Here is a 141295-nt window from a genome sequence, read left to right on the forward strand (position 1 = left end):
AGGTGGCAAAGCTAATGCAGGCAAGGTAAGGAGGGGAGGGGCGAGGCTCATTGCGTATTTATGCAGGATGAAGGCAAAACGGATGAGCGACGAAATCGGGGAAGTTTCCCTCAGATCCGGCGCGATTAATCCTGATCCGATTTTACCGCCCATGTGCCCACCTTTTCCTCGTTAATCACAGGAACAGTTATGTCCCATTCGCTGACACCATGTCGCGTCCGATCGCTGCAGTGGCAGGCGTCATTCTGCCTCCCCAAGAAAATCGCCTCAAAAGGCACGCTAGCCGTATCTCCCACCCTATTCCTTTCAGACGAAGGAACTAGGTGCCAATCCCATTACGATCCAGGGGTTCGAAGGCTGGGCCCCTAAGGGTTTTGACAGCCACCCTAAGGCAATAGAGTCAGGGACAACCGTGGGCGAGCCCACACGAGGCCGAGGCCCAAGCAAGCGAAACGCTTGGGACGCCCTAAGTCATGTCCGAGACCAGCAGGGAGGTCTCTGAATGGGATCCCACCATAGGGAGGCACTAAGCCACCAGGGCCCAGCGAACGGCCCCGACACCCACTAGAGAAACCCTCTGGTACTCTTGGAGTGTGTCTCTGGATCGCTAGCCAACCCCCAGCGAACAAGGCACGGGCCTCCACTCGGACTCACCTGATAATAGCTCACCGGAAGTGCCACCACTCACGCCCATCGAGGGTAGCTTGGCATATTCCACCCCTCCTTCTGAACAAAAAGGAAGTGCGAGGGTCGAACGAAAAGCCAGGGGAACCCCTAACGATCCTCTTGCTCCGTGTAGAGGCTACAGGGCTCTTCCTATGACCTTGCCGAGACCCAGCGACCTAGGCTCGCATTCGAGGGGGCTCGGCAAAACAACCCCTCCTTCCGAGCGAAAAGGACACGCGAGGGTCGTTCAAAAAGCCAGGGGAACTCCTGACGGCCCTCTCGCTCTGTGCAGAGGCTAGGGAACTCTTCCTGCAGATATGCCAAGACCCCGCGACCTAGGCTCGCACCCGAGGGGGCTCAGCAAACAAACCTTCACGCACGAGGGGCGTACAAAAAAGTCAGGAGAACTCCTGATCGCCCTCTTGCTCCGTGCAGAGGCTTGGGGGCTCTTCCTGCAGCTTTGCCAAGACCCAGCGACCTAGGCTCGCACGCGAGTGGGCTCGGCAAATAACCCCTTCGTCCGAACGAAAAGGATGTGCGAGGGTCGAATAAAAAAGTTAGGGGGACCCCTAACCGCCCTCTCACTCCATGCGGAGGCTCGGGGGCTTCTCCTACACCCAAGACAAAGACAAGCGACCTAAGCCCACACTTGAAGACTCAAAAAAACATGATAAAGGGCATCGAGCCCGTTATGGTCCATGGGTTTGAAGGCTAGGCCCCTAAGGGTTCTGACAGCCGCCCTAGGGCAATAGAGTCAGGGACGACTATGGGCGAGCCCGTACGGGGCCAAGGCCCAAGCAAGCGAAATGCTTGGGATGCCCTAAGTCATGTCCGAGACGGGCAGGGAGGTCTCCGAATGGGATCTCACCGTAGGGAGGCACCGAGCAACCGGGGCCTAGCGAACGGCCCCGGCACCCACTAGAGAAATCCTCTGGTACCCTTGGAGTGCGAAAAGGAAGCGCGAGGGTTGCACAAAAAGTCAGGGGAACTCCTGATCGCCCTCTCGCTCCGCGTAGAGGCTCGGGGGTTCTTCCCGCAATCTTGCCGAGACCCCGCGACCCGAACTCGCACTTGTGGGCTCGGTATATACGATAACATCCCTTGATCAACGTGAGAAAAAGACTCTGGAGGAATGAATCTACTCCCCCAGGGCCTCGGGGGCTACACCCGGCGGGTGTGCTCGCGCGCACCCACCGAGGCCTCGAAGTATGAAACACTATTCTGCTAGGAACTACTGCAAGTCAAGCCTCGTCAAAACCTCAAGAAGAGCGCTCACACTCTCCCTGAGGCTCGGGGGCTACTGTCGGGTACCATAAAACGAGGTACCCCGAGCGTATACCAAAAGAATCAGTTAAACCCCATAAAAAACCAAGCCAAAGGGTAAGTCATTTGTTAAACCCCGGCCTCGTCCGAGCCCACCGACTCTCCGTCTCGCTCCTAGCCTCGCACGGGAGGTCTCGATGGCCTGCCAAACCTCCACCTCGCACAGGGGCCTCGACGGGGAACCGATTCTCCGTCTCGCCCGAGGCCCCGCGCGTAAAGCCGAGATGTCGATTCTCCATCTCGCTCGAAGCCGGCTCGTCAACAACCCATCGCTTCCGCCTCAACCAGTCTCCCTGACAGCGCGTTGCGTCCCATTAATGCACCAACTACTCCTGCGATATCAGCCGAACGACGGCTCGACACTGTAGAGTGGCCGATGGGATAAGAAGTCGCATCAGCGCCATACCGACCTGGATAGGGCGCGGCGGGGATTACCGGCCACTGTGCTCTAGTGCTGTGCCCACGATCAGCGCCTGAACTTCACTGTGCCACCTAACCCCCGCCCCAGAGACAACGTGACATGAGGAGTCAAGTCCGGGTCATCATAGCCTCGGAATCAACGTACGAGACCAACTACTCCCTCCAAGCCTTGTTAATCTACTTCAGGAGCTCGGCAACCCCGGGATTCACGCCTGCCGAGCCTCGCACGATGGTTCGACCTCGGCACCAACTGAGCCTCGGCTTCTCGCGCAGTCAACACACAGTGACCAGCACGCCAACCGCCACGCCCGCTTCGAGGTAACACTGGAGCTCCCATGACGCACAGGATCGGATGTGACCGGCACGTCGCCCAGTACTTCAAGGACGAGACCGCACCGTCGCCCACACCGCCACAGTAACAGGCTACAGGGCTCGAACATGCCGCCTCCGTTCGTACGACGCCGTGTAGCTAGCACATGTATCACCCTTGTCCCCCCTTCAACTATAAAAGGGAGGGACCAGGGCCGTTTCTAGGGGAGGACACGAACGATTAGGCCTACGCCCACACGGACGAACACACGAGCTCTCCCATGGCTTAAGATCAACATCTCAAGCAATCCACGCCGCTCCACCTAGAGACCTGGGACTAGCTCCCTCTCTCACCCTGCTTGTAACCTCCTACTACGAGCATTTCGGTGCAAGGAATACAAGATCGATCTCTCACACTGGATGTAGGGTACTCATTACCCGAACCAGTATAAACCTTGTGTCTCTTTGCATCATCATCCGGGATTGGAAAACACGCAGTACAAATTTACTAGTTGGTTGAGGACTCGCTGGTCCGAAACACCGACAGTATTCGACATAGTAGTATTTCATCACACTTTGATGCATATCTTTTACTATTAACTTTTATCTACTCATCCTAAACGATGAATTCTTACGACTATTTAGCATTATGCTAGCCTTAGTGGAAGGTTTCATGTACCAGGTTTTAAGATGTGGCAATCTTAAAAATTGGAAGATAAAACAGTCTCTCTAAACATAGAATTTTGATTCATGGTATTAAAAAGTTATATATAAAATAAATAGCATGCGACGCATGATAAATACGGAAATGTGCGACACGAGCATGTAAGACACATGAGATTTAAACACATTGTGTGGGGATGAAACTATAAGCTTAGTACATTATCCTATTCCTCCAAAAACAACAAAATTGGGCCACCAAGAAAATTGTTGCATTCATCATCATTTGATATGCATTCAAACAAGCCTTTCCTAGCCCGCCGCATCAACGAGTGGATCGGTGGGCAGGTGATCGTGAAGCTCATGAACCCCCCAGAGCGGATGGACCAAGGTACCATCACGATTGACTGCGCACTAGAGGCCATGGCCACAACGTCCAAGAAGAAGCCTACGAAGTAGGGCGACACGGTGGAAGTGCAGATCACCGGAAAGTGCGCCAACATGGCTACCAAGATGTGCACCACGTGGTTTAATGCCTTCTCCAGCAGCTGATTCAATTCCTGGTAAAAAGGCATGTAATTTTCGTTTTGCCTCTTACATCTCCAGTGGTGGGTTCGGTTTTCCTCATCTCCCTTCTTTCCTTCGTCCTCACAGGAATAATTGTTTAATGATTAAAAACTGAATTCTATTTTGGATTTGATTCCTCTCTGAGAGCATGGTTTAGTTGATCTCCAGCGGTGAAGAATCAATTTTCTAGCTCATGCATCGTTGTAGGATTCGCCCATTGGTGAAGGCCTAACTATCCCCGGAGGTATGGCAATGTCAGTGCAGGTAGCTGGCAGCGGTTGATCAGAAGTTCAAAACGCCTTGCCGCTCGCAGCAAGGACAAGGTCATGCTCCGTAACTCCTCTTGGTGCACTTTAGTGCTTTCTCGTTCCTGGATTTGCAGTTTCGCATGCACCATCCAAACCTATCTCATATACGTTGGATTTTGACACAGTGCCAATGTGTGTTCCAATTGAAGTCCTCAAGCCACATGCTAAGCATCCCCCCCCCCCCCCCCCCCCCCCCCCCCCCCCCACCCACGCAAAAAAAGGCATATGCTAAGCATTCTATTCTGGGTGCAGACAATAAGCAGACAAGAAAGTTCAAAAAAAAAAACAGGCAAGTAATTTTGAATGTGAAGAATTTCTTCTATTTATAACAAAATGACACATCTATCTACACGAAGTTATTTATATTGAGTGTGGGTTGAGTAGTCAAACGACGGTTATAAGACATGCTATGATTTTTACATTTGTGCCTAACATCACAATGTATTCCATTTAGGGGGTGTTTGGAACTACTTCACAAACTCCACCGTGGAGCAGCTCCACAAAAAACTGGAGTTTGTGGAGCACCTTTTTAGATGCTCTCACAATTCCACCCTTTTCTTCGAACAGAGTGCGTGGAGTTGAAACCGTTTAGCTAAAAAACGTGGAGCGAAGTAGTGCTAAACACCCCCTTAGTTTAAATACAATGAATATAATTGAAGACAATAATAATTACTCTATCTGTCCAGCAAAGAATGCAACTACGGATTGTGTACCGGTAAAAGTAGTTTATGTTTGACCAAGTTTTCAGTGAATACTATTCGCATTTATAACTCCAAATTAACTTATTATAAAAAATACATTTCGTAATTAATCTAATGGTATTTAGTTGATATCATAAGTATTAATACTTTTTTTTATCTATAATTAATCAAACTTAAAATTCTAAAACATGACACTGTGCTAGAATTGCATTCTTTCCTGGACGAAGGGAGTAACAACAAATGAACATGTCTCTGGTAAAACACATATTTTTAGTAAGTACAATATTGGTTACTGTATAACAAATAAATACTAATAAAATTTGATTATATCAATCTTGTTTAATCTGAGTAGTTTTTTGGGGAAAGATAATATCTAATAATATATGGATATTTACCATATGGTTATGAACCCTCCCACTTTGATTTTTGCTTCGAGAGAATACTCATGAATGAAATAACAAATATTTTCTAAAATTTTACATTGTTCGAACACCACGTTTAAAGTATTTTTAATAAAATATAACACATATTTAAGCTTGAATTATCTTAATAATTTTTTTCCGTTGCCAACGCACACGATCCTAGGATCATCAAGCTAACAACGAACCTAAACCATGTGTGTGCCGCTGTTTGGTTTGGTTTGTCAACGCTCCGTTCCGCTGACCATCGACTCGCTCATCAATCCTCGTCTTCTCCAACAACTCTCATCCCCTCCAGTCTCCATCGCATCGAATCGGGTTGGAATCGGACTCGATGCTGCCCCTCTTCCTCTCCCTCTTGGTGCTTCTGCCAGTGCTCCCCCTCCCCCACGCATCCGCCGACGCCGACATCTGCATCGTCGGCGGTGGCATCTCCGGCGCCTCCACCGCCTTCTTCCTCACCAACTACACCACCTCCCTCGCTGGAGCGCAGCTGCGCGTCTTCGAGCGCCGTCAAAAGGTGGGCGGCCGCCTCGGTACCGTCACTCTCGCGGGCGACAGCTTCGAGGCCGGGGGCTCCATAATCCACCCCCGCAACCTCCACGCGCGCCGCTTCGCCGACCTCCTGGGCCTCGCCGCCAAGGTCGGCGGCGACGACGATTGGCTAGGGATCTGGGACGGCAAAAGCTTCATCTTTCAGACGCTCCGCCCACCGCCGACCGGCAGCTCCTGGTGGCGTCTCAAGCTGCACAGCCTCCTCAACTCGCTGCTGCTGCTCAGGCGATATGGTCTGTCCCTGCTCAAGATGGACAAGTTTGTCCAGGTTAATTCTTCCTTCTCTACCGTAATTATTCTTCCCCCACTCGTGTCTAGGATGCACAGATTTGCACTTGGTCAGCCTGGTGCGGTATGCTGATCAGTTATTATAGTTACTATTAATTAAAAAACTGAATGCAGGAAATGCTGCAACGGTTTATGCTCTTCTACAACGGCTTGGAGTCTCGCCCTGTCTTTGCCACGGTTGAGGAGATGCTCCAATGGACTGGTCTCTATGGCCTCACCCGCAGGACCCTTGAGGAGGAGCTGCTCGATGCCGGCCTCAACACCCAAACAATAGCAGAGCTTGTCACTGTATGCTTCTCCTCAATCCCTGACACTGTATTGTCTTTCCTCCTCTCAAGCCATATGCCATCTATGCTTCCATGGTTTAGTGGAATTTGAGCTAAATTAACTTCCTTGGTACTAGACAGTGACGATACTAATTGGCTCATGGTTTCTTCTGGAAGATGCTCTCTGTACTGTTTTTTACCAGTGAAATTCCATTTGATGTAGTTTCCCCCCAAAATGCGTCATCTCTTTCTGATAAGTATAATCAATGTATTCTTTCCCTCACAGGTTATCACGAGGATCAACTATGGCCAAAGCACACACATAAGTGGCCTGGCTGGCGCCGTGTCTTTAGCTGGATCTGAGTCAGGATTATGGGCTGTCAAAGGGGGCAACTGGCAGCTAGCTGCTGGATTGCTCAAGACCTCTAATGCCACCTTGCATCTTCAAGAAGGCATAGAGTCGATCACTGATGCTGGGGATTACTATGTTCTGAGATCTAATACTGGGAGCGAATACAACTGTACGGTGACTGTGGTGGCAACACCACTTGACGAGGTGAACATCACGTTTAGCCCTCCAATCTCCATTCCGCCGAGGAAGATGCAGCACACACATGCCACCTTTGTCAGAGGCCTATTGAACCCTGTAAGTGTTATGGTAGCATACTGCATACCTACCTATCTATTGCCATTCCTTTTGTAGATCCTAGCATCAACACACAGCAAAATGAACGAGTGGCGAGTAACTGATAGCCTGTGAGCTTGTTACTGATGAAAGCCTCTTTGACGCTTCCTTGGTTGGGGCGACTTACTGATGACAAGGCACTTGCCTTTTGCTGTATTCTATCTATGGTTGCAGGGATATTTTGGTGTAAACTCAGCATCAAACGTTCCAGAGCTAATTGGTACACTAGAGCTCCCTGATATCCCTTTCTCGTGCATCTCAGTTCTGAAGAGGTACAGCGAAGATGACATGGCCTACAAGATGTTCTCACGTGCAAAGCTGGATGATGGTTTACTGGATCAGATCTTCAGGTACGTAGCAGTTTGATTATATTGAGTTAGTCGCCCAGATGAGATGAGGTTGGTAAGTTAATATGTGCTGTTGTATTTGTTGGAGAGCAGCGCGAGGAAAGAGACGATCCGGATAAATTGGGCTGCTTACCCACACTACGAAGCCCCAGAAGAGTTTGGCCCGATAGTGTTGGACGGGAAGCAGCTGTACTACGTGAACACCTTTGAGAGCGCCGCGAGCGCCATAGAGACGGGCGCCGTGGCAGCAGAGAATGTGGCACGGCTCGTCATTTCGAGGCTTTCTCTACCGCAGCGAGGAGTCGAGCCTGATGCTCCTCATATCAAGTCATTCACGGAGCAGGAGGAAGAAGGATCCCAGCGTCGGCATGTAGACCTGTGATTCTGTGAAGCTGGGCTGGGATGTGCCTGTGATTCGTGTGAAACTTTGTATAGATTTTAGGTGGGCACTCTAGGCGCAACAGATGTATTATGTATCGAGCTGTGGCACTCAGGCTTTTAGCTGTGTTGATTGAGTTGTGCTCGATTACTTGTAGTGTCTGCTGTTGAGTTGCAGCGGCATTCCGGTACATTTGATTTGGTGACGAATGTTTTGTAGATGGATGATATATCATAGTACTAAGATTTGGTTGACATTTTTTCCCCTTGATTGAACTAATAGTTGTATCGCTGTTGTGGCATCACTTTTCTATTTTCCTTCTCTCTTTTTTTTTTTGATAATATAATAAACAGAACTGCATTAAGCCTGACAATAACACAATACGGTTTTTGGTAGTTGGATGGGCCGGGCCACATCGCAGGACATGGACATTGGACAAAAGGCATGGGTCGGACCGTTGTCGAATCGAAACCGCCGTCGGTCCGATTGTGGCTTTGGAGTTTGAGCTGAGACGGGGCGGCGACCGGGCGAACCGTGTGTCGCACAGGGCAGTGAGAGAGCACGCGACGGGACCGGGACCCCCACCAGCAGAGGCAGAGGCAATAAAATGACCTGACCTCTCTCTCTGCACTAGCCACCATTCCACCACCAGCGCAGCCGCTGACTGTCCGTCCGTCCAGTGCGGTGAAAGAGGGAGGTCATCGCGCCCCTCTCCAGGGCACCATCCATGGCCGTGGGTGGCCTTCTGCCGCAGTGGCGGAGCCAGAAACAAAACATAGGGGGGGCTAAATTGCCAATTAAATCCATAAGTACATAGGTAGCGGAGAAATTAATCTTACTACTTATATAATCAGACCACACTAAACAAAATACAGTTGACTATGTGATCTATTTTGTCCATGAATATCATCACATATATATACACCAACCCCCCCCCCCCCCCCCCCCCCCCCCCCCCAAATACATGTAACATACAGATAGAACTATCGTTTGTCAAAAGTCCACTCTCCTTTTCTTTAAATCTTGAAAAACAGAAATTATGTCTTCATCACTGTAGCATCTTGCAATTTCACCTTCTATGTGTGCTAGCAGGCTGTTAGCAAGAAATTCGTCTTCCATCTTGTTGCGCAACCTTGTTTTAATGATCTTCAATATAGAAAAGACACGCTCAGCACTAGCTGTTGAAACAGGGAGAGTACGAAGCAACCGAAGCAATCTATCAATCAGGTTATGAGTCACATTACGTCCTGTGTCAACAAGGCATCGACATAGCTCAGCTATGGTTGTGATATTTTTCAATTCTTCACTGCTAGAAGCATCAATAACAAAATGGTTGAGCTGGGTTTCTAATTCAAGCCTTTCTTGTTGGTTGAAATCTGTTGGGTAGTACTTCTCAACCATTTTGCATACCTCGCTAGCATTGAAAGATGCAAATCTGTTTGTTGGTATTAGTGTAACACACAGACAAAAGATCCATCACTTTCTCATTGAACTTCAAGTTTAATTCAGCCAACTGAGTGTCAATTGTTGCTCGAAATATCTCCACTCGAAAATATTGTTCATTTGTAAAGTGATTTGGTTGACGACGAGCACAGCCACCATGCAAAATGTATGTTCCTTCCATGTCTGGAATGTTAATTTCATGATCCACACAAAACTCGATAACCTTGCAAATAAAAGTTTCCCAGCCATCATCTGATCTCATTTCTTGAAGAAGAATTTTTGTTGATTGCACAAGGCGAACAACATTTACTATGTCCTGTGTTTTTTTTGTACAGCTTGACCAAGTTGTTCAGTGATCTCCATTATTTGTCTCATCATCAATAGGATAAATACAAATTCAAATGATGCCAGGTAGCTGAAAGCAGTATCTCCATCAGCACGGTTTGCTCCGACTGATGAATCAGCAGCTAAATTTTGTAGAACTAAGCTTACTGGATTGAACATATCAGGCTGGAAATAGAACCTAAGTGTGAGCCCCATCTAGTCTCTCCTGGACGTTTCAAAGAGCGGATTTGATTTGCTCCTTGTCCTGTCTCAATCTCATCAATAGCTAGCAAGCGTGCAAGTTCATCCATTTGTGCATCATAGAGCTCGTCATGACGCTTTGATGATGAGTCAACTATGTTTACAATAAAGATCAATTTCTGAAAAAATTGGGTCACAGGAACCACATCCTTTGATGCGGCGACAAGAGCAAGCTGTAAACGATGGGCATAGCAATGCACATAATATGCGTAAGGACATTCTTTTAAGAAAAAGTGCTTGTAATCCATTTAGCTCTCCCTTCATGTTGCCAGCACCATCATAACCTTGGCCTCGAAGGTTCTGAACATCAAAGGCATAGCTTGACAATACTTTAGACAATTCCTTTTTTAGTGTCATTGCCTTTGTATTCTTCACATGTATCAAGTCAAAGAACGGCTCTTGTAAAACACCATGGCTATCAACAAATCTGAAAACAAGTGCCATTTGCTCTCTTTCTGCAACATCACATGTTTTATCCACCAGAATAGAGAACTTTGCATCCCCAATTTCCTCACGGATATGTTTCCTGACATTCATTGCAAAAACACTCAAGATTTCCTTTTGAATATCAGGTGAAGTGTAATTGGCATTCTGTGGAGCATTCTCTAACACAACACTTGCAATTTCAGGATTAAATTCAGCAAGAAGTTGTACTATTTCAACAAAAATTTCCTCTATTTTTGGACTGAGGTATCTCGTCATGGCCTCTAAAAGAACAAGATTGAAATGTTAACCACTTGACAGCTGCAATAGATGTTTTCAGCCTTAGACGGTTTCTTTCTTTCTCCCGATCGCTTACCACCTCCATAATATTATCTATATGATTTGGCTGATTCAAAAGATTTTGACGTTCTGTAACTGCATTGTTGTGTGTTGAGCAAGGATCAGATCCTATATGAACCAAGAACGCACAATTTTTGCCATCATGGACTTTCTTATAGTTGTTGAAACCTTGTGTTGTGAAGACATCGAAACCACTTCTTTTCCTTATATTTTTAAGGCACACAAAGCAAAGAAGACAATATGCGCGACCATTGCTCTCGGAGTACTCCAACCAAGATGGAAATTCACTGAACCAATTGAACTGGAAACGACGATTATGTCCTTGTGGTCCAAAACCCTTATACTTCTTCAGTTTGGGCTGCATTGGACCTAACTTCAAAGTATGCCCGTTGTACTTCATCTTGCTGGTTACTTGGATACTCCCAAATTTGTGGACGTAATGCTGGATCTCGCTGTAGGAATTCAATTCCTCGAAATACAACAGGTTCAGTTTCATCTGCATGTTCTTCATCTTGCCTTTGTTGTAATTCAACTAAGGGGGCTGGTGACAGAGGTTGCTCCACAATAGGTTCATCACTTCTCTTTTAAAAAAATGAATAAATGGGGTTCTCTTTGCCCATTTGTACCTACAAAATTACAAAAGAGTTGTTAAATGCAACTCTACCAAACTAGCAGATCTGCAAATGTTATGCATTATGCAATTTGGGGATTACTGGTTTAGGGCAAATCAAATAGCCAAGCATCTAAAATTCTCTAAAAAAATAACAGATCTCAATTGAGTACAAAATATCACTCAATCAGCCACTTATATAGTATCTAGAAGCAAAAAAAAAAAAAAAAAGAATCAATAAGAAATCAAACGTACTGTATGGCTGTAGGCCTCAAGCCTGTACGCAGAGCAAGAGGGAGAAGGCAGATGCAAAGGAGGACTGCTGTGCTGTGTGGGGGACGGAGCTGACGCTAGCTGTTGGTCGACGGCCGGCCGTCCAGGCCTCGCCTACCGCCGGCTCGTCGGTCACCGCTGAGGCCGTGAAGTGCTGACTCGCAGACTCGCCGCTCGCGCCTCGCGGACGCAAGAAGGCAGAGCTGAATATAATATGGGCTCCTTCAAGAAAACATGGAGGCAAGGGGGGCCAGGGCCCATCCTGGCCCCAATGCAGCTCCGCCCGTATTCTGCGGGGCCTCGTTTCGCCGACGGGGGGAGCCGCCACCTGGCTGCCCTGCCACGAGCTCTTCGCCTCTTGGCACCACTGGCTCCCCTCGCTCCAGCGCCTCCGGACGCCCGCATCCGACCGCTTCAAGCTTCTCTTCGTGCTGCTGCTCTTCTCCGCCGCTCTAGCCGAGGTCCGCTACATCGCCTCCTCCTCCATGGCGCCAACGCTCCGCCCAGGCGACCGAGCCGTCGCCGAGAAGGTCAATCCCCCCTCTCTTTTTTTCCCCCGCTCCCCTCACTCACTTTAATTTCCTTTCCTTTATTAAGATCATTATTTTTATTTGCTAGTACAATAAGACAATGCGCGCGTTACTCATCCTGTTCTTCCTTATAGCACTATATACATGGATACTTAGGTTGGTAGTAGATCCACGCTGCCCGATACCACAAGTACCTGTAACTAGCCTGCCTAAGAACCATCACACACATTTGACCAACAAAAATCTTGGATCCACGCTCCCGATACAATAATGCATCTTATTCTGACCGCACAAAAATTAACCTAACAAGTCTCAATTGCTGTCCTAGCCTCCTGCTTTCTTTGACTGCTTCTCACTCGGTCATAATCCCTTTTTTTCATAGTAGGTAGGCTAAAAAAATAAAGGAAACTTTACTAAACCGACAGCTTCAAATCTCATCACATTGTTATTCATTGACCTTAAATAACAGGCTCCATACCATTTTCCAGGTTACATACTTGTTCCGGAGGCCATCTATTGGGGATATAGTGTTTTTCAAAGTGCCTTCTGCCGTACAGGTTTGCCTTCTTCCTTCTGCCCCTCCACTTCTCAATCAGATCCTCGCATTGTCCACCCTGAAAATGTGCAGCTTCCAATTTCAGGATTATGGTGTCAATAAGGATGTTGTCTTTATTAAGAGAGTATTGGCAACACCTGGAGATTTCATTGAGGTAAACTGCATCACTACATTTGTTCTATTCCGGTATGGTCATTTGCCATAGCAAGACACAGTGGAGTCACCCAGCATCCTCTTACATTGACCTGTGTATAGGTTCGACAAGGGCAGCTTATTGTAAATGGTATTGCACTGAAGGAGCATTACACAGCAACCCATGCGTTGTACACAATGGAAGCAATGGTTTGTGCATGCATCTCTAATCTGTGAACATTGTCTCCTTGAACAACATTGAGGAGTTGATATTGCCAGGTCCAGAGATTTTAAACTTCTGTTAACAAAATGGTTAACAGACGTGACGAGAGAATTTTCATTCTCCACAAGAAGATGATCAAAAGTGGACTGGCTGCTCCATGCTGTTGACTTCTTGAGTGCCTCGTTGTAATCAATGGGCCTCAGATGGTGGATGATCTCTTCCTTCCATCTATCCTTATTGGCTGGATACCTGGATCCTCAACTGAAAGTATTCATACTCCTGCAGCGCCTTCCTGAAGGCCATGTATTCGTCATGGGTGACAACCGAAATAACAGCTGTGATTCTCGTGCCTGGTAAGAAATACGCTTACGCCTCTGCACTAGCTCAAGCCCTATAGCAGTAGATATAATTCATTGTTCAGCTAGAGACTTGAGACTACAAACTACTACAGTCATTGAGAAAATCTCTTGCTAAGCGTTATAGCTGTGAGGTCTTGCTCCCGTACATGCTTTGGAGGCAACTGGGTTTGGATATAGATTGATATAAGCATCAGCACCATACTGAGTGATTTCCAAATTGCTCGGAGTTGAACAGTAGCGTTTGCTGTTCCCTATTGGCAGTTGACTTGTCCTTGTATGGCTGACTTGCAGCTTGTTTTTTGTTGCCATTTGTCTGGGCACTAATAGTGGTAATATATCTGTGGTGCTTTTGGTTACAGGGGGCCTCTTCCCATTGCCAACATCGTTGGAAGGTACATGACGTCCTTTACAAGATCCTCTTTCCAGTAACTGAAGTGAAGAGGTTCCACTCAGAAGCTGATGTCGCCTCATAATCGTAGTTAGAGTTGTGCTAGGGTGGAGCCAGGCTGCTATCTTGTCAACTTGTGCCAGAACTAGCCCTCCGAGTAATGATGTAGCGCTGCTGTTGTATATGATCGCCTTTCTCCCACCCGTGGGAACTAGAGGTTACCTCTGCCGCTCGCAGTCGCAGTTGGCACGAGCCCTCAGGCCGCCTCAGGCTGTTCGTGTGTTGAGCTTGTGATTACCTTAGGTGATGAAGCTTATCGTTAGCGACGCTAAATGTCGAACACAATTTGCATCAGAAATTTGAACATGATTGTGTTCTTGTTCCAGACTTGCGTGCATTTTTCAGTAAATCTGTGTTGCTCGTGACATTGCCTGTTTGCATGCCGCAGCAGTCATAAATTACGCGTCTTTAACACGCTTTATTCGAACAAATGATGCCCCTCAACAAATTGGGCGTTTCCTTCCATCAGGACTGCCAACGTACGGTTCTAGCTTTAGCACAGTGCAAGAGCTGAGACCACTAATGTAGGTACTAGGTACAGTAGGAACATGCTGATAATTCCTATAAAAAAACATGGTGATAAATTCCACCAGACCGCATAGCAACACTAGCAACAGATTTCCACTCGAGTGCTAACCACTGAGAAAATATATTGTAAGTTCGACAAGATGTTGGGCATACATACAAATCTGCCAAGGAAAAAAAAAGCAAAAGAGGGTCCCTACATCGTACCCTTAGTACAAGCTCATGGGTATTATCTATATATACCCACCCCCTAACTCGTGCAAATTAATGATTAGCAAACATACATTAATGTAGTGACCGGAATGATTCGGACGATCTTAGAGGAATTCCTTCACCATCTTCGTCTGTTTGCTTTGAGAATCGCACTGAAGAAGATGTAGGAAGCCGGAAGGAGGATGAGGTCGAAAGCCCTACATTGACACATGAAAAATAATAATCTCAGAACATGGAACCCACAAAGGAACATAGAAAAGTTGGTATGACGAGAAATTTGTACCACCATCAGCCATGTCTTTTGTTTTATGTAGAAGAAAAGTTCCAGAAAGGATCGTAACAAAGCCACACATCTCAGTCACAATTTGTGTAGGATTTTGCCTGTCCCAGTCCTGCACACAGATACAAAATGGAACTAAGTGGTCTCGTCTGCTGAGTACTATCTACTCCAGAAGTATTCACAGGCTATGCCTGAAGCTCAGGCTCATACCATTTCTTATATAGTTTACTTTAATGCAATCCGAGGAAAACTCATAAATTTATATTTGAAATTGGATAGGAACACTGGCTGAATCACTATCTAGTGCCCTGCTCAAATTTCACAACCAAAGCATGAAGCTGAAAAGATAAGCTACAGCAATTGAAACACATACCTTGAACATGATGACACTTGCCAAGATAGTTAAAGATGTGAACATGGTATAATAAATGGGTGACACAACTGCTGTATTAAACGTGTCAAGTGCCTGCGTACAAGGAGGAAAAGGAATCACCATCACCATTTGTTTTAGGAAAATATAATGCTTCATTGGTCAGGCAAGGCTGATGTCGTGGTTAATGAATTGAACTTGGCTCTATATAGTGCTAACTAAAGCTTTAACCATCCAATCATATCACCAATTTTACCAGAAAATTCACACTTCATTTCCCTAAGGTATCAAATCTATCGTAGTTCCCAACATCTGGGGACTACTAGTCCTGCTGGACTAGAAAATAACAAGATAAATAAATGAATGAGTCATATGCCCTTATGCCAATCTCCTCTTTTTTTGCCCAGTTAACTTCTAGAATCCTAGTCACCCTTGTATTATGATGCTTTGCTAGATCAAGGAAAGAAGATAACAACAATTGGTTCAGATGGTAGAAATCAAAATACCTTTTTTTAGCAAAAACAGCAGGGGTTTCAAAAATCAGAATACAGGCAAGGAGAAAAGAAGAAAATAACTGTACAATGTCTATACAGGAAAGGAATTCCAGAAGATAAGATTATACAAAGGAATTAATCCAAGAACACAGGGAAGACTTTAATTTCGCTTTCAAAAAATCAGAATACCTTGTTCAAGTAATTCATCTGGGTAATGATACATGAGATGACAACCAGAGTAAAAGCCCATGTCTGTGGGTATATAAGCTGGTTCATTCCTGAAAAGGTCAGCTTCAATGCTATGCCGAGAGCTTTCACGCTCATGACCTGCATAGTTAGGCCAACGACTTTGTAATAAAACACACAACAGGAGATCATAAACGCATGCTATATCAAAAGAATGCATACCGAGATGGAACCAACAAGAGAGCAAACACCTATGTAGACCATGACATGTGTCTGCCCATAAAGTGGGACAAACCGATAAACAAGTATGGCAGCTATAGCAATTACCACTGCTGCATAACACATGAAGGCTGAAAAACAACATCAAGTGATCATGACTTGGTGGTGTGGTGTAATTATTCAAGAACAATGTAGGCAATTAAGCAGATACAAAACAATGGGCAATAGCAAATACCTGGTTCCGTAGCCAGATCCCACACTTCTGTCACCGACTCAATTTCACGCTCTGGTGGAGCATGAAGGACTATTGTGGTGGATCCCACAACACATAGGACACATCTAAGAATTCCGAATATGTGCAGCTTCTCCCGCAGCATTACATGTGCAAGCACAGCGCTGCAGAACAGAAGCTAGCTCCAGATTAGTGATAAAATGAATAAAAGGTTGCAGTAAGGCAATGCATACAGTTCCATGACTGAGAACTCATGCCTGATAATAATGCTAAGAGCACCAAGAGGAGTGACCAAAATAGCCGGAGCAAATGCATAGGCTGCGAAATTTGCAACTTCTCCAACAATCACTGCCAAAGAATTTCCCAAAAGAGAGACTATGTCAATAAGCTATCTATCTATTATCTATTAGAATGAAACAGAAGAAAAAGAAGAGGCAAGCGCTTACTTGTTATCATGCCAATCCACCAAAGAGGCTCATATAAATAAGAATAACCACCAATCCCTGTCATAACATGGAACATTAATACTGCAGTTTGGTAGTATAAGTGACACAGACAGACACCTCAGGGAAAGAGTACAAAATGAGGCTGAAAATTGCGATACAAACTCCTGTAGGAGGAGGAGGAGGGGGGTTGGAGATACAACATGACATAAGTCTTCTCGATTTTGGGCGTAAGTCAGAGGTGTCATGTACGTGAGTATCAGACACTGAAATTTTTAAGTCAGATCACACGTTACTTACCTGCAATGCAATGCAACACTTAACCAACAAAGTAGTTTGCTAGGGAAAGGTGTGATATTTTGGAGTAGCACAAATTCAGTAAGCTTTAGTCAGTTAACCATTGAAGCAGTTGAACTCCAACTGCAGCTGTTACATAAACATATAACATGAAAAATATTGAAAATGAAATATGCTTTCATCAACAATAGTTATAGATATCAATGGTGATTAACGAGTCAGGCATGTATGGGCTGAGTTCAGTTCATATAGGTAATGAGGTCAAACATGTTAACTCGGGAATGGGCGTCAGGAGAATGAATCTGGTATCCGTTCTATGGTGAACAACAGAGTGAAGACAATTGGGCAATTCTCCGTGACGCATTGAAGAAGCAGGCAAGCGCACGGCGTACGAACAGGGGAGGGGAAAAGAGAAAGCGTACCCGCCCTGACGCCGGAGGATGCGGCCTTCTTGAGTCCCTTCTTCTTGATGATGAAGCTGGCGCCGATGAAGAGGCTGGAGGAGAGCGCGAGCACCAGGCCCTTGATGTTATCCGCCGACATGCCCGTGTACCACCTCCCCCCGCCTGAGGCGGAGGCGGAGGCGGCAGTGGTCGAAGTTACATCCATAGGGCGGGCCCGATGAGGCTATGATGCTCACCAGAGTTACCGCGGGGAGGACGACGAGAAGGGGGCTGGCGGTGCCCTAGCCCCTAGGTGGTGTCATGAGGAGGGGCGGTGCGCATGCGGCAACGAAGTGAAAGCGAGATCCCCCTCTCCCGCCCTATCCTTGGAGGTGCGGCTGGGCGGCGGTTGGGTACCGTACTTTGCCTTGTCGGCTTGTCTCCTCTCCTCGCCGGGGGGCGGGGGAAGCCGGCCGGTGGTCGGTCTGGTGGCGCGGCCGCGGCGAGCCGGCGAGAGGAATGGCTTTTCCTCTTTCCACTCCCGTCCTAAAGTTCCTTCTTTTCCTTTTTTTTTCCGTTATAAACGTCATTATTATTCTTCTATTTTGAAACATGTCATTATAATTTTTTATTTCCACAAATATGTCATAGAATACATATGGACATGGCCTGGACCCAGCTACAGGCGTATACGAAGACGTATACTTCATCACAGCCTCTCTCCCCTGACACTGACACGCGGGCTCTACATGTCATCTTCTTCTCCCTTCTCTCCTCATCTCCCATTGCTGAGTGCGTCGATGGCGATGGCGAGAAGAAGCAGCAGCACGCGGCCGAGCGGAGCTCGCGGGCTGGGCGGCGTGCGGAGGACGCGGCGCACAGAGCTCGCGCCCGACGCAGAGCGGGCGAACTGGGCGGCGCACGGAGCACGCGGCCGAGCTCGCGAGCGTGAGGGCGAGCTGCTGCAGCGGGCGTCCTAGCGCGCGAGCGGGAGCGGGGGCGCCGGTGGCGAGGCGCGAGCGGTCGCGGGCCATGTCTGCCACCGTCTGGGAGAGGCCTAGCCGGAGCTCCCGCCGGCCATGGCGTCGGTGCAGGAGGCCGGGCTCGTGAGCGCGAGGAAGAGCTGCTGCAGCAGGTGTCCGAGCTTGCGAGCGGGAGCCGCGGCACCGGCGGAGAGGCGCGAGCGGTCGCGGGCCATGGTTGCCGGCATCGAGGAGAGGCCTAGCCAGAGCTCCCTTCGGCCATGGCATTGTGGGAGGCCAGGTTCGCGAGCGCGCGCGCGAGCAGCTGAAACGACCGGTCAGGCTCGTGAGCAAGAGCGGCGACGCCCGCTGCTAGGCGCGAGGGGCCGCGGGCCATGGCGTCGGTGCGGGAGGTGTTGGACGCTGACGCCGCGGTGTCCGCCCCAAGAGCGGCATTGAGCAGCAGAGCAGGAAGAGGATGGAGCGGTAGAGGGTGAGGCCAAGCAGGCACCATGGACGACTCTGTACTTGAGTTGCCGGCCGCCATGGATGCCCGCGTCGCCTTGACTCCGACCAGTGCCACAGGATCCAACCACAGCGCCACCGCTCAACCCTATCCGAGGAGCGCACTAGCTGCTACCTGTGTAGGCCGTGCTCGCCAGGCTGCGCCAGCATACCAGCGGCGCGCCTCCTACGCCCTACCGACTAGAACTCCATCGCCGGGATATGAACGCCAAACCGAACTTGGATGTTTTGCTGAACGACACAGAGCTGTGGCCGGGCGAGCGGGAGCGGCTGCTACGGGCGGGTGAGCTCGCAAGCAGGAGAGGTGCGAGTCGCCCAGACCGCGAGCTGCTGCTTCTTGCCATCGCCATCGACGCGCTCAGCAAGGGAAGATGAGGGGGAAGGAAGAAGAAGATGACATGTGGGGCCCGCGTGTCGGTGACAAAGCAGAGAGGTTGTGATGAAGTATACGTCTTCGTATACTCCTGCAGCTGGGCCCAGGCCGTGTCCATATGTATTATGTGGCATATTTGTGGAAAACGAAAAATTATAATGGCATGCTTCAAAATAGACGAATAGTAATGACGTTTCTCCAAATATCGAACATTATAATGGCATGAATCCAAATAACCTTTTTCTTTTTCCTCGTTTTTTCTTTTCCAAAAGTAAATTGAAATTAAACCTCCAGCGAAACTATCTGTTTCAATCGTGGAGTCGTGGTGTCTACTGAATCATTGCCAAATTTGTGTCTACTGTCCAGATTTGATTTGGCCGGGTTATTATTGATTTATTAGTTTGTGTAGTCAGTCAGCAGTTGCCAAAACAGAAGAGATGTTTGTGTAGCCAGCAGGCTAACGATGATTCACCTTCATTTCTAGTGGATCAGAAGAGATAACAGATGGTCCACTGTAAGAGGTAGGAGTTCACAATAAACACAATAACTAGCTGATGGTCTCATCGAGGGAGTAATAATACTGAATACCATCTGCACGGCACAAAGAAATAGAAATGAGGCTATTTTCTGTCACATATACACAGTTGTAACACTTGTCCAAGCACACCACACCCTACTAGTCTACTACCATACCATATGCTCAGGGCAGCATCGTGAGAATATAAGCACCAGTAGGGAAGAAGAAAAAAAACCCAGCAGATTACAACATGCTGCCACAGCACAAGGCCACCTCGATTCAGTCAGATCAGAGTTTACTATATGCTCCACCAAGGTACTTGGAGTAGCGAGCTTGAGCGATGATTTTGCTAGATTTCTTCTTCAGTTCCACAACGACCACCCCTACTACCTTGCCAGCGCGTAGAACCTTCGCTTCGATATCAATCTCTTCCTACACGAAACCAAGCATCTCATGCCTATCAGTGTCAGCATCAGTCCCTAAATCCGAAAACACCATCATCATCATCCATAGCAAATCAACTTCATAAGTGAAGACCGATTATTTACTCAATTAATAATCTGGCTTGCTCGTCGTCTACATACCAATCGAAAAGAGGTAAAAGGGAAACAACTTGACACAATCTAGCTTTAGCACTAGAACACTGCTACTATGAAGCTGTGAATCGAGGAGGTGCGATCATGATTACACATACAATGACGATTCGTAACAAAAATGTTTGAATCCACCCATCTCATGATAATCATCATGCTGCCAATATAAGAGAAACCGGAAACGTGCTTATTCCCAAATCACAATGGTGTGATGACATTGGTACATAACACAATCCTGCTTATTCATCGACATCGCCTACCAAGTGTGAATGCCAGACCATGCTATTAGGCTCACTGGCTAACTGGCAGGACAAGGCATGTGTCTCATTTCATCAAAGATTAGATGAGCCTCTTGTGTTGTGTTCATCTTGTTGCAGCCAATTATACCAATCGGGTAATTTGTCAAGTCTCAAGTGTCAGCCACTTATCCTATACTACATCGTAGTAATTTGTGGAGGAGTGAAAATTCCTTCAAGAGTGTGCAACCAATGAACAATATGGTCGTATAGATCATAGATGGCATACATATTATGTCGCGTCTGATACTGTAGTACTAGTATGTAGCAGTAGCAGTAGCAGCAGTAGTCACAGGGATCAAGGTTACTCACATCAGCAAAAGCAGCATCAAGGTAGGATATGTTCATCTCAAGGGGCGAGCCCCTGGTGCAGAGACCGGCAGTGGCAAAGGCGGCGGAGGCAACCAAATCGACTAGGGAGGCGGTTGCACCATCGTGTAGGAAGCCGCCTGAATTCTACATCGAGAACCATTCGGTCTAAGGGATCTGGAATCAGATGACACAACTCGACTGGGGGGCAAGGTGGGTGACCAGTAGTCTAGAGGGGACAGTGAAATGGCAGAGGAGTGTGCCGAGCTGGAGGACCTGGACGACGCGGATTCCCCTAAGGACGAAGGCGTCGTAGAACCCCGAGAGCAGTCTGGGCAGTTGCTCCGCCTCCACCTCTGCCTTAGTTATGGAGGTCACCTCCAGCAGCCGCCTCGCCGTCTCCAACAACTTGGAATCGTAGTAGTCGGAGGCCATCGTTCCTTCCCACCAGAATTGAGGAAGAGGACCAAAGCGAGAAAGAGACGACAGGGAGTTAGAGGGACAGGTGGAGAGGCGTCCCCACGTCTTTACGCTTTCAAAGGCAAGTCACGTAATACGTTAACAGCGCCTTCTCTCCTTCATTCCTGCCGGTGGCGATGACGATGAGATGAGGTTGGCCGCCATCTTCGGCGAGGCCAAGCCGGAGAAATCCGACAACGAAGCAGATGCTCTCCTGCGTTGACTCGTGCTCTTCCGCTCCCACTCCCATGGTGGCCTCCGCATCATCGCCACCGACCTCCACTCCCTCGCCTAGCACAGCTCCTCTTCCCTGCCACCGCCCGAGGTATTCAGTTCATATCTTCTCCATCCTACTCCTACACTTCACTACCCTGCCTGGCTAAACGCCTGAACCTAAAAGTCTTTGCCTACCTCTACACGAACATGATGTTGTATGCAGGTCCTGATACCGCTGAGCTTGTGGCTACCAAGGCAAAGGGACTACCTCGCATCACTATCTCTCTCGATAGAGTTGCTGCATCTGTGCTCAAAGATGTCATTGCTGATTTCTCCCTTGCGCTCTATGAATCTTACAAGACCAAGCAGGAACATGCATCCAGAGGTGGTTCTTTTGGCTTGTTGCTTATTCTTCTATATTCCTATAATTGTTTCTTTTTCAATATCTTCATTCTTAACCACAACAAGGAAATTTTAATTTATTTATCATCTTTGTGCCAAATTCTGTTTTCCTTCTTTTGCAGAACAAGACCAAGTCTCACAGCTCATGCAAAGTCTAGCCTCTGAAAGAGTAGGTTATCCCACCATTACTATTAGTACGAACTTGGTACTGGTGCTCTTGCTTATGCTGCTGCTTGATGAACAAAGTTGGGTACACACTGTCTTAAGATAGCTTACTCATTTGACGTACATATTTGCCTGTCAGAATGTCAAGCAATTTTGCAGTCTACTCTGGGTTGCCATATATAGCATGTTAAAGCAGTTTTTGGCAGCCTAAAAACGAGCGCCTGGTTGTTTATAATGTATATAATGCTTATATTCAGTGCTCCATTCTTTTAGTAAAATGCTTCTGAGTCATGAAATTAAGTTCCAACACGTTGGTTTCATGTGTTAGCTAGCGTTATAACATACTATTAGATATCATTTCCTTTTTCTCACTTTTGAGAGAACCATTGGGTTTCATTGTGATCTAATGCAGCAAAACACTTCATTCCTATGCAGTTTTCTTGGTTCAATATTTGGGTATTTAGAATGCATTACTGTCGGTGTTTCGAGTTGCCACCAACAAGTAAATTTCTAATATTGCGCGTCTGGCTTGGATGGTGTGCTAAGAGGACACGATGTGCTGTTCTGCCTAACCCTCATATGAACACTAACAGGCACGTCAGTTCGCCATGACGTTCGCCAGGATGGAGTGGAGCGCCATGACCAGGAGACGAGCCTGCGCATGGCGCCAGTGACGGACAGGGCCGCGACGTGAAGCTGTCCCTGCTGACGTCTACATGGTCGGTGGGTGCCCTATCAATCTTCAGGTAGACATTCGTTTCGACAGTCTCAGTAGACTTTTTAGGCTCCTTCCACGCAGTACCCGTGCACCTACTCAGCAGGTGCAACATCAGCAGCCCCAAGGACAGCAGGTCCCACCTCGTCTAGGACAGGGAAACAAGCCGGGTGCTTGTTTCAAATGTGGCAAGGATGGCCACTATGTCCGAGAGTGTCCGTAAAACCAGTCAGCCTAGTCTGCTCAACCATCGGCTAACTCCATACTAGTCAAGCGGACAGTGATCAAGAAGAAAGTGCCAGTCAGCCGATCTAGACAGGTGAATTTCATGGAGGCTGAGCAAATATTGCAAAATGAACCGGTGATGGCTGGTATGTTCACCATTGATTCCCATCCAGCTTATGTGTTATTTGATTCTGGTGCATCACATTCATTCATGAGCATGGATTTTGCACACCAGCACAATATACCTCTTATGGCTATACTATTTGCCTATAGAATTAGTAATCTAGGTGCACAGATGTGCGTTAATACTCGGACATATATAGTGAGCTTGGTATTAGCCACTCATACTTACCGTCTCTAGTTCATGATACTGCATGGGCAGGGCATTGATGCAATTCTAGAAATGAACTGGTTACGTGTATATGGGGTAGTCTTGGATTGGAAGAAGAGAATTATCAAGTTACGGCTTCCTTCTTCTGAGGATAGGATGTCTCTTCTCGTTCCCTTAGATCCAGCCTTATCTGTTGCTGCTCATGCTGAAGCCTCTCCTGATCTTACCTCTATTCCGGTAGTATGTGAGTACCAGGATATTTTTCCTGAAGATCTACCTAGGTTGCCACCAAACAGAGATGTGGAGTGCTCCATTGAGCTAGAGCCTGGCACTGCTCCTATCTCCTGACGCTCGTACCGCATGACTCCAAAAGAATTGGCTGAAATGAAGAAATAGTTGGAAGAATTGCTAGAAAATGGCTTCATCCATCCTAGCTCTTCAGCATGGGGTTGTCTAGCCATTTTTGTGAAGAAGAAGGATTGCACTCTTCGGATGTGTGTGGATTACCACCATCTTAATGCGGTAACCATTAAGAACAAGTATCCTTTGCTCCGTATAGATACTTTGCTCGATCAGCTAGCTGGTGCCAAGGTGTTCTCCAAGATTGACCTCTATTTAGGCTATCATCAGATTAAGATTAGATCACAAGATATATCAAAGACAACTTTTTTCTACTAGGTATGGGTTGTATGAATACCTAGTCATGTCTTTTGGTCTCACCAACTGTGGCAGAACCTCCTAAGTTATAGGGCCCACATGCACCTGTCACTGTCCGACGACTTTTGACATTTATGCATATGTTTCCAATAACTTAAAAAGACTGTCGGGTGTCCTCGGGGAACCCTGAATCATCCACGATTTTCGAGCAGGATCACGTTATAGAGTCATTGCAGTATTACAACATTTATTCAAATATCAAAACCAGAGTAAAAACAGCAGAAGTCTTACGATAACATAGTTTACAAACCAGTTGTTTCAAACCTTACAAACTAAGTTCGATAATTATTACAAACCATAGTAGTAGTGGAGTGGCATAATTAATATAGACATATCACACAAAATAAACATCCTGCCCAAGGATCACACATTTACTTCTCATCGTCAGAACGAACGATAGTCATGTAGCATAATCCAAAACAGATCTGCTCATGAGGCTCACCTGCAACAAGGGTCAACGAACCCTGAGTACGAAAGTACTCAACAAGACTTATCCGAAATATTAACTGATAAACTCAGTAATACAGGCTCAGGGATTCAAGGTATAACTTTAACAATGATCAAAGTTCTTTTGCGTAAAAGCTCTTTTAACAACATTCTTTATATAGAAAACTTCTCAAGAATTATATACAAAGCTGACACGATCCGCACTGAGATCATGAAACTTCATATCCAACACCTTCACAAGCCTTATTCAAGTTCCGGTTATTAATTCTACGATGATGAACAGTGAGTGGAGTCTCCTTAACCGAGGAGCAACGATGATTCGAACCGATTAAGAACCCAGCTGTGGATTCCAGACCACACGACATATGCAGGTCCCCGACCTACATATACCAACCTACCCTCGGATCCCCTAAAACAAGAACGGGTCCGCGCCACCCGAGAACACAGTACTCCACCATTCCAGCCCATGGCCACGTGGGTACACGCTATTCCCGCCATCTCTCCACTCTCAGTGCGCGAGTAGCCATTCTCGTAATAGAATTGCCAAGTTCAGGCTTACCGGAGTATGTGGTTAGTACTACAAATTCTCACCTCATACAATTCAACAACGGACGTGCCTTAATTGACACAGGCGGAAAGACCCCGCTCACAAGACCTCCATGTCTGGTGGCTCACACTCACCGAGTCCGCCCGGTCTAGATTTATTACTCCACATTCCCATATCACATGCTAACATAATTAACCAATGTTCCATTTAAAACTTGCAGGTGGCAGGTAGTCACTCGACTTTCATCGTTCTACGCATAGCTAAGCAAAACTAGGCATATACGAGTTTAAAAACTGGTAATATGGTAAACATGGAATAACAAGGGTGGTAATGCACCAATTAGGCTCTTACTTAACTCCTAACCACTTAATGCAGTAACGGAAAGCAAAAGCGAAATTAATTTGTAAAACACAAGGTAGGGTTGTATGCATCCGGGGCTTGCCTTTGTTGATGGAAAAGTCCGGTTCCTGCGACGTTTCACAACTATTCGATCCGACCTCAACAGACGGATTAACTTCTTTCATGACTTGATTAACTACTACATGTTCACCTTCGTTCACTACACGTAGTAACAATGCCATGTTTAACATGATGTGGAATACGAAACATGATGCTCTATGATGGATGCAAAATTAATAATTTGAATACAACTTTCCTTCGCGGTACAGTTGCAAGTCAAACTAATCAAACCTTTTTCACAACACCCAAATCAATTGCCAAGGATCATTATCAACTAATGACCCAAGGTCATCACTCAATCCAAAAGTCCAAACAAAAACCTAAATCATTAAAAGTTACTATTCGCTTTTATGAATTAATTATTTAATTCAAAATTATGAAATAAATCAACTTATTCTAATTGAGCTCAAAATTTTAGTACATGTTCATTACCTGGTGACTAAGTGGCAAAATAAATTTTATAATTTTTGGATAAATAAATAAGCCTAGAAAAATCACAGAAAGTCATTTATTAATTAATTGAGCAATTTTTATCATATTCCAAAAATACTGAAAATCAATATTTCAAATTTTTGTCATATAATATACATCATAGAGAATTCACACAAAAATTTTTATAATTTTTGGAGCTCTAAATAATTCTACACAAAAATAACAAATTATAGCACTATTCATTTAAATCTGAAAAACAGAAAATTCATTTTGAACGTTGAGTCACTGACATGGTGACCCCACCTGTCATCTTCTACCTCGCGCTTTGACTACGATGATGATGGCGCTGACCGGCGATATCTCGCCGCCGGTGAGTCCAACGGCGACGGCCAAGGTACCTACACCCTCCCCGAGACTAGGCACATCCATTTTGAGCACAAGCCTGACTAACTATGGACTGGACCGAACACTACATCGGCCATGGCGGCCACGACGGCGTGGCTACGCTACGCCGGCGAAATAAAGCCAAAAACGGTGAAACAGAGGGCATAGGAAGGTCCAGTAGCTCACCACGAACACGTTGGAGCAAAGAACGAGACCGGATAAGCTTCGGTGACACGGGTCAACGTTGACAGCGGTCACGGCAGAGCGATCTTCGACGACGGTGATGCTCCAGTAGCTGTGGTGGTCAAAATGGGAAACCAATGGGTCACAAAGCACTACATCATTACGGCGAAGCCGAAGCAAGACTCAGTAAGGGCAGAGACTCACCGTAGCGCGCTAGCCACGGCGACGTGCACTCCACGGTGGTGCTGCCGGCCGTGAGGAAGAAAAGCGCCGAACGGCGTTTCCCGATGATGGCAAGCGACCAGGGCTAGTTATTTAGGTGCGCAAGGATGAGACGGAGCTGGGACAAGCTTATCAGCGACGGTGAAGCACTACGGCATCGACGTGAGCTTGCCGAAGTTATGGCCGTGGCGTCGAAAAAACAGAGCAAGAGAGCGGAGGCAAACGGCGACGGCCAAGGCTAAGTAGAGCGGCTCAGAAGCGCAAGAAAGCTGCGCTGTGGCCTTCACCGCGCCAGCATGATGTCAAAGACGGCCACGACCGCGCCTGGAAGCAAACCGAAGATCGCCGGCCATGTAGCTAGGGCGGCGAGTACTGTTCACCGAAATTACAGATTTGCCATTCGGTTTCAAATTCAAATTACTCCCAAATTTGTATAGTAACTCAAAAATATCCAAAAATAAAAGTTGTTTAAAATCAAAAGTTCTACAACTTTGCTTTTATAACCAACCCCTAATTCTATCTAGATTTTGAAATGATCTTTTAAATTCAAATAGGGGATATTTAACGAATTACGCCTTTTTGAATTACTCAAAATTTTTCTAAACAACTTGAAAAACTCCAAAAACAAACTTTGTATAACTTGCCAAGCTCTACACTTTTGCTTTTGGGTCCAACCCCAAAATATGCTTAGATTTTGAAATGGATTTTCAGGGTAGGGTTTAAATGTTGAAAAGCGGGGTTTTCTGGAAAAATTCAAAATCCAAACAAATATTGAACTTGAGTCAAACAATACAATTCAACATTCATTACACAATTGTAAACTTGTTTTAGTAAATGTACATCAAAGTTTTCACCAAATGCCAAATGCTTTGCAATGCATATGATGACATGTCAGATTTTAATATTTAAACACCCGAGGTGTTACAATCCTTCCCCCTAAAAGAAATCTCGCCCCGAGATTCAAAGCCATAGGGTAAGTAATGGAAAAGGAAATGTGTCAGTCCAAAAACATCCAAAACTTGCCTATAAAACAGCTAAGGTTCCTTTACAAAACACAACTTGTAGCAATCGAGCACAACTAACACTACTCTATTCTATATTGACGCTAGAAACTCTGGAAACTTTTCTAACAAGTAATCTTCTGATTCCCAAGTAGCTTCATCTTCTGAATGTTGATTCCATTGTATTTTATAGAACTTGATTGTCCGTCTTCAAGTAACACAATCTTTCTGATCTAACACTCGGATAGGATATTCGGAATAGGTTAAATCCGGTTCTAGTTCTACTCCAATTTCAACATTTTGTTCAGGCACTCGGAGACACTTCTTCAATTGAGAAACATGAAACACATCATGCACAGCTACAAGATGTTCAGGTAACTTCAAACGATATGCCACTTTTCCATACCTTTCCAAAATTTGATATGGTCCAATATATCGGGGTGCCAACTTTCCTTTAACACCGAAACGGGTAACTCCCTTCATTGGTGATACTTTCAGATATACAAAATCTCCTTTGGTAAATACCAATGGTCTCCGTCTTCTATCCGCATAACTCTTTTATCGGGATTGAGCTATCTTCAAATTACTCTATATTTGTCTAACCTTGTCTTCTGTTTCTTTCACAAGGTCAACTCCAAAGAATCTTCTTTCTCCAGGCTCAGACCAACTCAATGATGTCCTACATCTACGACCATAGAGTGCTTCAAATGGAGCCATTCTAATGCTTTCCTGATAACTATTGTTGTATGAGAACTTGGCCAAAGGTAAGCATTCGTCCCACTTATTGGAATAGTTAAGGACACAACACCTTAACATATCTTCAAGTACTTGATTAACTCTTTCAGTCTGTCCATCAGTTTGCGGATGATAAGCTGTACTATATAGAAGTTTGGTACCCAATGAAGAATGCAATTGTTTCCAAAAGTTGGAGACAAATTGTGTACCTCTATCTGACACAATAGTCTTGGGTACTCCATGGAGACTCATGATTCTTGCTAAATACATCTTGGCATATTGGATCATAGGATATATTGTCTTGACTGGAAGAAAATGTGCAGACTTAGTGAGTTGATCTACAATAACCCATACTGAGTCAAATCCCTTTGATGTCTTGGGTAGACCAACAATAAAATCCATACTTATATCCTCTCACTTCCAAGATGGAATAGGTAATGGTTGTAATTCACCAGCAGACCTTAAATGTATAGCTTTCACCTTTTGACAAGTATCACACTTTGCTATATATCTAGCAATCTCTATTTTCATTTTAGTCCACTAGAATCTTTGCTTCAAGTCATGGTACATCTTGTTACTTCCCGGATGGATTGATAACCTAGTAGCATGTGCCTCATCTAGAATTGACTGCTGCAACTCAGGAACTTTTGGTTGAACCACAACACATCTTCATTGTCAATACTAAAGCATTCCGCTTTTCCATTCTTGACTCTTTCCTTGATATGGGCTATACCCTTGTTTTCCTTCTGAGCAGCAATAACTTGATCTCGAATAGTGGCTTCAATAATTATGTTGGTCAAACTTCCTTGTTGAATTACTTCTACATTCAACTTTTCCATTTCTTGACATAAATTCAAACCCATTGTTCTCACTGTTAGACAATTGCAATAACTTTTGCGACTGAGGGCATCTGCAACCACATTTGCTTTACCGGGGTGATAATGTACTTCCAAATCATAATCCTTAATCAGTTCTAACCATCTTCTTTGTCGCATGTTCAACTCTGACTAAGTAAAGATATACTTTAAGCTTTTGTGGTCTGTATACATATGGCACGTATTACCAAGCAGGTAATGCCGCCAAATCTTCAGAGCATGAACCACAGCTGCTAACTCCAAGTCATGAGTTGGATAATGTTCTTCATGTTGCTTAAGTTGCCTAGATGCATAGGCAATGACTCGGCCTTCTTGCATCAACACACCTCCAATACTAATACCTGAAGCATCACAATAAATATCAAACGGCTTCTCAATGTCAGGTTGGGCTAATACTGGTGCAGTGGTTAACAATCTCTTCAAAGTCTGGAAAGCCTTCTCATAATCTGATGACCAGACAAACTTAACTTGGTTCTTCAACAATTCAGTTATGGACTTTGATATCTTTGAGAAATCTGGAATAAACCGACGGTAATATCCCGCCAAACCCAGAAAACTCCAAACTTGATGAACTGTGGTTGGCGGTTTCCAATCAAGCACATCCTTCACTTTGCTTGGATCAACTGCAACTCCTTCGGCTGACAAGACATGTCCAAGAAATTGCACTTCCTTAAGCCAAAAATCACACTTGTTGAACTTGGCATATAGTTGATATTCTCTCAAACGGGTCAGAATAATTCTGAGATGTTCCGTATGTTCTTTCTTGTTCTTGGAATATACTAAAATGTCATCAATAAACACTACTACAAACTTGTCTAGCTCAGGCATGAATACTGAGTTCATTAGATACATGAAATGAGCTGGAGCATTTGTCAAACCAAAAGACATTACCAAGTATTCATATAACCCATATCTTGTGGTAAATGCTGTTTTGGGAATATCCTCAGGCTTTATCTTGATTTGGTGATATCCTGATCTCAAATCTATCTTGGAGAAAACTTTGGCTCCAGCCAATTGATCAAAAAGCAGATCTATCTGAGGTAATGGATACTTATTCTTGATGGTCACTTCATTCAATGGACGATAGTCAACACATAACCTCAGGGTCTCATCTTTCTTTTTCACAAAAATTGCTGGACATCCCCAAGGTGAAGAACTAGGTTGGATAAACCCTTTCTCAATCAATTCTTGTAACTGAGTTTTCAACTCGACCAATTCCTTAGGTGGCATCCTATAAGCTCTCCAAGAAATCGGAGCTGTTCCAGGTTGTAACTCTATATTGAACTGTACATCCCTATCAGGTGGTAGACCGGGTAAATCTTTATGAAACACATCCGAAAATTCACACACTACCGGAATATCTCTAATCTCTTTGACAACAGTTGCACAAATCTTGCTCACTGATCTTCTTAGGGTTGGAAGTTGGATAAGAAGTTGAGAATTACTATCAGGCAAACTCACTCTTAAGGTCCTATTCAAAGCATCTATAACAGCCTTATGCTGATACATCCAATTCATTCCCAAGATTATATCTATATCCTGATCCTTAAGGATAATCATGGTAGTGGGAAAAATATGCCCACCCAGGTTTACGGGTACCTGGTATACCATTTCTTTAGTACATAGACGTCCCTCGGGCGACTGTATAAAGAAACTTTCCTTTGTTGCCCCAATTGAAATTTCATGCTTCACGACAAATGTTCTATTGATGAATGAATACAATGTGCCAGAATCAAAAAGTATAACTGCAGGGTGATTGGCAACAGGAAACATACCCATCATCACTGGCTCCCCTTTCAGAATTTCTCCAGCTTGAATATAGAACACCCGTCCTGTCTTTCTCTCATCTTTGCCCTTCTGAGCATTCTGATTGGGGTTCCTGTTTGGTGCCTGACCCTATTGTTGATTAGCAAGGGCTTTCTGATAATTTTGATTAGCCTGCCTAGGATATGGACATTCCCTAGAGAAATGACTAGTCCTTCCACAATTGTAGCATGGATAGTTGTGACCCTGGGATGTTGGAGCATTGCCCCCAGGAGCATTGGTTGATTGTGAACTCGGATAGGTTATAGCAGGACGGACATTTGACTGTTGCCCGGCTTGGAACTGCGGCGGACGATAAGGAGGACGATTATGCTGTACTGGATGATAAATCACCCTCTGCCTCTTCTGATTTCCCCCAAAAGATCCAGACGGCACACTCTTTTTCTTTTTGAGCTCCTTATGCTGCCGATACTTTGACTCTGAAGCAATTGCAATATTTACTGCCTCATGATAAGTAACATTAGTGCAAGTGGTCATCATAGTCTGCAACTTGGTATTCAGGCCTCTCATAAACCACCTCTTCTTCTTGGCATCGGTATTGACATGTTCGGATGCATATTGGGACAGATGATTAAATCTTCCCACATACTGCATCACGCTTTGATCTCCTTGTTTCAAAGCAAGGAATTCATCTAGCTTCATAGCCATCACTCCTTCAGGGATATAATGGGCTCTGAAGGCAGTACGGAACTCAGCCCAAGTTATTGGAATGCCAGCAGGTTGCATAGCCACTAAGTTTGCCCACCAAGCACTTGCTGCTCCTCTAAGTTGTTGGGCGGCAAACGTAGGTTTCTGATACTCCGTGCATGGGATAAGGTCAAATTTCTGCTCCATGGTTCGAAGCCAGTCATCAGCCTCTAATGGTTCATTTGCCTTGGTGAACACCGGGGGTCTTGTGTCTGTGAAATCAACATATGTAGCCTCTTGGCGGTTATGGTGGCGTCCACGGTTTCCGTACATCTGATTCTGATTACTCTGAGCCATCTCATGAAGCAAACGAGAATTTTCAGCCATCACATTGACAAGTGCAGTTATAGCATCAACTAAATTGGTTGGAACTGGTGGCGGATCTGGAATACCGTCCTCATCTTGTGAAGTTCCCGGAATAAACGAACCCCGCGTACGACGCATCTGCTCATAACAAACCAAACTTTATTCACATGTCTTTATTGAATTGTACCAAAGCTTACTCTAGACACATTAAATAGAGTTTACTAATGTACAATCAAACCCACGAGTACGAAAATAGAACTACATAACTTAACTAGAGCTACTATTATACAACTCTACTCTTTTCCTCAATTTCTTCAAACTTCAGGCTCGGTATCTATTCCGGAATTATTACCGCCTTCATCATCACTTTCATCGATCATTACTAATTCTTCAGGATCTTCTTCTTCTTCCTCTCCCGATTCATCATCATCGGTAAGGATGACACCGGGGTCCATGGCATTAGCTTGAGGCTCATGATTCGGATTTAGTAGATTGCTAAGCCTATGAACTTCCTCATGTAGATATGTATTATGTTCTAAATCTTCTACATAGAATTCTAGCTCATGAGTTCTAGCTCTAGCTACATTTTCCCTGTGCCAAGCTTCATTTCTTCCTTCCACCGTATGAACTAGCATACTTTCGTAGTTCCTGTGTGCGGTGGTGAGATGCCTCAATTGATCCTGTAATTCTCCCACCTGTATAGCATCCAAAGCCCTATCTCTAGTAGCTTGTGCTAACTCTGCGGAAATCCTCTGTATCTCTACCTTAGGATCAGGCCTAGAACTGCTACTGCTAGCACCATCGTTTCTAGGGGCAAGTTGGTGACGAGGAACTCCTTTGGGTCCAGTGGACTTACGGGGCGTCATCTTGGCACGAGCCATACTGTAGGAAGCCAATTTAATCCAAGTAAGATCATTTGATCAAAATCTAAAAAAAATAGCTAAGAGGGATTACATTCCTCAAACCAGACTCACTACTTAACTCCAGACTAAGAGGTGAAGGAAGTAATAAGTAAATTATTCCTGATGCATGAATCATTCTTACGAACAAAAACACCAAAGTTTATAATGCACATAAACAACATTTATTTTTATATAGGGCATAGTATGATTACTACTCCACCACACAAAAAACTTTTAATCAAATAGGGAATGGTGAGAAAGAAATAAGATAAGTCAGAAGCAATTTGGACTAAATTACCAAGTTAAATTTAGTCATCCAAATCATTTTGAAGTTTTCTTTGTAAAACAATACAACAAAAACCTTGTAACAATAGCTCTGATACCATTCTGTGGCAGAACCTCCTAAGTTATAGGGCCCACATGCACCTGTCACTGTCCGACAACTTTTGACATTTATGCATATGTTTCCAATAACTTAAAAAGACTGTCGGGTGTCCTCGGGGAACCCCGAATCATCCACGATTTCCGAGCAGGATCATGTTACAGAGTCATTGCAGTATTACAACATTTATTCAAATATCAAAACCAGAGTAAAAACAGCGGAAGTCTTACGATAACATAGTTTACAAACCAGTTGTTTCAAACCTTACAAACTAAGTTCGATAATTATTACAAACCATAGTAGTAGTGGAGTGGCATAATTAATATAGACATATCACACAAAATAAACATACTGCCTAAGGATCACACATTTACTTCTCATCGTCAGAATGAACGATAGTCATGCAGCACGATCCAAAACAGATCTGCTCATGAGGCTCACCTACAACAAGGGTCAACGAACCCTGAGTACGAAAGTACTCAACAAGACTTATCCGAAATATTAACTGATAAACTCAGTAATGTAGGCTCAGGGATTCAAGGTATAGCTTTAACAATGATCAAAGTTCTTTTACGTAATAGCTCGTTTAACAACATTCTTTATATAGAAAACTTCTCAAGAATTATATACAAAGCTGACACGATCCGCACTGAGATCATGAAACTTCATATCCAACACCTTCACAAGCCTTATTCAAGTTCCGGTTATTAATTCTACGATGATGAACAGTGAGTTGAGTCTTCTTAATTGAGGAGCAACGACGATTCGAACCGATTAAGAACCCAACTGGGGATTCCAGACCACACGACATATGCAGGTCCCCAACCTACATATACCAACCTACCCTCGGATCCCCTAAAACAAGAACGGGTCCGCGCCACCCGAGAACATAGTACTCCACCATTCCAGCCCATGGCCACGTGGGTACACGCTATTCCCGCCATCTCTCCACTCTCAGTGCGCGAGTAGCCATTCTCGTAATAGAATTGCCAAGTTCAGGCTTACCAGAGTATGTGGTTAGTACTACAAATTCTCACCTCATACAATTCAACAACGGACGTGCCTTAATCGACACAGGCGGAAAGACCCCGCTCACAAGACCTCCATGTCTGGTGGCTCACACTCACTGAGTCCGCTCAGTCTAGATTTATTACTCCACATTCCCATATCACATGCTAACATAATTAACCAATGTTCCATTTAAAACTTGCAGGTGGCAGGTAGTCACCCGACTTTCATCGTTCTACGCATAGCTAAGCAAAACTAGGCATATACGAGTTTAAAACTGGTAATATGGTAAACATGGAATAACAAGGGTGGTAATGCACCAATTAGGCTCTTACTTAACTCCTAACCACTTAATGCAGTAACGGAAAGCAAAAGCGAAATTAATTTGTAAAACACAAGGTAGGGTTGTATGCATCCGGGGCTTGCCTTCGTTGACGGAAAAGTCCAATTCCTGCGACGTTTCATAAGTATTCGATCCGACCTCAACAGACGGATTAACTTCTTCCATGACTTGATTAACTACCACGTGTTCACCTTCGTTCACTACACGTAGTAACAATGCCATGTTTAACATGATGCGGAATACAAAACATGATGCTCTATGATGGATGCAAAATTAATAATTTGAATACAACTTTCCTTCGCGGTACAGTTGCAAGTCAAACTAATCAAACCTTTTTCACAACACCCAAATCAATTGCCAAGGATCATTATCAACTAATGACCCAAGGTCATCACTCAATCCAAAAGTCCAAACAAAAACCTAAATCATTAAAAGTTACTATTCGCTTTTATGAATTAATTATTTAATTCAAAATTATGAAATAAATCAACTTATTCTAATTGAGCTTAAAATTTTAGTACATGTTCATTACCTGGTGACTAAGTGGCAAAATAAATTTCATAATTTTTGGATAAATAAATAAGCGTAGAAAAATCATGGAAAGTCATTTATTAATTAATTGAGCAATTTTTATCATATTCCAAAAATACTGAAAATCAATATTTCAAATTTTTGTCATATAATATACATCATAGAGAATTCACACAAAAATTTTTAAATTTTTGGAGCTCTAAATAATTCTACACAAAAATAACAAATTACAGCACTATTCATTTAAATCTGAAAAACAGAAAATTCATTTTGAACGTTGAGTCACTGACATGGTGACCCCACCTGTCATCTTCTATCTCACGCTTTGACTACGACGATGATGGCGCTGACCGACGATATCTCGCCACCGGTGAGTCCAACGACGACGGCCAAGGTACCTACACCCTCCCCGAGACTAGGCGCATCCATTTTGAGCACAAGCCTGACTAACTATGGACTGGACCGAACACTACGTCGGCCATGGCGGCCACGACGGCGCGGCTACGCTACGCCGACGAAATGAAGCCGAAAACGGTGAAACAGAGGGCATGGGAAGATCCAGTAGCTCACCACAAACACGTTGGAGCAAAGAACGAGACCGGATAAGCTTCGGTGACACGGGTCGACGTTGACAGCGGTCACGGCGGAGCGATCTTCGACGACGGCGATGCTCCGGTAGCTGTGGTGGTCAAAATGAGAAACCAATGGGTCACAAAGCACTACATCATTGCGGCGAAGCCGAAGCAAGACTCAGTAAGGGCAGAGACTCACCGTAGCGCGCTAGCCACGGCGACACGCACTCCACGGTGGTACTACCGGCCATGAGGAAGAAAAGCGCCGAACGGCGTTTCCCGATGATGGCAAGCGACCAGGGCTAGTTATTTAGGTGCGCAAGGATGAGACAAAGCTAGGACAAGCTTATCAGCGACGGTGAAGCACTACGGCATCGACACGAGCTCGCTGGAGTTATGGTCGTGGCGTCAGAAAAACAGAGCAAGAGAGCGGAGGCAAACGGCGACGGCCAAGGCTAAGTAGAGCGGTCAGAAGCGCAAGGAAGCTGCGCTGTGGCCTTCACCGCACCAGCGTGATGTCAAAGACGGCCACGACCGCGCCTAGAAGCAAACCGAAGATCGCCGGCCATGTAGCTAGGGCGGTGAGTACTGTTCACCGAAATTACAGATTTGCCATTCGGTTTCAAATTCAAATTACTCCCAAATTTGTATAGCAACTCAAAAATATCCAAATATAAAAGTTGTTTAAAATCAAAAGTTCTACAACTTTGCTTTTATAACCAACCCCTAATTCTATCTAGATTTTGAAATGATCTTTTAAATTCAAATAGGGGATATTTAACGAATTACGCCTTTTTGAATTACTCAAAATTTTTCTAAACAACTTGAAAAACTCCAAAAACAAACTTTGTATAACTTGCCAAGCTCTACACTTTTGCTTTTGGGCCCAACCCCAAAATATGCTTAGATTTTGAAATGGATTTTCAGGGTAGGGTTTAAATGTTGAAAAGCAGGGTTTTCTGGAAAAATTCAAAATCCAAACAAATATTGAACTTGAGTCAAACAATACAATTCAACATTCATTAAACAATTGTAAACTTGTTTTAGTAAATGTACATCAAAGTTTTCACCAAATGCCAAATGCTTTGCAATGCATATGATCATGTCAGATTTTAATATTTAAACACCCGAGGTGTTACACCAACGCTCCTGCATTCTTCATGTATCTGATGAACTCAGTCTTCATGCCGGAGTTGAATAAGTTTGTGGTGGTATTCATTGATGATATCCTGATATATTCCAAGAACAATGAAGAGCATGTCCAACACCTTCGGATAGTACCAGCTCGATTACGGGAACATAAGTTGTATGCTAAATTCAGCAAGTGTGAATTTTGGTTGGATCGAGTGTAGTTTTTTGGGCGTGTTTTGACACCTGATGGTATCTTTGTTGACCCCAACAACGTGTAAGATGTGCTGAATTGGAAGTCTCCCAAGTCTATGCACCAGATTCGTCAGTTCCTTGGTCTAGCTGGGTACTATCGGCGTTTCATTCTAGATTTCTCCAAGATAGCTCAGCCGATGACCAAGCTGCTCCAAAAAGAAGCCAAGTTTGATTGGAGCCCAGCCTGTGAAGAAGCCTTCCAAGCTTTGAAGATATTTTTAACCACTGCTCCTATGTTGACCCAACTAGATATTGATAGACCTTTTGATGTATATTTAGATGCCTCGAAGACGGGGTTGGGATGTGTGCTTATGCATGATGGGCGTGTGATAGCTTATGCTTCGTGCTAGCTGAAAAAGCAAGAAGTAAATTACCCCACTCATGATTTAGAGCTGACTGCTGTGGTCCACGCTCTAAAGATTTGGAGGCACTATCTGTTGGGCAACAAAGTACATATTTTTACAGATCATAAGAGCCTCAAATATATCTTCACTCAGTTTGAGCTAAATATTAGATAAAGGAGGTGGTTGGAATTGATCAAGGATTATAACTTGGCGGTACATTACCACCCAGGAAAGGCCAATGTAGTAGCTGATGCTTTGAGCTGAAAGTCACATCAGGTTGAGGAAACACCTTTGTCTCTCAACATTGCCTTAGTCTCATAATTGCTTGAGCAGATTATTATGGAGCAAATGCAAGATACTTTAGAAATTCCTCACATCAAGAAATTGATTGTTGAAGGGTGTGGCCCTCACTTTAGTATTGATGAGCAAGATATAGTGAGGTACAAGGATAGATTGGTGGTTCTATTAAATGAGGAGCTAAAAAGAAAGATTTTGAATGAAGCTCATTATTCAAAATTATCTATCTATCCTGGCAGCAACAAGATGTACCATGATTTACGCCACTTGTACTGGTGGTCCAACATGAAGCATGATATCACCCAGTACGTCATGGAGTGCGACACTTGTAGGAGAGTTAAAGCAGATCATATGCGTACCCTAGGATATTTGCAGCCCTTGCCCATTCCTGTTTGGAAATGGGAAGATATTTCCATGGACTTTGTTGTGGGTTTGCCCCGCACATCCAAGCCCTTGCCTATTCAATAGGTGTGTGTGCGTGTTTTTTAGTTGAGACAGAGTCGGCGGTTAGTTTTGGGATCGGGCGAGGCGGAGCTCATGGATCCTGGCATTGGTGAAGCCCGCATAGCTGAGGTAGTTAATTTAGGGATCGGACAAGTCGGAGCTCGTGGATCCTGGTATTGGTGCAGCCCACATAGCCAAGGTAGTTAGTTTAGGGATCTGGCGAGTCAGAGCTCATGGATCCTGGCGTCGGTGCAGTCCGTGTAGCCGAGGCAGTTAGTTTTGGGATCGGGCGAGGCGAAGCTCGTGGATCCTAGCGTTGGTGCAGCCTACGCAACCAAGACAGTTAGTTTAGGGATTGAGCGAGTCGGAGCTCATGGATCCTGGCATCGGTGGCGTCGGTGCAGCCCACGCAGCCGAGGCAGTTAGTTTTGGGATCGGGCGAGGTGGAGCTCATGGATCCTAGCATTGGTGCAGCCTATGCAGCCGAGGCAGTTAGTTTTGGGATCGGGCGAGGCAGAGCTCGTGGATCTTGGCGTCGGTGCAGCCCGCACAACCAAGGCAGTTAGTTTAGGGATCGAGCGAGTCAGAGCTCCTGCGCAGCCGAGGCAATTTTAGGTGTCTTGAGCCCCTAAGCCCTGTTGGGCTTGGTAGGGCTCAGTTTGGGTTTTGTGCATTACCTCATCCTCGGTTTCTCACAACTAGAGGGGCCGAGCTTTGTCGCTTGCCTCGATCGCTCGGGGTTGAGTGACTCGCTCGGTGAGCTCGCTAACGGGTATGATCGAGTGAAATCTAGGTCCATCATTTGTGACAGGATTGGCATAGCCCTCTTGTGATATTCCACTGCTCCTTAACCTACAACCCGACAGATGCCTGGGTCATTTCGAAGACCAACCCGGGTGGCCCGCTGGCCTCCCCTCGATGGAGATTCTGTGGTTTGGCAGAGGTTTAGGATCGAACAAGAAGGTTGAGATGACCCTATCCGCTTTGGGGCAGACTAGGCGAGGGCCGCATGGGGCACATCTATGTTTTCTCCCCTAGCTCTGCTTGACACGAGGCGACCTCAAGCCCTTCATGGGCTGGCCTTCAATCCCTGATCGGTCGTTGCTCATGTTGAATGAGACAACTGCTGCTTCGTGACACAACATGGAGCGTTGTGATGCATTTAGCCACATGTGCGTAATGCTTTAGTTCTCGAGCCCCTGGGCGATTTGGGTAAAATCGTCCGTGGGACACGGGCATATGGAAATGAATGCGTGTATGGATGTATGAATGACTATAAAGAAATAGTGGGGGTCAGTAATGTTACCTTGATGACTCGAGTGACGGGGTTTGAAGAGCTCCAATCAGAAATGTCCAATCGGGACCCACGCTCGTCATTCGTGACAGAGTTGGCATGGCCTACATGGGGCATCCCTTTGCTCCTTACCTGTCTCTCAGTGTTTTCCTAAGCCATTCGATTGACTTTAGAAAGCCCAATGGTCTCTCCTAGCGGAGATCCCGTTGTTTGGGTTTTTCTAGGTCCCGCCTAGGGAGGCAGAGAGCCGCCTGCATGTGGTGGCGCTTTGTTTTTTGCGCCCGGTTGTGTGGTAGTGGTGGGCCATACCCAGGCCATGTGTCGTCTGATCAGGCATCGTTCCGTCGGGTAGGGTGCGTCACATCGGTCAGGGCATGTCCCATCGTATCCCATCTGTATTAAATGGGGAAGGGAGAGGGGTTTTCGCCCCTGTCGTTTCGCCTTTGCTTGATCGCTGTGCCTTCCCCAACTGCTATGCCCTTTTCTTTAAGTAGGAGAAGGGAGAGGGCTTTTGCCCCGTTCCTTCGCCTATTCCTCATCTATTGTCTCTTCTCTTTCTTCCTTCTCTCCAAGAGCGTCTGAGTGCCGCGACGGTTCCTAGGAGAGAAAAGAAAAGGGGGAGAGCGAGGGAGAGGATAAAACTCACAAATCCATCCGCGAACCTAGAGCGAAATGTTGGGCTAGAGGCCATCCACTATGAGGGAGTTGGTGTTGGAGGCCTTCTAATGGAGACGGGGATCCCGATCTTCCGTCAGGTGATGGTAACTATCATTGTGGCGGAGAATGACACACCGATCCGGCTTCAGATCGACAGATCGAACCCTGCAATCTTAGCACCACAGCTCCTGGCACCTTCGGATACGAACAATGATTATAAGGTGCGCTCGTTCCTACATTTGCATAGTGGCTTTGGTTATAATTCACTTGGTTCCACATGTACATGTCACTATTTTATTGTAGGTTCAAATGTGTTTCATAATGGAAGTTCATCAAAGTTGAACTTTTGGTTCGTCGGTAGCCCGACAGTGCCTCATTGGGAAGGCCATAACTCATCCATCCGGAGTGCGATCGAGGTCAATGAGCACTTGATGGAAAGCTTGTTTGATAAGCTTTCAAATAGATCTGGTCCCATCTCAATATCACGTCGGCAAGGCCTCCAAATTACCAATATATTCTATCGCTATTTCTGGCGGGAGCTACACTATCGTCATGGGCTTGTTAGACATCCTTGGGACCCAGGCCCAAGTTGGAGCATGCCCCAAGAAGATGGAGAACACCTAAGAGATGGCCTTGGACGTCCTCCTCCTTGGCCACCACCTTAGGAGGCCAGCAAGGACGTCCAAGCCAAGCCAGAGGCCCAGTCCAATCCGAGTTCGAGTCTGCCTCGGCCATCAGGACCAGTCTGCAATAAAACGGACGCCCAGGACGCATCCGAACTCCGTTTTCGATGATCCACATATGGATGGAAAGATAATTTGATAAGGAAGCCAATCCAAGTAGTTTCACGTCAAAAGCTCTTCGGAATCAACAGGAATCATCGAAACAAGTCAGCATCCAGAATCTGTCAGGGTGCTGCGACACCTTCTTTTGGGCTGTTGGGCCTTGTAACGTGTTGGGACACCTTTAGGACGTGAAGAGGGATCCTTGGACATCCCTTAGGCTATATAATCAGTAGCCACCACCTACTTTAGGGGGGTTTTGCTTAGATTATTCTGTTAAGAAACAGTTTCGCCGTTCTTCGGTTTGTGAGACCCCAACTTGTGAGATTAATCATACATCTGCAATTTGGTTGCGATCTTTCTTGTTCTTGCTTGTGTTCTTCGTTGCGCAGGCAGGGATTATCCTTCTTGGCGAGGTCAATCTGGTCCATGACTCGGTTGATAACCAGAGGAGCTATGGTGCTAAGATTGCAGGGTTCGATCTTTCGATCTGAAGCCGGATCGGTGTGTCATTCTCCGCCACAACGATAGTTACCATCACCTGATGGAAGATCGGGATCCCTGTCCCCATTATGACTTGTTTCGACGATTCCCGTTGATTCCGAAGAGCTTTTGATGTGAAACCACTTGGATTGGCTTCCTTATCAAATTATCTTTCCATCCATATATGGATCATCGAAAACGGAGTTCGGATGCGTCCTGGGCGTCCGTTTTATTGCAGACTGGTCCTGATGGCCGAGGCAGACTCGAACTCGGATTGGACTGGGCCTCTGGCTTGGCTTGGACGTCCTTGCTGGCCTCCTAAGGTGGTGGCCAAGGAGGAGGACGTCCAAGGCCATCTCTTAGGTGTTCTCCATCTTCTTGGGGCGTGCTCCAACTTGGGCCGGGGTCCCAAGGATGTCTAACAAGCCCATGACGACAGTGTAGCTCCCGCCAGAAATAGCGACAGAATATATTGATGATTTGGAGCCCTTGCCGATGTGATATTGAGATGGAACAAGATCTATTTGAAAGCTTATCAAACAAGCTTTCCATCAAGTGCTCATTGACCTCAATCGCACTCCGGATGGATGAGTTATGACCTTCCCAATGAGGCACTGTCGGGCTGCCGACGAACCAAAAGTTCAACTTTGATGAACTTCCATTATGAAACACATTTGAACCTACAATCAAATAGTGACATATACATGTGGAACCAAGTGAATTATAACCAAAGCCACTATGCAAATGTAGGAACGAGCGAACCTTATAATCATTGTTCGTATCCGAAGGTGCCATGTCCTCATCACCTTCATCATGAAGGGGTTTCTGTTGCTGAAGGAGGTGGTGCACTGGAGGGCTCTCGGGAGGGAGGATTTCCCGCAACCTCGGCCTGGCAAGGTGGTTTCCTTCCTCGCCTTCCCCAAGCGTGGGCTAGGATACCCTATGCACTGGTTCCTACGTGAGCTCCTTAATGAGTGGGGTTTGGAGTTGCAGCACCTCAATCCGACTGGGGTGTTGCATATCGTCGGCTTCGTCACCATGTGCGAGGCCTTCCTTGGGATGGAGCCACACATGGACTTCTTTCGGTGGATGTTCTCCAGGCAAACTTTGTCAGTGGGGAGTTCACTTGAGACTGCGCCAATGGGGGGCATCGCCCTGCAGAAGAAACTAAGCGCGGGGGGCTCGTACCCCATGTATATCCCCTGACTCCAACTAGGGGTGGCACGGGGAATGGTTCTACATCAGGAATCTAGCGAAGGCGCCGTTCCCCCCTTTTACTGGCAAGAGGCCGGAGAAGCTGGACAACTAGTCGTGGGGCCCCGCCAGTCGGCAGAAGAAGGTGGAGATCATCGAGGCGAAGCTTAAGAAGCTCATGCAGCACGGCCTTGATGGGGTGTGGGTGTTCCACACCCTCTTCCACCATTGGGTTGCTTTGTTGGCGGAGAGGATGCGACCGATGTGGAAGTATAGCGGCCTGACAGACCCCGACCGCACGTTGCCGGAGGTGCTACCGAACGACGAGGTCTGGAGTCACCTCGACCGGGTGTTGCAGCTGAAGCCCAAAGAGAACATCGATGGAAAGCCCGAACCTCTTAACTCCTCGGTGGTGTCCAAACTGGTATGCTCCCTCTCTTTACTCCATGTTCTTTTCTCCTTTGCTTTCTTGCTTTTTGATTTTGAGTCATCTATTTTATAGGGACTTGAAGCTTACAATTCTCGACCGCACCTTCCAAAGGGGATGGAGGGCGCTGCTTGGTAGGCCTCCCAGAAGGAGGCAGTAGATGCCAAGAAGAAGAAGAAAGCTGAGGAGGCTCGGTGGAAGTATGAGAAGGAGAAGGAGATCGCCCGACGCATGAAGGTTGAGGAAAATAGGAGTGATGTCGAGTCAGAGCTCGAGTCAGAGGACCCCACAGAGGTGGAGGATGACATGATCTTCTCTGAGGAGGAGGAAAGCTGAGAGGTCATTGCGACCTCGGTAGAGCATCGCGTTCCTATGGCTTCGTCCGCTGGCGGTGAGCAGGAGGTAGAGAGGTGCGGCGATGTTCCCACTCTGAGGACGCATGTCGCGAGCATGGACGCCGTCGGCGAATGGGAGGCGAAGCGGACACAGTCACCACGTCCTTTGGTGGTGTCGCTGGTCTCATCCCCACCTACCAGGGGCATGGCGAAGCAAGCCAGGCAGTCAGAGGAGCGGGCTAGCACCCGCACGTCGTCGGGGCCGGCACTGGCACATGACTCACAGCGGGAGGATGCCCTACCAGGTGCTCTGGTTGGTGCACCCAGTGTCGAAGGTCGTGGTGACTCATGGACTCGGTAGGAGCTGATTGAGTCGACTCCGCCCCCGGCTAAAGTGAGGGGGCGTGGGTCGTAGCCCAGGAGCGGTCCTCGCCCTGTGGGCCCATTGAGTTTTAGAGTCATACCGCTTACATCCCGATATTCCTTTCTTTGTCTCTTTTCGATCTTGCTATTGAGTTTTTCAGAGTGTGACTGACCCATACCTTTTTGACAGCGGCCGAATGTTGTAGGGGCTGAGCATCACCCTAACTCCCATGCGGGAGGATTAGAGGCCCACCTTACAGCGCGCCGTGGCTAGCAGTGGGGAGAGCAGGGTGGTGGCAGCGGGTCCTTCCCTTCCGGGGGCGGTGCCCCCTAGGCTGGTTGCTAGTACGGCGGCAGCAGTGATGACGGTGTTGGCGGCGATCTCGGTGGTGATGGCGGAGGCCGCGTCGGAGGTGTCCCTTGCGGCCTCTCCCCCATCGGCTATGGCGGAAGAGGAGAGGGAGACCGAGCTTCCTGCCTCACCAGGTGGGGGACTACATGGCTCTTCTTCCTGGTCAGTGTTGGAGGTGCCAGGGGGAGATGTGGCCGGGATGGAGCCGGAACATCAGTCAATGGCCCGTGAAATCGAGGTGGTGGAGATCCCCTTCGATGACGAAGCAGATGACGTGGTGGAGCTACCGGTGCCATCGCAGCAGCCGACGGTTGTCCAGTCGGGAGCTGGGCCCTCCAGCAGGCCGAAGGAGACTGACCTAGAGTGTCCCTATCCTAAGGACCCAATGAAAGTTTGGTTCGTCCTTCGAGATTCATAGGAGTGTTAGCTTTGGGACATCCTTAGGGGAGAGGACTCACCATGGAGTTCGATCTCGCCAAGCTGTCGGTGAAGCTTGAGGATGTCTAGGAGCGGGTTAAGTCCGTCTAGCAGTTGGTCAAGGTCGACCTATGCCATGCCATGATGGTGAGTTTCCCACACTCATCCGTGAACCCTTGGTCTTTTGTTGGTTGCCTCAACATGCTTGCCTCTCATTTTTGTAGGGTCTAGAGGAGATGTCATGCCACAAGTCCCATTTCCTCTGGATAAAGCATGTCCGGATGGCCGAGCTTGAGCATCAGCTAGAGTCCACCTGTGGCAGAACCTCCTAAGTTATAGGGTCCACATGCATCTATCACTGTCCAATGACCTTTGACATCTATGCATATGTTTCCATTAACTTAAAAAGACTGTCGGGTGTCCGTGGGGAACCCCGAATCATCCACAATTTCCGAGCAGGATCACGTTACAGAGTCATTGCAGTATTACAACATTTATTCAAATATCAAAACCAGAGTAAAAACAGCGGAAGTCTTACGATAACATAGTTTACAAACCAGTTGTTTCAAATCTTACAAACTAAGTTCGATAATTATTACAAACCATAGTAGTAGTGGAGTGGCATAATTAATATAGACATATCACACAAAATAAACATCCTGCCCAAGGATCACACATTTACTTCTCATCGTCAGAACGAACGATAGTCATGCAGCATGATCCAAAACAGATCTGCTCATGAGGCTCACCTACAACAAGGGGTCAATGAACCTTGAGTACAAAAGTACTCAACAAGACTTATCCGAAATATTAACTGATAACTCAGGAATGCAGGCTCAGGGATTCAAGGTATGGTTTTAGCAATAATCAAAGTTATTTTGCGTAAAAGCTCTTTGACAAAATTCTTTGTTTCAATAGTTTAAACTTCATAAAATCATATACAAAGATGACACGATCCGTAATGAGATCATGAAACTTCATATCAAACACCTTCATCAATCATTCTCAAGTTCTAGTTATTAATACTACGATGATGAACTGTGAGTTGAGTCTCCATAACCGAGGAGCAACGATGATTTGAACCGATTAAGCCCAGCTGGGGATTCCAGACCACACGGCATATGTAGGTCCCCGACCTACATATACCAACCTACCCTCGGATCCTCTAAAACAAGAACAGGTCCGTGCCACCCGAGAATACAGTACTCCACCATTCCAGCCCATGGCCACGTGGGTACACGCTATTCCCGCCATCTCTCCACTCCCAGTGCGCGAGTAGCCATTCTCGTAATAGAATTGCCAAGTTCAGGCTTACCGGAGTATGTGGTTAGTACTACAAATTCTCACCTCATGCAATTCAACAACGGACGTGCCTTAATCGACACAGGCGGAAAGAACCCGCTCACAAGACCTCCATGTCTTGCGGCTCACACTCACCGAGTCCGCCTGGTCTAGATTTATTACTCCACATTCCCATATCACATGCTAACATAGTTAACCAATGTTCCATTTAAAACTTGCAGATGGCAGGTAGTCACCCGACTTTTATCGTTCTATGCATAGCTAAGCAAAACTAGGCATATGCGAGTTTAAAACTAGTAATATGGTAAATATGGAATAACAAGGGTGGTAATGCACCAATTAGGCTCTTACTTAACTCCTAATCACTTAATGTAGTAACGGAAAGCAAGAACAAAATTAATTTGTAAAACACAAGGTAGGGTTGTATGCATCCGTGGCTTGCCTTCGTTGACGGAAAAGTCTGGTTCCTACGACGTTACACAAGGATTCGATCCGACCTCAACAGACGGATACACCTCCTCAACAGCTTGATTAACTACCACGTGTTCACCTTTGTTCACTACACGTAATAACAATGCCATGTTTAACATGATGCGGAATACGAAATATGATGCTCGATGATGGATACAAAAATTAACAATTTGAATACAACTTTCCTTCGCGGTACAGTTGCAAGTCAAACAAACTAAATCTTTTTCGTAACACATACATCCACTGCCAAGGATCATTATCAACAAATGACCCAAGGTCATCACTCAATCTAAAATTACAAACAAAACCTAAATCACTAAAGGTTACTATTTGCTTTTATGAATTAATTATTTAATTCAAAATTATGAAATAAATCAACTTATTCTAATTGAGCTCAAAATTTTAGTACATGTTCATTACATGATAAGTAATTGGCAAAACAAATTTCATAATTTTTAGACAATTAAATAAGCCTAGAAAAATCATGGAAATCCATTTATTAATAAATTGAGCAATTTTTATCACATTAAAAAATTACTGAAAAACATTATTTCATATTTTTCTTAAATAATATACATCATAGAGAAGTCACACAAAAATTTTCATAATTTTTGGAGCTCTAAATAAATCTACACAAAAATAACAAAAACAGACACTATTCATTTAATTCTGGAAAATAGAAAATCCATTTGAACGCTGAGTCACTGACATGGTGACCCCACCTGTCATCCCCTTCCTCGCGCTCTGACCACGACGGCGACGGCTCTGACCAACAATATCTCAACGACGGCGAGATCAACTGGCGACGGTGAATGCACTAACGTGATCACTACATCACGGCACACCGATTTGTGGCACAAACGCGAACAATTACTGCCTGGACCGAGCACTACGCCGGCCATGGCGGCTGCGGTGGCACGGCAGTGCAACGCCGGTGAAACGAAGCCGAAAACGGGGAAACAGAGGGCATGGGAAGGTCCAGTAGCTCACCACGAACACGTTGGAGCAAAGAATGGGACCGGATAAGCTACGATGACACGGGTCGATGTTGACAGCGGTCATGGCGGAGCGATCTTCGACGACGGCGATGCTCTGGTAGCTGTGGTGGTCAAAATGAGAAACCAATGGGTCACAAAGCAATACATCATTGCGGCAAAGCCGAAGCAAGACTCGGCAAGGGTAGGGACTCACCGTAGCGCACTGGCCACGGCGATGCGGGCTCGACGACGGGGCTGCCGGTCGTGAAGAAACACGACGAGTGGCGATTCCTAGCGAAATTAAGCAGAATTGATGGGTTGGCTGAGCACGTAAGGCTAAAGCGGAGCTGGGACTAGCTTATCAGCGACGGTGGAGCACGACAACGACGGCACGAGCTCGCCGTAGTGGAGCAGCGGCGACGGGAAAACAGAGCAAGGGAGAAGGACAACGACGACGACGGCTCAGGCTAAAAAGGATGGCCAGGAAGCTCAAGGAAGCCACGACGAAGTCTTTAGCGCACCAACGTGACGCCCAGACGGCCACGCGCGCGACTGGAAGCAAGCCGAAGCTCGCCGGCGGTGTAGCGCAAGCGGTGGACACTGTTCATCGAAATTACAAGTTTGCCATTCGCCAAAATTCACAAATTACTCCCAAATTTTCATAACAACTCAAAAATCTTCAAAAACAAAAGTTGCTCAAAATCAAAAGTTCTACAACTTTGCTTTTATAACCATTTCTTAATTCAGTCTAGATTTTGAAATGAACTTTTGAATTCAAATAGGGAAATTTAACGAATTACGCCTTTTTGAATTACTCAAAATTTTTCCAAACAACTTGAAAAACTCTAAACAGTAAACTTTGCTTAACTAGTCAAGCTCTACACTTTTGCTTTAAGGCTCAACCCCAAAATATGCTTAGATTTTGAAATGGATTTTTAGGGTAGGATTTAAATGTTGAAAAGCGGGGTTTTCTGGAAAAATTCAAAATCCAAATAAACATTGAACTTGAGTCAAACAATACAATTCAACATTCATTACACAATTGTAAACTTGTTTTAGTAAATGCACATCAAAGTTTTCAGTAAATGCCAAGTGCTTTGCAATGCATATGATGACATGCCAGATTTTAATATTTAAACACCCGAGGTGTTACAATCCTTTCCCCTAAAAGAAATCTCGCCCCGAGATTCAAAGCCATAGGGTAAGTAATGGAAAAGGAAATGTGTCAGTCAAAAACATCCAAAACTTGCCTATAAAACAGCTGAGGTTCCTTTACAAAACACAACTTGTAGCAACCGAGCACAACTAACACTACTCTATTCTATATTGACGCTAGAAACTCTGGAAACTTTTCTAACAAGTAATCTTCTGATTCCCAAGTAGCTTCCTCTTCTGAATGTTGATTCCATTGTATCTTATAGAACTTGATTGTCCATCTTCGAGTAACACGATCTTTCTGATCTAACACTCGGATAGGATATTCGGAATAAGTTAAATCCGGTTCTAGTTCCACTCCTTCAACTTCAACATTCTGTTTAGGCACTCGAAGACACTTTTTCAATTGAGAAACATGGAACACATCATGCACAACTGCAAGATGTTCAGGTAACTTCAAGCGATATGCTACTTTTCCATACCTCTCCAAAATTTGATATGGTCCAATATATCGAGGTGCCAACTTTCCTTTAACACCAAAACGGGTAACTCCCTTCATTGGTGACACTTTCAGATATACAAAATCTCCTATGTTAAATACCAATGGTCTCCATCTTCTATTCGCATAACTCTTTTGTCGGGATTGAGCTATCTTCAAATTACTCTGTATTTGTCTAACCTTGTCTTCTATTTCTTTCACAAGGTCAACTCCAAAGAATCTTCTTTCTCCAGGCTCAGACCAACTGAACGATGTTCTACACCTACGACCATAGAGTGCTTCAAATGGAGCCATTCTAATGCTTTCTTGATAACTATTGTTGTATGAGAACTTGGCCAAAGGTAAGCATTCATCCCATTTATTGGAATAGTTAAGGACACAACACCTTAACATATCTTCAAGTACTTGATTAACTCTTTCAGTCTGTCCATCAGTCTGCGGATGATAAGCTGTACTATACAGAAGTTTGGTACCCAATGAAGAATGCAATTATTTCCAAAAGTTGGAGACAAATTGTGTACCTCTATCTGACACAATAGTCTTGGGTACTCCATGGAGACTCATGATTCTTGCTAAATACATCTTGGCATATTGGATCGTAGGATATATTGTCTTGACTGGAAGAAAATGCGCTGACTTAGTGAGTCGATCTACAATAACCCATACTGAGTCAAATCCCTTTGATGTCTTGGGTAGACCAACAATAAAAGTCCATACTTATGTCCTCCCACTTCCACGATGGAATAGGTAATGGTTGTAACTCACCAGTAGACCTCAAATATATAGCTTTTCACCTTTTGACAAGTATCACACTTGGCTATGTATCTAGCAATCTCTATTTTCATTTTAGTCCACCAGAATCTTTGCTTCAAGTCATGGTACATCTTGTTACTTCCCGGATGGATTGATAATCTAGTAGCATGTGCCTCATCTAGAATTGACTGCCGCAACTCAGGAACTTTTGGTACCACTAGGCGATCCTTGAACCACAACACATCTTCATCATCAATACTAAAGCATTCCGCTTTTCCATTCTTGACTCTTTCCTTAATATGGGCTATACCCTTGTTTTCCTTCTGAGCAGCAATAACTTGATCTCAAATAGTGGCTTCAACAATTATGTTGGTCAAACTTCCTTGTTGAATTACTTCTACATTCAACTTTTCCATTTCTTGACATAAATTCAAACCCATTGTTCTCACTGTTAGACAATTGCAATAACTTTTGCGACTGAGGGCATCTGCAACTACATTTGCTTTACTAGGGTGATAATGTACTTCCAAATCATAATCCTTAATCAGTTCTAACCATCTTCTTTGTCGCATGTTCAACTCTGACTGAGTAAAGATGTACTTTAAGCTTTTGTGGTCTGTATACATATGACACGTATTACCAAGCAGGTAATGCCGCCAAATCTTCAGAGCATGAACCACAGCTGCTAACTCCAGATCATGAGTCGGATAGTGTTCTTCATGTTGCTTAAGTTGCCTGGACGCATAGGCAATGACTCGGCCTTCTTGTATCAACACACATCCAATACCAATACTTGAAGCATCACAATAAACATCAAATGGCTTCTCGATGTCAGGTTGGGCTAACACTGGTGCAGTAGTCAACAGTCTCTTCAAAGTCTGGAAAGCCTTCTCACAATCAGATGACCAGACAAACTTGACTTGGTTCTTCAACAATTCAGTTATGGACTTTGATATCTTTAAGAAATCTAGAATAAACCGACGATAATATCCCGCCAAACCCAAAAAACTTCGAACTTGATGAACTATGGTTGGCGGTTTCCAATCAAGCACATCCTTCACTTTGCTTGGATCAACTGCAACTCCTTCGGCTGACAAGACATGTCCAGAAAATTGCACTTCCTTAAGCCAAAAATCACACTTGCTGAACTTGGCATATAGTTGATGTTCTCTCAAATGGGTCAGAATAATTCTGAGATGTTCTGCATGTTCTTTCTTATTCTTGGAATATACTAAAATGTCATCAATAAACACCACTACAAACTTGTCTAGCTCAGGCATGAATACTGAGTTCATTAGATACATGAAATGAGCTGGAGCATTTGTCAAACCAAAAGACATTACTAAGTATTCATGTAATCCATATCTTGTGGTAAATGCCGTTTTGGGAATATCTTCAGGCTTTATCTTGATTTGGTGATATCCTGATCTCAAATCTATCTTGGAGAAAACTTTGGCTCCGGCCAATTGATCAAAAAGCAGATCTATCCGAGGTAATGGATACTTATTCTTGATGGTCACTTCATTCAATGGACGATAGTCGACACATAACCTCAAAGTCTCATCTTTCTTTTTCACAAAAATTGCCGGGCATCCCCAAGGTGAAGAACTAGGTTGGATAAACCCTTTCTCAATCAATTCTTGTAACTAAGTCTTCAACTCGGCCAATTCCTTAGGTGGCATCTTATAAGCTCTCTGAGAAATTGGAGCTGTTCCAGGTTATAACTCTATATTGAACTATACATCCCTATCAGGTGGTAGACCAGGGTAAATCTTCAGGAAACACATCCAGAAATTCACACACTACCGGAATATCTCTAATCTCTTTGACAACAGTTGCACAAATCTTGCCCACTGATCTTCTTAGGGTTGGAAGTTGGATAAGAAGTTGAGAATTACTATCAGGCAAACTCACTCTTAAGGTCCTATTCAAAGCATCTATAATAGCCTTATGCTGATACATCCAATTCATTCCCAAAATTATATCTATATCCTGATCCTTAAGGATAATCATGGTAGTGGGAAAAATATGCCCACCCAGGTTTACGGGTACCTGGTATACCATTTCCTTAGTACATAGACGTCCCCTGGGCGACTGTATAAAGAAACTTTCTTTGTTGCCCCAATTAAAATTTCATGCTTCACGACAAATGTTTTATTAATGAATGAATGCAATGCGCCAGAATCAAAAAGTATAACTGCAGGGTGATTGGCAACAGGAAACATACCCATCATCACTGGCTCCCCTTCCGGAATTTCTCTAGCTTGAATATAGAACACCCGTCCTATCTTCCTCTCATCTTTGCCCTTCTGAGCATTCTGATTGGGGTTCTTGTTTGGTGCCTGACCTTGTTGTTGATTAGCAGGGGCCTTCTGATAATTTTGATTAGCTTGCCTAGGATATGGACATTCCCTGGAGAAATGACCAGTCCTTCCACAATTGTAGCACGGATAGTTGTGACCCTGGGATGTTGGAGCATTGCCACCAGGAGCATTGGTTGATTGTGAACTCGGATAGGTTATAGCAGGACGGACATTTGACTGTTGTCCGGCTTGGAACTGTGGCGGATGATAAGGAGGACGATTATGATGTACTGGATGATAAATCACCCTCTGCCTCTTTGGATTTCCCCCAAAAGATCCAGATGACACACTCTTTTTCTTTTTGAGCTCCTTATGCTGCCGATTCTTTGATTCTGAAGCAATTGCAATATTTACTGCCTCATGGTAAGTGACATTGGTGCAAGTGGTCATCATAGTCTGCAACTTGGTATTCAGGCCTCTCATAAACCACCTCTTCTTCTTGGCATCAGTATTGACATGTTCAGATGCATATTGGGACAAATGATTAAATCTTCTCACATACTGTATCACGGTTTGATCTCCTTGTTTCAAAGCAAGGAATTCATCTAGCTTCATAGCCATCACTCCTTCAGGGATATAATGGGCTCTAAAGGCAGTACAGAACTCAGCCCAAGTTATTGGAATGCCAGCATATTGTATAGCCACTAAATTTGCCCACCAAGCACTTGCTGCTCCTCTAAGTTGTTGGGTGGCAAACGTAGGTTTCTAATACTCTGTACATGGAATAAGGTCAAATTTCTACTCCATGGTTCGAAGCCAGTCATCAGCCTCCAATGGTTCATCTGCCTTGGTGAACACCGGGGGTCTTGTGTCTGTGAAATCAACATATGTAGCCTCCTGTTGGTTATGGTGGCGTCCACGGTTTCCGTACATCTGATTCTGATTACTCTGAGCCATCTCATGAAGCAAACGAGAATTTTTGGCCGTCACATTGACAAGTGCAGTTATAGCATCAGCTAAATTGGTTGGAACTGGTGGCGGATCTGGAATACCGTCCTCATCTTGTGAAGTTCCTGGAATAAACGAACCCCGCGTACGACGCATCTGCTTATAACAAACCAAACTTTATTCACATGTCTTTATTGAATTGTACCAAAGCTTACTCTAGACACATTACATAGAGTTTACTAAATTACAAACAAACCCACGAGTATGAAAACAGAACTACATAACTTAGCTAGAGCTACTATTATACAACTCTACTCTTTTCCTCAATTTCTTCAAACTTCAGGCTCGGTATCCATTCCGGAATTATTACCGCCTTCATCATCACTTTCATCAATCATTACTAATTCTTCAGGATCTTCTTCTTCTTCCTCTCCCGATTCATCATTATCGGCAAGGATGACACCAGGGTCCATGGCATCAGCTTGAGGCTCATGATTTGGATTTAGTAGATTGCTAAGCCTATGAACCTCCTCATGTAGATATGTATTATGTTCTTCTAAATCTTCTACATAGAATTCTAACTCATGAGTTCTAGCTCTAGCTACATTTTCCCTATGCCAAGCTTCATTTCTTCCTTCCACCGTATGAACTAACATACTTTCGCAGTTCTTGTGTGCGGTAGTGAGATGCCTCAATTGACCCTGTAATTCTCCTATTTGTATAACATCTAAAGCCCTATCTCTAGTAGATTGTGCTAACTCCATAGAAACCCTCAGTATCTCTGCCTGGGGATCAGGCCTAGTACTGCTACTGCTAGCACCATCATTTCTAGGGGCAAGTTGGTGACGAGGAACTCCTTTGGGTCCGGTGGACTTACAGGGCGTCATCTTGGCACAAGCCATATTGTAGGAAACCAATTTAATCCAAGTAAGACCATTTGATCAAAATCTAAAAAGTAGCTAAGATGGATTACATTCCTTAAACCAGACTCACTACTTAACTCCAGACTAAGAGGTGAAGGAAGTAACGAGTGAATTATTCCTGATGCATGAATCGTTCTTACGAACAAAAACATCAAAGTTTATAATGCACATAAACAACATTTATTTTTGTATAGGGCATAGTATGATTACTACTCCACCACACAAAACCTTTTTAATCAAATAGGGAATGGTGAGAAAGAAATAAGATAAGTCAGAAGCAATTTGGACTAAATTACCAAGTTAAATTTAGTCATCCAAATCGTTTTGAAGTTTTTGTAAAACAATACAACAAAAACCTTGTAACGATCGCTCTGATACCATTCTGTGGCAGAACCTCCTAAGTTATAGGGCCCACATGCATCTGTCACTGTCCGACGACCTTTGACATCTATGCATATGTTTCCATTAACTTAAAAAGACTGTCGGGTGTCTGCGGGGAACCCCGAATCATCCACAATTTCTGAGCAGGATCACATTATAGAGTCATTGCAGTATTACAACATTTATTCAAATATCAAAACTAGAGTAAAAACAGCGGAAGTCTTATGATAACATATTTTACAAACCAGTTGTTTCAAACCTTACAAACTAAGTTCGATAATTATTACAAACCATAATAGTAGTGGAGTGGCATAATTAATATAGACATATCACACAAAATAAACATCCTGCCCAAGGATCACACATTTACTTCTCATCGTCAGAACGAACGATAGTCATGCAGCATGATCCAAAACAGATCTGCTCATGAGGCTCACCTGCAACAAGGGGTCAACGAACCCTGAGTACAAAAGTACTCAACAAGACTTATCCAAAATATTAACTGATAACTCAGGAATGCAGGCTCAGGGATTCAAGGTATGGTTTTAGCAATAATCAAAGTTATTTTGCGTAAAAGCTCTTTGACAAAATTCTTTGTTTCAACAGTTTAAACTTCATAAAATCATATACAAAGATGACACGATCCATAATGAGATCATGAAACTTCATATCAAACACCTTCATCAATCATTCTCAAGTTCCAGTTATTAATACTACGATGATGAACAGTGAGTTGAGTCTCCATAACCGAGGAGCAACAACGATTCGAACCGATTAAGCCCAGCTGGGAATTCCAGACCACATGACATATGCAGGTCCCCGACCTACATATACCAACCTACCCTCGGATCCTCTAAAATAAGAACGGGTCCGCGCCACCCGAGAATACAGTACTCCACCATTCCAGCCCATGGCCACGTGGGTACACGCTATTCCCGCCATCTCTCCACTCCCAGTACGCGAGTAGCCATTCTCATAATAGAATTGCCAAGTTCAGGCTTACCGGAGTATGTGGTTAGTACTACAAATTCTCACCTCATGCAATTCAACAACGGACGTGCCTTAATCGACACAGGCGGAAAGAACCCGCTCACAAGACCTCCATATCTTGCGGCTCACACTCACCGAGTCCGCCTGGTCTAGATTTATTACTCCACATTCTCATATCACATGCTAACATAGTTAACCAATGTTCCATTTAAAACCTGCAGGTGGTAGGTAGTCACCCGACTTTTATCGTTCTATGCATAGCTAAGCAAAACTAGGCATATGCGAGTTAAAAACTGGTAATATGGTAAATATGGAATAACAAGGGTGGTAATGCACCAATTAGGCTCTTACTTAACTCCTAATCACTTAATACAGTAACGGAAAGCAAGAACGAAATTAATTTGTAAAACACAAGGTAGGGTTGTATGCATCCGGGGCTTGCCTTCGTTGACGAAAAAGTCTGGTTCCTGCGACGTTACACAAGGATTCGATCCGACCTCAATAGACGGATACACCTCCTCAACAGCTTGATTAACTACCACGTGTTCACCTTTGTTCACTACACGTAATAACAATGCCATGTTTAACATGATGCGGAATACGAAATATGATGCTCGATGATGGATACAAAAATTAACAATTTGAATACAACCTTCCTTCGCGGTACAGTTGCAAGTCAAACAAACTAAATCTTTTTCGTAACACATACATCCACTGCCAAGGATCATTATCAACAAATGACCCAAGGTCATCACTCAATCCAAAATTACAAACAAAACCTAAATCACTAAAGGTTACTATTTGCTTTTATGAATTAATTATTTAATTCAAAATTATGAAATAAATCAACTTATTCTAATTGAGCTCAAAATTTTAGTACATGTTCATTACATGATAAGTAATTGGCAAAACAAATTTCATAATTTTTAGACAATTAAATAAGCCTAGAAAAATCATGGAATCCATTTATTAATAAATTGAGCAATTTTTATCACATTAAAAAATTACTGAAAAACATTATTTCATATTTTTCTTAAATAATATACATCATAGAGAAGTCACACAAAAATTTTCATAATTTTTGGAGCTCTAAATAAATCTACACAAAAATAACAAAAACAGACACTATTCATTTAATTCTGGAAAATAGAAAATCCATTTGAACGCTGAGTCACTGACATGGTGACCCCACCTGTCATCCCCTTCCTCACGCTCTGACCACGACGGCAACGGCTCTGACCAGCGATATCTCGACGACGGCGAGATCAACGGCGACGGCGAATGCACTAACGTGATCACTACATCACGGCGCACCGATTTGTGGCACAAACGCGAACAATTACTGCCTGGACCGAGCACTACGCCGGCCATGGCGGCTGCGGTGGCACGGTAGTGCTACGCCGGCGAAACAAAGCCGAAAATGGGGAAACAGAGGGCATGGGAAGGTCCAGTAGCTCACCACGAACACGTTGGAGCAAAGAATAGGACCGGATAAGCTACGATGACACGGGTCGACGTTGACAGCGGTCACGGCGGAGCGATCTTCGACGACGGCGATGCTCCGGTAGCTGTGGTGGTCAAAATGAGAAACCAATGGGTCACAAAGCACTACATCATTGCGGCGAAGCCAAAGCAAGACTCGGCAAGGGCAGGGACTCACCGTAGCGCACAGGCCACAGCGACGCGGGCTCGACGACGGGGCTGCCGGCCGTGGAGAAGAAACACGACGAGTGGTGATTCCCAGCGAAATTAAGCAGAATTGATGGGTTGACTGAGCGCATAAGGCTAAAGCGGAGCTGGAACTAGCTTATCAGCGATGATGGAGCACGACAACGATGGCACGGGCTCGCCGTAGTGGAGCAGCGGCGACGGGAAAACAGAGCAAGGGAGAAGGGCAACGACGATGGCGGCTCAGGCTAAAAAGGATGGCCAGAAAGCTCAAGGAAGCCACGACGAAGTCTTCAGCGCGCCAACGCGACGCCCAGACGGCCACGCGCGTGACTGGAAGCAAGCCGAAGCTCGCCGGCGGTGTAGCGCAAGCGGTGAACACTGTTCATAGTAATTACAAGTTTGCCATTCGCCAAAATTCACAAATTACTCCCAAATTTTCATAACAACTCAAAAATCTCCAAAAACAAAAGTTGCTCAAAATCAAAAGTTCTACAACTTTGCTTTTATAACCATTTCTTAATTCGGTCTAGATTTTGAAATGAACTTTTGAATTCAAATAGGGAAATTTAACGAATTATGCCTTTTTGAATTACTCAAAATTTTTCCAAACAACTTGAAAAACTCCAAACATAAACTTTTCTTAACTAGTCAAGCTCTACACTTTTGCTTTAAGGCTCAACCCCAAAATATGCTTAGATTTTGAAATGGATTTTCAGGGTAGGATTTAAATGTTGAAAAGCGGGGTTTTCTGGAAAAATTCAAAATCCAAACAAACATTGAACTTGAGTCAAACAATACAATTCAACATTCATTACACAATTGTAAACTTGTTTTAGTAAATGCACATCAAAGTTTTCAGTAAATGCCAAGTGCTTTGCAATGCATATGATGACATGCCAGATTTTAATATTTAAACACCCGAGGTGTTACACCACCCATCGTGAGTCCTAGCACCAGGCGGTGGAGGTGACTGAGGTGCGGGCAGCGGAAGTGCTTGCGGTGGAATGGGTGACTGCCGCAGAGTGGGGGCTTGAGGTGGCAAAGGCCCGCTAGGCAGAGACCGAGGTGACGTTGTGGAAGTCCCTGGCAGACACTGAGGTGGCGCTCCGAGGTACCCTAGAGACCTTGGAGGTGGAGCAGAGCGCCCTGGCGATGGAGCAGAAGTCCCAATCAGAGGCTAACTAGGAAGTGCTCGTGCTTCGGGGCCGGGTGATGGGGACGGAGGAGGCGAACGCTCGGCTATGCGAGCAGGTGACCCGACAGGTGGAGGGACTCTCCCTCCTCGAGAACTCCTGCATTGGTACGTACCTTTTCTATTTTTTGTCATGTTAGTTTCATCCTTTAGCTTGCTTCTGAGCTTGTCGCCCTTCTTCTAGAGCTAGGCGAAAAGGTGGAGTCACTGGAGCGGGACCTAGAGACGGCCAAGGCAACGTTTGGCCGGAATGCGGAGGCGCTGGCCAAGTCCCTTAAAGAGCGACGTGCTCTCGAGGAGGAACTTGACCAGATCCATAATGTTGCCTAGCTTGTCGTCTCAGAGGTCTTTGGGTCGGCGCCATGTACCAGCGCACCCGCCATCCGGCTGGCGGAGGTTCCGAATGAGGTCCGGGCCCTCATCACCCATGGGCTGTTCTATGGAGCGTCGGGGGTGTTGACTTTGGTGGCGATGTACCACTTGGACCTAGACTTCGCCACCATCTGCAGTGGGTATGCCGATGGCTAAAGCACGGAGGACATCTAGTCGTTCGGGGAGAGCTTGCTGCCACACACAAAGTTGTTGTCCAAGCAATTCTCCATGCAGTGGGTGATGGATGCTTGCCGTACAGACATGTCTAGAAGCATGCTTCAGGAGGATGTCGCCCAGCCTATGGATGGCATGGAGTCTGGGTTAGAAGTGGACGTCACCCCACCTTCAACCGAGCCGAATGTCATCCAGTCAGGGAGCGAGCAACCCATCCCTTTGCCGGTCGCATCGACAACAGATGTCGTCGGGCAGCCATAATAGCTTGCTAAGTATAAGTAGTTTAGCAGATGTAAGAAGTTAAGTTTGTGGGGGAGCCCCCGTGTAAACGTTCCTTTGTACTTAATGAATACAATCAGTTTCATTTTTGTGATGGAATTGCTCCATTCGAGGAAGTTCGTCCCATTCGTTCCATAGTTTTAACTTAGCATAATTTTGTTTTTTATTCTTTCTTTTTCGCACATGCCCATTTGTGGCAGAACTGCCTAATTTAATGCCTCATAGGAGTGCTTGTCTTCCATTAGACACTAAGCACTCGAGGGAGAACACTAAATTACTTGGTTCCGTTGGGCACACCCCAGGGGAGAACCCAAAAATCTATATTTTTGCCATCAGGATCATAAATGAGAGAATAAAGTTACATCATTCTTCACCATTTCTTACATCACTTTATATGTACATCAGAGTATAACATTTATTTTTATAACAGTGGAATGTAATCATATTATTAGAGTTATGAACAATTTAATGTACATCGGAATATAAACATGTGATCAGAATTACAGCGGAAATAAACATCTATTAATGACATGATGAAGTATTGATATATAAACTACTACAACATATTATGAAACTTTCATTTATAAAAACATTTAGTGAGAGTTATAAATAAAAACTACGATCGCGACGTAAAGGAATCCTCACTGAGCCCACCAGGAGGAATCCACACACAAGAGTCAGCCTTAGCATCCACCTATCACCTGCAACATGGGAAATAAAACCCTGAGTACTCAATTGTACTCAGCAAGACTTACCCGACAGGAGGAAAGAAAAGACTCCAAGGATATGCAAGGCTATCTGGCTTGTGGGTTGCATTTGCAGGAAGCATTACTAAGCGTGCATCCTTATATTCGATTTTTATTAATAGCCGCATTGGTTCATTAACTAACCATTCTATGTAAGCACCTGTGCTACTTTCTAGCAGGTGGTAAGCAATCAGATTTCCTTTTCCATCTTTCATCTTTCATCTTCAGTTCTTACTACAATGCTAAACCGCAGACAAGCCGTATCGGATTTCCCAGCAATTCACGAATCAATGCCCCCAGCTGGGTACCCCGAAAACACACGCCCCGCTTATACCCCGGGCACAAGCAGGACCAACCCATCACTCTCCTGTCCTGGGTGTCTAGGTCCCCATCTAAACTGGGACTCCAAGCCCCTGCCCCTGAGTCCCGGACTCAGTGCGGCGCAAGGTCCTCCTCCACCAAAACAAACCCTAACAGTCGGTCCGGAAAGAGCCGGATCCACGACAAGAGAGCAACAAGTCTTCCAAGCGTCCACACACAAGTATGTGCTCGGGATAATAAGTCTGTGACCTGCCCAGAGTCATATGCAACGATCGGTCCTTAACCGACCAGACAGGGAAAATGGTGTAACCAAGCTATGACCCACCTCTGCGGTGACACAACTTCTTACACCCACCAATATCCAAACCATATCCCTGCCCGATCACCATTTTCCTTTCCACCATTTTGTATATTCCAAGTGATAATCATATAGTAACATATTTCCTATATCTCGCGAGTGATAGGCAATCACTCGACTTCTACCGGAGTCCTGTAGCATAGCAATCTACACGATCCTGTTATACTAGTAAGACTCATAGGATAAAGATATATATGCAAGTGGTTTCATTCAACTCCTTGAAACTTAATGCACAAATATAATTTAAACTGCAGAATGTAGGGGTTATGCACCGGGGCTTGCATGGGTAAAATATAACCAAAAGTTAGCATTCCATCTTCGTGATATGATCACCATAGCATCATCTTTTAGCTACTCCAGTTGATCCCACGATCCACCATCATTCCTATTATGATATGTATTGATGCAAATGCATAGATGTAAATAATCAACGACAGCCGAAATTCTTAGAAATCCAATCACGCTTCCAAAAGTACCATTTCTCCAGCAACTCCCGATGACTCCACAATCCATCGACGTCCCTCCATCAGCGTTGAACTCACGGTACTCGGCAAATAGACACAATTAAATATTCACATAAATTCAACTGCGTTCCAAAAATTATGAAACTTTATAGATAGGTGGGGTTCGATTTTAGATGAATTTAGGAAGAAGAAGTGATAGAATCAGAGTTAGCATAGTGGAGATATTAATTGTGCAAGGTGGCCGCTAATTAATCATGAGGAGAGAAAATGAAACGTGATTAGTGGCCATGAGCTGCCGCTGGTTATTAGAAAGGGAAAAGGAATAAAGAAATTGGTGGAGTGGATTAATGGCTCATGACTCTTGACTTTACGTGTATAGGAGCTGAGTTGGTTCTCGGCTTTGCTACTAGCATATGGCATAGGACAAGCTGCTGCTGTGGACTTAAACAAAGAGCAGAGTGGGTATACGGCTAGGATTCTTCGAGAGAGACACATAGAGCACCGGGCGTTTGTGCTCCTCAGCTCGTCCACCATGGACAGCTGCTGGACTTTCGCCTGATGGCGATTCTAGCCATGACTTCCAAATCTAAGGGCATGGGGAGGTAGAAGGGAGGTAGGGGATGTATGGGGACTATCTACCTTGGTCAATTGCAGCTCGAGGAAGGAGATCAACAGAGCGCAGCCTTCCCAGGCAAGAACAGAGAAACTCGATTTAGAGAGTAAGATGGTGAGCGGCGGAGTGGGATGTCTCGGTAGGCTTGGTGTATCCTTTATAGGCAGAGATGCGAAGGCGCGACAGCGACACGTCGTAAGGTTAGCGGCTGACTAGCTTGCTTAAAGGTAATAAAACGGTGCTGCGAACGACAAGGTGCTCTGGATGAACAGTGTTTCCATGCTGCTACAGTATTTTCCATGACGCTGCAGTATTTCCACGTCTCTATAGTGTTTTCTGCGTGACCTCTCCATGCAAGACTCAATGGACAGTGTTGACTTGTGCTACAGTGATTTTCACGGTGCTACAGTGCCGCCGTGCAAGACGGTGCCGGATGCAGTGAACCATGTTGGATTTCAGGTGATGGACTTGAGTGATCTTTCGACGTGTAAACTGGGCTAGTTGATTCATGATAGACTTGAACTCGAGTGTGTTCTTGTCGTGCCAACAGGACTGATCAGCAATAAAGAGTGTATGCGTGCTAATTAAATTAAGAAGGAAAAAGAAAAAGATCATTCGCAGACTAGCTCAAGATGAACAAGCAAGGAGACGCGTGCAGCTCGGTTACTTTTTAAACACGACAGCAGGACGCCTAGGCCCAACGTGGTCGGCAGGGCATGCCGGTTGGCACAGACAAGACCGCAGCCGTAGAGACAAGCAAGGCAGGCAATCAGAGAAACAGAGACAAGTAGTGAGGGAGGAAAAACAAGGAGCGGCTCGGTAAATGTAGACAAAAGTAATCAAGTCAAAGAAACAAAGCAAAAGCCAGAGAGCATGGATGCGGATGGATGAGGAGACTTTGCAATGCAGCGAATTGCAGGGCCACGATAGAACGAGACAGTAATCAAAAGTAATGCCAGGCGAGTATGGTGCACGCCGAAAAAATAAACGAACCTGCTGTGTTCTCTTTCTCGTCAGTTCGTGCTTAACAAAATAAACCCATGAGTTTATATATATGTATCGTTCTATTTATTAATGGATTTTATTTTATTTATAAAAGTTGATTTTTATGCTTAATCTAACCGAACAAAACATTCTCTAGAATCGTCGTCGGACATTCCTGAATATTTCTATGCACTGCGTAATTTATCTTGAACATTTATTTGAGTCCACGAAACTAAGTCACACAGGATTCGCTTATCGCCTCAAGTACGTTTAAATTAAAAACCCGATAAAACTCGATTCGGAAATTGTTCTTAGGCCTAAATCGTGGTGCTAAACAAGTTCGTAACACCAAGGGTGTTACACCATTCGTCCCATAGGCTACAACCTTAGTAGCCCGAGCATGGCCTGTGAGGCTTCAGCTACTCGTAACCGTTGGTAGAGGCGGGGTGCGATCGGTCGGAATATTTTTAAAGCAAAGCTACGTAAGGTAATTTAAAGGAACGAACTACCCTTTTGTTCGGGTAGGAAGGAGTTTACCATATGATAGTAAATGAAAAGAGAGGTGGTAGTGCACCACCATGGAGCCCCCGAGCGACCCGGGCCGAAAGTGTTCGGGTCGGGGCGCTTTTATAGGAGCAAACATTAAGTAAACAATGGTAAGACTGAATTTTAGGGGAAGAAACAACATAGCTGTTCCAAGCATTAGGGAGAACATTGTCGTTGTCGTCCTTTAGTCGGTAGGCGTCCGGTCGAACCCCCTTTCTTAGCCGCTGCTTCCTCGCCTTTTTCTTTTTTCGGCGCACCGGCCTATCGCAGAAGGCGCTTGAGGAGCTCGCAGTCCTATAGAGGTGTTTGACAGGGTAGGCATGGTTGGTGCACAGGCTCTCCATGAGCTCATTGAAGTGATCTAGAAGGCCCTACTAGAGCTACTTGTCCGTGTGATCAGCCATGGCGACCAACATGGAGTTGGCCGATCGGCGGCGGTGATGAGGACATGGCATGGTAACTATCGTTGTGGCAGAGAATGACACACCGATCCGGCTTCAGATCGAAAGATCGAACCCTACAATCTTAACACCACAACTCCTCTGGTTATCAACCAAGTCACGGACCAGGTTGACCTCACCAAGAAGGCTAATCCCTGCCTGCGCAACGAAGAACACAAGCAAGAACGAGAAAGAAAGCAACCAAATTGCAGATGAATGATTAATCTCACGAGTTGGGGTCTCACAAACCGAAGAACGGCGAAACTGTTTCTTGGCAGAATAATCTAAGCAAAACCCAAAACCTAATGACGGTGGCGGTGTATGATTATAAAGGTCTTAGGGTCGTCGCCTACCCTGGACGCGCCCCCTAATGGGCCCAAACATGATACATGGTCCAACGGACCAAAAGCAGGTGTCGCAGCACCCTGGCAGATTCTGGACGCTGACTTGTTTTGACTATTCCCATTGATTTCGAAGAGGTTTTGACGTAAAACTACTTGGATTGGCTTCCTTATCAAATTAGCTTTCCATCCATATGTGGATCATCGAAAACGGAGTTCGGATGCGTCCTAGGCATCCGTTTTATTGCAGACTAGTCCTGATGGCCGAGGCAGACTCGAACTCGGATTGGACTAGGCCTCTGGCTTGGCTTGGACGTCCTTGCTGGCCTCCTAAGGTGGTGGCCAAGGAGGAGGACATCCAAGGCCATCTCTTAGGTGTTCTCCATCTTCTTGGGGCGTGCTCCAACTTGGGTCTGGGTCCCAAGGATGTCTAACAAGCCCATGACGATAGTGTAGCTCCCGCTAGAAATAGCGATAGAATATATTGGTGATTTGGAGGCCTTGCTGATGTGATATTGAGATGGAACCAGATCTATTTGAAAGCTTATCAAATAAGCTTTCCATCATGTGCTCATTGACCTCGATCGCACTCCAGATGGATGAGTTATAGCCTTCCCAATGAGGCACTGTCGGGCTATCGACGAACCGAAAGTTCAACTTTGATGAACTTCCATTATGAAACACATTTGAACCTACAATCAAATAGTGACAAGTACATGTGGAACCAAGTGAATTATAACCAAAGCCACTATGCAAATGTAGGAACGAGCGCACCTTATAATCATTGTTCATATCCGAAGGTGCCATGTCCTCATCAGGCGGCCTTTTCTGTTCTTTTTGCCCCTCTACGTAGAGGGGCCCTCGTCTTGGTCATTGCGCTTGGCCTTGGCTTTGCCTAGGCCTTCATTGAAGCATTGCAGGAGCGGTGCTCTCTAGATGCGTTAGGCAAAGGCCCATGGTCCTAGGGCATCCGGGCTAGGACTCCAGTCTCTGATGATGCTGCAAGTGTTTTAGTTTGGCCCGAGCCGCTCGCGTACAGGCGGTCGGTGCGGAGCGGGTGCTAAGTCAAGCCAAGGCGCAGATGCGGCCTCTTGTGCCATGCTAGGTGGTTGTAGTGATGAGCAGGTGGAGTGATTCATCTGGTGCATCCCCACTCCCTGGTGGGGAGGGAGGTAGTGAGTCGGTGTCGCGATGCGGAGCTCTCCGCCTATTGAATGGTGGTGGTTTTCACCAGTGCCTAGAGGTTCCGGTGGATCGCCTGTTTCTGGGTTTCATTCGGCTCGGGAAGGCTGCATAGAAGCATTGTCATAGCAGCGATGTTCTGGTCAGCCCGAACAAACTGTGGGGGATCATTCCCCCCATCCATGATGTTGCGCTGGAGCTGGCGGGCATGACCCCGAGCGTCGCTCGCTAGTTTATGCGCACATGGCGTAGTGTGGTGCACCGAGCATGCCAGCGTAGGTGGACGCTGGTTCTGCCACCGTTGTCATAGCTCCTCACCATGCTCTCATGTGAGCGCGAGGGTCCCCGCACAAGGGTCTAGAGGGGTGTGAGTCTGTAAGGACTCTGCTACCCCTGGTGGTTGTCCTAGAGTGTCTGCCATCGGGCACTCCTAGGACGGACGGTGGCTAGGTGTCATTCGCCAATGCTGGAGCCATCACTCTCAACATCGTCATCCATGAGGTCGAGGAAATAGGTGGGAGCATAGCTCACCATCCCTACGAATTTGGACATGAGAGGGGGTGGCACCGGCATCCTTCGGAGCCCCCGGGCATACGTATTCGCGGGGGAGGCAAGGCCGTAGGGGAACTGGTCGTATGGCAGTCACGGCAGGGACAACGGGGTCCCTTCGGATAATCTGCGGAAGATAGTGAATAGCGAGTAAATAACAGCATGAACATTACTCATAGTGGGGTTTGAACAAAGAGTTTGCTTGGAATGAAGCACAGGCGCCTCATCGTTGAAGTCATTGGGTGTCTCAGAGCCGACAGAGGGCACCCCTCCGATGGGCACAGGGATGGTTGCCTCCTTGCGAAGGTGTAGTATGTCGAGCCGGCCAGTGACAAAGTCTAAGCTTCCAAAGAGGAAGGCCTAGGACGACTCGAAGACGGGTGGGACCTGCATCCCAATAGGTGAGAGTGTGGGTAACTCCAGTGAGTCAAAGCAAGTCGTATCACTTGAGCCCGCCATGGCAAAGCTGGCAGAAAAGTGGGCCATCCGATGACCAAAAAGTGTTGAATGTACAACGTCTTTCCCACGGACGGCGCTAACTGTTGGTGTAGAAAGTGACCAACACGTAAATATTTCTAGTTTTGCCATATGTTGTGATCAGAGGTGGCCTAGCACTCAATGACGCAGGGTTTATACTGGTTCAGGCAACATGCTCTACGTCCAGTTTGAGTCGGTCGGTGACTTTATTCCTGAGCCTAGTTGCTCAAAGTTTGCAGTGGGGTTACAAATGAGAAGGAGAAAGATGGGGGATACAAGAGGTCTGGTCGGACTCTAGTCAGAGGGGGCCGAGAGTGATGGGAGCTCCGCTATGTGCTATGTGTTTGAGCGTGTGCTCAAGGTTTGGACCTGGTGGTTCTATTGTTGTGTACTTGTGAACTTGATTGATCTGAATCAACCTGTCTTTTGGGAGAGAGCGCATCCCCTTTTATAGATGAAGGGGATGGCCTTACAAGTGAGAGGGAGAGAGTTTGTATGCTACTAAGTCTTGCTGCCCACGTCGGTAGGTACAAGATGATGGTCGGCACCCACAATACTATTTAGTGTCAGATGCACCTGGGAGGGTGCGTTGTCTTCTTCAGGTATGGCAGACGTCGGTGCCTGCCACATGGTTGATACCTAGAGGCATGCAAGGGGTTTTACCATGTTCACCTGGTATGGTAAATGCCGGCGCCCACAACACTGTCGATGCCTCAGAGGCACGTGGGGGAGCCTTACCGTATTTGTCTGGTATGGGAGTTGATGGCGCCCACAACACTATAGGGGAAAATGTCGGCGCCTACAACACTACTTGGGTTCTGTCATGTCAGGGAGGTCATAGGGTACTGTCCTATAGGTGTACTAGGTACGGTCCTCGGTATTATGGTTGACTTGAGTGTGCTGCCTTACTTTCTCCATCTGTTTCCTGGTCCTTATCGAGCGGGCATCTCTGGTCGGTTGGTCCTAGTCAGCTCTGATTGCGCTAGTTGGAGAGGAGATGTAAGCAGGGATTTGGCACATTCTCGGTCGGAGAAGCGGGTTAGAGTCAGAAGTGGTCTTGGCTAGGCTTTCCGGTTAGAGAGGCTGTCCAGAGGCGGGTTGGAGACCGAAGCGAGCGCTCTAGTCGGAGAGGTGGGCTAGAGTCAGAAGCAGGCGCCGTTCCTCCATAGCCAGGCCTTTTGGTCAGAGATTGGATCATCCTTCTGGCCTTGCATCTAGGTATTTGAGATGGCCCATGAGTTGTGCATTGCTCACAATGTTTGTCTGTTGGGCCAAGCCTTTGTTGGGAAGCCGGTCTATGAGGGACCCCTAGTTTATGAACCCGACAGGGTGGCTATGGGATCTTCTAGTCACCCCCATGCTCAAAAAGTACAGGTTGTCAGGCGGGTGCCCTATCAATCTTCAGGCAGGCATTCGTTTCAACAGTCTTAGCAGACTTTCCAGGCTCCTTCCATGTAGTACCGTGCACCTACTAGTAGGTGCAACATCAGCAGCCCTAAGGACAGCAGGTCCCACCTCGTCTAGGACAGGGAAACTAGCCGAGTGCTTGTTTCAAATGTGGCAAGGATGGCCACTATGCCCGAGAGTGTCCGCAAAACCAGCCAGCCCAGTCTGCTCAATCATAGGCTAACTCCATACTAGTCAAGCGGACAGTGATCAAGAAGAAAGTGCTAGTCAGCCGATCTGGATAGGTGAATTTCATAGAGGCTGAGCAGATATTACAAAATGAACCGGTGATGGCTGGTATGTTCACCATTGATTCCCATCTAGCTTATGTGTTATTTGATTTTGGCGCATCACATTCATTCATGAGCATGGATTTTGCACACTGGCATAATATACCTCTTATGGCTATACCATTTGCCTATTGAATCAGTACTCTTGGTGCGCATATATGCGTTAATACTCAGACATACAGTGAGCTTAGTATTAGCCACTCATACTTATCGTCTCCAGTTCATGATACTGCCTGAGTAGGGCATTGATGCAATTTTGAGAATGAACTTGTTACGTGTATATGGGGTAGTCTTGGATTGAAAGCAAAGAATTGTTGAGTTACGACTTTCTTTTTCTGAGGATAGGATGTCTCTTCTTGTTCCCTTAGATCTAGCCTTACCTATTGCTGCTCATGCTAAAGCCTCTCCTGATCTTACCTCTATTCTGGTAGTATGTGAGTTCCAGGATGTTTTTCCTAAAGATCTACCTGGGTTGCCACCAAATAGAGATGTGGAGTTCTCCATTGAGCTAGAGCCTAGCACTGCTCCTATCTCCCGATGCCCATACCACATGGCTCCAAAGGAATTGGCTAAAATGAAGAAGCAGTTGGAAGAATTGTTGGAAAAGGGCTTCATCCATCCTAGCTCTTCACCATGGGGTTGTCTAGCCATTTTTGTGAAGAAGGATGGCACTCTTCGGATGTGTGTGGATTACCGCCCTCTTAATACGGTAACCATTAAGAACAAGTATCCTTTGCCCCGCATAGATACTTTGCCTGATGATTTGAGCTGAAAGTCACATTAGGTTGAGGAAATACCTTTGTCTCTCAACCATACTGAGGTGTCAGCTCACATTGCCTTAGTCTCAGAATTGCTTGAGCAGATTATTATGGAGCAAAGGCAAGATACTTTAGAAATTTCTCACATCAAGAAATTGATTATCGAACGGCGTGGCCCTCACTTTAGTATTGATGGGCAAGATGTAGTGAGGTACAAGGATAGATTGGTGGTTCCATCAAATGAGGAGCTAAAAAGGAAGATTTTGAATGAAGCTCATCATTTAAAATTGTCTATCTATCCTGGCAGCAACAAGATGTACCATGATTTGCACCACTTGTACTGGTGGTTCAACATGAAGGAGGATATCACCTAGTACATCACAGAGTGTGACACTTGTGGGAGAGTTAAAGCAGATCATATGCGTACCCCAGGATATTTGCAGCCCTTGCCCATTCCTGTTTGGAAATGGGAAGATATTTGCATAGACTTTGTTGTGGGTTTGCCTCGCACATCTAAGGGCTATGATTCTATTTAGGTCATTGTGGACCATCTCACTAAGTCTGCTCACTTCCTTCTGGTGGACACTAAATATACACCAAAGAAGTAGGCTCAGATATATTTTGATCAGATTGTGACCCTACACGGAGTTCCCCTCACTATCATCTCTGATCGAGGGTTAGTTTTCGTCTCTCGTTTCTGGGAGCAACTTCAGCAATGTCTTGGTACTCTCCTCAAAAACTCAGCTTATCATCCATAGACTAACGACCAAACAGAAAGGGTAAACTAGGTACTGGAGGATATGTTGAGAGCGTGCGCCATTTCTTTTCGGGAGAAGTGGGACAAATGCTTGAACTTAGCTGAATTTTCTTACAATAATAGCTACCAAGAAAGCATCCGCATAGCACCATTTGAAGCTCTATATGGAAAGAAATGTAGGACACCAACTAATTGGGTTGAAGCAGGAGACCGTGGATATTTTGGTCCTGATTTCATCAAAGAGGCTCGAGAGCAAGTAAGCATTATTCAGAGTCACTTGAAGGCAGCTTAGAGCCAACAGAAAGCTTATACGGACAAGCGAAGAAGGCCTTTGCAATTTGCAGTTGAGGATTATGTGTATCTCAAGGTGTCTCCTATGAGAGGGGTGCATCGGTTTGGTATCCATGGCAAGTTAGCCCCTCGATATGTGGGTCCTTACAAAATTTTGAACCAGTGTAGCCCAGTTGCTTATCGTCTTCAGCTTCCTAATATTTTATCGGCGGTACATGATGTGTTCCATGTATCCTAGTTGAAGAAATGTTTGTGGGTGCCTGATGAAGCTATGGAGGTTGAAGGAATTCCCCTCTAGCCTGACTTGACGTATATTGAGCATCCCATCAAGATCTTGGATGAAAAGGAGAGAGTGACAAGGAACAATGTGGTAAAGTTCTACAAAGTGTAGTGGTAGAACCACTCTGAGGATGAGACCACATGGGAACAAGAGAGCTATATCTTAAAGCATTACCCCCATCTTCTCTCTAGTTTAGATAGGTAGTTGCTTACATTGAAATGTAATTCTTATCTCTTTTCCCACACTAGACACATGAAATCTCGGGTCGAGATTTTGTTTTAGGGAGGTAGATTTGTAACACCCCCGGTGTTACATTGTATAGTCTTTTGCTAAAACACTACATGAGCATCATAATTGTGTGTAAATGTGTATGATATAGGGTGTAAAGCAAGGTACGTAACTTGAAACGTTCATCGGAAATGCGAAACGAATGTTATATTTCATGTCACGATACATCACTTAGGGTTCTAAACGAATTTTTATTGAACGAAAATGCTATAGAACGGATGTACGAAACTTTAATAAAGTTTGTAGTACAAACTTCATAGGTGGTGATGAAATACTTGTGATCAAGAACAGAATTCTCTAGCTAGCATAGTTAGTAGCTTGGAAATTGAAGTTGACGCGAATCCGAACAAAAAATTAGTCAATTTTCGTAAGTCGAAAAATAGTTCGACGAAGTTAAGTCCGACAATTTTTGTAGGAGATTTGAGTTAAGTAACAATGGGGTATTAGGGCTTGTTTCAATAGTTTCACATACCCTCTTGGGTGTAGAAAAACTGGTTTGGCATTAGAATCTTCGAGTTTGATTTTTGAAACGCTTTAAAAATCATGCATGGCACGTTACCGTAGGTTTCGGTGTCGGGGCGTGGTCACCGTGCTCGACACACGACATTGCCACACCGGCCGCCCGATGTGCACGCGCATGCACGCCCACACACATGGCTCCATGCTGCTAACCACTACCACCTGCTACCGCGCTCTGGCTCATGACTCGCGTGCACACGCGCCCGCTGGGGCCCAGTGAGTCTGGCTGCTCTGCCATCGCCGTCGCGTCGAGCTACGTCCCCGGTCGTGCTGCGCTTCGATCGTCGCTCGTCGGTCACTACTGTTGATGACCCTTCACAGCTACACGCACGTGGGCTTGCCCTGCCTGCCTTCGCCATCATGTCCACGCTCGATGCCATGCCACGCTACTGCCTCCCCGGATCAGCACCAGCCAATGCGGCGTGCAGTGTCGAGCCGTCGTCGTCTTGCGAGTCGTGGTGCTGTGGTCGCACGTCGTCATGCCGGACTCATATGCGCACATGGAGCCATCACCCATCGCGCTGCCGTCCTCTTCCATTTAGTGAATGCGCCATGCCACGCTCCCCATCACGTCGCCTAGAATGGCGTCGTGCCGGCCGACCGAGTCATGCCAAGGCCAACCCGTAGAGCTGGCCCCATCCTCGTAATTGCGCATGTCTAGAGTTTGATTTGGAGTCTAGCATCGTGCTAAGGCCAGCCCATAGAGCTAGCCCCATCCTCATAATTGCGCACGTCTGGAGTTTGATTTAGAGTCTAGCGTCGCGCCAAGCCTACCGCTGTTATGGTCGTACAATGTCGGGGCATCAATTTGAGTTTTCCCCATCACCGGCCACCATAAGACCGAGCTGAGTCGTCCATCTAATTAGCCTTACATAGTCCACCTCCTTCTAATTAACTGTGCACCCAACTAGCCCTGGTAGTTAGCTCACGATTCGAGTCGACTCGATGAGCTTTCATCCTCCGGTGAGGTAATGTAGGGCATTCTCCTCATGGTGGTCCACCATGACCGTTGAGGCAGGTTCTCGGCTAGGGCGTCGCTCCGTGCTTCGTTGTTTCAATTGAGTGGTGGTTTTGCATTGTGTTGACTTGGTTGCCGCGCTTGCTGTGAACCCGAGCAACCCCGCGCTCGTGGCCAACCACCCTGCCAAGCCTCGTGACTTTGTCCAGGCCATCCTTCATGTATCTGGTGAGGCACCTTCGCTCCTAGTGTAGTGGTAGAGGGGTTAGGCTAGGTTAATTCACCAGCACCGGTGTCACCGCGGCCAAACCCCGCCGTGGTGCATGGCCACGCCTTTGTGCGACATTAATCGTGGTGTTTATTACCTCTATTGAATGCGCTTGTGATGAGGAGTGTCACGGTGGAGAGGATTGCTGCCGAGGAGGTCCATGCTTGCTGGCGTTTGGCCTGAGATGCTACGGCCTCTGTTAAGTTTTGGCCAGGGACTTTGAAACGAGAATTCGAAGTGAACTGGGGGGTTAAGTGCGAGCGTCACAGAGAGAGTGAAATAGTAGAACAGACTGTAGGTTCATTTAGTTGAAAGCCGGGGTCTCTTTTGCATAATCGTCGGCACGCACGTGGGTCTTCCCGCGTTGGGCCATTGTCGCGTGTGGGCCACGCCGGTGTGTTGCGCGTGCGTGCGCACAGGGCACTGGAGTGGGCCGAGTAGCTCGCTCATGGGCCACGCTGAGGAATTCAGTTTTTCATTTTCCAGTGAATTAATAAATGTTATTCAATTTAGTTGTGAGCTAACCTTTGTAAAATTGTAGAAAAAAATCTATAGGTGTCCAAAAATAGTGAAACAAAATTTGTTAGGTTCACAAAAATGCTATCTATCTATTGGTGTAATTAGTTTATAGTTAGATATGATAATGATAGATTCATAAATTTAATTTAGAAAGCTTAGTATTAGTTAGCTTAATATTTGTAGGAATTATTATGGCAAATCGGTGGTAGCTTTAGCCATGCAATTTTTATAGTAGGCTCATTAGATTATTATGTGCTCACTGTAATTTTTGTAGCTCTAGAGTAGGTTGATAAATAGAATAGCTAGTACTCCCCGTTTTATCATATATAGAGTAAATCGATATTAAGAATCGGGATTTCCTTTAGTTGCTAAGTTAATACTTGAAATGTTGCATACCTATTTAGTGGAAATGATGAGTAAGTAGCGTCTTAGTTAGTAGAGCTAGTTTAGTAGCTTGATAGATGTATTTTTATTTTAAGAGTTGTTGTTGCCGTATTATTAAGTGTTGCATCATCATTTCATGCTTGTAGATCACGAGTTGGTAGGGTTCGTGCCCGTGGAACAGGACTACGAGGAGGTTATTGAGGAGTACGAGGAGGAGGTTCTCATACAAGAGGGAGCCCCAGAGACATTCGTTGCTGATTTTGTTGACCCACCGCCTGCCCAAGGCAAGCCTCGGTGCATAACCCTTATTTTTGAATGATCCCTGAATATATATGTGATGTGCATTTATATTATAGGCATTTTATAGAAACTACATTCATAAATATATCTACCTATGAGTCCTACTAGTATAGGTCGAGTAGCTGCTATGCTCAAGATTTCGGTAGCGTGAGTAACCTGCCGTTATTCACAATAGGTGATAATTATGATCACTCATGATAAAATGATGGAAAGGAAAAATGGTGACTGGGTAGGGATATGGTTTGGGTATTGGTGGGTGTAAGGGGTTGTGTCCTATGGCCAACAGGGCATAGCTTGGTTACACTTTTTTCCTAACTATGTCAGTTAAGGACCGACCGTTGTATTGGACGCTAGGTAAGTCACAGACTTATTATTCCGAGCACATACTTGGGTATGGGCGTAGGGAAGACTTGTTGCTCTCTTGTCGTGGGTTCCGGCTCTTTTTGGACCGACTGATTAAAGGTGGGGATGGTGGAGGTCCTTGCACCGCACTAAGTATGGGACTTAGGAGTAGGGGCTTGGAGTCCAAGTTTGGATGGGGACACAGTCCGGGACTCCTGAGCACATACTAGAATTGCTTTCTGCAAAAAGAAACCAGCAAACCATAAAGCTTATCATATCCATTAGAGTCAGGAAATTATTCCCACTAGTCAGATAAGTCTTGCGAGTACATTATGTACTCAGGGTTTATTTACCCCTGTTGCAGGTAATGCTTGAGGAGTACCCATTGTGTGAAGGATTCTTCTGGTGGACACAGATGGGTCCTTGTTCATTATCGATAAATGTTTATTTTTATTCCGCACTTTGGCTTTAGAAATGTAATAATGTAATTTTTAAGAACTCTGGATGTATGAAATGGATTAAGTATTGTAACTGGTTCTCATTATTGGATCCTTGAGGGAAAATGTGGATCTTTCGGGCTCTCCCTCGGGGTGTGCCCGACAGAAACTGCCCGCTGTAGCTTGCTTATGGGGTGCTTAGTGTCTGGTGGAAGACGAGCGCCTCCGTAAGTATGTTATTTTGGGTGGTTCTACCACACACGCCCGAGGTGCCTTGTGCAACATTGTTGTTCTTTTTGGTCGGGTATTCGCTTGACCCTGCTTCTCGCCCTTTTCTTTTTCTATAAATTTTTGTATTCTAACCATCGTCTCCTTTCAGTCCCTTATCGCTCGCAGCCAGGGGAAGTCTCGATTACTTCGTGAGTAGAAGGAAACCTGGGACCTCCTTATCGAGGAGGCATGACTACGTGGGGAGGTGACCGCTTAGCTTGTTGCCGCCTAGAAGAGGGTGGCCGAGCTTTCTCCCCTCGTTGACGAGGCGGACAGTCTTCAGTCGTGGGTGGCTAAGGCCTGTCGGCATGCTGACGAGGCCGAGAGGGCGTTCAAGGCCTTGTTAGTGAGATCACGGAGGGACGACGAGGAGGCCACCAAGGTCAGGAAAGAGCGGGATGAGCTGCTCTATAAGGACGCTGAGACCTACCAATAGATCCTCGACCTTCTGGCCGAGGTTGAGAAGGAAAGGGAGCTGAAGCTGGGGGCTGAGAAGAAGCTCGTGGCCTTAGAGAAGAGGGCAAGTCTGGATGCCACGGCGGTCGCCTGGGTGCACAAGAAGCAGGATGAGTTGCTCCAAACCATGGAGAGGCTCTACTCGGAGCATGGCCTGGCTCGCAAGGAGCATGACCAGGCCCTTCGAGAGTGTGACCAGGCCTGCCAAGAGCGCAATGATGTGCAGCAGAAGGTTGGCTCCCTCTAGGCCGAGCTCAAAAACACGATGGCCTAGAAGCTAGAGGTCGAGAGCGTTTTTGCTAGGCTAGCCGTGGACCTTGTCGAGGTGAGGAAGAATCTTCAGGCGGAGAGCGACGAGCTCAGTATCCTAAGCACCACCCTCAGAGTGATCTACGACGACCTTGAGGTGGTGTGGTCGGAGGGAACTAGCTTGCTCATGGCCCATGCCATCGAGATCATGGTGTGGGTGCGCCAACTCGAGAGGAATGTCCTTCGCACCGGGGTCAATCAATCCTTCGCGATTGCTCGTTCTCATTATGGGGACAACATCGATCTAGAGGTGATGAGTCATGGCTTTGCGCCTGGCTATGAAGTCCACAAGCTGGAGGAAATGGAAGCGGCGGTGGCTCCCCTTTTGCAAGACCTAGCAGATAGAATAGAGAGCATAGTTCTCCCCTAGCGGGGTTAGTTAGCCAGATAGGTCGGGCAATCATTCATGTAACAAGCGAACAAGCTCCGACCCCTCTATACTATCCAAATTAACTTATCATTTTGTTTCGCTTGATTGAATTTGTTCTTCCTCCCTTTTTATGTGTGAAAAGGGGTTTATGTGTTCTGACCCTTCCGTTTGTTAAGACCATAGGTCTTGAGGTGTAGGAGGGAAACTCTGATCATGCTGGTAAGCAAGAGTGCCATAGCCGCTGGGGCCTAGGTTTCTTGCAGTCCGACCAGCCTTGCTCAGTCGTTCGTTTCCATAGACCTTGCCACTAGGTTTAACGTGAGGAAGAGGTCGGGCATGACGACTACTTCAGAAAGGGTGTATTTATACCCTTATTAGCCCTCGAGTGAGATCTAACCCCTTGTTGTTGCTGGGGTTAGGTGTCACTAAAGTTCGAGGAGAGGATAGCAAAATTAGTAGAAGAAAATGTCTCTTGTTTTCGCACGTACCCCCTCCCTAGGTTCTGAGCCATCGTTCTACGACCGCGCATTTGGTCTCTTTGTGAGTCTAACTTTCCTTGAGCCCCCACACATAGTCGGGGGTCTGGTTGAGGGTTAGCTCATCTTTGTGATTGTTACCCCGTTTGTGGTTTCCGCAACCAGAGGGGTTGAGCTAACGTCACTTGCATCGATGGCTTGAGCGACGTGCTCAGTGAGCTTGCTGATGGGCATGTTCGAGTGGAATCTAGGTCTGTAGCTCATGGCAGGGTCAGCACAGCCCTTATGTGGCATTCCACTGCTCCTTAACTCGCCTCTTTGTAGATGCTCAAGCCATTTCGGAGAGCGACTCAGGTGGCTCGATGGTCTCCCTTCGATGAGGATTCTATAGGCTCAGCTCGAGGTTAGGATCGAACGAGAAGATTGAGATGACAATGTCCGCTTCAAAGCGAGTCAGGCGAAGGACGCTGGGGCTCACCAACATTTTCTCCCCTGGCTCTATTCGATGTGAGGTGGCCTCAAGCCCTTCATGGGCTGGCCTTTGAGCCCCAGTCAGGTGGATTCCTGAGTTTGGGTCAGGCGGCTCGAGCCCCCAAGCCCCGTGGAGGTCGGTAGGGGTCAGCCATATTTCATGCGTCACCTCATCCTTAGTTTCTAAAACTAAAGGGGCTAAGCTAACAACACTTGCCTCGATGTCTTGAGTGTCACGCTCAGTGAGCTTGCTAACGGGCACGTCCGAGTGGAATCTGGGTCCGTCATTCACTGATGGGGTCAACATAGCCCTTTATGTGGCATTCCACTGCTCCTTAACCCGCCTCTCGGTAGATGCCCAAGCCATTCGATTAGCTTGGGTGGCCTGTTGGCCTCTCCTCGATGGAGATTTTGTGGGCTTGGCTCAAGGTTAGGATCGAATGAGAAAGGTCGAGATGTCCATGTCCACTTCTAAGCAGGGTTAGGCAAGGGCCGCTGGGGCCCATCTTGGTTTTTCTCCTTTGGCTCTGTTTGACATGAGGCGGCCTCTAGCCCTTTGCGGGCCAGCCTTCAAACCTTGGTCGACTGCCGCTCATGTCGAGTGAGACGACTACCGCTCCGTGATGCGATGCAAAGCGTTGTGATGCAATAATTGCATATGCAATGCTTGTATGTATGTATGTATGTATGTATGTATGTATGTATGTATGTATGCATGCATGTATGTATGCATGCATGCATGCATGCATGCATGCATGTATGTATGTATGTATGTATGTATGTATGTATGAATGAATGAATGAATGTATGTATGCATGAATGAATGTACGAATGAATGTATGAATGCATGCATGAGAATGGATGAATGAATGCTCATGTACTAGAACAGTAAAGGGGGGAGGGTCGGTAAAGTTACCTCGATGGCTCGAGTGACGGGTTCGGGGAGCTCTTATTGGATATGTCCATGTGAGGTTCGGGTCCAACGTTCGTGACGAAGCCAGCGTAACCTACATGGGGCATCCCACTACTCCCAATCCGTCGCTCGACAGTGGCTCGAGCCGTTCGATCGATTTAGGCAACCTGCTAGCCTCTCCTCGATGGAGATGACGTAGGTGGGCCCCTCCAAACCCTTCGCAAGAAGGAGGAGGCTAAAGCTCAGGGTACAGGGACAAGAACTCTTATCACACTAGTGAGCAAAGATGCCATAGCCATCGGGGCATAGATTTCTCGTAGTCCGACCAGCTTTATTCAGTGCTTGTCTCCGCACACCTTGCCTCCAGTTTTTTAACATGAGGAGGGGTCGGGCATAGAGAATGTCTACCAAATAGACACTCTTGCTAGCCCCCGAGCGAGGCCCGACCCCCTACCATCGCTGGGGTTGAAGGCTCGATAGTGAAATTAATAGGAGAAATCGTGCATAATGAATGGATCAAGATGCCCAAGAGGGGGGGGGGTGAATTGGGCTAATTCTAAATTTCTTTACAATAATTAAGTCCTATGGTTAGCCCAATTAACCCCTTGTGCCTAGAAAGTGTTCCTAATTGTTCTACCACACAAAAGACTTGCAACCTAAGTTCCAATCCTACTCTAGCATGGCAATTCTAAGAATGTAAAGACATGAATTGAATTGCTCAAAGTAAATGCTCAAAGTAAATAGAGAGGAAGGAACACGATGATGTTTTGCTGAGGTATCAGAGAGTCACCACTCCCCACTAGTCCTTGTTGGAGCACCCGCACAAGGGTGTAGCTCCCCCTTGATCCGCACAAGGATCAAGTGCTCTCTACGGGTTGATTCTTCAACACTCTATCGCGGTAAATCACCCACAACAGCTCACAACTTGAGTTGGGTCACCCACAAGCTCCGTCGGGTGATCACTGAACTCCCAATCACCACCAAGCTGTCTAGGTGATGGCGATCACCAAGAGTAACAAGCACGAACTCTCACTTGACCACGACAAGCCTAATGAGAAGGTGGATGCACACTTTGCTACTCTTGATCTTCACTAATGAGGTCTCTCTTTGGATTCTCAAATCTCAATCACCTCACTAGGACCTTGCTCTTCTTGGCACTCTTTAAGGTGTTTCTCAGCTGTTGAAATGAGCAAAAGTAACTCCACACATGAGTGGAGCTTCTATTTATAACATGGGCTGAAAAACAAACTGTTATGTGCCTCTACGGGGTGACTGGACGCTCCGGTCAGTACACCCCAAACTCCAGAGTTTACAGTGTGACCGGATGCTGCTAGCGTCCAGCCAGCACTGATCGGACGTGTCCGATCACGATTTTCCCTCTCTAGAACCTTACTGGAAATGGCCGGACGTTGGCTCTCAGCATCTGGTCACTTAACCTTCCAGCGTCCGGTCACACCAAATGATTTCACCTCAGTCAAATGAACTGACCGAACTCTGCGCTAGCGTCCGGTCACACCGAAGCCAGCGTCCGGTCAGTATTTGACCCTCCATTCACTTCCAACTCTCGATCATATGTGAATAAAGTTTGCTCCATTGGATCTTAGGCATATGTAGGAGCTACCTAGCGCTAGTTTTAACAAGTGTGCACCACACCTAACTCACTAGACTCACCTAGGTCAAGCTAGCCATCCATACCCCCTTAATAGTACAGCCAAAGGAAAAACAAAGTCCTAAACTACTCTAAGTGTCTCTTCAACTCCAATCGACACTTAGAACTAGTCTATCCTTAACCTTGTCATCCATCCTTTGAAAACCGAGACGATTTCCATTGTAGGGGCATGACCACCTTGATTGCCCAATCGATCTCCATTACCATGACCTAACTTAATTACCTCTGCAAAACACATGTTAGTCATAGTAATCTTGTATTGTCATTAATCACTGAAACACAACTAGGGGCCTAGATGATTTCAATCTCCCCCTTTTTGGTGATTGATGACAATACCACCTCGAGTATGTGAAAGAGTTGAGGTTTTAACATGCTTGGATCATATAAGCTTTTGTCAATAAGAACAAAGGTGTTAGTCAAGCTTATATGACCCAAGCCAACATGATATACTCAAAAGATATGAAATAAGTATGAGTACAAGTAATAAAGCTCATTTGCATCAGAGTAAAACATAGAAGCAAAGGCAAATGAGCAAAACACAAGTAATATGATATACAAAGAATTCAAAGTAGAGAGCACACAAGTCATATATCACAATCACGAAGATATCACTATCACATAGATATAATAGTAAACATGAATGCATAATGTATCACACACACAAAAGCATAATAGTGTATCTCACAAATAGAAACTCCAAATGCAAATAGATAAGCTAATATAATAACTAAGCTCCTCCTAGATAAGTAGCTCCCCCTAAGCCTAATATACTCGAACCTTCTCCCCCTTTGGCGTCAAACACCAAAACCTATGGGTCGATCGGCTGGACTGTAGCGGACGAGCTAGGCGCTGATGTACGAGGAGCAAGGTGGAACTAGGTGCCATCATCGTCTGATCCGGAGCTCTAGGCTGTCTGACCCTCTATAGCTGGTACTGATGCTGAAGCAGTCTGAGTTGAATCTGGAGCTGGAGCTACTGTAGACTGAGCTGGTATGACTATAGTAGGCTCTGATGATGCCACTAAGGAAGGGAGCATCTCTGTAGTCTTGATAACATGTACAACTATAGAAGGACTAGGGACATGTAGATATGGAGGAGTGGGCATCCCTATCAACTCACTGAATGAAGCACCAAGGCTCTTGGACACGGTGGTCTCTGGTACAAGCAGCGAAGACATCCCAGCCGGTGTGAAGCCCATCTAAAAAGGTGTGAACTGTGGGGCTAGTGCTGGCAAAGCAAAGTACTAGGACACCAGCTCTGTAGGAGAAGTAAACGGCGCTGGTGGCTGTCCCTGACTTTGAAGCCCACTAGGCTATAATGTTGGAGTCATCGAAGTAGTGGCTGCCTGACCAAGCTGGGGTGAAGCCTGTGGCGGTGGAGCCCCAATAGCGGTCACTACATGCTGCATAAATCCAAGAAGCTACTGCTACATGAGGAGCTGCTGCTAATGCATGGCCTGCTGCTGCTGCTGCTATAGAGCCTGAGTCTGCTGCTGAATAGCTAGCTGCTGCTACTGGATCGCCTATTGCTGCTGTTGGAACTCATCCTACTGAGTCTGGAACTGTGCAAACATAGTAGCTGTCTCCTGAGCCTGGTGTGCCTAGTCATGCATAATCCGCTCAAGTATAGCAAGGAGAGCAGGATCTGTCTATGGGGCAGGTGGCGCTGAGCTAGAACTACCGGCCTCATGATCATGTCATTGTGGAGGCATCCGAGGAATGGGCTGGTAGTCATCATCAGAACTATCATTGGGGTCGCTCATGACTACACCCTCCTACTGAGCAAGCTCCTCCTCCTCAGTAGCTGCTATGCCCCTGATAATATCATCCTACTGGGCTGTAGTCTCTGGCACCTTAGGACATTGATGCGGCTGACTGGGTGCTGTAGGTGTACTGTGCCTGATCATCTGTGTCATGTTATAGGCAGGAAACTCTATGGTGGCACCACTGTACTCAGCAAGCATCTCTAGCGGCCTCACTATGACTGCCTTGTGGATAAGCCATGTGATCCAGTGAGCATAAGGTAGCTGCCTGTGTCCTCTGAAGCCCTCAGCTATAGTGTCCTCCATCTCTGATAGAATAAGATCCTAGATATCAAAGACTATCTGCTACATCAAAGAGTTGATCAGCCACAACTGTATATGTGTCAAGCCCTCTCTATATCCCATCCTAGGAAGCAGTGTCCTCATAATAGCCTCAAGTATGCGAGCAGTGGGATTTAGGTCACTAGGGTTCCTGCGTGATCCTTCGCCGAACGGCTCGGTGAAGCAGTGGCGAACCAAGTCAGTAGGGGGCACATTACCACCATGAGGGTGTCTGGGGGTGCTGTCTAGCCATAGCACACCTCGTGAAGTCTAACTGGCTACTCCTAAAGCCTTAGTATCTCCCTGACCCTCTGGCTTGTCAGGCGGTAGTCTCTTCCTCCAAATGCGAAGTGAATATATCTATGCTGCGGGTCAATCCAGAGGGAAGCATAGAACTACTGAATCCAAGATGGAACATATAGTCTGGTCCATCCAATCAAACTTGATAGGCCCGATAGATATGTAAGGTAGGGGCAAATGTGCTCTCCAGCTGCTGCAACTATAGAGTCAATGTGGCACACCCTCTAAGATCTGAAAACTACCCCACTATTGAGATAGGCATTATAGAAATCCTCCTATAGTAGAGTGTAGAAGCCCTCTGAAGCTCTCTCATCCCTCCTAGGTGGAAACCATACCTCAAAATCAATAAATCTCAGCTACTTAACTTGCTTGGCCGTGGCGGCCCTCAAGTCAAGATGGGTCACTAGAGGCGGACCTTGTGGTCTAGGTGGTGGACGAGAACCCCTCTGCCGTGTGTCAGCCCTTGGCATGACTGGGGCACGAGTATGACTAGAGCAGCGAAGCTGTGGCTGAGGTGCCTGCTCTGCCTCCTCTACCTGCTCTCCCTCCTAAGCCTGCTCTATCGGCTCTGCTAGCGGGGGCTGCTGCTGGGGCTCCCCCTAAGGCTGAGGCTCCTCAATAGTAAGACGTCGTCCTACCATAATGACAGTCCTAGGTGGACCACCATGAAGACGCTCAATATGCTCAAGTTGACCCTACGCCTCTGGAGACAGATGATCTACAATAACAACTCCACTGTGAGTACCTCCTCTCTCGGCACGCTCTGTGGCCTCAGCGACTGTAGCTGCTCTGGCTGTCTCTGTATCAGGGTACTTGTGCTTCTTTGATGCAACCTTCTTCATCGCCTTTCCTTTAGGACCTGTAGGCAAGCGAGGTGGACACCTCGGATCCTCATCTCCTGGACCACCATCGACATTCTTCGTGCGAGCCATCTAATGAATCTGAAGAGAATCAACTGCCGCTGATAGGAAACAACTGCCTCTGACACTTTCGAGGCTTGGCCTCATTCCGTACTCGTGAGCTTGGCTCCGAGTTAACTGACAACTACCACTCACACCTCAATGGCACCGACTCGCTGTACGATGGAATAGATAGGGTATACAAATAAATACAATATACCTAATAGATGTGAAACCCTAGGAAGCAAGCAATTGAGGTATGAAATTGAAATGCAGGCATGCTACCTGACGAACCAGTGATCCAAAAAGAAGAGAAGCAATCCACGGGAAACCACCGACTCGGCTAGGGTTAGGGTTCTGACTCGACGAAGAATGGCGACGCAAAGTGATGAGTCGATAGTGAGGATTTTCAATGGAGGAACTGGCGAGGATGCAAGGCACTGCAGAGTCTTGCTCGGTGGTGGAACTAGGGCACAGTGGTGTTGGGCACGGTGATGCGGCTAGAGCAGGGCAAGCACGGTGAGGGCGGGCTGAAGCACGGTGAGGGCATGGGCCGAGCTTGCGCGGGATGCGGTGGCTAGGGCACGACGTGGCTCAAGGAGGCGCTAGCAGCGCGGGAGCATGCTAGCTCAGCGCGAGCATGGCGGTGAAGCTCGAGGGTGCGTGGGCAGAACTGCGGTGGCGGAGACGAGCTCGGTGGCTAGGCAGAGGCGAGCGCAGGTCTGCGGCGGTGGAGGCAAAATCGGCGATGTCGATGCGGAGTAGATGCGGGTTAGGGCAAACGCGCGACGTAGCGGTGGATTATAAGGTGGCCCCCATGGATCAGAAAAGGAAATGGAGAAAAGAGATCTGATGCCGCATGATTTCTACTGACCGAACACTCCGGTGGTAGCGACCGGACGCTACCACCCAGCGTCCGGTCGATTCCAGAGAGGTCCAAATCCTCTGAAATCATGACCGAATGTGTCAGGTGGACACCAACTAGACACAACCAGAGTCTGGTCACCTAGCCTTGACGTCTTCATCATCGATCGAACGCTGAAGCTCCTTCTGACCGGACGCTAGAAAAACACTATTTCAGCATCCGGTCATTCCTTCTGTAGCAGGTTCACCTCCTATGAACTGACTGGACGCTGGACATCAGAGTCTGATGCAGCGTCCGGTCACTCCTTCAGCAAATCTTCAAAGTCCTTCATGCTGCTTGTTCCTAATCAAGTCCCAACTCCAATAAGATCCAAATAAACACCAATTGGGACTGATGTGAGTGACCTCTCTTAAACCCTCAAGTTTTTCAAACTATTTTGCCTTAGGCTATAATTCTTTTTAAGAAACTAGGCAATAAGAGGGCAATTTAAGATAAACGACAAAACAACATTCATGCATATGCAATACTTGAATGTAAATCTAGTTACTCGTCAAGTTTGATCCAAGGTTAAACTTCTTCACACGCTTTTCGGTGGTTATCTTAACCATGTTAGACAAGCCCTATATGCATTATAAAGCATTAAACATGTTGTATAATACAATGCAATGCAAGGGACAACACAAGCTCAATTTTTAGTGAAGTTGCTAAAATCAAGCACATTGAGTTCATTCCACAATCTACAAAATGTTGCCTCATCTAGCGGTTTAGTGAAGATATCCGCCAATTGATCCTCGGTCCTTATACCTTCTAGTGATATATTATTTTTAGCAACATGATCTCTAAGAAAGTGATGATGGATATCTATGTGCTTGGTGCAAGAGTGTTGAACCAAATTATTTGCAAGTTTTACCGCACTTTTATTGTCGCACAAAAGAGGTACTTTATCTAGAACTACACCATAGTCTAGCAAAGTTTGTTTCATGTAAAGTATTTGTGCACAATAAGCACCCACAGCAATATATTCTGCTTCGGCAGTGGACAAAGCCACACTATTTTGTTTCTTGGAGGACCAAGACACAAGTGATCTTCCAAGCAAATGGCACCCTTCGAATGTGCTTTTTCTATCAACTTTACACCCGGCATAATCCGAATTGGAATAGCCAATTAATTCAAATCTAGCTCCTTTGGGATACCAAAGGCCAATGCTTGGTGTGTGCTTAAAATACCTAAGGATTCTTTTTACGGCAATTAAATGAGTTTCCTTAGGATTAGCTTAAAACCTAGCACACATACACACACTAAACATGATGTCGGGCCTAGATGCGGTCAAATATAATAAGCTACCAATCATAAAGCGGTAGAGAGTTTGATCAACTGGGTTACCTCTCTCATCTAGGTCGAGATGTCCATTGATTGGTATTGAAGTCTTGATTGGCTTACATTCATCCATCTTGAATCTCTTGAGAAGATCATTAGTATATTTCTCTTGAGAGATGAAAATTTGCTTGACTTGAAAACCAAGAAAGAATGTAAGCTCTCCAATCATTGACATCTCGAACTCCTTCGACATCAATTCACTAAATTCTTTGCATGAATCTTCATTTGATGATCCAAAGATAATATCATCAACATACACTTGACAAATGAAGATATGCCCATCAAGCTTCTTGGTGAATAGTGTGGTGTCGACCTTCTCAATGATGAAGCCCTTCTCAATGAGGAAGTCCCGAAGGCGCTCATACCAAGCTCTTGGGGCTTGCTTAAGCCCATATAGTGCCTTAGACAATCTATAAACATGATTAGGATATCTAGGGTCTTCAAACCCAGGAGGTTGATCAACATACACTAGTTCATTAATAAAGCCATTTAAAATGCATTTTTCACATCCATTTGATAAAGTTTTATTTCATGATGTGATGCATATGCAAAGAGGATATGGATGGCTTCTAATCTTGCAACCAGGGCAAAGGTCTCTCTAAAATCCAAACCTTCAACTTGAGAGAACCCCTTTGCAGCTAGTCTTGCCTTGTTCCTCACAACAACACCTTGATCATCTTGCTTGTTTTGGAACACCCACTTTGTTCCAATGACTCTTGCACCTTTTGGCCGCTCTTCAAGAGTCCAAACTTCATTGCGGGTGAAGTTGTTCAACTCTTCATACATGGCATTTATCCAATCCAAATGTTGAAGAGCTTCTTCTATCTTAGTAGGCTCAAAGCAAGAGACAAAAAGAGTGATGAGCAATAAATAAAGCAAGTTTTTGAGATCGAGTCATTACACCCTTTGATGGACTCCCTATGATGAGATCGTGTGGATGATCTTGAAGTAAGGGTGTATTTCTTCTATTAACCACTTGAGGGGGAGGTTGTGGAGCATCAACATCTTGTGCTTGTACCACTATTTGTTCATAGGAGACATGAGTATCTTTATTTTCTACTCTCCCATCTTTTTCATCATCTTGTGGCACACTTGATGAAGAGGGTGGATCAATCACTTGTACATCATCATCATCATCTTTAGGCTTGATGTCTCCAACCGGAATGTTCTTCATAGCTTCCCTCAATGGTTCATCACCTATATCATCAAGATTCTCATGTGCTCATTGGGAGCTGTTAGATTCATCAAATTCTACATCATATGTTTCTTCAACCAAGCCGGTGGCATAATTAAATACTTTATATGCTTTCGACTTTCATGAGTAACCAACAAGAAAACCAATATCGCAACATCTTTGGAACTTCCCTAGGTATTGCCGCTTCTTGTAGATGTAGCATTTGCAACCAAACACCCTAAAGAAGGAGACGTTCCGCCTCTTCCCATTGAGAAACTCATAAGGTGTCTTGCCAAGGAACTTTTGAAGGAATAGGCGATTGGATGCATAACATGCGGTGTTGATTGTTTCCGCCTATAGAGCTTCGGGGGTTTTGTACTCATCAAGCATTGTTCTTACAAGAGTGATCAATGTCCGGTTCTTCCTCTCAACTACACTATTTTGTTGAGGAGTATATGTTGCGGAGACTTCATGTTTGATTCCAACTTCATCACAATAAGCTTCTATGTTTGTGTTGTCAAACTCTTTCCCATTGTCACTTCTTATCTTCTTGAGCTTCACTTCAAATTCATTTTGTGCTCTCTTGGCAAACTTTTTGAAGCAAGATGCAACTTCGGATTTGTCATGAAGGAAGAATACCCATGTATATCTTAAATAATCATCAACAATCACAAGACAATATAGATTTCCTCCCAAACTCTTGTATGTTGTTGGTCCAAATAAATCCACGTGAATGAGTTCTAGCACTTTTGCGGTTGACATGAAAGCTTTTGTTGGATGGCCTAAGAACATCACTTTCATTTTCCTACTAGAATCCTTTCTAAGCATGTAGTGAGCATTGAAGGCAAATGGTCTAGCATACTTGGGCAAGGGTTGTGGTGGTGGAGTTTGGCACTCATGAGCAAAGTGGCCTTCTTGTCCACACTCAAAACATCTCTTTGGCTTTGGCTTTGGCTTTGATTGTTGTTGTTGAACTTGAGCCTTCTTCTCTTTGTTTGCCATGTACCCAATGCCACTTCTATCTATCTTCATGATGGTATTCATTAGAAGCTCACTTTAAAGATACTTGCCTCTAGTGAACTTGCTCAATCCAATCTTAAGATGCTCTTTCTCCAACTTGAGCTTCTTATTTTCTTCCTTGAGAGCATCATTGTTCTTTTCTTCCTTGAGCTTCTTGTTCTCATCTTTGAGCTTCTCATTCTCAAGGATCAAACCATCATCATGAACAATAGTTTCTAGCACAAGAGGCTTGGTGGTTTTGAGTTCTTCAGGATCTTTCTTGAGCTTTGCATTATCATTCTTAAGCTTGACAAACTTATCATAGTCATTAGCTTCAACCACTTGCTTGCCCTTGCTACTAGAACTTTGCTCAATGCTCTCATCAATAAGATCATCATATGATGTAGCTATATCAATCTTAACAACATCATTAGTGGCATCATGTGGCTCATTGGGTAAAAATTCTTGAGCAATAACAAGGGTGTCATGATTAACCTTAAGAGTAGTGTATTAATCTTTTAGCTTGTTATGGCTAGTGATGAGCTCTTTGTGCACCCACTCAAGTTTATCATGTTTATCTTTAAGCTCTTTCTTAGAAGATTTGAGCTCCTTAAGTTTGGATGACATAGCATCATTTGCTTCTCTAAGCTCAACACTAGCCTTTTCGGCTATCTCACATTTAGCTAAAAGAGAATCATTCTTAATCTCAAGCTTTTCATTTTTTGCTCTAGTATTTATAACGATCTTAGTGTATTTCTTTAGTAATTTAGCAAGATCATCATAAGTAGGTGACTCATATTCATCATCGCTATCACTATCACTATCATCATTATGAGCATGATCATCACCACTACTATCATCATCATGTGATACCTTGCATTCACCCTTGGCCATAAGGCATAGGTGTGTAGAGGATGATGGCGGTGGAGGCGGTGAAGATGATAAGTCAATAGCAATGGCGGCCACCTTCTTGTTGTCACTTTCATCATTGGATGATCCACTAGATTAATCAATGTTCGTGAGCCAATCACCAACGATGTAAGCCTTTCCACTCTTCTTCTTCTTATGGAAGTCCTTCTTGCCATCTCTCTTCTTGTATGGCTTATTCTTTTTCTTCTCATCTTCATATTCATTGCTTGAGTCATCTCTCTTGGCCTTGTTCTTGTTCTTGAACTTGTTTTTCTTGGGCTTTGTGTATTGGTGAGCTAGATGACCAAGTTCTCCACAATTGTAGCAATCCATTTTAGAGATTGGCTTCCTTCTAGAGCTAGTGAAGAACTTCTTCTTCTTGCCATCAAACTTGATGCCACTCTTGTTTAGCTTCTTAAGCATCTTGGCGGTCTTCTTCACCATGAGAGCAAGACTTTCATCATCAACTTCATCTTCACTTGAGCTCTCATATTCAAGTCTTGCCTTGCCCTTCTCTTGGCTAGCTTTGAATGCTAAGTCCTTATCTTTCTTCTTGGTAGAGGATGAGCCATCTTGTGGCATGATGTGCATGTACATCTCATGAGCATTGATATTCCCTAAGATTTGTGTTGGTGTAGTGGTGGAAAGATCACCTTGGTGTAGCACGGTCACAATATGCCCATATTTATCAATGGGGAGGACACTCAAGATCTTTCTTACAACATCGGATGGTTGCATTTGAGTAAGTCCAAGCCCATTGACTTCCTCTACAAGAACATTCAAACGTGAATACATTTCATTAGCACTTTCTTTAGGAAGCATTTCAAAAGAGTTGAGCTTTTTCATGACAAGATGATAGCGTTCCTCACGCTCACTCTTAGTTCCCTCATGAAGCGCATAAATGTCTGACCATAGTGCATGGGCGTCTTTGTGGTTCCTCACCCGATTAAACACATCTTTGCAAAGGCCTCTAAAGATGGTGTTTTGAGCCTTTGCATTCCACTTCTCGTAATTAACCTCATCGCCTTGTAGGTTAGTAGCATCTTGAGGTTTTGGGAAGCCTTGTGAGGTGGCTCTAAGTATACCAACATTTAGAGCCTCTAGATACGCCTCCATATGAATTTTCCAATAAGCAAAGTCATCTCCCTCAAAGATATGAGGAGGTCCATTCCCATGAGACATCTTGCTCTAGGCGGTTAAGCCTAAATACATGAGCATGAGGCTCCGATACCAATTGAAAGGATCAAGATACCCAAGAGGGGGGGGGTGAATTAGGCTAATTCTAAAATTCTTTGCAATAATTAAGTCCTATGGTTAGCCCAATTAACCTCTTGTGCCTAGAAAGTGTTCCTAATTATTCTACCACACAAAAGACTTGCAACCTAAATTCCAATCCTACTCTAGCATGGCAATTCTAAGAATGTAAAGACATGAATGGAATTGCTCAAAGTAAATGCTCAAAGTAAATAGAGAGGAAGAAATGCGGTGATGTTTTGCTAAGGTATCAGAGAGTCATCACTCCCCACTAGTCCTCATTGGAGCACCCACGCAAGGGTGTAGCTCCCCCTTAATCCATGCAAGGATCAAGTGCTCTCTACGGGTTGATTCTCTGACACTCCGTCGTGGTGAATCACCCACAACCGCTTACAACTTGAGTTGGGTCACCCACAAGCTCCGTCGGGTGATCACCGAACTTCTAATCACCACCAAGCTATCTAGGTGATGACGATCACCAAGAGTAATAAGCATGAACTCTCACTTGACTATGACAAGCCTAATAAGAAGGTGGATGCACACTTTGCTACTCTTGATCTTCACTAATAAGGTCTCTCTTTGGATTCTCAAATCTCAATCACCTCACTAGGACCTTGCTCTTCTTGGCACTTTCTAAGGTGTTTCTTAGCTGTTGAAATGAGCAAAAGTAACTCTACACATGAGTGGAGCTTCTATTTATAACATGGGCTAAAAAACGAACCGTTATGTGCCTCTGCGGGGTGACCGAACGCTTCGATCATGTTGATCGGACACTCCAGTCAGTACACCCCGAACTCTAGAGTTTACAGTGTGATCGGACGCTGCCAGCGTCCGGTCATCACTGACCGGATATGTCCGATCATGATTTTCCCTCTCTTGAACCTTATTGGAAATGACTAGATGCTGGCTCTCAGCGTCCGATCACTTGACCTTCCAGCGTTCGGTCACACCAAACTATTTCACCTCAGTCAAATGAACTGATCGGACTCTGCGCCAGTGTCCAGTCACACCGAAGCCAGTGTTCGGTTAGTATTTGACCCTCCATTCACTTCCAACTCTCGATCATACGTGAATAAAGTTTGCTCCATTGGATCTTAGGCATATGTAGAAGCTACCTAGCGCTAGTTTTAACAAGTGTGCACCACACCTAACTCACTAGACTCACCTAGGTCAAGCTACCCGTCCATACCTCCTTAATAGTACGGCCAAAGGAAAAACAAAGTCCTAAACTACTCTAAGTGTCTCTTCAACTCCAATCGATACTTAGAACTAGTCCATCCTTAACCTTGTCGTCCATCCTTTGAAAACTGAGACGATTTCCATTGTAGGGGCATGACCACCTTGATTGCCCAATCGATCTCCATTAGCATGACCTAACTTAATTGCCTCTGCAAAACACACGTTAGTCATAGTAATCTTGTATTGTCATTAATCACTGAAACCCAACTAGGGGCCTAGATGCTTTCACATAAATTAAGGGTGACCCATCTCTCGACAGTGGCTTTGAGCCATTCGATCGACTTGGGCACAAGATTTACTTCGATGGTACGTGTGATGGGTTCAGAGAGCTCTTACCAGATATGATTGAGTGGAATCTGGGTCCATCGTTTGTGACGGGGTTGGCATAACCTGCGTGGGGCATCCTGCTGCTCCCTACCCATCCTTCGGCAGTGGCTAAGCCATCCGGTTACTTGTATTGCCCTGTCGGGACAGGATAGATATGATCGAGTGGAATCCGGGTCCGTCATTCGTTACGGGGTCGGCATAACTCGCGTGGGGCATCCTGCTGCTCCCTACCCATCCCTAGGCAGCGGCTAAGCCATCCGGTTACTTGTATTGCCCTACTAGGATAGGACTTAACTACGGAGATGGAGGATGAGAATATCCCGTGCAAGAATTTAGTTAGGCAGATAAGCCAGGCGGCGAACTTGTAATAAATTGACAAGCTCTTAAATTTTGTTACAGCCAAACAACTTTTTAACCCTTCTCCCCTTTTTGTATAAAAATGTTAGTACATTCCGACCCTTTCCGTCGTTAAGGTCGTAAAGCTCGGGGTGCGGGTGAACAAATTCTGATCACGCTAGTGAGCAAAGACGCCGTAGCCACCGAGGCATAGGTTTCTCGCAATCCGACCAGTTTTACTCAGCATTTGTTTCTACAAACTTCGCTTCTGGGTCTTTGAAAGCTCTAGTTTGGTTTTGGTTAATTGATGAAACCCTAAGTGCTAACCTAGTTTATCAAAGTGATTATGAGATAGGTAGCACTACTCCAAGTGATGAAGCAATGACGAAGATCATGACAATGGTGATAGCATGGTGATGATCAAATGCTTGAACTTGGAAAAGAAGAAAGAGAAAAACAAAAGGCTCAAGGCAAAGGTATAAAATGTAGGAGCCATTTTGTTTTAGTGATCAAGACACTTAGTGAGTGTGATCACATTTAGGATAGATAGCCGTACTATTAAGAGGAGTGAAACTCGTATCGGAATGCGGTTATCAAAGTGCTACTAGATGCTCTAACTCATTGCATATGCATTTAGGATCTAGTGGAGTGCTAACACCCTTGATAATATTTGTGAAAATATGCTAACACATGTGCACAAGGTATTTACAGGGTTGAGATGGGTTTGGATTCAGCGCTTTTGGGAAAATGAAATGCCTATTTTCTATTGCGCTGGATGCAAAATTCTTGGTGGTTGGCACATTTGAGCAAGGGTGAAGAAGTTAGAGTTGAAATGGAGTTGGTCGAAATGATGCTGGCGTCGGTCTACTGATCGGACGATGGGTCACTCAGCGACCGGATGCTGAAAGGCTGTGTCCGGTCGAGCTGTCAGATGACACAGTGGCTAGGGTTGAGCACCGGACGCTGGCTGCATCCGGTCAAGGTGGACCGAACGCGTCCGGTCGAAAAAATATGCCTCGGGGAGCTTATTGGAAACGACCGGACGCTGGGGCTCCAGCGTCCGGTCAGTTTTGACCGGAACGTCCGGTCAGCTTCGTAGCCGTTGAAATCTGACGAGCAACATTTGAAGCTAGTGACGCGTGGCATCCATCAGGCGACCGGACGCTGAGGGCCAGCGTCCGGTCGGTATAACCGGAGCGTCCGGTCAGAGCGCGTTTTGCCCAGTGAAGAGGTATAACGGCTCTATTTGATAGGGGCTCTATTTATAGCCCCATGGCCGGCTCAAGGGACAACTCTTGCACATATTCATTGACATAACAACCTTGTGAGCTTAGCCAAAGCCCTCCCACTCATCTCCATCATTGATCCATCATCATTGTGAGATTGGGAGAGAATCCAAGTGCATTGCTTGAGTGATTGCATCTAGAGGCACTTGGTATTCGTGTTGTGCTGTGGATTTTGCTTGTTTCTCTTGGTGGTTGCCACCACCTAGACGGTTGGAGTAGTGGTGGAGGATCGGCACGAGTTGGTGATTGTTCGTGGTCGTCTCCGGTGATTGTGAGGGGAGTTGTACCTTCCCTGGCGGAGCGCCGAAAGGTAACTCTAGTAAATTGCTCATGTCATTGAGTTACCTCACTTATGGGTCGGTTCTTGCGGTGTCCAATCATGTGGATGAGGTTTGTAAAACACCTCTTAGCCGCCGAACCACCAAGTGTTGGTCGACACAACGGGGACGTAGCGTGTTGGCAAGCACGTGAACCTCGGGAGAAAATCGATTGTCTCTTGTCTTTGGCATTCTCCCGGTGATTGGCTATATATTCATCTTGTGATTGGTTTATCCCCTACACGTTGGTATAATCACTCTACTCACTCATTTACATTCTTGCAAACTAGTTGATACAAGCTCTTTAGTGTAATTAGAATTGAGAGCTTGCTTTATTATTTACATTCATCTAGTTGAGCTCTTTAGAGTAGCAAGGTTGAGAGCTCTTAGTGAGTAATTACATAGCTAGTTTGTGTGCCTAAGTATTCATTGCAACTAGAATTGTTGGATAGGTGGCTTGCAACCCTTGTAGAGCTAGAGCAAGTTTGCATTACGCTATTTGTCATACTAATCAAATTGCTCTAGTTAATTTGTAGATTTTTAAATAGGCTATTCACCCCCCCTCTAGCCATATTAGGACCTTTCAGTCTTAATCATGAGAAAGGGTCAGATGTAGAGACTGTCTGCTGGATAGATATGCTCTTATTAGCCCCTGAGTGAGGCCCGACCTCCCACCGTTGCTAGGGTCGGGCGTCACCTAAAGATCAAGGAGTTGATAACAAAATTGATAAGAGAAAGTGTGCATATATTAAGGGTAAAAGTGATGTAGCTGATCGATGTTCCAGGCATTGATGAAAACTTCACCGTCGATGGCCTTGAGCTTGTAGGCACCTAGTCGGGGCACCCCCATGACGACGTGCGGTCTCTCCCACGGTGGAGAGAACTTGCGGCGGTCCTTGTTGCTCTAGACGAGGCGGAGCACCATGTCTTCAACGTTGAAGGACCGACCCTGCACTCGACGGCCATGGTACCGGTGCAACGCTTGCTAGTGCTTGGCTGAGTGGAGGAGGGCGACGTTGCGCGCTTCATCTAGCTGGTCTCCTTCACATGCTCCCCCTTTGTTGAAGCCCCCAGATAGGAACCGATTTAAGAGGCCGCAGTCCTTGTATAGGTGCTCGATGGGGAAAGCATGGTTCGGGCATGGCCCTTCGAGTAGCCTCTCAAAGTGGTTTAGGGTACCGTCAATAGGCTTCCAGCCTCCCTTATGGTCGGCAGTGGCAACGAGCGAGCCCTCACGCCGCTGTTTGCTCTTCTTCTTGTTGGGACGGTTGGAGACGCCTTTGCTGACATCCTCGTCCTGCTTCGCCTTGCCCTTGAGGATGCATCGGCCAAAGGCCTGAGGTCCCAGTAAGTCAGGGCTCGGGCTTCGGTCCTCGTCACTGTCATAGCGTCTGCCATGACGTGGGTGGTAGCCACGGCTAGCCCCCTCCCTCGCATCACCGTAGGTACGCCTGCGGGTGTCGAGGGTGTCGCGTGCGTCATGGTGGAGGCCAAGATGCTCATGCACCGAGATCACGGGGCGTGGCCTGCCGCCTTGCTACACTTGGTAGACCAACACGTCCTCATCGGGTCGTTATGAGGGTGCGTTACGCCTGCGAGCGTCGAGGGTGTCGCGTGCGTCATGGTGGGGGTCGAGACGCTCATGCACCAGGACCATGGTGTGTGGCCTACACGGGAGCGCTGTCGGGGCACTTCGGAAGAGGTATTCTAGAGAGAGCGGCTCTCCTCCGGGAAGAGGTATTCCGATAAAAGCGGCTCTCCTTCGGGACATGCCAACTATCGGTGTTTCGAGTTGCCACCAACAAGTAAATTTTTAAGATTACGCGTCTGGCTCGGATGGTGTACTAAGAGGACACGAGGTTTATACTGGTTCGGGCAGAACGTCCCTATGTCCAGTTCGTTGCTGCTACTCGTGTTACTAGCACTGAAAGTTCATAGTAGGGGTTACAAACGGTCGAGAGAGGGACATGTCCCAAGTCTCTAATGGAAATAACGAATGGGTGCTAAGAGCTCGATCGCTGCTTGACTGAGTGTTCGGGGTTTGGTGGATCAATCGGATTTGAGTCCTATGGTTCGATGTGATGTGTTGCGATCGTTGGTCCGATGCCCCCTAATGGGACGCCCTACTTTCCCTTTTATAGGCCAAGGGAAAGCACGGGTTACAGCGGAGGGAAAAAGGAGAATCAGAAGGAGAAGAAGTCATCTAGGATCGTTGGGTCCTTCTTCTCTTCTATGCGGGTCCCACCGACCGTGTAGATGTCAACAGGGATAGCTTCACATCGTAGCCATGTCCGTCACTGGCGCCATGTGCAGGCGTCGTCTCCCGGTCATGGTGCTCCACTCCGTCCTGGCGGACGTCATGGCGAACTGACGCGCCTGTCAGTGTTCGTACGAGAGTTAGGCAGAACAACACTGATTCACCCGATGCTGTTCTTGATGTGAATCCTCAGGTATGGCCAGTCATGGCCACGAGTTATATCAGGACGTGCTGGTGTTCTCCCTGGTGTCAGAGCTTTGACCAAGACCCATGCGTTTGGACCTGGAGTAGTCGGCGGCGGTATGGGTCTCCGTCGGGCGAGACGGAGCCCCTGGCCTTGGCATCGGGCGAGGCGGAGTGCAAACCCAAGGCTCGGGCGAGGCGGAGTGCAAACCCATGGCTCGGGCGAGGCGGAGCCCAAACCCAAGGGGCGGGCGAAGCGGAGCCAGCCCTTAGAGGTCGGGCGAGGCGGAGCCACCCTCAGGGGTCGGTCGAGGCGGAGCCCGCGGCCTCGGTGTCGGGCGAGGCGGAGCCCGTGGCCTCGGTGTCGGGCGAGGCGGAGCCACCCTCAGGGGTCGGGCGAGGCGGAGCCCGCGGCCTCGGTGTCGGGCGAGGCGGAGTCAGCCCTCAGGGGTCGGGTAAGGCGGAGCTCGCGGCCTCGGTGTCGGGCGAGGCGGAGCCCGCGGCTTCGGTGTTGGGCGAGGCGGAGCCAACCCTCAGGGGTCGGATGAGGCGGAGTTTGCGCGCCTGGGGGTCGGTTGGAGCTATAGTCGCGCTCTTGACCGCTCGGACGAACCAATGTTGATGGTTATTAGCTCCTCTTCGGGTACCCTAGTATTGGTCCTTGACAATTACGGTGAAGTTTCTAGCCCCTGGTTGCATTTACTGTTGTATTTTACAGGAAAAAAACGAAGTAATGCAAAAGCAACTTGAAGCCCTTTCATTCCTCGACAAAAGAAAGGCTACAAAGCCAAAGCTGGTGACTGATCAGGTTCCAAGTGTATCGGGTGCACCTCCAAGCTCTGATCAATGTATTGTTCCTGCGCAGCAGCAAACACCAGGTTACATGGCCTTTTTTTTGTAAACTACATGGCTTCTTCTTGATGCATACTTGCAAGTAAGAAAGAATCAAAACTGTGTCAGCTTACGGATTTGCAAACCTGCAGTGGCTTTGCCTAGCAAAGTTCCTCCTGCTAAAGCTACGAAGCGATTGGCCCCTGTGTCTCGGAGGTTGTACACAACCATTGAAAGACTACTTTTATGTGAGTTGAAGTTAAATTCATATCTGATATCCTGCTGGTACTGATGTTTTCTGTTATTCTTTTATGAGGGCAAGAGTACGAGGAGCTTTGTTGCAAGATACTGAAGAAAATGATGATGATAATAGTTAGATATTGATGATTTATCGGCGATGATTGACTCTTTGGCATGTAAACCTATTACATTCATTAGGTGAGACTTAGTTTTGTGGCCGCTTGACTTAAGTCAAACTTGTGGAATTAAAGTACATGCATCTCATGGTGTAGAAAAGGTATGAGACTAAGTTCCTAAAGAAAGGATTGTTCCCCTAGCTAGCATAATGTGTCTTTTGAACTCGTCTGTTTGCTCTGGATGAGCTTAGAGTGCTTATCAATACGCATCTATAGCTGTTTCAGTAAAGTTATCTTCTATTTTTTTAATTGAAATCGCGTATTGTTGATGATGAACTTTATTGAAAATAAAAATAGCATACATGACTTATTTACATAACACTCCACATATCCTGCAGCATTAACAAGTTGAGCAGCCGTTTTGCCATGTTATATTAGCAACTTGGCACAGCTATGAACGGAATGTAACTTTGAACTACTGTACAAATGAAGGTCATGTACAGGCACCCCTCCCTATTGATTGATCCTTAGCCTCAAGTTTCCTACAGGCAGAAGTGTCCATTGGCTGTCAGTTTTGCCTTGAATTGAAGAGTGGATTGCAGCTCATTGATGTCCTGCAAATTTGTGTTTCGTCCTGCACTTGCATGAAATGAGGAGTGGATTGCAGCTCATTGATTTCCTGTAAATTTGTGTTGCGCCTTGTACTTGCTTGAATTGAAAAATGGATAGTAGCTCATTGGTTTCCTGCAAATTTGTATATCAGCTGCTTATTATGCTTATAAAGATGAAAAAGATGTGTTTCCCCCTCTCTTTTTTTAACGTGTGCAGGTAAGGCGTTCCCCCGGTGGTGTTATTATATTATGCATGTATTGTTTCTGATGGAATGAACAGATGGTTAGTTAGACAAGAATATGGTGGCCATGATTTTTGTTGGACAAGAATAGAAGGTGAGAGAATGCAGCTTGATTCAACCCTGGAATGGAACATACTGCCTTTTAGTACTGCCGTGGTAGCCATTACTGTGTGTGCCATTTTCCATGGAACGAGAACGACCATGGTTGGCTGACGCACTCTTGCTCCTCCCAGATACAGATACAGATACAGTCATTGAGCTACTGGAGAAGCTCTTGTTCCTCCCACCACCAGAAGCAGCAGCTCTGGATGGCGAGGGCATGAAGAGCTTAATGATGAAGCTGCCTGCTCCCTCCATAGAGATAGAGGGAGTACTCTTGTGCCGGCAGGGCAAACTCCTTGTGGTTGTGGCCCTAGTTGGAGGAGGAGGAGGCAGTGAGAGCTCGGTGATGTCTCGCAGCGACAGTTCATAGGCTTCCTCGGGCAGATTGTCCGCCACTCGAAGCATCATCTCCTGGTGGTGCCTGTTGATCACCTCTGCCTCTGCGTCATCCATCCACGACCGCTCATTAGAGTAGCAGTTGGCGATCTTGGCTTGTTGGATCCAGGATTCGTAGTCGAAGTGGAGTGCGTCCTCATGGGTTTCTGATGTGAATGAGATTGGGCTTGCGAAGGTGAAGGGAGGAGGAGAGCCGGCTTGCGAAACTTTACTAGCCTCATGCCTTTACTTATACTCTTGTACGTATTTATGTACTACCTGTTACTCAACGCAGCTTGATTGATTGATTGGTTGGTTGATCGAGTCGTCTGGTAACAATGGAAATCCAGCACGTACCGTACAGCAGGCCATGGCAACTGCCAAGTAAGGCCGCCTCCTTTCTTTGAATCGGATATACGGAATGGATTAACTTTGTTTGATCAAAGCTCAAGTCCTGCTGCTTGCTAGTGGCGGCTCAAATTGCCCGGCATGTACGGCACGGCGAGCAGCCAACTCGATCACCACCAACAAACACAACTAATTAAACAAAATCACCATGAAATTGTCCATGGCACGTTATAACTAGTCGATTGGGCCGGAATAGCATTTGATGCTAACAACACATTATTAAACTGATGGATATTGCAGTTGTGGAATCTAATTAATACCTTGGAAATTGAGCAAATGTCATATTTGAGTAGTGGGTTAAGACCTTTACATAATTAGTATCATTAGATAGATAGTTGAATCTAATTTTATAATAAACTTATTTGAAGATACAAATATTGCTAATATTTTCTACAAGAAATTTTTTACAATGATTTGGTGGAATTTCGACGGCTCACGTCGCATGATTCGACGGCTAACAAGGCAAAAAGGGGTAAGTATTTACTCTGTAGGAATCACCGAGCAAAAGGATGCTCGTGGGAAAACCGGGCAGCTAAAACAAGTAAGCACACGTATTTGCTTGGCATGGGAGCGAGGAGGAGGGCAAGTCACAGTCACGGCGGCGGGGTGGAAGAAGAAGACGGCGAGGGCCACGCAGCGGCGCCGATGATGGCTAGCTGGCTTCTCAGGCGGCGGCTGAGGCCGAGGCTGGGTGGTCCGGCGGCCACGGCCCCCTTGTTGAGCGCGAGGCTGCACCTCACCCTCAGCACGGCGTAGCCCAACACCCTGTAGGCCGCCGTGAAGGCCACCATGACGCCGACGTTGCGCCACCTGCACTCTTCCCCGAGCCCCTCGCGCCGCAGCACCTCGTCCCCAGTCGCCACACACTGGCCCAGCGCCCGCACCACGCACCTCCCGCCGCCGGCGAACTCGTTCACCAGCAGCGCCTCGAACGGCCACTTGAACAGCGATAGGTAGTGCATGAACACCCAGCACGCCGGCATCGCCGACCGCGCGATGAAGTAGCCCGAGAAGAGGAAGAAGGAGCCCATCACTCCCTGGATCGCCGCGTTCCCCACCACGAAGTCCGGCGCCGCCGCCGCGAAGCACACCACCACCGAGTTCGCCGTGTACAGGATCAGCCATATCACCAGCAGGAAGTAGCCGAACGCCGCCGCCGTGCGACGGAGACCCGCCAGCCAGTACACGGGCGCCGCGAACACGACGGCCAGCGCCAGCTGGAAGGGCAGGAACACCACCGCGTTGGCCACCGCGTACGACGACACCCGGTACGCCCCCGACGACGTCCTCCTTGGCCAGGATGTCGCGCTCCTGCAGGAAGATGGGCAGCGCCTCCGTGGTGGACGACAGGAGGAAGGTGAGCAGGAAGGCGAAGAGGCCCACGCGCTCCGCCACCTTGTCCTCGCCGAGGTCGTAGAAGATGGAGCCCAGCGCAAGCCCCGCCACCAGCATGCACACGGTGCGGCACGCGAAGAGCTGCCGCGTCCGCGCCACGTTCTTGAAGAAGCGCTGGGACAGCACCGCGACCTCGCGCGCCCGCGAGTTGGCGTACCGGCTGCCCGCAGTGGCGGCCGCGCTGCTAGCCATCACGGGGACGACGGCGGCGGTGTCCTCGTCGGCCACCTGCTTGCCGTGCAGCTGGAACAGATGCTGCAGCGTGCAGCGGCCCTCCCGCTCCCGGGAGGACGGCTGCTGGTGCTGGGGCTGGGGAGGCGGCGCCTGCAGCCCGGCGGCGCTGGCGTGGCGGCGGTGGAGGGGGAGCGCGTCGACGGAGTCGATGGCGAACTCGACGGCGTCCACGTGCGGGGGCAGGTGGAGGCCCGCGTCCCCTAGCAGGGCGCGGAGCTGGTCGACGGTGCCCTGGTGGAGGACGCAGCCGGCGGCTAGCAGGAGGACGGAGTCGAACATCTTGACGATGCGCGCTCCCGGCTGGTGGATGCTGAGCAGCACGGTGCGTCCGCGCGTCTCGGCCATGGCGCGGAGAGCGCCGACGATCTGGAGCGCGGAGGCGCTGTCGAGGCCGGAGGTGGGCTCGTCGAGGATGAGCACGGGCGGGTCATGCACGGCCTCGACGCCGATGGAGACGCGCCTTCGCTCTCCGCCGGAGAGGTCCTTGATCCTGGTGGCGGCGACGCGGCGCAGGGTGAGGTCGTCGAGGAGCGCCTCGACGCGGGCGTCCATGTCCTTTGCCGGCAGGCGCGCGCCTAGGCGGAGGCGCGCGCTGAAGAGCAGCGTCTCGCGCACGGTGAGCAGCGGGAAGAGTACGTCCTGTTGGGTGACGTAGCCGGAGACGCGGCGGAGGTCGGCGCTGTGGGCGGCGGCGCCGTCGAGGAGGAGGAGGTCGTGCTGCGGGGACGGGGAGAGGCGGCCAGCGAGGATCTCGAGCAGGGTGGACTTGCCGGCGCCGCTGGGGCCAACGATGGCGAGCAGCTCGCCGGGGCGCGCGCGGCAGGAGACGTCCCTGAGCACATGGCGGACGCTGTGGTGGTGGTGGTGGTCCTGGTGGTCTTGGACATGGACGTCGTCGTCTGACCTGCTCCAGACCTTGAGAGGAGGGTGTGGTCGGCTGGAGACGGTGATGCGGTAGTTGATGCCGCTGGCTTGGATCTCGCAGCCTCCGGCGCAGGAATTCTTCGGCATTGCTCGCTGCTGCGGATGATGACGGTATGTAATACGGTGGTTTGTCTTCCTGGATCCTTAATTGGGGTTGATGATGAGCTAGGCGGCGGCTGCCTTACTTTAAACTGGGCGTGGCATGGCTTGCGCTCGGTATGTGCATGCGTCTCAGCTAGAGAAGCTATCAATGGCGGGTGGTGAGCTTGGAGACTGGAAAGTGAGCGTGTGGTGTGGCTCCCCAGCCGTGGAGTGGAAGGAGCTGAGCTGAGCTAGGACACTACATTATATAGGAGCACATACATATACACTTATACATACAGTAGGAGCAATACGAGTAATTCTTCTTCGGTGTATAAGTATTGTATACATATATACTCCAGCAGTTGCAGATCGATTCTTCTTTGTCTTGATTAAGATTGGCTGGCTGCGGCTGGGGGCAAGCAAGTAGTAGTAAGTAGCTGGCAACCCAATGTAAGGATCATCGATTATCTCTCGTTACTACTAATAATAATAGTAATCGTAGTACTATGTAGTGGTTTTTGTTGGTACTCTTAATCACGGTATTTCGCCTTTTTTTTTTCCTGCGCCTTAATTCTTCCTCTGTGATCATTGTACTTGTCTATGTAGTGGTTTTTGTTGGTGCTCTTAATCATGGTATTTCGCTTTTTTTTTCCCTGCACCTTAATTCTTCCTTTGTGATCATTGTACTTGTACGTTTTATTTTTGTTTTGTCCATTGCTTTATGATTATCTCCTTTTTTTTTTTTGTAAAGTCAGTCGAATTGTTGACGCACCTAGTGAAGATGAATTTGTTGGTTTTAAGGACAGTGAGAGTGAAGATGTGATTTGTTCTCAATTTCATATTGTTCATACCTACATTGATAAATCATGTTCTAATGTTGAGATGGTATCTGAGGCCGGCCAGCTGCGTATATTCTCAGTTCCAAACTTAATTATTTGGTCGATTATATTCAAGTTTTAATTATCATTCTGGTTCATTGATAATTATTATGGTTTTGTAGCTAGGATTTCCCATCTTGTGATGGTACGTACTGTCAGGAGCTATAACAACAAAATGTCTCAGAGGTATCAATTGTGTATGCCGTTAATTATCTCTTCCGATCCATCCTTTTTATATTCCATTCCATTCCATTGTTGTTGTACTTGTGTTATTTTTTCCCCCATGTACATGTACGTACGTGCACGTAGGAGTAACAAAGTAGTACTCCCTAGCATCTAGCAAGGGACGGGAAAAGGAGAAAAGAAAAGAAAAAGACAAGGGCGGCCGGTGGTCCGTGTACAGGCTGGTGAACTGGTGAAGGGAGGGACGAGATGAGAGCCTGGCGCCCGGTGGTACTGGCCTGGCTGACTTCCCTTTTTTTTTGTTTTTGTTTTTGTGGTTCATTAGTTGTCCGTTCCGTTCCGTTACCAGTTTCTGGTTGGTAGTACTCATCACTGTATTGTATCACATGCATGCCTTTGCCCCGGCCGGCCGGTATAGTACCCGCATCCGCATGATGGTACGTACTCCGTCTCCCGTCCATCCACCATGCATGCATTTTACATACAGCAAGTAAAGTAATAATAACAATAATATATAAAAGCACATGTTACATTTACATACTGTACGTACGGTACGTATGTATGTACAAATATCTATCTCTACATGGAGTAGAGACGGAGTCCGTGTTACATTACGTACTACTGTACACTCCTTCTGGAAACTTCTCATGCGTGGGGATGGGGACATGGGATGGGCATGGCACACACCAAGTTAGGGATCAGAATTCGTGGCCAGGGAGAGTCGGCAGTCGCCGTCTCAAAAACTCCATCCAACTACTAGTCTATTCTATGCAAAACGAAATCTACCACTAGCTAAGCTAGTTTGTTGCTGTGCGGTGTATGCATGCATATTGCTGCTAGCTGCCTCGCTGTAATGTGTCGTCATCTGTTTTGGCTGGGGTGACCCGTGAGCTCGCTCGCTGCTTCGGACTAGCACCGCACACGGACGAGGGTGCTGCTTCCTTGTTTGGCGCCTTCCTTTGCCCTTGGGCCTTGGCCGCCCGTGAATCCATCCTCCTCCCTCCTTCATGATCGACACTGCCAGGTTCGTTTGGGTTTGTTTGGCTTATAAGTCATGACTAAAAGTACTATTAGCTGATTTGGTGTAAGATAAAAATATTATTCGTTGACTGATAAGCCATAGCTTATAAGTCAAATACGACTAAGCGAACAGGCTGTACGATCATCATCCATCTCCTGTGTGCTCGACTCACCTCTTCTTCTTTAGGCTCTGTTCGTTTAACTGAAAAAAAAAATCAAAATACTATTCCAACTAATTTAAGTTAAGAAAAAAATACTGCTCTAGCTGGAAAAAAAAAAAAACAAGCTAAAAAAAAATACGTAGTAAGAAGTACTCAGCTCCTCCACTAGCTTAGCTGGGCTTGGGGTTGGGCGTTAGTTAGGCTGGCGAGCTCCTCCACTAGCTGTCTAGCTCAGCACCTGTTGCAGCTCTCCTCTCCACGTGATCGAATCGTCTGTCGACAGGCACAGGAGGGCCCTTCCTAGTTATAGGGAACTGATGGATGGGCTGGGCCGGTCGTCAACCTCCAGGCTCCAGAATACAAACAACCATGCACTGCACTGCAACTCCTCTCGGTTTCTCCCCTCTCCAACTCAGTATGTACCATCCCCATGAATGAAGAAGACAAGAGGCTCAAGACCTGTTCTGCAGACTGCACTAGTGAGTACGTAGTACGTACTCATGGGCGCGACCGGCGACCGGCGAGGCATTCCCTGACGCCGCGGCTGCTGTCACGGACTGGCCATGTCAAGCCCGTCCATGTGTGTGAGAGCATCGCCCACATCTCAGCCGGAGCCGTCCGATCAGATAATATGCAGCGCACGCCACCGTCCTGTTCAGAATTCAGATGCAGTGCACACCGTTTCTCTGTCCGAAATAGATACCGTACAATTCTAGCTCTATTTTTAATATAGAAACTTTGAATTCAGAATGGCTTGAGTAGCTACTATGCTAGAATTGTAGTCTTCTACATACTTTTCCGGACGGAAGGAGTACTAACCTCTCAAAAAAGAAATATATAACTACGCTGTACTCCACATCACAGTTGCAAGAGACTCGGGAGTACACACAGTGCAGTTGCAAGACTCAAATCTCTCTCCTGAAACAAAAACATGTCCCTCAGACATATACTATTCTCTTTTCAACAAAAACACAAGGGAACAAGAACACATATATTGTCAGGTAAGTTTAACTTGACACATTATATAGCTGCTGCCGACGTACTATTATGTGTTGTTGTAAATTCAGCATGGCAATATACAGGACCAAAAGCAAAAATAAACCCACACAACAAAGCTTATCACTTTACGCAACAAATTTATCATCATCCACAGGAGGGCGCAGAATTAGCATGACAAAAGCATGTTAACAGCAGCTGCTTGCGGCGGCGTCAGCTTCTGGAGGCTTCTGCTTGAAGATGTTCTTCTTGGCCCCTGAGGAAGCATCCGCGAGGAGGCTTGGCGTGTCTAATATCTGCAACGTGCATACATACGACTCACCTCAATCAATAACTAGTACAACTCAATATACTACAAATAAAAGAATCTAATTTATTCAAGGACACAGATGTATAAAAGAATCTGCTAGCCCCTTCCTCATTTCATCTCGCTAATATAATATGTCAGTCTTAATCTGCACTAGCATTTGACAGGTAACTGTACAACAAACAAACCTTTTTTCTGTCAAAACTAAGGCTAAACAAGCAATGAGCACACCAGAGTATGATCGAAAATGACCTGAGCATTTGGCAGGTAACAGTACAAACAAACCTTTTTCTGTCAAAGCTAAGGCTAAACAAGCAATGAGCGCACCACAGAGTATGATCGAAAATGACCTGATACCTCAATCCAACATTTGGCAAACATGTATTGTCTAAGTTTCAAATGTGCAGTTCTGAATACTGTGAAGAATAAGGCACGGATGACATTGCGAAATAAATAATCCTAAATCTAAATGTCAAAGCCCAATACATACCTTTAGAACGAGTTCCTCAAAGCACTGTTCTACATTTACTTTTGTTTTTGCACTGCATTCTAGAAATAAACATCCGTATTCCCTGGCAAATTCAATCCCCTCCTTTTTCGTGACAGCTCTCTCACTTTCCTGCCAAAATGAACTCTTCAGATCAGTTATAGGACAGTAAAAGATGAAAGCGGTTACTCAATCAGAAACAAAAGATAAAAGGTGCAAACAAAGTTTACAAGATTTAGAATTGATTCTTAGAAGTACCTTGTCTACTTTATTTCCAACAAGCATCTTTATACAGTCCTGGTTGGTTGAATACAGGTCAATTTCCTTCGCCCATATATCAGAAAGATTGGTAAATGTTTCTCGTCGAGTGACATCATACACTGGAAATTTAACGAGACATTAATTAATTATCATGCTTCTCTATGCAATAATTCAATAGAACTAGACAAGATGCACGCACATAAAAAAGGGTAAATGTGTGCCACCTATACAATATACCAATGTGCATGCATAAGTATAACCGGAAATGCTTTGCCTAGTTGTGCAGTGACTCTAAAGTTACACAAAGCTTCATACGGAATTTATACAGTTTGGTTAATTCCCATTTGATAATTTAAACTTCAACCAAAAACACATTAACATTATTAACTAGAGTATGTCTTAGTAGAAAAAGTAAAGGCAAATTAGCTGAAGACTTCATTCGGCATTTAAAGACACTTGAGACTTCCCACGGTGACGTGGCGGTAATTTCATCTGATGCATAACAAAAAGGACAGAAGAGGAGTGCAGACCACGGTAAAGATTCCTTGAACAATGCAACAAAATCACAAACTTACCCATAATGATCCCCTGTGCCCCTCTGTAGTAAGAGCTGGTCAAGGTCCTAAATCTCTCTTGTCCAGCTGCATAACAGGTAGTGATCAATGACAATAAAGAAACGATCATACTCAAAGAATGTGATAAGAGGTATATAGGGGGGGGGGGGGGGGGGGGGGGGGGGGAATGGACAAAATCAGAACAAGAATGGCACTGTGCAATGGAATAGCTAGCTCTTCGAAACAGTTGTAGGGAAACAAAGAACGGGATAAAACGATTAAGTGCTAAACGCTGTCCCAACATTGCGTTTAGGGCCTGTGCAGCCAATTAAGCGCTAGGCGCGCCTACGCACGAGGCGCCGTCTAAGCGGCGCGGAAACGTCGAAAAGCAGCCCTGGGCGGCGCTGGCGCGAGGGCAGAGGCGCGCGAGCGGGTGGGGTTTCGCGCGCGGGCAGGCGGGACTTCACGTGCGGGAAAGCAGCTCGGGCGCGCTCGCGAGTGGGAAGACAGAGCACGCGGGCGGGAAAAAAAGAGTGCGCAGGGGGAGAGCAAAAACAGAGGCAACCGTACAGCAGCCGTCCAGTCGTCCAGATTCTCCAACTCACCTCTCTGTTTTCTCTCCTCACCGCGTCCGCACACTGCGACCCGCCATCGCTCGTTGCCGACAATTCCAAGTGGAGTCCCAGCCCCAGCTCCAACCGTCAGAACCTGAGCTCGAGTTGCCAGCACAGCCGGTGCAGGCCTTCGGTGTATTTCCTGCCTGTCCTCCCCTCGTTCACTCCCTGTCCTTCAGTATGTTTTCTACAAGCTCAATGTCTACAACTCTACATGTTGATTGAATATTGATCAATTGGATTGGGGATTTGGGGGTTGAGAATTGATATTGAGTGATTGACTGTCCAGTAGTCTGTAACTCTGCACGCTAGTCCCTTACTATCTTGCAATTCTCTGAATTTCTGAATGCATGATGCATTTGTTCATGTGCTGTTTACTCTCTGCAGGCTCTCAACTACTGATTTTGCTTTCGGCAGCACAAAAATAATAAAAAAATCACAAACGATTAATCACGTTTAATCTACGTTTATTTACTCTTCCTAGGCGCTGATCAATAGGCTAGCGCCTGCCTAGCACCTAGCGTTTCTTGAACCTTGCTTTTGAGGTATTACTATCCAGATATAAGCCATGGATCGGTTTGTCAAAACTTGACTTATGTTATGGACAGACTGACTTAAATGGTGGATGGATGCGTAGTAGTAAAAGAAAAAGAAAATTCCAGGCTAGTGTTGTTGAGACGATGGTTTGGTACCTGTGTCCCAGATGGCAAGCTTGAGTTTTTTGCCACCAATGCTAACCATCTTCACCTTGAAGTCAACACCTGAATGAAGGAAATAAATACGGAATAGAGATTGAGGTTAGACTAATGCGGCGAGGCGAGGGCGAGGCGATCAGATCGGGGAATAGAATCGAAGCCAAAGAGATCACCTATTGTGGGGGAGAGGTCCTCGAAGGAGTCGGAGGTGAAGCGGAGGAGGAGGCTGCTCTTGCCGACGCCGGAGTCGCCGATCAGGAGGAGCTTGAAAAGGTAGTCGAACTCGGGCTGCTGGCTCAGGCTGGACGAGGAGGAGGAGGAATCCATGAGGATCGGAGAGGGATGGGATCAGAGGGACGGGGAGGCTAGACGAGATCTAGGGTTTGATCCGACAGCGAGAGGCGAGAGGAGATAGGAGGCAGCCTGTAGCAGTACAAATCAGAGACAAAACCAGATAGATCTGAGGGAGGGAACATATTTGAGAGGGATGGGATGAGCATCGGCCTTCAACTCACCGGGGAGGGGCGTCGGCGGCCGTCGGGACGAGCAGGTCAGCAGCGGTGCTTTCGCGCCGGGATGAGCAGAGGGAGAGGAGACCGAGAGGGATGGACGGGCGGCCGTAGGTAAGGGGATGAGCAGCGGCCGTCGGGGAGGGGAACGGCGGCAGGCGCCCTCCTCTCGTCGCTGCCTCGCGCGTCGCACGGAAAGGGCCGGGAGAGACGGGTGGCGGGAGAGGAGACCGAGAGGGATTTCTGTTTTTATACAAGTGGCATTTGCGGGTAAATAATATCAAAGTTCATGGGGAGGTCTATAACCTCAGATGGTGTGGAGCAGGAGTGAATCCGGGAAAGCGGGTTTTTTTCGGCTCCCTCGGTTAGAGTGATTCACTTTGGGCGTGATTGGTACGCTGATGGAGCCGTTCAAATCGTCGTGGCACCTTGCACTATTTTTCATGTTTAGTTTCGTGTGCTGAACGAAATCGATGTACCAGATCGTACAGTTTGAGGGCTCTGGTGGCAGGGATTGGGTTTCCCATACGAGCCAGAATAGTGTGGTGCGATGCATGGGCCAAGGATCCATGTGACATACACTCAAAACTCACATCCATGATACAACCAAACAGATGACATCTCATATTGAACCACAATAAAGATAACCAAACACGACTGAGTGCACGATTTAAGCATGGATCTCACCATTCTAGACCGGCTCTCTATCTTAACTCTCCATCACCAAAGCAACCAATCATGCCCTTTGATTCCATTTAGAATCTGCTCCCAACCAGAGAGACGACCTGCTGCTGCGACGGCGGGAACATCTCCAACTACATGAGGGCAGGCGTAAGCGTAGGGGGAATTCCTGGTGTGCCATTAAAAAGATCGTAATGCCCTGTGTACCCCTGAAAAGGTTCAGCAGTCTTCAGCGCCACTGCTCCAACTTTTTTGTGCTCTCCATGCCACTGCCGTTAGTTTGGGCACTAACGCCGTCAAACTGTAGGTGTGAAAAGACGAAAATACCCTTAAGTCTAAATATGTCATTAATTTTTTTGAGCATCTTAACTACTTCAAATGAAAAAACTCAAAACTAGAAAGTTGTAGATCTCGTCCAGAACTATAATTTTTATATAAAAATTATCTTCATTTAATTCCGCAAAAAAAATATGATTTTTAATCTTAGAAAAATCATTTTTTTGCAGAATTAAATAAAGATAATTTTTATATAAAAATTATAAATCTAGACGAGATCTACAACTTTCTAGTTTTGAGTTTTTCATTTGAAGTCGTTAAGATGCTAAAAAAAATTAATAACATATTTAGACTTAAGGGTATTTTTGTCTTTCACACCTGCAGTTTAACGGTGTTAGAGCCCAAACTGACGGTTAGTGGCATAGAGGGCACAAAAAAGTTAGAGCAGTGACGCTGAAGACCGCTGAACTTTTTCAAGAACATACAGAGCATTACGATCTTTTTTTAATGACACACAACCCCTAAGGGGTAGCCGGTGGGCCGGGCCCCTTCCCTTCCCTTCTCCTACTCTCCCAGGCCCAGCACTAGTAGACATAGCCAGTGCGTGTTATTTGACAGAAATTTCACACACACACACACACACACATATATATATAATATACATACTACACAAATTATAAAGTCTTGCAAACTGAAAGGCTTTCTTTTTCTTTCAGCAAAATAGCAGCGGCATCTTCATCAATCTTCAGAAATAAAAATTATTTATAAAGAAAACAGCATCTTGCCCGGACACTAGCAAATCCTGGTAACCAAACAAGATACTGTCACAGATTACAGTCAGATCACAATCGCCCGAGATTGCCGCTACATTGCAACAGGCTGTAAGTACGTTGCCCCACTATAGCCTGTTCGGTTGGCTGGTTCGCATCGTTGCTGGTTCGTGAAGAAGTATTGCTGGCTAGTTTGTGTGAGAGAAAAATACTGTTTCAGCTGAAAATTTACGATCGTTTACGACAAGCCACAGCCAAACGAACAGGCTATATACCCAAAAGATCCAGATTACTGCTCTACACTAGGGAAAGTTGTTAATGCAATGAGTGCATTATTCAGTACTCAACCCATTTGTGGTTGGGGGGGGGGGGGGAAAACTTCTACCATGCAAATCTACGGGCAGAGGAATGCTCCTGGATTCACAAACGCACCACAAGATGTTTCTGTGCCAAGTGGTCACTAATCGTGCCTTCATGTCCGCATACTGCTCACTTCAACGAAATGGAAAAAGGAGCATTATGCCGTGTCTTCCAGATCCTCCTAGATTCCATTAACGTGTGCGCCAGCTGACTCCAATCTGCAAAATGACAACCAATTTGCTTAGCACGTTTCTTATCAACACACAGAAAAACACATAGATTAGCAACCATCAAAACCTCAAGGAAGCAAGTGACAGCCAATATACTCTGAATCAGGTCCTGTGATCCTCAGCTAAGGGTACTGAAGCAGATGAACCAGCAGTTGTTGATGTGGAAGCATTAGCGGTATTGGAGATGTGGGCCGGAGAGACCTGCTCAAACCTGAGCTCAAGATCTGGTGGCTGCTCAACAGATACATCATTGGAAACAGCATGCCACAGGAATCAGGACCATCAGTGAGAGAAAAGGACAGGTCATTTAGCTCTAAGTACTGCTCGGCTCCTCGTGCTACCAGCATAGGGTGAATCAAATGTTCACCACATGAGTCACAATGATTAGTGTTGCTCACCAGAGCCTGGGGCCCAAGCTCATCCACTTCACAGAATATTGTTTCAACATCATCCAAAGATACTCTATTGTCACTATCATAGTCAGCAGTTGAATCAGGCTGCATCGAAACCAGAAATAAAAAAGTTACTGGACTAACAAAAAAAGAAAACAAAAAAGAAAGGAGCTGGTGCCAACGAAATTACCAGCAAACCATCTTCACCACCAGTACATAAAAGATGCATTGAGGAACATCTGATAATCTCAGCTAGCAGTTGTATGTGTATGCAATCATTAGGAATATCAGGAGAAGGTCTATCAGGATGAACTCCATTGACAGCAGGTCTGTTGATACTTTCTGCTGAGGAGCCCAAGGAACCTTGCCATCATAACTCACAGCCAGGTGTTGACCAGCAAATTCAACACACCATGACTTGATTCAGGTACGCAAGGGGCCACAGAAGGGGCACATGGAGAACATTCTACATTGCTGGCATCGTTCCAGTCTTCTTCGTTGAATGGAGCACCATACTGTGCCCCAATCTTGGGCCCTGGACCACTTTTCTGAAAGATTTTGCATAGAACGCAGGCATCCTGAAAGGAGGAGGTGAGAAACAAATTATACACAAAGCATGCCACTGGTAACTCTCTAATTCAGCAAAGAGCTAATATCAAATGAGCCAACTCTTGTACAAATGTTTGTGTCATTCTGTTCTCTACTTAATGTGCAAATTTGTTCAGTCACGCAGGTTGGCACATGATCCAGAGCTATGCACTCTGCTCAACCAAAATACTCAATAAACCGCAACATTCCCCATTAGGAGCTTTCTGTTCTGGCTGGCAGTGGCAGCCAGCGGGAGGGAACCTGATCTATCAATAAGTCCTTTGATTGGTGGTGGGAAAGATCAAGCACGCTACTGCTGGTTAACAAAGAAGGGGTTCAACTCTCTTGTGATCCTAGGACCTTGGACCATATGGAATCACCGCAATAGTTGTGTTTTCGATGGAGCTGCTCCCAGCTTGGCCGGTGCTTTGGGTTTTGTCTTGGAGGAGCGTCGGTTGTGGCTTTGGCTGGGACTCGGGGCTTTCATTCTTGCCCCCCCCCCCCCCCCCCCCCCCCCCCCCCAAGTAGTTCTGTAGCCTGAGTTAGTATAGCTTTGGTTGCCTCTATGTTTTCACAGGCGCGTATGTTTTTGTTAAAGTGTGTGTGTGTACGGGGGTCTCTTCCCCCCTTTTTCTTCTTCTTAATATAATAAAGCACAGTTCTCCTGCGTTTTCGAGAAAAATATCTATCAATTGAAGGAGCAAAAGAAAAGTTTTTTTTTCTCTCCAAATATTTAAATCACCTCAGCAAATTTTCAGAATTTCAATGGTTTTGTTCAATTCCAAACTTCTATAAAAGAACTACATACAGCCAAATCAGAGTAATCTGCCTAAAGAAGGATGGTAGTCTGCAAAATGGTGCGTTTAATAAGGTTAATAATGAAAGACATCAAACACATAAAGGGGCCATACCAGTTTAACACCAGAAGCAGCTAGTTCCTCGTCCTCCAGCCTATATTCGTACATTACCCAGTCAGTTCTATCACCTCGTGGTGGCTTGCCAAGATGAAACACTAAAGTTCTCTTCATCCCAACAGTCCTAGAATTATATACCACCGGCCTGTCCTTCCCGGTAGCTTTCCAATATCCAACTCCAGTTGAGCGATTAGTCCTTAACCCACTAGAATATTTCCTATCGCGTGGGCAAAAGAAATACCACACTAGATCGTTACTCTCCAAGGAAGCTCTCTCTATAAAAAAGTGAACCAAGAGAATAAACCATCAGAACAGTTTAAGGATCCGTCATCTGAAAAGTAAGATATTTACAGACAAATGCAAAACGATACAGAATGCACGTGCTGGTAATTGTACAGATCCTTTTGACTCCTAGTGACACAGAAATAAATGAAACTGCTGTGGTGCAATACCTGGAAGATCCCAAGGGGCGAACTTGTATAGATCAATCTCAGTAATAGCATTGCAGCGTAAGTGTTTTCCCAGTAGCTTCCTCTTTAAATAGTAGACTGTGAGTTCTACATCAGTTGGATGAAACCGGAAACCAGGAGGAAGAGATGTCTTGGCCATAGGGAGAACACTTGTTTCACTTTTAGCAGTAATTGATGGTAATGAGGTACAAAATGACTTCATGTTTGATTCCAACTTCATCACAATAAGCTTCTATGTTTGTGTTGTCAAACTCTTTCCCATTGTCACTTCTTATCTTCTTGAGCTTCACTTCAAATTCATTTTGTGCTCTCTTGGCAAACTTTTTGAAGCAAGATGCAACTTCGGATTTGTCATGAAGGAAGAATACCCATGTATATCTTAAATAATCATCAACAATCACAAGACAATATAGATTTCCTCCCAAACTCTTGTATGTTGTTGGTCCAAATAAATCCACGTGAATGAGTTCTAGCACTTTTGCGGTTGACATGAAAGCTTTTGTTGGATGGCCTAAGAACATCACTTTCATTTTCCTACTAGAATCCTTTCTAAGCATGTAGTGAGCATTGAAGGCAAATGGTCTAGCATACTTGGGCAAGGGTTGTGGTGGTGGAGTTTGGCACTCATGAGCAAAGTGGCCTTCTTGTCCACACTCAAAACATCTCTTTGGCTTTGGCTTTGGCTTTGATTGTTGTTGTTGAACTTGAGCCTTCTTCTCTTTGTTTGCCATGTACCCAATGCCACTTCTATCTATCTTCATGATGGTATTCATTAGAAGCTCACTTTAAAGATACTTGCCTCTAGTGAACTTGCTCAATCCAATCTTAAGATGCTCTTTCTCCAACTTGAGCTTCTTATTTTCTTCCTTGAGAGCATCATTGTTCTTTTCTTCCTTGAGCTTCTTGTTCTCATCTTTGAGCTTCTCATTCTCAAGGATCAAACCATCATCATGAACAATAGTTTCTAGCACAAGAGGCTTGGTGGTTTTGAGTTCTTCAGGATCTTTCTTGAGCTTTGCATTATCATTCTTAAGCTTGACAAACTTATCATAGTCATTAGCTTCAACCACTTGCTTGCCCTTGCTACTAGAACTTTGCTCAATGCTCTCATCAATAAGATCATCATATGATGTAGCTATATCAATCTTAACAACATCATTAGTGGCATCATGTGGCTCATTGGGTAAAAATTCTTGAGCAATAACAAGGGTGTCATGATTAACCTTAAGAGTAGTGTATTAATCTTTTAGCTTGTTATGGCTAGTGATGAGCTCTTTGTGCACCCACTCAAGTTTATCATGTTTATCTTTAAGCTCTTTCTTAGAAGATTTGAGCTCCTTAAGTTTGGATGACATAGCATCATTTGCTTCTCTAAGCTCAACACTAGCCTTTTCGGCTATCTCACATTTAGCTAAAAGAGAATCATTCTTAATCTCAAGCTTTTCATTTTTTGCTCTAGTATTTATAACGATCTTAGTGTATTTCTTTAGTAATTTAGCAAGATCATCATAAGTAGGTGACTCATATTCATCATCGCTATCACTATCACTATCATCATTATGAGCATGATCATCACCACTACTATCATCATCATGTGATACCTTGCATTCACCCTTGGCCATAAGGCATAGGTGTGTAGAGGATGATGGCGGTGGAGGCGGTGAAGATGATAAGTCAATAGCAATGGCGGCCACCTTCTTGTTGTCACTTTCATCATTGGATGATCCACTAGATTAATCAATGTTCGTGAGCCAATCACCAACGATGTAAGCCTTTCCACTCTTCTTCTTCTTATGGAAGTCCTTCTTGCCATCTCTCTTCTTGTATGGCTTATTCTTTTTCTTCTCATCTTCATATTCATTGCTTGAGTCATCTCTCTTGGCCTTGTTCTTGTTCTTGAACTTGTTTTTCTTGGGCTTTGTGTATTGGTGAGCTAGATGACCAAGTTCTCCACAATTGTAGCAATCCATTTTAGAGATTGGCTTCCTTCTAGAGCTAGTGAAGAACTTCTTCTTCTTGCCATCAAACTTGATGCCACTCTTGTTTAGCTTCTTAAGCATCTTGGCGGTCTTCTTCACCATGAGAGCAAGACTTTCATCATCAACTTCATCTTCACTTGAGCTCTCATATTCAAGTCTTGCCTTGCCCTTCTCTTGGCTAGCTTTGAATGCTAAGTCCTTATCTTTCTTCTTGGTAGAGGATGAGCCATCTTGTGGCATGATGTGCATGTACATCTCATGAGCATTGATATTCCCTAAGATTTGTGTTGGTGTAGTGGTGGAAAGATCACCTTGGTGTAGCACGGTCACAATATGCCCATATTTATCAATGGGGAGGACACTCAAGATCTTTCTTACAACATCGGATGGTTGCATTTGAGTAAGTCCAAGCCCATTGACTTCCTCTACAAGAACATTCAAACGTGAATACATTTCATTAGCACTTTCTTTAGGAAGCATTTCAAAAGAGTTGAGCTTTTTCATGACAAGATGATAGCGTTCCTCACGCTCACTCTTAGTTCCCTCATGAAGCGCATAAATGTCTGACCATAGTGCATGGGCGTCTTTGTGGTTCCTCACCCGATTAAACACATCTTTGCAAAGGCCTCTAAAGATGGTGTTTTGAGCCTTTGCATTCCACTTCTCGTAATTAACCTCATCGCCTTGTAGGTTAGTAGCATCTTGAGGTTTTGGGAAGCCTTGTGAGGTGGCTCTAAGTATACCAACATTTAGAGCCTCTAGATACGCCTCCATATGAATTTTCCAATAAGCAAAGTCATCTCCCTCAAAGATATGAGGAGGTCCATTCCCATGAGACATCTTGCTCTAGGCGGTTAAGCCTAAATACATGAGCATGAGGCTCCGATACCAATTGAAAGGATCAAGATACCCAAGAGGGGGGGGGTGAATTAGGCTAATTCTAAAATTCTTTGCAATAATTAAGTCCTATGGTTAGCCCAATTAACCTCTTGTGCCTAGAAAGTGTTCCTAATTATTCTACCACACAAAAGACTTGCAACCTAAATTCCAATCCTACTCTAGCATGGCAATTCTAAGAATGTAAAGACATGAATGGAATTGCTCAAAGTAAATGCTCAAAGTAAATAGAGAGGAAGAAATGCGGTGATGTTTTGCTAAGGTATCAGAGAGTCATCACTCCCCACTAGTCCTCATTGGAGCACCCACGCAAGGGTGTAGCTCCCCCTTAATCCATGCAAGGATCAAGTGCTCTCTACGGGTTGATTCTCTGACACTCCGTCGTGGTGAATCACCCACAACCGCTTACAACTTGAGTTGGGTCACCCACAAGCTCCGTCGGGTGATCACCGAACTTCTAATCACCACCAAGCTATCTAGGTGATGACGATCACCAAGAGTAATAAGCATGAACTCTCACTTGACTATGACAAGCCTAATAAGAAGGTGGATGCACACTTTGCTACTCTTGATCTTCACTAATAAGGTCTCTCTTTGGATTCTCAAATCTCAATCACCTCACTAGGACCTTGCTCTTCTTGGCACTTTCTAAGGTGTTTCTTAGCTGTTGAAATGAGCAAAAGTAACTCTACACATGAGTGGAGCTTCTATTTATAACATGGGCTAAAAAACGAACCGTTATGTGCCTCTGCGGGGTGACCGAACGCTTCGATCATGTTGATCGGACACTCCAGTCAGTACACCCCGAACTCTAGAGTTTACAGTGTGATCGGACGCTGCCAGCGTCCGGTCATCACTGACCGGATATGTCCGATCATGATTTTCCCTCTCTTGAACCTTATTGGAAATGACTAGATGCTGGCTCTCAGCGTCCGATCACTTGACCTTCCAGCGTTCGGTCACACCAAACTATTTCACCTCAGTCAAATGAACTGATCGGACTCTGCGCCAGTGTCCAGTCACACCGAAGCCAGTGTTCGGTTAGTATTTGACCCTCCATTCACTTCCAACTCTCGATCATACGTGAATAAAGTTTGCTCCATTGGATCTTAGGCATATGTAGAAGCTACCTAGCGCTAGTTTTAACAAGTGTGCACCACACCTAACTCACTAGACTCACCTAGGTCAAGCTACCCGTCCATACCTCCTTAATAGTACGGCCAAAGGAAAAACAAAGTCCTAAACTACTCTAAGTGTCTCTTCAACTCCAATCGATACTTAGAACTAGTCCATCCTTAACCTTGTCGTCCATCCTTTGAAAACTGAGACGATTTCCATTGTAGGGGCATGACCACCTTGATTGCCCAATCGATCTCCATTAGCATGACCTAACTTAATTGCCTCTGCAAAACACACGTTAGTCATAGTAATCTTGTATTGTCATTAATCACTGAAACCCAACTAGGGGCCTAGATGCTTTCACATAAATTAAGGGTGACCCATCTCTCGACAGTGGCTTTGAGCCATTCGATCGACTTGGGCACAAGATTTACTTCGATGGTACGTGTGATGGGTTCAGAGAGCTCTTACCAGATATGATTGAGTGGAATCTGGGTCCATCGTTTGTGACGGGGTTGGCATAACCTGCGTGGGGCATCCTGCTGCTCCCTACCCATCCTTCGGCAGTGGCTAAGCCATCCGGTTACTTGTATTGCCCTGTCGGGACAGGATAGATATGATCGAGTGGAATCCGGGTCCGTCATTCGTTACGGGGTCGGCATAACTCGCGTGGGGCATCCTGCTGCTCCCTACCCATCCCTAGGCAGCGGCTAAGCCATCCGGTTACTTGTATTGCCCTACTAGGATAGGACTTAACTACGGAGATGGAGGATGAGAATATCCCGTGCAAGAATTTAGTTAGGCAGATAAGCCAGGCGGCGAACTTGTAATAAATTGACAAGCTCTTAAATTTTGTTACAGCCAAACAACTTTTTAACCCTTCTCCCCTTTTTGTATAAAAATGTTAGTACATTCCGACCCTTTCCGTCGTTAAGGTCGTAAAGCTCGGGGTGCGGGTGAACAAATTCTGATCACGCTAGTGAGCAAAGACGCCGTAGCCACCGAGGCATAGGTTTCTCGCAATCCGACCAGTTTTACTCAGCATTTGTTTCTACAAACTTCGCTTCTGGGTCTTTGAAAGCTCTAGTTTGGTTTTGGTTAATTGATGAAACCCTAAGTGCTAACCTAGTTTATCAAAGTGATTATGAGATAGGTAGCACTACTCCAAGTGATGAAGCAATGACGAAGATCATGACAATGGTGATAGCATGGTGATGATCAAATGCTTGAACTTGGAAAAGAAGAAAGAGAAAAACAAAAGGCTCAAGGCAAAGGTATAAAATGTAGGAGCCATTTTGTTTTAGTGATCAAGACACTTAGTGAGTGTGATCACATTTAGGATAGATAGCCGTACTATTAAGAGGAGTGAAACTCGTATCGGAATGCGGTTATCAAAGTGCTACTAGATGCTCTAACTCATTGCATATGCATTTAGGATCTAGTGGAGTGCTAACACCCTTGATAATATTTGTGAAAATATGCTAACACATGTGCACAAGGTATTTACAGGGTTGAGATGGGTTTGGATTCAGCGCTTTTGGGAAAATGAAATGCCTATTTTCTATTGCGCTGGATGCAAAATTCTTGGTGGTTGGCACATTTGAGCAAGGGTGAAGAAGTTAGAGTTGAAATGGAGTTGGTCGAAATGATGCTGGCGTCGGTCTACTGATCGGACGATGGGTCACTCAGCGACCGGATGCTGAAAGGCTGTGTCCGGTCGAGCTGTCAGATGACACAGTGGCTAGGGTTGAGCACCGGACGCTGGCTGCATCCGGTCAAGGTGGACCGAACGCGTCCGGTCGAAAAAATATGCCTCGGGGAGCTTATTGGAAACGACCGGACGCTGGGGCTCCAGCGTCCGGTCAGTTTTGACCGGAACGTCCGGTCAGCTTCGTAGCCGTTGAAATCTGACGAGCAACATTTGAAGCTAGTGACGCGTGGCATCCATCAGGCGACCGGACGCTGAGGGCCAGCGTCCGGTCGGTATAACCGGAGCGTCCGGTCAGAGCGCGTTTTGCCCAGTGAAGAGGTATAACGGCTCTATTTGATAGGGGCTCTATTTATAGCCCCATGGCCGGCTCAAGGGACAACTCTTGCACATATTCATTGACATAACAACCTTGTGAGCTTAGCCAAAGCCCTCCCACTCATCTCCATCATTGATCCATCATCATTGTGAGATTGGGAGAGAATCCAAGTGCATTGCTTGAGTGATTGCATCTAGAGGCACTTGGTATTCGTGTTGTGCTGTGGATTTTGCTTGTTTCTCTTGGTGGTTGCCACCACCTAGACGGTTGGAGTAGTGGTGGAGGATCGGCACGAGTTGGTGATTGTTCGTGGTCGTCTCCGGTGATTGTGAGGGGAGTTGTACCTTCCCTGGCGGAGCGCCGAAAGGTAACTCTAGTAAATTGCTCATGTCATTGAGTTACCTCACTTATGGGTCGGTTCTTGCGGTGTCCAATCATGTGGATGAGGTTTGTAAAACACCTCTTAGCCGCCGAACCACCAAGTGTTGGTCGACACAACGGGGACGTAGCGTGTTGGCAAGCACGTGAACCTCGGGAGAAAATCGATTGTCTCTTGTCTTTGGCATTCTCCCGGTGATTGGCTATATATTCATCTTGTGATTGGTTTATCCCCTACACGTTGGTATAATCACTCTACTCACTCATTTACATTCTTGCAAACTAGTTGATACAAGCTCTTTAGTGTAATTAGAATTGAGAGCTTGCTTTATTATTTACATTCATCTAGTTGAGCTCTTTAGAGTAGCAAGGTTGAGAGCTCTTAGTGAGTAATTACATAGCTAGTTTGTGTGCCTAAGTATTCATTGCAACTAGAATTGTTGGATAGGTGGCTTGCAACCCTTGTAGAGCTAGAGCAAGTTTGCATTACGCTATTTGTCATACTAATCAAATTGCTCTAGTTAATTTGTAGATTTTTAAATAGGCTATTCACCCCCCCTCTAGCCATATTAGGACCTTTCAGTCTTAATCATGAGAAAGGGTCAGATGTAGAGACTGTCTGCTGGATAGATATGCTCTTATTAGCCCCTGAGTGAGGCCCGACCTCCCACCGTTGCTAGGGTCGGGCGTCACCTAAAGATCAAGGAGTTGATAACAAAATTGATAAGAGAAAGTGTGCATATATTAAGGGTAAAAGTGATGTAGCTGATCGATGTTCCAGGCATTGATGAAAACTTCACCGTCGATGGCCTTGAGCTTGTAGGCACCTAGTCGGGGCACCCCCATGACGACGTGCGGTCTCTCCCACGGTGGAGAGAACTTGCGGCGGTCCTTGTTGCTCTAGACGAGGCGGAGCACCATGTCTTCAACGTTGAAGGACCGACCCTGCACTCGACGGCCATGGTACCGGTGCAACGCTTGCTAGTGCTTGGCTGAGTGGAGGAGGGCGACGTTGCGCGCTTCATCTAGCTGGTCTCCTTCACATGCTCCCCCTTTGTTGAAGCCCCCAGATAGGAACCGATTTAAGAGGCCGCAGTCCTTGTATAGGTGCTCGATGGGGAAAGCATGGTTCGGGCATGGCCCTTCGAGTAGCCTCTCAAAGTGGTTTAGGGTACCGTCAATAGGCTTCCAGCCTCCCTTATGGTCGGCAGTGGCAACGAGCGAGCCCTCACGCCGCTGTTTGCTCTTCTTCTTGTTGGGACGGTTGGAGACGCCTTTGCTGACATCCTCGTCCTGCTTCGCCTTGCCCTTGAGGATGCATCGGCCAAAGGCCTGAGGTCCCAGTAAGTCAGGGCTCGGGCTTCGGTCCTCGTCACTGTCATAGCGTCTGCCATGACGTGGGTGGTAGCCACGGCTAGCCCCCTCCCTCGCATCACCGTAGGTACGCCTGCGGGTGTCGAGGGTGTCGCGTGCGTCATGGTGGAGGCCAAGATGCTCATGCACCGAGATCACGGGGCGTGGCCTGCCGCCTTGCTACACTTGGTAGACCAACACGTCCTCATCGGGTCGTTATGAGGGTGCGTTACGCCTGCGAGCGTCGAGGGTGTCGCGTGCGTCATGGTGGGGGTCGAGACGCTCATGCACCAGGACCATGGTGTGTGGCCTACACGGGAGCGCTGTCGGGGCACTTCGGAAGAGGTATTCTAGAGAGAGCGGCTCTCCTCCGGGAAGAGGTATTCCGATAAAAGCGGCTCTCCTTCGGGACATGCCAACTATCGGTGTTTCGAGTTGCCACCAACAAGTAAATTTTTAAGATTACGCGTCTGGCTCGGATGGTGTACTAAGAGGACACGAGGTTTATACTGGTTCGGGCAGAACGTCCCTATGTCCAGTTCGTTGCTGCTACTCGTGTTACTAGCACTGAAAGTTCATAGTAGGGGTTACAAACGGTCGAGAGAGGGACATGTCCCAAGTCTCTAATGGAAATAACGAATGGGTGCTAAGAGCTCGATCGCTGCTTGACTGAGTGTTCGGGGTTTGGTGGATCAATCGGATTTGAGTCCTATGGTTCGATGTGATGTGTTGCGATCGTTGGTCCGATGCCCCCTAATGGGACGCCCTACTTTCCCTTTTATAGGCCAAGGGAAAGCACGGGTTACAGCGGAGGGAAAAAGGAGAATCAGAAGGAGAAGAAGTCATCTAGGATCGTTGGGTCCTTCTTCTCTTCTATGCGGGTCCCACCGACCGTGTAGATGTCAACAGGGATAGCTTCACATCGTAGCCATGTCCGTCACTGGCGCCATGTGCAGGCGTCGTCTCCCGGTCATGGTGCTCCACTCCGTCCTGGCGGACGTCATGGCGAACTGACGCGCCTGTCAGTGTTCGTACGAGAGTTAGGCAGAACAACACTGATTCACCCGATGCTGTTCTTGATGTGAATCCTCAGGTATGGCCAGTCATGGCCACGAGTTATATCAGGACGTGCTGGTGTTCTCCCTGGTGTCAGAGCTTTGACCAAGACCCATGCGTTTGGACCTGGAGTAGTCGGCGGCGGTATGGGTCTCCGTCGGGCGAGACGGAGCCCCTGGCCTTGGCATCGGGCGAGGCGGAGTGCAAACCCAAGGCTCGGGCGAGGCGGAGTGCAAACCCATGGCTCGGGCGAGGCGGAGCCCAAACCCAAGGGGCGGGCGAAGCGGAGCCAGCCCTTAGAGGTCGGGCGAGGCGGAGCCACCCTCAGGGGTCGGTCGAGGCGGAGCCCGCGGCCTCGGTGTCGGGCGAGGCGGAGCCCGTGGCCTCGGTGTCGGGCGAGGCGGAGCCACCCTCAGGGGTCGGGCGAGGCGGAGCCCGCGGCCTCGGTGTCGGGCGAGGCGGAGTCAGCCCTCAGGGGTCGGGTAAGGCGGAGCTCGCGGCCTCGGTGTCGGGCGAGGCGGAGCCCGCGGCTTCGGTGTTGGGCGAGGCGGAGCCAACCCTCAGGGGTCGGATGAGGCGGAGTTTGCGCGCCTGGGGGTCGGTTGGAGCTATAGTCGCGCTCTTGACCGCTCGGACGAACCAATGTTGATGGTTATTAGCTCCTCTTCGGGTACCCTAGTATTGGTCCTTGACAATTACGGTGAAGTTTCTAGCCCCTGGTTGCATTTACTGTTGTATTTTACAGGAAAAAAACGAAGTAATGCAAAAGCAACTTGAAGCCCTTTCATTCCTCGACAAAAGAAAGGCTACAAAGCCAAAGCTGGTGACTGATCAGGTTCCAAGTGTATCGGGTGCACCTCCAAGCTCTGATCAATGTATTGTTCCTGCGCAGCAGCAAACACCAGGTTACATGGCCTTTTTTTTGTAAACTACATGGCTTCTTCTTGATGCATACTTGCAAGTAAGAAAGAATCAAAACTGTGTCAGCTTACGGATTTGCAAACCTGCAGTGGCTTTGCCTAGCAAAGTTCCTCCTGCTAAAGCTACGAAGCGATTGGCCCCTGTGTCTCGGAGGTTGTACACAACCATTGAAAGACTACTTTTATGTGAGTTGAAGTTAAATTCATATCTGATATCCTGCTGGTACTGATGTTTTCTGTTATTCTTTTATGAGGGCAAGAGTACGAGGAGCTTTGTTGCAAGATACTGAAGAAAATGATGATGATAATAGTTAGATATTGATGATTTATCGGCGATGATTGACTCTTTGGCATGTAAACCTATTACATTCATTAGGTGAGACTTAGTTTTGTGGCCGCTTGACTTAAGTCAAACTTGTGGAATTAAAGTACATGCATCTCATGGTGTAGAAAAGGTATGAGACTAAGTTCCTAAAAGAAAGGATTGTTCCCCTAGCTAGCATAATGTGTCTTTTGAACTCGTCTGTTTGCTCTGGATGAGCTTAGAGTGCTTATCAATACGCATCTATAGCTGTTTCAGTAAAGTTATCTTCTATTTTTTTAATTGAAATCGCGTATTGTTGATGATGAACTTTATTGAAAATAAAAATAGCATACATGACTTATTTACATAACACTCCACATATCCTGCAGCATTAACAAGTTGAGCAGCCGTTTTGCCATGTTATATTAGCAACTTGGCACAGCTATGAACGGAATGTAACTTTGAACTACTGTACAAATGAAGGTCATGTACAGGCACCCCTCCCTATTGATTGATCCTTAGCCTCAAGTTTCCTACAGGCAGAAGTGTCCATTGGCTGTCAGTTTTGCCTTGAATTGAAGAGTGGATTGCAGCTCATTGATGTCCTGCAAATTTGTGTTTCGTCCTGCACTTGCATGAAATGAGGAGTGGATTGCAGCTCATTGATTTCCTGTAAATTTGTGTTGCGCCTTGTACTTGCTTGAATTGAAAAATGGATAGTAGCTCATTGGTTTCCTGCAAATTTGTATATCAGCTGCTTATTATGCTTATAAAGATGAAAAAGATGTGTTTCCCCCTCTCTTTTTTTAACGTGTGCAGGTAAGGCGTTCCCCCGGTGGTGTTATTATATTATGCATGTATTGTTTCTGATGGAATGAACAGATGGTTAGTTAGACAAGAATATGGTGGCCATGATTTTTGTTGGACAAGAATAGAAGGTGAGAGAATGCAGCTTGATTCAACCCTGGAATGGAACATACTGCCTTTTAGTACTGCCGTGGTAGCCATTACTGTGTGTGCCATTTTCCATGGAACGAGAACGACCATGGTTGGCTGACGCACTCTTGCTCCTCCCAGATACAGATACAGATACAGTCATTGAGCTACTGGAGAAGCTCTTGTTCCTCCCACCACCAGAAGCAGCAGCTCTGGATGGCGAGGGCATGAAGAGCTTAATGATGAAGCTGCCTGCTCCCTCCATAGAGATAGAGGGAGTACTCTTGTGCCGGCAGGGCAAACTCCTTGTGGTTGTGGCCCTAGTTGGAGGAGGAGGAGGCAGTGAGAGCTCGGTGATGTCTCGCAGCGACAGTTCATAGGCTTCCTCGGGCAGATTGTCCGCCACTCGAAGCATCATCTCCTGGTGGTGCCTGTTGATCACCTCTGCCTCTGCGTCATCCATCCACGACCGCTCATTAGAGTAGCAGTTGGCGATCTTGGCTTGTTGGATCCAGGATTCGTAGTCGAAGTGGAGTGCGTCCTCATGGGTTTCTGATGTGAATGAGATTGGGCTTGCGAAGGTGAAGGGAGGAGGAGAGCCGGCTTGCGAAACTTTACTAGCCTCATGCCTTTACTTATACTCTTGTACGTATTTATGTACTACCTGTTACTCAACGCAGCTTGATTGATTGATTGGTTGGTTGATCGAGTCGTCTGGTAACAATGGAAATCCAGCACGTACCGTACAGCAGGCCATGGCAACTGCCAAGTAAGGCCGCCTCCTTTCTTTGAATCGGATATACGGAATGGATTAACTTTGTTTGATCAAAGCTCAAGTCCTGCTGCTTGCTAGTGGCGGCTCAAATTGCCCGGCATGTACGGCACGGCGAGCAGCCAACTCGATCACCACCAACAAACACAACTAATTAAACAAAATCACCATGAAATTGTCCATGGCACGTTATAACTAGTCGATTGGGCCGGAATAGCATTTGATGCTAACAACACATTATTAAACTGATGGATATTGCAGTTGTGGAATCTAATTAATACCTTGGAAATTGAGCAAATGTCATATTTGAGTAGTGGGTTAAGACCTTTACATAATTAGTATCATTAGATAGATAGTTGAATCTAATTTTATAATAAACTTATTTGAAGATACAAATATTGCTAATATTTTCTACAAGAAATTTTTTACAATGATTTGGTGGAATTTCGACGGCTCACGTCGCATGATTCGACGGCTAACAAGGCAAAAAGGGGTAAGTATTTACTCTGTAGGAATCACCGAGCAAAAGGATGCTCGTGGGAAAACCGGGCAGCTAAAACAAGTAAGCACACGTATTTGCTTGGCATGGGAGCGAGGAGGAGGGCAAGTCACAGTCACGGCGGCGGGGTGGAAGAAGAAGACGGCGAGGGCCACGCAGCGGCGCCGATGATGGCTAGCTGGCTTCTCAGGCGGCGGCTGAGGCCGAGGCTGGGTGGTCCGGCGGCCACGGCCCCCTTGTTGAGCGCGAGGCTGCACCTCACCCTCAGCACGGCGTAGCCCAACACCCTGTAGGCCGCCGTGAAGGCCACCATGACGCCGACGTTGCGCCACCTGCACTCTTCCCCGAGCCCCTCGCGCCGCAGCACCTCGTCCCCAGTCGCCACACACTGGCCCAGCGCCCGCACCACGCACCTCCCGCCGCCGGCGAACTCGTTCACCAGCAGCGCCTCGAACGGCCACTTGAACAGCGATAGGTAGTGCATGAACACCCAGCACGCCGGCATCGCCGACCGCGCGATGAAGTAGCCCGAGAAGAGGAAGAAGGAGCCCATCACTCCCTGGATCGCCGCGTTCCCCACCACGAAGTCCGGCGCCGCCGCCGCGAAGCACACCACCACCGAGTTCGCCGTGTACAGGATCAGCCATATCACCAGCAGGAAGTAGCCGAACGCCGCCGCCGTGCGACGGAGACCCGCCAGCCAGTACACGGGCGCCGCGAACACGACGGCCAGCGCCAGCTGGAAGGGCAGGAACACCACCGCGTTGGCCACCGCGTACGACGACACCCGGTACGCCCCCGACGACGTCTCCTTGGCCAGGATGTCGCGCTCCTGCAGGAAGATGGGCAGCGCCTCCGTGGTGGACGACAGGAGGAAGGTGAGCAGGAAGGCGAAGAGGCCCACGCGCTCCGCCACCTTGTCCTCGCCGAGGTCGTAGAAGATGGAGCCCAGCGCAAGCCCCGCCACCAGCATGCACACGGTGCGGCACGCGAAGAGCTGCCGCGTCCGCGCCACGTTCTTGAAGAAGCGCTGGGACAGCACCGCGACCTCGCGCGCCCGCGAGTTGGCGTACCGGCTGCCCGCAGTGGCGGCCGCGCTGCTAGCCATCACGGGGACGACGGCGGCGGTGTCCTCGTCGGCCACCTGCTTGCCGTGCAGCTGGAACAGATGCTGCAGCGTGCAGCGGCCCTCCCGCTCCCGGGAGGACGGCTGCTGGTGCTGGGGCTGGGGAGGCGGCGCCTGCAGCCCGGCGGCGCTGGCGTGGCGGCGGTGGAGGGGGAGCGCGTCGACGGAGTCGATGGCGAACTCGACGGCGTCCACGTGCGGGGGCAGGTGGAGGCCCGCGTCCCCTAGCAGGGCGCGGAGCTGGTCGACGGTGCCCTGGTGGAGGACGCAGCCGGCGGCTAGCAGGAGGACGGAGTCGAACATCTTGACGATGCGCGCTCCCGGCTGGTGGATGCTGAGCAGCACGGTGCGTCCGCGCGTCTCGGCCATGGCGCGGAGAGCGCCGACGATCTGGAGCGCGGAGGCGCTGTCGAGGCCGGAGGTGGGCTCGTCGAGGATGAGCACGGGCGGGTCATGCACGGCCTCGACGCCGATGGAGACGCGCCTTCGCTCTCCGCCGGAGAGGTCCTTGATCCTGGTGGCGGCGACGCGGCGCAGGGTGAGGTCGTCGAGGAGCGCCTCGACGCGGGCGTCCATGTCCTTTGCCGGCAGGCGCGCGCCTAGGCGGAGGCGCGCGCTGAAGAGCAGCGTCTCGCGCACGGTGAGCAGCGGGAAGAGTACGTCCTGTTGGGTGACGTAGCCGGAGACGCGGCGGAGGTCGGCGCTGTGGGCGGCGGCGCCGTCGAGGAGGAGGAGGTCGTGCTGCGGGGACGGGGAGAGGCGGCCAGCGAGGATCTCGAGCAGGGTGGACTTGCCGGCGCCGCTGGGGCCAACGATGGCGAGCAGCTCGCCGGGGCGCGCGCGGCAGGAGACGTCCCTGAGCACATGGCGGACGCTGTGGTGGTGGTGGTGGTCCTGGTGGTCTTGGACATGGACGTCGTCGTCTGACCTGCTCCAGACCTTGAGAGGAGGGTGTGGTCGGCTGGAGACGGTGATGCGGTAGTTGATGCCGCTGGCTTGGATCTCGCAGCCTCCGGCGCAGGAATTCTTCGGCATTGCTCGCTGCTGCGGATGATGACGGTATGTAATACGGTGGTTTGTCTTCCTGGATCCTTAATTGGGGTTGATGATGAGCTAGGCGGCGGCTGCCTTACTTTAAACTGGGCGTGGCATGGCTTGCGCTCGGTATGTGCATGCGTCTCAGCTAGAGAAGCTATCAATGGCGGGTGGTGAGCTTGGAGACTGGAAAGTGAGCGTGTGGTGTGGCTCCCCAGCCGTGGAGTGGAAGGAGCTGAGCTGAGCTAGGACACTACATTATATAGGAGCACATACATATACACTTATACATACAGTAGGAGCAATACGAGTAATTCTTCTTCGGTGTATAAGTATTGTATACATATATACTCCAGCAGTTGCAGATCGATTCTTCTTTGTCTTGATTAAGATTGGCTGGCTGCGGCTGGGGGCAAGCAAGTAGTAGTAAGTAGCTGGCAACCCAATGTAAGGATCATCGATTATCTCTCGTTACTACTAATAATAATAGTAATCGTAGTACTATGTAGTGGTTTTTGTTGGTACTCTTAATCACGGTATTTCGCCTTTTTTTTTTCCTGCGCCTTAATTCTTCCTCTGTGATCATTGTACTTGTCTATGTAGTGGTTTTTGTTGGTGCTCTTAATCATGGTATTTCGCTTTTTTTTTCCCTGCACCTTAATTCTTCCTTTGTGATCATTGTACTTGTACGTTTTATTTTTGTTTTGTCCATTGCTTTATGATTATCTCCTTTTTTTTTTTGTAAAGTCAGTCGAATTGTTGACGCACCTAGTGAAGATGAATTTGTTGGTTTTAAGGACAGTGAGAGTGAAGATGTGATTTGTTCTCAATTTCATATTGTTCATACCTACATTGATAAATCATGTTCTAATGTTGAGATGGTATCTGAGGCCGGCCAGCTGCGTATATTCTCAGTTCCAAACTTAATTATTTGGTCGATTATATTCAAGTTTTAATTATCATTCTGGTTCATTGATAATTATTATGGTTTTGTAGCTAGGATTTCCCATCTTGTGATGGTACGTACTGTCAGGAGCTATAACAACAAAATGTCTCAGAGGTATCAATTGTGTATGCCGTTAATTATCTCTTCCGATCCATCCTTTTTATATTCCATTCCATTCCATTGTTGTTGTACTTGTGTTATTTTTTCCCCCATGTACATGTACGTACGTGCACGTAGGAGTAACAAAGTAGTACTCCCTAGCATCTAGCAAGGGACGGGAAAAGGAGAAAAGAAAAGAAAAAGACAAGGGCGGCCGGTGGTCCGTGTACAGGCTGGTGAACTGGTGAAGGGAGGGACGAGATGAGAGCCTGGCGCCCGGTGGTACTGGCCTGGCTGACTTCCCTTTTTTTTTGTTTTTGTTTTTGTGGTTCATTAGTTGTCCGTTCCGTTCCGTTACCAGTTTCTGGTTGGTAGTACTCATCACTGTATTGTATCACATGCATGCCTTTGCCCCGGCCGGCCGGTATAGTACCCGCATCCGCATGATGGTACGTACTCCGTCTCCCGTCCATCCACCATGCATGCATTTTACATACAGCAAGTAAAGTAATAATAACAATAATATATAAAAGCACATGTTACATTTACATACTGTACGTACGGTACGTATGTATGTACAAATATCTATCTCTACATGGAGTAGAGACGGAGTCCGTGTTACATTACGTACTACTGTACACTCCTTCTGGAAACTTCTCATGCGTGGGGATGGGGACATGGGATGGGCATGGCACACACCAAGTTAGGGATCAGAATTCGTGGCCAGGGAGAGTCGGCAGTCGCCGTCTCAAAAACTCCATCCAACTACTAGTCTATTCTATGCAAAACGAAATCTACCACTAGCTAAGCTAGTTTGTTGCTGTGCGGTGTATGCATGCATATTGCTGCTAGCTGCCTCGCTGTAATGTGTCGTCATCTGTTTTGGCTGGGGTGACCCGTGAGCTCGCTCGCTGCTTCGGACTAGCACCGCACACGGACGAGGGTGCTGCTTCCTTGTTTGGCGCCTTCCTTTGCCCTTGGGCCTTGGCCGCCCGTGAATCCATCCTCCTCCCTCCTTCATGATCGACACTGCCAGGTTCGTTTGGGTTTGTTTGGCTTATAAGTCATGACTAAAAGTACTATTAGCTGATTTGGTGTAAGATAAAAATATTATTCGTTGACTGATAAGCCATAGCTTATAAGTCAAATACGACTAAGCGAACAGGCTGTACGATCATCATCCATCTCCTGTGTGCTCGACTCACCTCTTCTTCTTTAGGCTCTGTTCGTTTAACTGAAAAAAAAAATCAAAATACTATTCCAACTAATTTAAGTTAAGAAAAAAATACTGCTCTAGCTGGAAAAAAAAAAAACAAGCTAAAAAAAAATACGTAGTAAGAAGTACTCAGCTCCTCCACTAGCTTAGCTGGGCTTGGGGTTGGGCGTTAGTTAGGCTGGCGAGCTCCTCCACTAGCTGTCTAGCTCAGCACCTGTTGCAGCTCTCCTCTCCACGTGATCGAATCGTCTGTCGACAGGCACAGGAGGGCCCTTCCTAGTTATAGGGAACTGATGGATGGGCTGGGCCGGTCGTCAACCTCCAGGCTCCAGAATACAAACAACCATGCACTGCACTGCAACTCCTCTCGGTTTCTCCCCTCTCCAACTCAGTATGTACCATCCCCATGAATGAAGAAGACAAGAGGCTCAAGACCTGTTCTGCAGACTGCACTAGTGAGTACGTAGTACGTACTCATGGGCGCGACCGGCGACCGGCGAGGCATTCCCTGACGCCGCGGCTGCTGTCACGGACTGGCCATGTCAAGCCCGTCCATGTGTGTGAGAGCATCGCCCACATCTCAGCCGGAGCCGTCCGATCAGATAATATGCAGCGCACGCCACCGTCCTGTTCAGAATTCAGATGCAGTGCACACCGTTTCTCTGTCCGAAATAGATACCGTACAATTCTAGCTCTATTTTTAATATAGAAACTTTGAATTCAGAATGGCTTGAGTAGCTACTATGCTAGAATTGTAGTCTTCTACATACTTTTCCGGACGGAAGGAGTACTAACCTCTCAAAAAAGAAATATATAACTACGCTGTACTCCACATCACAGTTGCAAGAGACTCGGGAGTACACACAGTGCAGTTGCAAGACTCAAATCTCTCTCCTGAAACAAAAACATGTCCCTCAGACATATACTATTCTCTTTTCAACAAAAACACAAGGGAACAAGAACACATATATTGTCAGGTAAGTTTAACTTGACACATTATATAGCTGCTGCCGACGTACTATTATGTGTTGTTGTAAATTCAGCATGGCAATATACAGGACCAAAAGCAAAAATAAACCCACACAACAAAGCTTATCACTTTACGCAACAAATTTATCATCATCCACAGGAGGGCGCAGAATTAGCATGACAAAAGCATGTTAACAGCAGCTGCTTGCGGCGGCGTCAGCTTCTGGAGGCTTCTGCTTGAAGATGTTCTTCTTGGCCCCTGAGGAAGCATCCGCGAGGAGGCTTGGCGTGTCTAATATCTGCAACGTGCATACATACGACTCACCTCAATCAATAACTAGTACAACTCAATATACTACAAATAAAAGAATCTAATTTATTCAAGGACACAGATGTATAAAAGAATCTGCTAGCCCCTTCCTCATTTCATCTCGCTAATATAATATGTCAGTCTTAATCTGCACTAGCATTTGACAGGTAACTGTACAACAAACAAACCTTTTTTCTGTCAAAACTAAGGCTAAACAAGCAATGAGCACACCAGAGTATGATCGAAAATGACCTGAGCATTTGGCAGGTAACAGTACAAACAAACCTTTTTCTGTCAAAGCTAAGGCTAAACAAGCAATGAGCGCACCACAGAGTATGATCGAAAATGACCTGATACCTCAATCCAACATTTGGCAAACATGTATTGTCTAAGTTTCAAATGTGCAGTTCTGAATACTGTGAAGAATAAGGCACGGATGACATTGCGAAATAAATAATCCTAAATCTAAATGTCAAAGCCCAATACATACCTTTAGAACGAGTTCCTCAAAGCACTGTTCTACATTTACTTTTGTTTTTGCACTGCATTCTAGAAATAAACATCCGTATTCCCTGGCAAATTCAATCCCCTCCTTTTTCGTGACAGCTCTCTCACTTTCCTGCCAAAATGAACTCTTCAGATCAGTTATAGGACAGTAAAAGATGAAAGCGGTTACTCAATCAGAAACAAAAGATAAAAGGTGCAAACAAAGTTTACAAGATTTAGAATTGATTCTTAGAAGTACCTTGTCTACTTTATTTCCAACAAGCATCTTTATACAGTCCTGGTTGGTTGAATACAGGTCAATTTCCTTCGCCCATATATCAGAAAGATTGGTAAATGTTTCTCGTCGAGTGACATCATACACTGGAAATTTAACGAGACATTAATTAATTATCATGCTTCTCTATGCAATAATTCAATAGAACTAGACAAGATGCACGCACATAAAAAAGGGTAAATGTGTGCCACCTATACAATATACCAATGTGCATGCATAAGTATAACCGGAAATGCTTTGCCTAGTTGTGCAGTGACTCTAAAGTTACACAAAGCTTCATACGGAATTTATACAGTTTGGTTAATTCCCATTTGATAATTTAAACTTCAACCAAAAACACATTAACATTATTAACTAGAGTATGTCTTAGTAGAAAAAGTAAAGGCAAATTAGCTGAAGACTTCATTCGGCATTTAAAGACACTTGAGACTTCCCACGGTGACGTGGCGGTAATTTCATCTGATGCATAACAAAAAGGACAGAAGAGGAGTGCAGACCACGGTAAAGATTCCTTGAACAATGCAACAAAATCACAAACTTACCCATAATGATCCCCTGTGCCCCTCTGTAGTAAGAGCTGGTCAAGGTCCTAAATCTCTCTTGTCCAGCTGCATAACAGGTAGTGATCAATGACAATAAAGAAACGATCATACTCAAAGAATGTGATAAGAGGTATATAGGGGGGGGGGGGGGGGGGGGGGGGGGGGGGAATGGACAAAATCAGAACAAGAATGGCACTGTGCAATGGAATAGCTAGCTCTTCGAAACAGTTGTAGGGAAAACAAAGAACGGGATAAAACGATTAAGTGCTAAACGCTGTCCCAACATTGCGTTTAGGGCCTGTGCAGCCAATTAAGCGCTAGGCGCGCCTACGCACGAGGCGCCGTCTAAGCGGCGCGGAAACGTCGAAAAGCAGCCCTGGGCGGCGCTGGCGCGAGGGCAGAGGCGCGCGAGCGGGTGGGGTTTCGCGCGCGGGCAGGCGGGACTTCACGTGCGGGAAAGCAGCTCGGGCGCGCTCGCGAGTGGGAAGACAGAGCACGCGGGCGGGAAAAAAAGAGTGCGCAGGGGGAGAGCAAAAACAGAGGCAACCGTACAGCAGCCGTCCAGTCGTCCAGATTCTCCAACTCACCTCTCTGTTTCTCTCCTCACCGCGTCCGCACACTGCGACCCGCCATCGCTCGTGCCGACAATTCCAAGTGGAGTCCCAGCCCCAGCTCCAACCGTCAGAACCTGAGCTCGAGTTGCCAGCACAGCCGGTGCAGGCCTTCGGTGTTTTCCTGCCTGTCCTCCCCTCGTTCACTCCCTGTCCTTCAGTATGTTTTCTACAAGCTCAATGTCTACAACTCTACATGTTGATTGAATATTGATCAATTGGATTGGGGATTTGGGGTTGAGAATTGATATTGAGTGATTGACTGTCCAGTAGTCTGTAACTCTGCACGCTAGTCCCTTACTATCTTGCAATTCTCTGAATTTCTGAATGCATGATGCATTTGTTCATGTGCTGTTTACTCTCTGCAGGCTCTCAACTACTGATTTTGCTTTCGGCAGCACAAAAATAATAAAAAATCACAAACGATTAATCACGTTTAATCTACGTTTATTTACTCTTCCTAGGCGCTGATCAATAGGCTAGCGCCTGCCTAGCACCTAGCGTTTTCTTGAACCTTGCTTTTGAGGTATTACTATCCAGATATAAGCCATGGATCGGTTTGTCAAAACTTGACTTATGTTATGGACAGACTGACTTAAATGGTGGATGGATGCGTAGTAGTAAAAGAAAAAGAAAATTCCAGGCTAGTGTTGTTGAGACGATGGTTTGGTACCTGTGTCCCAGATGGCAAGCTTGAGTTTTTTGCCACCAATGCTAACCATCTTCACCTTGAAGTCAACACCTGAATGAAGGAAATAAATACGGAATAGAGATTGAGGTTAGACTAATGCGGCGAGGCGAGGCGAGGCGATCAGATCGGGGAATAGAATCGAAGCCAAAGAGATCACCTATTGTGGGGGAGAGGTCCTCGAAGGAGTCGGAGGTGAAGCGGAGGAGGAGGCTGCTCTTGCCGACGCCGGAGTCGCCGATCAGGAGGAGCTTGAAAAGGTAGTCGAACTCGGGCTGCTGGCTCAGGCTGGACGAGGAGGAGGAGGAATCCATGAGGATCGGAGAGGGATGGGATCAGAGGGACGGGGAGGCTAGACGAGATCTAGGGTTTGATCCGACAGCGAGAGGCGAGAGGAGATAGGAGGCAGCCTGTAGCAGTACAAATCAGAGACAAAACCAGATAGATCTGAGGGAGGGAACATATTTGAGAGGGATGGGATGAGCATCGGCCTTCAACTCACCGGGGAGGGGCGTCGGCGGCCGTCGGGACGAGCAGGTCAGCAGCGGTGCTTTCGCGCCGGGATGAGCAGAGGGAGAGGAGACCGAGAGGGATGGACGGCGGCCGTAGGTAAGGGGATGAGCAGCGGCCGTCGGGGAGGGGAACGGCGGCAGGCGCCCTCCTCTCGTCGCTGCCTCGCGCGTCGCACGGAAAGGGCCGGGAGAGACGGGTGCGGGAGAGGAGACCGAGAGGGATTTCTGTTTTTATACAAGTGGCATTTGCGGGTAAATAATATCAAAGTTCATGGGGAGGTCTATAACCTCAGATGGTGTGGAGCAGGAGTGAATCCGGGAAAGCGGGTTTTTTTCGGCTCCCTCGGTTAGAGTGATTCACTTTGGGCGTGATTGGTAACGCTGATGGAGCCGTTCAAATCGTCGTGGCACCTTGCACTATTTTTATGTTTAGTTTCGTGTGCTGAACGAAATCGATGTACCAGATCGTACATTTGAGGCCTCTGGTGCAGGGATTGGGTTTCCCATACGAGCCAGAATAGTGTGGTGCGATGCATGGGCCAAGGATCCATGTGACATACACTCAAAACTCACATCCATGAATACAACCAAACCAGATGACATCTCATATTGAACCACAATAAAGATAACCAAACACGACTGAGTGCACGATTTAAGCATGGATCTCACCATTCTAGACCGGCTCTCTATCTTAACTCTCCATCACCAAAGCAACCAATCATGCCCTTTGATTCCATTTAGAATCTGCTCCCAACCAGAGAGACGACCTGCTGCTGGCGACGGCGGAACATCTCCAACTACATGAGGGCAGGCGTAAGCGTAGGGGGAATTCCTGGTGTGCCATTAAAAAGATCGTAATGCCCTGTGTACCCCTGAAAAGGTTCAGCAGTCTTCAGCGCCACTGCTCCAACTTTTTTGTGCTCTCCATGCCACTGCCGTTAGTTTGGGCACTAACGCCGTCAAACTGTAGGTGTGAAAAGACGAAAATACCCTTAAGTCTAAATATGTCATTAATTTTTTTTGAGCATCTTAACTACTTCAAATGAAAAAACTCAAAACTAGAAAGTTGTAGATCTCGTCCAGAACTATAATTTTTATATAAAAATTATCTTCATTTAATTCCGCAAAAAAAATATGATTTTTAATCTTAGAAAAATCATTTTTTTGCAGAATTAAATAAAGATAATTTTTATATAAAAATTATAAATCTAGACGAGATCTACAACTTTCTAGTTTTGAGTTTTTTCATTTGAAGTCGTTAAGATGCTAAAAAAAATTAATAACATATTTAGACTTAAGGGTATTTTTGTCTTCTCACACCTGCAGTTTAACGGTGTTAGAGCCCAAACTGACGGTAGTGGCATAGAGGGCACAAAAAAGTTAGAGCAGTGACGCTGAAGACCGCTGAACTTTTTCAAGAACATACAGAGCATTACGATCTTTTTTTAATGACACACAACCCCCTAAGGGGTAGCCGGTGGGCCGGGCCCCTTCCCTTCCCTTCTCCTACTCTCCCAGGCCCAGCACTAGTAGACATAGCCAGTGCGTGTTATTTGACAGAAATTTCACACACACACACACACACACATATATATATATATATACATACTACACAAATTATAAAGTCTTGCAACACTGAAAGGCTTTCTTTTTCTTTCAGCAAAATAGCAGCGGCATCTTCATCAATCTTCAGAAATAAAAATTATTTATAAAGAAAACAGCATCTTGCCCGGACACTAGCAAATCCTGGTAACCAAACAAGATACTGTCACAGATTACAGTCAGATCACAATCGCCCGAGATTGCCGCTACATTGCAACAGGCTGTAAGTACGTTGCCCCACTATAGCCTGTTCGGTTGGCTGGTTCGCATCGTTGCTGGTTCGTGAAGAAGTATTGCTGGCTAGTTTGTGTGAGAGAAAAATACTGTTTCAGCTGAAAATTTACGATCGTTTACGACAAGCCACAGCCAAACGAACAGGCTATATACCCAAAAGATCCAGATTACTGCTACTACACTAGGGAAAGTTGTTAATGCAATGAGTGCAATATTCAGTACTCAACCCATTTGTGGTTGGGGGGGGGGGGGGGGGGGGGGGGGGGGGGGGGGGAACAAACTTCTACCATGCAAATCTACGGGCAGAGGAATGCTCCTGGATTCACAAACCGCACCACAAAGATGTTTCTGTGTCAAGTGGTCACTAATCGTGCCTTCATGTCCGCATACTGCTCACTTCAACGAAATGGAAAAAGGAGCATTATGCCGTGTCTTCCAGATCCTCCTAGATTCCATTAACGTGTGCGCCAGCTGACTCCAATCTGCAAAATGACAACCAATTTGCTTAGCACGTTTCTTATGAACACACAGAAAAACACATAGATTAGCAACCATCAAAACCTCAAGGAAGCAAGTGACAGCCAATATACTCTGAATCAGGTCCTGTGATCCTCAGTTAAGGGTACTGAAGCAGATGAACCAGCAGTTGTTGATGTGGAAGCATTAGCGGTATTGGAGATGTGGGCCGGAGAGACCTGCTCAAACCTGAGCTCAAGATCTGGTGGCTGCTCAACAGATACATCATTGGAACACAGCATGCCACAGGAATCAGGACCATCAGTGAGAGAAAAGGACAGGTCATTTAGCTCTAAGTACTGCTCGGCTCCTCGTGCTACCAGCATAGGGTGAATCAAATGTTCACCACATGAGTCACAATGATTAGTGTTGTTCACCAGAGCCTGGGGCCCAAGCTCATCCACTTCACAGAATATTGTTTCAACATCATCCAAAGATACTCTATTGTCACTATCATAGTCAGCAGTTGAATCAGGCTGCATCGAAACCAGAAATAAAAAAGTTACTGGAACTAACAAAAAAAGAAAACAAAAAAGAAAGGAGCCTGGTGCCAACGAAATTACCAGCAAACCATCTTCACCACCAGTACATAAAAGATGCATTGAGGAACATCTGATAATCTCAGCTAGCAGTTGTATGTGTATGCAATCATTAGGAATATCAGGAGAAGGTCTATCAGGATGAACTCCATTGACAGCAGGTCTGTTGATACGTTCTGCTGAGGAGCCCAAGGGAACCTTGCCATCATAACTCACAGCCAGGTGTTGACCAGCAGAATTCAACACACCATGACTTGATTCAGGTACGCAAGGGGCCACAGAAGGGGCATATGGAGAACATTCTACATTGCTGGCATCGTTCCAGTCTTCTTCGTTGAATGGAGCACCATACTGTGCCCCAATCTTGGGCCCTGGACCACTTTTCTGAAAGATTTTGCATAGAACGCAGGCATCCTGCAAGGAGGAGGTGAGAAACAAATTATACAACAAAGCATGCCACTGGTAACTCTCTAATTCAGCAAAGAGCTAATATCAAATGAGCCAACTCTTGTACAAATGTTTGTGTCATTCTGTTCTCTACTTAATGTGCAAATTTGTTCAGTCACGCAGGTTGGCACATGATCCAGAGCTATGCACTCTGCTCAACCAAAATACTCAATAAACCGCAACATTCCCCATTAGGAGCTTTCTGTTCTGGCTGGCAGTGGCAGCCAGCGGGAGGGAACCTGATCTATCAATAAGTCCTTTGATTGGTGGTGGGAAAGATCAAGCATCGCTACTGCTGAGTTAACAAAGAAGGGGTTCAACTCTCTTGTGATCCTAGGACCTTGGACCATATGGAATCACCGCAATAGTTGTGTTTTCGATGGAGCTGCTCCCAGCTTGGCCGGTGCTTTGGGTTTTGTCTTGGAGGAGCGTCGGTTGTGGCCTTTGGCTGGGACTCGGGGCTTTCATTCTTGCCCCCCCCCCCCCCCCCCCCCCCCCCCCCCCCCCAAGTAGTTCTGTAGCCTGAGTTAGTATAGCTTTGGTTGCCTCTATGTTTTCACAGGCGCGTATGTTTTTTGTTAAAGTGTGTGTGTTGTACGGGGGTCTCTTCCCCCCTTTTTCTTCTTCTTAATATAATAAAGCACAGTTCTCCTGCGTTTTCGAGAAAAATATCTATCAATTGAAGGAGCAAAAGAAAAGTTTTTTTTTTCTCTCCAAATATTTAAATCACCTCAGCAAATTTTCAGAATTTCAATGGTTTTGTTCAATTCCAAACTTCTATAAAAGAACTACATACAGCCAAATCAGAGTAATCTGCCTAAAGAAGGATGGTAGTCTGCAAAATGGTGCGTTTAATAAGGTTAATAATGAAAGGACATCAAACACATAAAGGGGCCATACCAGTTTAACACCAGAAGCAGCTAGTTCCTCGTCCTCCAGCCTATATTCGTACATTACCCAGTCAGTTCTATCACCTCGTGGTGGCTTGCCAAGATGAAACACTAAAGTTCTCTTCATCCCAACAGTCCTAGAATTATATACCACCGGCCTGTCCTTCCCGGTAGCTTTCCAATATCCAACTCCAGTTGAGCGATTAGTCCTTAACCCACTAGAATATTTCCTATCGCGTGGGCAAAAGAAATACCACACTAGATCGTTACTCTCCAAGGAAGCTCTCTCTATAAAAAAGTGAACCAAGAGACAATAAACCATCAGAACAGTTTAAGGATCCGTCATCTGAAAAGTAAGATATTTACAGACAAATGCAAAACGATACAGAAATGCACGTGCTGGTAATTGTACAGATCCTTTTGACTCCTAGTGACACAGAAATAAATGAAACTGCTGTGGTGCAATACCTGGAAGATCCCAAGGGGCGAACTTGTATAGATCAATCTCAGTAATAGCATTGCAGCGTAAGTGTTTTCCCAGTAGCTTCCTCTTTAAATAGTAGACTGTGAGTTCTACATCAGTTGGATGAAACCGGAAACCAGGAGGAAGAGATGTCTTGGCCATAGGGAGAACACTTGTTTCACTTTTAGCAGTAATTGATGGTAATGAGGTACAAAATTGGAAAGAAGGAAAAGATGTGATTGTAGGTAGAAAAGAAGCAGCAAGTTGGTGAAAGCTGGAACGTCCAGTACAAGAAAGATTGCCAACTATCAAGTCCAATGCCAAAATATTGTAGGGCGCAAGAAACGTCGGTGGCATTCGCAGCAGCGAGAGCAGGGGCAATCCTTTTCTGTGATATCAAAAGACATCTGAAAGTCCTGCATGAAAGAATGCACCGGTATGTTAGGAACATATGATTGAAAGGAAAAGTGTCTTTCTTGTAAAACTCAGCATGGCAAAATGACTCGAAGAAGCCCTGCCCAAGCAAGTAGAGGGGCTGGGGAAGTGAAATGGATTACAACTGGGGAGCGACTAGCAGTATCACTAACAATCAATTGGAGCGGAATGTGATCGCCCAAAACAAAACGGGCTCGCCCAAACTGGAATGGCAGTGCAGATGCAGGCATGAACAGTGATCCGCTGTCGAGCAAAACAAATCCGTCCTACAAACAAGTAAGCAAGGAGGTGGAAACGTGCGTGCGAGCGTACGAACTATTGGGAATGTTCTCTGCACCACAGCAATGCACTACAACTGGATGGAATCAACCCTAAATCAATGAGTGACAAGAGGCAGGCCGGCAGATGATTAGCTGAACAATTGGAGAAGTGTTGGAGGAGAGATCCATTACCAGGGCAAACGAAGAGCCAGGAAAATGGGGTTGGGGCGACGAGACTCACGAGGAGGAGGTGTCGGCGGTGGGACGAGGAGCGCTGCCGCAGAAGTTGCCGTGGCGAGGGGTGGTGGAGCTGCCGCTGCGACGGTGACAATGGAGTTTGCAGTGGACTGCGGCGTGGCGACTGCCCCCCACCAGCCCCCCGTGGGGGAGCGGAGAGGAGGGACGCGAAGGCGCAGAGGCTGCTGGACTCAACCTCGACCTTGGTGAGGAATGCCTGCACTGCTCGGAGCTGGCTCTGGCTCTGCTGTCTGCTCTGCCGCGCCGCCGCCCTCCGTCCCCCTCCCTCCTCCTCTCCCACTCCCAGGCAGGCTCCACTGCAACTCGTCCTGCAATTATGTGGTTAGTGTTTGGGCTGAGGAGCCGGATCCAATGGGCCAAAATGCTGCTTGTTTGTTTGTGTTGGGCGGGGGGCCTACGCCTCTTCACAGTTCCAGTGGGCCGAAATGCTGCTTGTTTGCTTGTGTTGGCCTCAACTCCTCTTTCCAGTTTATTTATTATTTTCTTATTACTATTAGATTTTTGCTATTTATCTGTCAATAGATTTTTGTTGTTGAAATCTGTTGAATTTTGGACCATTGGATTTGCTTTAAGATTTGTGTTGCATGTGTTGTCATCTATCTGAAATAATGTTTTGGTTATCGGGTCTAAACCCGCGTTTGAAGAATCAGTAAGGGCGTCTGTGTGTCACGAGACGACGACGCCCCTCGTTCTCCACCCCCCCAAGGCCCGAGCGCACCAAATCTCGAGCGCAACGGCGGCACAAGGCACGGCGGTGGTGACATTATCCACCTCAGTGGGTCGTGGCGCAACGGTAAGGCGGCAGCCCCCATCCCCTTCGGTCACGACAATGCCAGCAGCACCCGTCTCCGTGGCGACGGTAGCGTCTTCCATGGCTAGATCTGGCGCGAGCTTATGCAGGAGCTCACCGATATGCTGCTACTGCTGGGAAAGCGGCTCATGGGGGCATCTGTCATCGGGGTTGCTACCATTGGGAAGGCCAGCCTCCGATGCGGAGGAACTCAGGTACGGATGTTCGGATCAACCATCTTTTGCGTCTGTCTGATTTATTCTCTGGTTTCCCAAAAATTGATCTGCTTCTTGATTTCGAGTGCAAGCAACCTCGGCGGCAGTGTCGTCAAGCATGACGGGCAGCAGACAAACCTCCATTGTGGCTCCCGGCAGGCTGGCACCTACTACTATGTTTGCACAGGTGCCTACATGAGGTGCTTGATGAAATGCTAAGCTCATGTTGATGAGGACATGACACCCATGTTTACGATCATGTTTGGCACATGGTTAAGAGGGGTAGGAGGTCAGCAAGGGTATCTAAGTCAAGAAGGAGGCCCAAGGCTAATTCGGTTCATCTTTGATGTTTCTGGGTGGGCCCATTTCTGTTATAGCTCAAATTTGTTTGGTGCTGGCTTCAATCCTGTGCTGACTGACCAAAAATCCGAGTAGTTGTCCTGAGGGAACCCCGAATACACATTTATTTTGGTTCAACTTCCATCTCCATCTCTTCAAGTTTTCGAAAGTTTGCTTTAAATCTTCAATCAGAGTGTCTGGGTTTTTTGTTTTCACCACTACATCATCCACGTATGCTTCTACATTTTCACCGATTTGATCCCCAAGGCAAGTTTGAATAGCTCTTTGGTATGTGGCACCAGCGTTCTTTAGTCCAAATGACATGGTCTTGTAACAGTAAGCACCGAATGGAGTAATGAAAGACGTCTTGCTCTGGTCTTGTTCTTTTAATGCGATCTGGTGATACCCTGAATAGCAATCGAGAAAGGATAACAGTGCAGACCCTGCTGTTGAGTCAACTATCTGGTCAATACGTGGTAGCCTGAACGGATCTTTTGAGCAATGTTTGTTGAGATCTATGTAGTCGACGCACATGCACCACTCGTCCGTGTTCTTCTTCTGCACAAGGACCGGGTTTGCTAGCCAGTCTGGATGAAGGATTTCTCTGATGAATCCGGCTGCCATCAGTTTTGTGATTTCCTTTTTAATCGCTGTCTTTTTGTCGGGTGAGAATCGTCGTAGCTGTTGCTTTATAGGCTTGGAGCTTTCATTAACATCAATTCCGTGCTCAGCCAACTTTCTTGGGACACCTGGCATGTCGGCCGGCTTCCAAGCAAAGATATTTTTGTTGTCCCGAAGAAAGTTGGTGAGCATGAGTTCCTATTTTGCTGAGAGGTGAGCACTAATGGTTGCTGTCTTGGAGGTATCGCCAGTACCCAGGTCGATCTGCTTGACGTCGGCTTCTTTTGGTGGCATGATGATGCTGGGCTTTTTAGCTGGTATTTCCAATTCTTCTTGGCCCATCTCTGCAGCAATTGTGGCTATTTCTTTTCTACTTTGGTCATCTTGTGCTCTGGCTGCAATCTGGATTGCTTGAACATCGCAGTCAAAAGCGCGTTTCAAGTCACTTCGAAGGGAAAGTACTCCATTAGGTCCTGGCATCTTGAGCAGCAAATATGGGTAATGCGGTATCGCCATGAATTTTGCTAGTGCCGGTCGTCCGAGAATTGCATGGTATGATGACTCAAAGTCCGCCACCTCAAATTTGATGAATTCCGTATGGTAGTTTGAGGGTGTTCCAAAAGTGACTGGTAGAGTAATTTGTTCGAGCGGCATGGCTGCTTTGCCGGGTACTATTCCGTAAAAAGGTGTGCTTGTTGGTGTGATCATCCCGATGAGTTGTAGTCCCATCTTCCTTAGTGTTTCCAAAAAGATGATGTTGAGTCTGGCTCCCCCGTCGATTAATACTTTGGTGACAGTCATACCAGCAATAGTTGGATCTAG

At 46.5% G+C, this 141295-nt stretch overlaps 11 protein-coding genes, 1 long non-coding RNA gene and 1 pseudogene across 16 annotated transcripts; 4 read left to right on the forward strand and 9 right to left on the reverse strand.

The window, feature by feature from the left end:
* The first annotated feature begins 5618 nt into the window (after positions 1–5618).
* LOC136496750 (farnesylcysteine lyase) lies at positions 5619–8156 on the forward strand. Its single transcript, XM_066492511.1, has 5 exons — positions 5619–6196; positions 6331–6504; positions 6769–7128; positions 7342–7517; positions 7608–8156. The coding sequence occupies exons 1-5, from the start codon at positions 5708–5710 to the stop codon at positions 7894–7896; spliced, it is 1488 nt and encodes a 495-aa protein (XP_066348608.1). The 5' UTR covers positions 5619–5707; the 3' UTR covers positions 7897–8156.
* Positions 8157–8886: 730 nt separating this feature from the next.
* Positions 8887–10623, reverse strand: LOC136496292 (uncharacterized). Its single transcript, XM_066491940.1, has 2 exons — positions 10139–10623; positions 8887–9328 (listed from the first exon to the last, which is right to left on the reverse strand). The coding sequence occupies exons 1-2, from the start codon at positions 10621–10623 to the stop codon at positions 8887–8889; spliced, it is 927 nt and encodes a 308-aa protein (XP_066348037.1).
* Positions 10624–11304: 681 nt separating this feature from the next.
* On the forward strand, positions 11305–14160 carry LOC136496293 (uncharacterized). Its single transcript, XM_066491941.1, has 7 exons — positions 11305–11326; positions 11753–12117; positions 12606–12674; positions 12759–12827; positions 12929–13015; positions 13314–13381; positions 13747–14160. The coding sequence occupies exons 1-7, from the start codon at positions 11305–11307 to the stop codon at positions 13814–13816; spliced, it is 750 nt and encodes a 249-aa protein (XP_066348038.1). The 3' UTR covers positions 13817–14160.
* A 300-nt stretch (positions 14161–14460) lies between these two features.
* Positions 14461–18026, reverse strand: LOC136498147 (probable magnesium transporter NIPA4). Of its 2 annotated transcripts, none has more exons than XM_066494102.1 (9): positions 17517–18026; positions 16801–16857; positions 16612–16702; positions 16358–16518; positions 16126–16253; positions 15907–16044; positions 15227–15319; positions 14860–14965; positions 14461–14770 (listed from the first exon to the last, which is right to left on the reverse strand). In XM_066494102.1, exons 1-9 carry the CDS (start codon positions 17701–17703, stop codon positions 14646–14648), a joined length of 1086 nt encoding a protein of 361 aa, XP_066350199.1. In that variant the 5' UTR covers positions 17704–18026; the 3' UTR covers positions 14461–14645. The 2 variants fall into 2 exon arrangements, with proteins under 2 accessions (XP_066350199.1, XP_066350198.1); XM_066494101.1 differs by having other exon boundaries at positions 14857–14965.
* Positions 18027–19958: 1932 nt separating this feature from the next.
* On the reverse strand, positions 19959–21487 carry LOC136495262 (uncharacterized). Its single transcript, XM_066491234.1, has 3 exons — positions 21275–21487; positions 21056–21199; positions 19959–20286 (listed from the first exon to the last, which is right to left on the reverse strand). Exons 1-3 carry the CDS (start codon positions 21485–21487, stop codon positions 20143–20145), a joined length of 501 nt encoding a protein of 166 aa, XP_066347331.1. The 3' UTR covers positions 19959–20142.
* A 247-nt stretch (positions 21488–21734) lies between these two features.
* On the forward strand, positions 21735–96134 carry LOC136496294 (uncharacterized; the record flags this gene model as incomplete). Its single annotated transcript, XM_066491942.1, has 6 exons — positions 21735–21805; positions 21853–22112; positions 22252–22298; positions 95600–95759; positions 95865–95928; positions 96029–96134. Coding segments are annotated over 6 exons (663 nt in total), but the record flags the coding sequence as incomplete, so codon positions are not given.
* Positions 96135–98263: 2129 nt separating this feature from the next.
* LOC136498282 (ABC transporter G family member 5-like) lies at positions 98264–100893 on the reverse strand. Its single transcript, XM_066494232.1, is given in 2 exon segments — positions 98264–99092; positions 99094–100893. Coding segments are annotated over 2 exon segments (2046 nt in total). The 5' UTR covers positions 100447–100893; the 3' UTR covers positions 98264–98399.
* Positions 100894–103659: 2766 nt separating this feature from the next.
* Positions 103660–107229, reverse strand: LOC136498151 (ras-related protein RABC1-like). Its single transcript, XM_066494104.1, has 7 exons — positions 107115–107229; positions 106773–107022; positions 106597–106665; positions 105312–105377; positions 104734–104855; positions 104479–104607; positions 103660–103977 (listed from the first exon to the last, which is right to left on the reverse strand). The coding sequence occupies exons 2-7, from the start codon at positions 106924–106926 to the stop codon at positions 103870–103872; spliced, it is 648 nt and encodes a 215-aa protein (XP_066350201.1). The 5' UTR covers positions 106927–107022; positions 107115–107229; the 3' UTR covers positions 103660–103869.
* Positions 107230–109301: 2072 nt separating this feature from the next.
* Positions 109302–111969, reverse strand: LOC136498150 (NAC domain-containing protein 16-like; annotated as a pseudogene).
* A 9454-nt stretch (positions 111970–121423) lies between these two features.
* LOC136495451 (uncharacterized) lies at positions 121424–121888 on the forward strand. The gene is made up of 3 exons (XR_010769007.1): positions 121424–121503; positions 121609–121704; positions 121773–121888. It is a non-coding gene; the product is annotated as an uncharacterized lncRNA (long non-coding RNA).
* Positions 121889–123861: 1973 nt separating this feature from the next.
* Positions 123862–126451, reverse strand: LOC136498152 (ABC transporter G family member 5-like). The gene has a single exon (XM_066494105.1). It carries the CDS (start codon positions 126188–126190, stop codon positions 124145–124147), a length of 2046 nt encoding a protein of 681 aa, XP_066350202.1. The 5' UTR covers positions 126191–126451; the 3' UTR covers positions 123862–124144.
* A 2950-nt stretch (positions 126452–129401) lies between these two features.
* LOC136498156 (ras-related protein RABC1-like) lies at positions 129402–132993 on the reverse strand. Its single transcript, XM_066494111.1, has 7 exons — positions 132855–132993; positions 132513–132762; positions 132338–132406; positions 131054–131119; positions 130476–130597; positions 130221–130349; positions 129402–129719 (listed from the first exon to the last, which is right to left on the reverse strand). Exons 2-7 carry the CDS (start codon positions 132664–132666, stop codon positions 129612–129614), a joined length of 648 nt encoding a protein of 215 aa, XP_066350208.1. The 5' UTR covers positions 132667–132762; positions 132855–132993; the 3' UTR covers positions 129402–129611.
* Positions 132994–134975: 1982 nt separating this feature from the next.
* LOC136498154 (NAC domain-containing protein 100-like) lies at positions 134976–138774 on the reverse strand. 4 transcript variants are annotated; one of them, XM_066494108.1, is made up of 6 exons: positions 138492–138774; positions 137561–137971; positions 137103–137380; positions 135780–136169; positions 135291–135692; positions 134976–135182 (listed from the first exon to the last, which is right to left on the reverse strand). In XM_066494108.1, the coding sequence occupies exons 2-5, from the start codon at positions 137910–137912 to the stop codon at positions 135297–135299; spliced, it is 1416 nt and encodes a 471-aa protein (XP_066350205.1). In that variant the 5' UTR covers positions 137913–137971; positions 138492–138774; the 3' UTR covers positions 134976–135182; positions 135291–135296. The 4 variants fall into 4 exon arrangements, with proteins under 4 accessions (XP_066350205.1, XP_066350204.1, XP_066350206.1 ...); XM_066494107.1 differs by having other exon boundaries at positions 135262–135692; XM_066494109.1 differs by having other exon boundaries at positions 135262–135692; positions 138443–138774.
* Between the last annotated feature and the right edge of the window lie 2521 nt (positions 138775–141295).

Source organism: Miscanthus floridulus, chromosome 12 (genome assembly GCF_019320115.1).
Source record: "Miscanthus floridulus cultivar M001 chromosome 12, ASM1932011v1, whole genome shotgun sequence".
In the NCBI taxonomy this organism is placed as follows: Eukaryota; Viridiplantae; Streptophyta; class Magnoliopsida; order Poales; family Poaceae; genus Miscanthus; species Miscanthus floridulus.

Excerpts from the sequence above, each read along its gene's own strand:
- LOC136496750 (XM_066492511.1), top strand. The coding sequence starts at position 5,708 with ATGCTGCCCCTCTTCCTCTCCCTCTTGGTGCTTCTGCCAGTGCTCCCC. Across the intron at positions 6,197-6,330 it reads AGATGGACAAGTTTGTCCAG|GAAATGCTGCAACGGTTTAT; the intron begins GTTAATTCTTCC and ends AACTGAATGCAG. Across the intron at positions 7,518-7,607 it reads TTACTGGATCAGATCTTCAG|CGCGAGGAAAGAGACGATCC; the intron begins GTACGTAGCAGT and ends GTTGGAGAGCAG.
- LOC136496292 (XM_066491940.1), bottom strand. The coding sequence starts at position 10,623 with ATGACGAGATACCTCAGTCCAAAAATAGAGGAAATTTTTGTTGAAATA. Across the intron at positions 9,329-10,138 it reads GCACTTTTTCTTAAAAGAAT|ATTTGCATCTTTCAATGCTA; the intron begins GTCCTTACGCAT and ends ACCAACAAACAG.
- LOC136496293 (XM_066491941.1), top strand. The coding sequence starts at position 11,305 with ATGGGGTTCTCTTTGCCCATTT. Across the intron at positions 12,118-12,605 it reads ACCGAGCCGTCGCCGAGAAG|GTTACATACTTGTTCCGGAG; the intron begins GTCAATCCCCCC and ends ACCATTTTCCAG. Across the intron at positions 12,828-12,928 it reads CACCTGGAGATTTCATTGAG|GTTCGACAAGGGCAGCTTAT; the intron begins GTAAACTGCATC and ends ACCTGTGTATAG.
- LOC136498147 (XM_066494101.1), bottom strand. The coding sequence starts at position 17,703 with ATGGATGTAACTTCGACCACTGCCGCCTCCGCCTCCGCCTCAGGCGGG. Across the intron at positions 16,045-16,125 it reads CTCTTGTTGGTTCCATCTCG|GTCATGAGCGTGAAAGCTCT; the intron begins GTATGCATTCTT and ends CTAACTATGCAG. Across the intron at positions 15,320-15,906 it reads AGATGAATTACTTGAACAAG|GCACTTGACACGTTTAATAC; the intron begins GTATTCTGATTT and ends CCTTGTACGCAG.
- LOC136495262 (XM_066491234.1), bottom strand. The coding sequence starts at position 21,487 with ATGGCCTCCGACTACTACGATTCCAAGTTGTTGGAGACGGCGAGGCGG. Across the intron at positions 21,200-21,274 it reads CTGTCCCCTCTAGACTACTG|AATTCAGGCGGCTTCCTACA; the intron begins GTCACCCACCTT and ends TTCTCGATGTAG. Across the intron at positions 20,287-21,055 it reads TTGATGCTGCTTTTGCTGAT|GAAGAGATTGATATCGAAGC; the intron begins GTGAGTAACCTT and ends GGTTTCGTGTAG.
- LOC136498151 (XM_066494104.1), bottom strand. The coding sequence starts at position 106,926 with ATGGATTCCTCCTCCTCCTCGTCCAGCCTGAGCCAGCAGCCCGAGTTC. Across the intron at positions 105,378-106,596 it reads GCTTGCCATCTGGGACACAG|CTGGACAAGAGAGATTTAGG; the intron begins GTACCAAACCAT and ends CCTGTTATGCAG. Across the intron at positions 104,608-104,733 it reads TTGGAAATAAAGTAGACAAG|GAAAGTGAGAGAGCTGTCAC; the intron begins GTACTTCTAAGA and ends TCATTTTGGCAG.
- LOC136498152 (XM_066494105.1), bottom strand. The coding sequence starts at position 126,190 with ATGCCGAAGAATTCCTGCGCCGGAGGCTGCGAGATCCAAGCCAGCGGC.
- LOC136498156 (XM_066494111.1), bottom strand. The coding sequence starts at position 132,666 with ATGGATTCCTCCTCCTCCTCGTCCAGCCTGAGCCAGCAGCCCGAGTTC. Across the intron at positions 131,120-132,337 it reads GCTTGCCATCTGGGACACAG|CTGGACAAGAGAGATTTAGG; the intron begins GTACCAAACCAT and ends CCTGTTATGCAG. Across the intron at positions 130,350-130,475 it reads TTGGAAATAAAGTAGACAAG|GAAAGTGAGAGAGCTGTCAC; the intron begins GTACTTCTAAGA and ends TCATTTTGGCAG.
- LOC136498154 (XM_066494108.1), bottom strand. The coding sequence starts at position 137,912 with ATGCCACCGACGTTTCTTGCGCCCTACAATATTTTGGCATTGGACTTG. Across the intron at positions 137,381-137,560 it reads CGCCCCTTGGGATCTTCCAG|AGAGAGCTTCCTTGGAGAGT; the intron begins GTATTGCACCAC and ends ACTTTTTTATAG. Across the intron at positions 135,693-135,779 it reads GTGGTGAAGATGGTTTGCTG|CCTGATTCAACTGCTGACTA; the intron begins GTAATTTCGTTG and ends GTTTCGATGCAG.